The following is a 144179-nucleotide window of genomic DNA, read 5'->3' as shown; positions in this document are numbered from 1 at the left end:
AGAGGAGTGCACTTGGGGCTGTGTCACACACGTGAGGCCCTGAGACCCAGCCTAGCCATTTGCTTGGCCCAGAGGTAAGCTCGCACAGCGGGGGTCTCGGGCTAGGCCCCACCACCCATTGGCCCCGCGGAGGAGGATCTTTGGGCCCCATCACACTACAACCAGCCCTTCCCTTCCTAAGTGGCCCCTTGCACACCTCAGCATCCTACTGAAGAGCTCAGGGATTGTGCAAGCTACCCAGCCAAATCCCAGCGTTTCATCTTGTGCAGCCGCAGCTACTTCTCGCTCGGGGCGTGGTAAGGCCCCCCTTACATCGCTCAGGCCACGAGGACTCTTAGACTCCAGCTGCTGTTGTTTGAACCCCTTGTGAGCAGTATCTCTGAAACAGGGGTGCAATCGCCAGGGCCCCAGCTGCGAGACAGACACCATTGCTGCTGCACGGAGGAGGCAAGGCCCAGAAACAGGCTCTGGTAGCTACCACTTGTCCACTGTGCTGTGCACGTGCGGTGACTGAGGGGAGTTTGAGCAAGAAGACACATAGCTGTGGCCTTCTGGCCTGATACAATTCCCTATTGCTTGCCCACGGCCTCCCTCACAGGCAGACCCCTGTGCGATTTGCTCCCATTCAGGTGCTGGGCCCTACACATGCAAAGGACATGGCTGCACCCAAAGGCAGAAAGGACAGGTCTGTGAAAGAGCTACTGATCAAGTCTACTCAACAGCTGGGGTGCCTGACAAGCCCGGGGCACGTGGACAACACTGAGGAAAGTGAGGACCCGGAGGTCCCGGTCAGCTGCTCCTTCTTGGAGTCCCTCTTTTCCTCTTTCCGAGATGACATGGCCACCATGAAGCGCAACCTCCAGGTGGACCTACAGGACGTACGCCGCGACGTGGACTCACCGGGGGAACGAGTGCACACGCCGGAAGAGCACAAAACTGGAAGGAGTGAGGAGCTGGAGAACCGCCAACAGGAAGTCATCCGGCTATAGGAGCAGAATCTGGACTTGCAGGTCCATACCGAGGACTTAGAAAACAGGTCCCATCGGAATAACATCCGCATCAGGGGTATGATGACGATGACAGTGATGGGGATATCTAGGCCCTCGCGGCAGGTCTGTTCCGCTCCATAATGGGGGAAGCCCTAGAGTTCCCGGTCAAACTGGATTGCACTCACAAGGTGGCCCACACAGGGCGGCCCCTGCACCTCCAGCAGATATCTTAACCTGTGTCCACAATTACCAACTAAAGTAGATTATCCTCCGCAAGTTCCGGCGGAATCCAACCTTCACGTACCTGGGAGAGACTCCCACTTTATTCCAGGACTTGGCTGCCTCCATGCAGCTTAAGCGTAAGTCCTCATCACACTCCACCTCCATGACTCTGGCATAAAGTATTCCTGGGGCATCCATTTCAGCTGATCTTTCCTTAAAAGGGGGGGCTGAGGCAAATCCGCTCACTTTCAGCAGCCTACAAACTCCTGAGCATTGAGGAACCTGCACCAGACCACCCGAGCCAGAACTCGTGGACCCACAGACGCCGAAGCAGTCATGGCTGGACCACCATTACGCCCCGTGGTCTGTGGCGCGACCTGATCCGGACACTGTGGCAGAGGCGTGACGAGCAGTGCTGTCATCTCTCGTAGGCGCATCTTCAGAATGAGACCCCTGTCATTTGTATGACTTTTTGAAAGCGCACCCTTGCCTCTACCATATTGAGTTGTTAATTTCTCATGAGCCTTCTGGTGGGAGCGGGGAGCTCCGGGTCAAAAGTACCCTTTTCTCTAGGAGCAGGAAGCTCTTGACATTGACTTTGATGTTATGATTCTTCTGTTTTTGCTTTTTCTGGGTTTTGTTTTTCCCCTTGCTGAATCTCTTTTGCGTGCACGCAGGTTAGTTACCCATGCATACAATATGTGCATCATCTGGGCTACCTTGCTTCACAGAGGCCTACCGTTAGTCTGGCCTTTAGACTCCTGCAGAGCATGGTTCTCCCCCCACATAGTATAGAGGAGTGTTAAAATTCTTATTCTGAATGTGAAGGGGCTAAACAACACAATTAAGCGTAAAGCAATCCTGTCTTATCTGGAAACGTCTGGGGTTCATGTCTGCCTACTGCAGGAAACCCACTTGATGCACAGCGACACCCACAGAATACGCTCTAAGGCTTTCCCACACCAGTATTACTCTTCCTTACCCACCAAAAGGGCCGGGGTAGCCATCCTGGATGCACATACGTTTCCTGGCAGGGTGGGGGCCAAGGTGATGAAGATTAAGGGGCAGCTCCTGGCACATTCGATGACCATAGGAGGGCACACCTTGACACTGGCCAACATATACACTCCTAACAAGGGACAAGAGATATTTCTCCACAAAGCAATAAGTGACTAAACCTCCATGCCGATGGACAAATGCTCATGGGGGGGGGGGATTTCAATAGCATGTTCGACGGTAAGCTTGATCCTTCCGCACAGCTGCAGGGATTGACAGTGGCTTGCTCCGAAGCACACCGTCGATGGCTGCATGACTTAGGTTTAGTATATCTGTGGCGCCAACTCCACCCTCATACACTTGACAACACATTTTATTCTCATACTCGGGGGACTTACACACAGCGCAGTCCTCAGTCATTGAACCTCAAACGCTCTCAGATCATGCGGCTCTCACTACGACCCTATTGTTTTCTCCCAACACCAGATCACCAAACTCCTGGAAACTTAGGGATACACTCCTCTACCGCCCTGAAGTAGTTACCCACCTCACAAAAATGCTGGAAGACTTCTTAGCTATCAACGACACGCATGACACTTTCATTGTCTCCCTTTGGGAAACCCTCAAATTAGTAGTCCGGGGCGATCTCATAGCCACTTCTGCTGCAGACAATAAGGTCCATAAAGAGAAGACAGATGAACTCTCTGAGCAGGTGCTGGAATTTGAAGGGAAACTATTTGAGAAATAGAACAATCGCACTCCTGTTTCGATAAAAAAGTAAAGTTTTTGAATGCTGGTCAGTAGGTGCTATTTGGTAATCCTTTCCGGGCTGAAGGGACCAAATAATGCGTAATGTTGCGCTGTCCCAACTGTGGGTAGCGTCACCAAATGCACTCAAGAATGAAGAATTTCAGAAACGTTGTTGTGCGTTTAAAGTTGATTTAATAAAGAAACGTTTTCTTGAAGTTAATGTTGAATTCACATCATGGTATTCATGAAAAACATTCGTGTTTGATTCTTATAATTCGTACATCATTTCCCAATGCATTTCGGGCTGAAAAGCCCTTCATCAGGGGTTTATCAATACTGTTAACGAAGGATAATACACAAAAATGAGTACACCAAAATAAATGCACAGTAGTTCATATACACAATCGTGCTTAATTGCAAGGATATTCACATGAATCTTATGATGATATATACGTTATTATTCACAAAGTACATCACAAAAGTAAACCTATAACTGAAATGTCCACCCTCGGGATAGAACAATGTATACCATTTTCCACGACTTTAGTTGAGAGGTCTTAGAAAACGTTAGGGACTATAATATTGCTGAAGCGTAAAAGTGAAAAAATAGCACAGAAGGGTACCGATATTAGAGAAGACGTGACTGTTTCAATGTGCTCCATGTTATCAAAAACATGATAAACAATGTCCTATAGAAATCAAATACTGATAAGCAATGGTCCAAACGGACTGCAGGAATAAAAAACATACCTCGTTGTCGTAGTTCACTTGTGAACTTGCATCTGAAAAATCTCTTTGTGAGAGGAAATATACGGAAAAAACATGAGTATAGCGAGCGCCAGAGGGCTGGCTCGTAAGAACAAGGGTTATGACTCCTAACATTATTACTCACCGGTTTCAAAGCGAGTGTTCGGTTCGGGTTGACGTGCCGTGTACGGTGGCGGGATGGAATGCGGAAATTTGGGTAGTGTGTATAAAGGGAACGTCCCAACGATCACGTGACTAGAAACTAAAGAAAGATTCGCGCGAGGGTTGTCTGTACAAAAGACAGACTGAGGGTAAACAAAGGTGCCGATACTGATGTTCATGCTACTCTGCAAATAAAGAAATCACAATGATTTCAGAAGGCCGGACATAAATCCGGACTATTTAAAAACGAAACGGTCAGGGAACTAAGCACTGTTTTATGGGACCAAGAGATGTAAGATGTCACTATGCTAACATGCGAAGAGGTGACAAAGCGGTCCGGTGATGAAATAAGGGAATCATGATATTAAAAAAAAAAACAAAAAAAAATGATAATCACAATTTTGTGAAATTCATAAATAGTATACATTGCAATATGAAAAACTGTCAAATTCTCTACATGAAGCCATTCATGGTGAGCATACATGATAAACTGCCAGTCTATTTACAAAAAACAATGAAAGTCCATACGGTCATTCAGTCCTTTCGGCTGATTCGTTGTTAGACGATTAATCCAAAATATTTCTCGTCTCAACAAGTGCTGACTATTGTCTCTTCCTGGCAAAATGGCTGGTTGTTCCAAAACTAGAAACCTTAGTTGACTGGGGTATGGTTCAGTGTATTGAAATGAGTTGCCAATGGAGATTTAAGGCTCTTAGTACGGATATTGCTTTTGTGTTCCGTTAATCTCGTTTTTATTTTTCGTTCCGTTTTGCCGACATAGGCTAAGCCACAAGGGCATTTGAGCATGTATATTACATTTCGGCTGTCACAAATCGTGGACACTTTCAATTTGATGACTGTTCCTTGGCTTGGGTGTCGTACTTCATTTCCTTTAATTATGGCATTGCAATTACCACAATTATGACAAGGCGTGGTGCCTTTGTAAGAAGCCGTTTTTCCTACACTTTTTGTGTTCAATATTTCTTTCAAGTTTCTAGTTCGTTGGTATGCAAACCTCCGTGGGTTTGAAAAAATGCCATTAAAATCTTCTTCAAGTGCCAATAATGACCAGTGTTTCAGTACTATTTTTTTGATATGGTGGCTTTCTGTTGAGTATTTGGATATGAAAGCTGTTCTTTCTTGTGGTTTAATGCTTTCTTTGACTTTTAATAGGGATTTTCTTGGTATGTTGGATGCTTTGTCCATTGCTTCATTCAGGATAGCCAACGGGTAACCTCGCTCTCTGAATTTGTCTATGAGAACTGGTGTATTTTCCTTGTAAATTTGATCCGTGGATGATATTCTCCTAACACGTAAAAGCTGGGAGTACGGGAGATGTTTTTTAAGTGATGGCTGGTGAAAACTTTGACAGTGTAAAAGATTATTTCTGTCAGTGGACTTAGAAAATACTGTTGTTTCTAATTTTCCTTGTTTGTTTTCAATCATGACATCCAAGAACGATATTCGTTGAGTCTGTATGTTGTGAGTAAATTGGATTCTGTCGTTCACCATGTTTAACTCCATGATAGCATCAATTAGAGTTTGTTTTGGTCCTTCCCACAGGATGAAAATATCGTCTATGTACATTTTGTTTAGGATCAGATTGTTTATCCATGTGTTGTTGTTCAGTATGTGATCCAGTTCGTATCTGTGCATGAACAGGTTAGCGTACACCGGTGCGGCGCAATTTCCCATGGCGGTACCAGACGATTGAATAAAGTATTCTTTGTTCCATTGAAAGTAGCTGTGGTACAACGTGAAATTTAGCAATTCCATTGTGATGTATTCCTATAGGTTCTGTATCGATCCCCCTGTTCCTGACCCTGTTCTGGTTAACAAATTAACTAGCAGCCATCCCATGATGCAGAAACCGTTATCTGATTAAGCCACACCACGGCACAGGAACGCGTTATCTGATTAGGTCATAACGCTTGCCATCTAATTAGACAAGCAATATTCCTCCAGCCCCTGATAAGGCATACGGAGTTCTCAAAACAAATCAAACCTATGACAACCTGGGAAAATCCCTGCGGTCATTCTTTTGATTTCACCGAGAACTTCAGTAAAAGAAGACCAGTTCGTATGACATCCTTATTGACGTATCTATGTCCATCCTTACGTCAATCTCGGCACCTTACAGGTATAAATATTACCGATATTGCCTTAAGCAAACACACGCGGTGGTGACGAGATCGGAGCAGCGAGACTTGCCGAAGGAGCCCAGCACAGAGCGGACCCCGCTGGCGCTGCCCCGCCTTCCTGACGCGCTGAGAACGAGACGCTGCTTTCTCCTGCCGAGAAATCCAGCTCCGGCGCTTCCAAGCAGCCCTTACAGGCAGCCTGGAATATCGAGACCAAAGACGAGAGATACCATCCCTCAACCATTCTAGATCTCAGGTACAGAACTGAATAACCCCTTGCAGAGAATTATTGAGTCAGTCACTTGGCAAAACAAACTTAACTTAAACTGCTACTTTCTATTCCCGCCCACGTATTAGGCTTAGGTCAGGTACACCGGGGTAGGCGTAGTTAGAAGCACCAGTTGAGTACGATTGGTCAAATGTATATATGTATGCATCTATTTTATCCATTTTAAACCACCATATGGCTTAGAAACCATATAAATGTTTTTACAGTATTATTTTATACTTCTGCTTTTATTGTATGCACTTTACTTAACCATAAGTATTGCAATAATATCGATTCATTTCTCTTGTACGAGAAAAGAGACTGATCAATAAATAACATCTTTTATTGAACACGCCCGTCTCTTCCTTTTCTCTACAATCTGATGAAACTAAGAATGCACGTACTGACTGAGTAAAATAAGTTGTCTTTTGTTTTCACACGACTCTAGAGATACACTCTTGATTAGGGGAGAGCAAAGTTGTCATGTTCTATGGTTGTCAGAAACTAAATCCCTTCTTGTCTATCCAGGGAGGTTCAACTCCTCCTTGCCTATTCGAGAAAGTTTCTAGTGAACTCTGAGCTAGCTGGCAAACCCAAAACTTCAAGTCTAATATCGACAATAGAAGACCTAGTTAACGTCTGGTCTAGGCCTATACTATTGAAGGTATTATTCCAATGCGCAGAGCCTATTGGGATAATAGGAACTACACTACATGGCGCCCAAACGTTTGGAAAGGCGATAAAACTAACGCAAGACATTAGAGTAACTCAGTCGTACTTTTTCACTCAGACCCCTTTTTTCCCATAATACTCCAAAGACGTCTGGAGTGGGTGAAAGGTAATATCCGCCAAACCTTGCAGGAGGAAACTCCTATGTATGGTTCTTGGTTCAATCAACGTTGAAGGATATACTGTTCCAAAATATTGTGCATCTAATCTTTGTTTCCATAAGAAACCTGATCTGCAAACAAACGGAATAACCTTCTGGACAGTACAATGTCAGACAGTGAAGGAGAAAGAGAGGCAGCTAGAATAGCAGCTGAACTCGTAGCAGCTGATAATACTATGCAAGAAGCAGACCCGGATATAATACTCATCCCGGTCAACATAACAAAATCTGTAACTTTAAAACTTATAGAAAATGGACTGACACCTAGAGGTGGCACAGTCATATTCGTAATAGAGGCACACGAATATCGGCAGACAGAGGTATTCTATTCATGGATACACTTTCCAGCAGCAAACGCTGTAACAAAGCACTTCCACTATTACAAAACAGAGGAACCTCCTAATGAGTACACTCCTTTCGAGGAGGTGGAAGTACCACTTAAATTCCAAGAGCACCTGCTCTTGTTTAATGGCGCCCTAAAACATAATAATCACATCACCAGGCTCGGTCCATTAGGTAGACCAGGAGCAACGTGGCCGGTCCTAGCCGGATACACACCACATCCAGACATCGAAAGAATGTCTGCACCAGATCATTTAATACAACTAAAACAATTAATAAAAGTACATAGAAAATTAGTCCAATATGTAATGCGGACTTCAACAATCCAACCAGCAATTAAAATTCCACAGCTGACCCCTCATCAGGGGAACACAAATAAAATTACACCACAGAACATACAGTCCTGCCTAGGTAAAGTACCAGCTAAACGGGAACAAATACCATTCTGGTTAGCACAAAAAATCACCCAAATAGAGGCGGTGTTTCCAGACACCACCCCGTTAGAAAAACACAGGATTCTGACTATCTGTCTTCCAATGGGAATCGCACCACACGTGGAGGACTGTGACACTTGGGGTACAGTCTTTGCTTCCATTTACACAAAAACGCATGGTGTTCCATCCATCTCGGTAATACCAGATGTGCTAAAACAAATTCAAGATGAATACGGTCCAGAACCCGCTTTAACTCTCGGTATGAAATTACTAAAAGACTTCAAGCAGGTCTCGGCAATACTATTAGCCAACATAAAGGGAGAAGCAGCAAACGTGGCGATCCACCCAAGGTTAAAAGAGACAGATATAGCAGACCAACCAGCTGAAATTGCCAGAATTATAGAAAAATCCTATGAGGAACTAGGTAGAGTTAGTTTAGGTGGAATACCAGTAAAACCCCAACTGATTGAAAGTCCTGAAAAAGTATTTTTTTAAAATAATTTAACAACACAAAAAAAGAGCTGGGATGGAAACAAACAATCCAATCCTAAAGAAAAGAAATTCCAGTCCAGAGGAAGGTCTCCTCGGCGGAGAGAAAGATCTCGGAACCAAGGACGCAGGTCTCCCCAAAGTGAGCCCTCTGGGAAAAAATACAATCTTAGAAATAGGGATAATATAAAGAAGCCTGATAGATATCAAGAAATTGATACACCTCCCTCTCAATCTTTTCAGACTTCCTCGCAGAAATCGGAAAGAAGAGGACGATCAGAACACAGGGAAGAGCACGTCAAGTCCAAAGACAAGGAACCTGCTCATCCAAATAAAAAATTACAATTTCCAAAAAAGAAGGTAGCCAGCATTAAAGTAATCAATAATGCCGAGAATACTGAGGACACAACTGAAAAACGGAGAATGGGCTCAGACAATGCTAGACAGCGCAGCAGAAGTGAGCATAGCTCGCAAAGTCCTTATGAATCATCTGGAGACAGTGGACACGAATGAATACCTTCAAGTGGAAACTGCAGACACCAGAGTTAGCAAACCTCACAAAATATATGAAATAACTTTACGTATAGAAGGGGATAAGACTAGAAAAATAAGGGGCCTATTTTGGGATAATCTCTCCAAGGGCTATGACATCCTTCTATCTGAAAAAGACTGGCCACCAGAGTTTGTCAGGGAGTGCCCACATGGCGAAGAAATAATTATGCCTGCCTTCTCAAATAATATTCCAATTCGTAAAAAATACACACTTGCTAGAAAATGGGCAGTAGCTCAAGCTCCTGCTTTATATAAAAATCATGTAGGATGGGATGAGGACTCTACTCCTCACAAAATCCAGTTAAAATCACAACCTACTGCACAGAGACAGTATCCAATCAAGCAAGAAGCTAAAAAACAGGTAAAAGAAATCCTAGATCAACTAGAATACCAGGGGGTGATTGAAACTTGCACCTCACAAATGAACAACCCTTTGTTTCCGGTCTCCAAACCAGACAATTCATATCGTCTAGTTTTGGATTACAGACACCTTAACTCATGTTGCAAAACTTTTGCAGAGCAAAACTCGCATAGTGCTGCACTAATGAATAACATAGTGCGCAAAAAATATAAAACAACATTAGACATCTCTAATGGATTCTTTTGTCAAAATATAGCACCAGAGAGCAGATACTTGTCCGCGTTCTCAATAAATGGCGCTCAAAAACAATTCTGTCGGTTACCCCAGGGGTACAAGAACAGCCCAGGATTATTCTCAGCGAGAGTAACAGAGTTACTACAAACCTATGATGACGAAGCATTATCTTATGTCGACGACATATACCTAACAGATGATGACTTGGATACTCACTTGATGAGAGTGAACACCATAATACTTGGGTTCGCAGCAGAGGGTTACAAATTCAACTTTAAAAAATCTAGAATTGCCCATCTAACAGTCCTGTTCTTAGGATATGAATTATCAAGTGAAGGTAAAAGCCTGGCTGACAATTTCCTAGAGAAATGTGCCGTACTCCAAGCACCTAGAACACTAAAAAACCTACAGTCAATTCTAGGCTTCCTAAATTTCGGAAGAACATACATTGCAAATTACGCAGAAAGGGTCAAACCCCTTTATGATCTAATAAAACCAGATTTTAAAAGAACCAATTGGACTCAAATACACACAGAAATTCTGAGATCCTTACAAACAGACATGTTAATTAAAACAAAATTAGAAACACGTGATAACACACGCAATCTTGTGATTCGAGTCATCCCAGGAAGATGCGGATTCACATACCTGACCTCTAATGAGGGAGAAAAGGTACCGATTGCATTCAAATCACACTTGTACACAGAAGCTGAAAAGAAGTTCAGCATTAAAGAAAACATTGTTCATGCAGTTCAAACGGCAATAGCTAGAGAAAAAGATAAAGCTGACGGTAGACGTATCACAGTCAGAACAGCAGAATCAGCCTTTGAGGCATTAACAACCCCATGTAATTTACCAACAACAGCGTTGAATCCTGAATGGATACAATGGGTGAATTCAATTACAACGGACAGAGTAAAATACTACTTTGATCCAGAATTAAAAGAATTAAAAAATCTAGAATATGAAAGAACATTCCCTCTGCCAATCAACATTCTGCCATTAGAACAATACGCTTTTGTAATCTATGCAGACGGACATGCTCAACCCTCAGTTTGGGGAGAACAAGCATACAACCCCACATTGGAGATTACAAAAGAAGTGTGGCGCGGAGGTAAACTAAGACCTCTATTAACAAAAACACACTCAGTAGAAACCAATTCAGAAGAACAAACTGAAATAATAGTATTGAAAATGGCGCTAGATAATGCAGATCGCGAATTCCCGACACTTATAGTGTCCGATTCATATTACTGCGTCAAATCATATAACAACGATTTGCAGAAATGGATTCGAAACGGTTACAAAGATGACACAGGTGCAACAATAAAGCAAAAAGTGCTTTGGAAACAAATAGTTATTTTGCAAAAAGAACTACCAAAAACTCACGTGATACACTCACTGAGTCATCAGCGTGATGGCGTTCACGTTGCAAGGAATTCATTGGCTGAGAAAGCCACAACGGTAGCAACTGAATCGGCTTCCGTAGTTAGAAAAAAGCGTGCAGTAAAATACATTGACGGTGAAACAGTGCTGGCGGTGAAAACGTCATCAAAAGGCGACTGCTCAGCGCTACCGATCAACTATCCACTCAATTATACATACATAATCGATGCAAACTCCGTCCCTTTTGCTCGAATCCCTGGAGTGGGGGATAGAGTAATTCCAAACACGGACAGGAGAACTTTATTAATTGTAGACGCACATATAGGTGAGGGTCTTAGTCATCTCAAACTAAAAGATTCTCTGGAAGAACTACAATCAGTGTACTGGTGGCCAGGCATGAGCCTGCAGCATCACATTTTCGTAAAAAAATGCCCGGACTGCAACAGAGATCGCAGCGGCGAGAGAAACGGTGTAATACCATGGCGTTTCACTCAAGAAGGGCTAAACAATAATCAATAAAACCAGTGTAAATAATGCGTCCTATTAACAAACAAAGACTAGTTTCCACTTATAATGTAGACCCCAGCACTCGGCTGACGTCGGGACTGTTATAAAAAGATTTGCGAGTCTAAATGGCATATACGCTAGGAGCATGCTACGTTTGACCAATGTTTTCACTTTAGCCCTCAAGCCTGTGGGGAAGCATGGCCAAATGAGCATAACACAGCGGGATTCTTCTCACTTCCTTCCTGAGGGATACGGGATGGTGTAAAGAAAAAACCAAGGCATAAAGCTATCTATAACAGAAAGGATATTAGGTTCGGGAGCTGGGTGGGTCAAACATCTAATAAGTGTCCAACGTAGTCTAAACAACCTGCCAAGAAATTCTCTGAAGGGATTCAGTCCGTACGAATTGTTGTTTGGGACTAGGATGATGGTCTTAGATCTTGACAGTCAGACTTCAGTGGTGAAAGAAAAAAGCTTTGATATCAAAGATCGTTTGGCTATTTTGCAGGACTTAAACGAAACAAGAAAAGACCTGAGCAACATAAAGTTGAAACAGCAGCCAACAACCACTGAAGAAACACCACCTGTCCCAGCAAGACCTGTCTGGATTCCAAAAGTCGGGGAGCGAGTCAGAGAAAAGATCGCGGTAAAGAAGGAATTTGGGCCTTCTTACAGAAAAGCAGTTCCTGTCTTGTCTGTCAACGGGACAAGATCAGTAGTACTACCGCCGCTTGCTGGTAAAAAGGAGAACCGAGTTGTATCCATCGACCTGGTAAAACCACAATCATGTGGCCGATAACAAACAGTAGGCCAAGTGGACTCCCGATAAGTAGTAGAACACCAATGTTTGCTACAAATACAGAGGTCCTAATTAAGAGGCTAATCACATTCGAAACGCCTACAGAACAACAACAAGGACTATGCAACAATGCATTGGAACTCAGACCTCTAAAAACCCAAATAAAAACATTTAGTAGAGACACACCAACCTACAATGAAGTAACAAATGAATATGCTGAAGCTGCAAGAAACAGTAATCCTGAAGCAATTGGAACAATTGTCAGAACAGCATCCGGCTACTTCATAAACTTCAATGATTCCTCTGAAGACCTCAGTGAATCAAAGACACAGCCATCAACAAAAACCTTTAAAGATAAAGCTAAGGAACTTTTGAAACAACTGAAAGAAACCTATCTGATTTCTCCATGGATTGAATTTTGGGTGGCCTTTGGTGTATTTATCCTCATACTTTGGCTCATCATGGTACTATGCTTGGGACGCTTCATTGAGGGAAAATATACTAAAATGGACACAGCAAGCCGGAAAATCAACTTGATCCTCAAGCCACACACGTCTTCACACGTCGAGAAAAGAGAACTTTCTTCAGTCAACTTCACAGCCAATCCCATACCGGGTGGGGTAGCATGGGACAATACTGACTATGAAATATATGGTCCGGTGGAAATCCTGAAATATCCACACCAAATCAAGATCTCGTTGAATGATTTTGTAAAACCAAGCTCATTTGCTGATGATTGGGACTTTGAAAGTATTAATGATATGATGTCTGACCTAGTGATGTCTGCTAAATTTACCAAACATGATTATTTGCAGGGTTCGTCTAATTATGATAGTATGTACTGTTACAACCACTATGGTAACCATTTTCTACATAAATCGGCACAACCTAGAAATGTTTTAAATTATAATCAATGGGAACATTGTGCAACCCCTCCAAAAGGAATCTCAAGAACCTTTTATGACAAATATTCATATTTTTCAGGGTTCAACACAAGTAATGCTGAAACATTTTATTTCAAATTGTCAAATAAGACAGGAACAAAAACTATGCCTACAAACACGAAATTGATATATTCGGACTCGTTTTTTGAACAAATGAATACATTTGGTTTTGATTATTGGGACAAAAATGTTGAAGTAAAAAGTGTTTGGGGTACAAAAGAATGGCAAGTACAAGGTATAGAATCATTGTTTAGAGCCTGCATGATCCCGGAACAAATTGTATTTTTGAATGACACTATTCAACAAACTACCTGTCTTGGCCTAGCCAAAATCAAAGACTTAAATAAACCGTCTATTCCAAAGCCAACAATGAACAGCAATAGCTCTACAGATGAAGAGATAGACGTAAACTATGTATTAAACCAAAACAGAACACATCCTGATTGGAAACAGTGGTTGATCTGGCCCACAGATACTAATAACTGTCAAGACAGATTCCTGAACAAAACACAGGGGTTCACATTGACCAGGCCAGACCCTAGATATTCCCAAAGACAACACCCAGGGATAATTACCACCTACAGTGTGGGCAAACTCTGCCTTCAATGGCTACAAACTTCCACACTGACAGAAATTAAGCAACACCTAACTTTACTTACTGATGGTGCTGACTTGCGTGATTTCATTATGGGACCGCGCAAACAGCGTCAAAAATGCTTCATAGCAGCCTCTATATATGCAGCTTACAACGAGGCCTGAAAGATAACTCAAATTGAGACAGCAGAAAGTATACGGGAAATTGACCGTATTAATTTGGAAAAATACCTTTCTGTAGTGGACAATGGGTTAATGACTCTGTCCTCCAGAATCTTTTCATTGGACAGCATTGTGTCTTCAGCAATCGACATAATATCGCAAGACTTACTGTTGTTACAACACGGTCAGTCTCAATTGCGTTCTATTATACAGCTTGGCTGGACGTTACAAAATCTGCGCTCAGGCTATGTGCCTTGGCGTTTAATCAACACAACGTCACTATTCAATATCTTTAACCTTACTGATAAACAAATCAGTATGGCACAGAAGGGTGCTGATTATACAATCCTGAGCATTGAGAAACTCGAGAGATTACCATTGACAATGTCAGAACGACCTGTCATTGAATGGATAATACATGGGATAATTAATATTCCAATATCTACTTTCAGGTTTCAATACTGCCAAAAATATATACAGGCTGGCATTAACGAAAAATTGGGAAAAGGATACATTAAGTCAACATGGAACTTGCCCTATTCACATGCATGTGTCAGTAATAAAGGACAGAAAGTGTTTCTTAGTGGCAATAATTGTGCAATGTCACTAAGCGGTACACTTCTGTGTAATGGAATTAGTTTGCATGGAGCATGTGAAGGGAACTCAAATAACCTTTCATGTCACCAGCTAGGCACACCTGCAACACAGATAGAACCATTCTTTAAAAGACTCTATAACGGGAGTTACATTCTAATTGTGGATCGCAGATGTTGTAGTTTACTGCCCGGGGTTCCTTATCTCATAAGTACGACTGCGAAGGTCATGTGCTGTGGACGCTTATTGTTCCCCAGCTCCTTTCCAGACAGGGAGGCAAGGACATGGCCCAACTTGAAAATTACTTCTATTCAAATTGATACTTTAAGCAGAATGAAAACAGTGTTTCTTCAGACGCCGACCAGGCTCACGTCATCAAAAGAAACGTATGATCTCCTAGTCGCAAGGACGACTGCAGAGATTCACTCATTGTTATCAACTAATTCCCCCATACATTTCGCAGAAATCCTGAATGAAATCTTAAATATTTCTGATACCAGTGGAGTCTCAAATGTATTTAAGACATTGTTTTCAGGGGCATTAACACCATTCAAAGCCATACTGGGTATTTTTCCAGACTTCGTCCATTCGATTTTTGGCGGACTTCCCCTCATTTTGGGACTAATTGCAGGAATCCTATTCTTGGTCCTTATATTTCGTTATGGCAAACCATGTCACAGACAAAACACCTGCGACAAGGGAAGAAACAATCCGAGCCATTGGATACCGGGACCAGATATCAAAAATCCTGGGACTATCCCGGCTTAGAGACCTAAACATGACTTGGTTTCTTTCATTTCGACCAATGTGGCATGGATGTGTTTTACCTGTATTAAGGTGCATGCTGTGCGGAGAAGAATGCGTGTTGGACACCTGTCTGACGCTATAATCGGATGCGCCAATGGATGCAGAAACATTGTTGGGTCCGGTAACGGCTCATGCATTGTGCTGCCCTCAACGGCTGCCAATCCTGATGACGGCATTCATGGAAACTTCACCACTACGATTGAGGGGTAGTGAAGTTCAAGATGAAAGCAGCATCGATCAGGTACGACCTTCTGTCAGCAATACTAATCAAAACGTCAATGGAGACAATCATGCACATGAATGCATGGTTACATCTTTTTCCGAGTTAGTGGAACTTTCACAGGAAGCTGTTGACAGCTTTTTCGACAGTCTCAATGATATGATGTTCTCACCAGAGCAGAAATAACGACTTTTGAGCAAGCTAGCACACGGCGTTCCCAACACCCTGAATTTGGCCTTCAACTTTAATAATAAAGTAGCATGAACAACTTTTCCTCCAGTTCACGGACAGCAATTTTTCAGCAGCCCCAAAATATTTTTTACAATTTTTCGGGACACTTATCTTCTGCTTAAAGTAGAAACTATTCTTAGAGAACTAAATTTCTATTTTTAGTAAATTCATAGACATTAGCTGCTCGCTGGTATGTTCATAAATATTTTGATCTGAGATGAAGTGGTCTCGAACTTTTTTCTTCTGTATTAAGAGCCATTCCATGTGTAATTCTCATATTCGATTAATAATAATGTATACATATGCGTGATTAACTTAGCATTGTTCTACAGCTTGAGTGCATATAGTACATGTGACTATTTTTTTTCCGTATATTACATAATTTCGAAATGCATTATATGTATTTTGGGGTGGTTAGGTATACACGATACTCTACAGTATGTTTTACTATGCCTAGATTCGTAAATATGGCCATAGTTAGCGTGGAGTGGGTGTGATGTATTCCTATAGGTTCTGTATCGATCCCCCTGTTCCTGACCCTGTTCTGGTTAACAAATTAACTAGCAGCCATCCCATGATGCAGAAACCGTTATCTGATAAAGCCACACCACGGCACAGGAACGTGTTATCTGATTAGGTCATAACGCTTGCCATCTAATTAGACAAGCAATATTCCTCCAGCCCCTGATAAGGCATACGGAGTTCTCAAAACAAATCAAACCTATGACAACCTGGGAAAATCCCTGCGGCCATTGTTTTGATTTCACCGAGAACTTCAGTAAAAGAATGTGCTAACGACCAGTTCGTATGACATCCTTATTGACGTATCTATGTCCATCCTTACGTCAATCTCGGCACCTTACAGGTATAAATATTACCGATATTGCCTTAAGCAAACACACGCGGTGGTGACGAGATCGGAGCAGCGAGACTTGCCGAAGGAGCCCAGCACAGAGCGGACCAGCCTTCCTGACGCGCTGAGAACGAGACGCTGCTTTCTCCTGCCGAGAAATCCAGCTCTGGCGCTTCCAAGCAGCCCTTGCAGGCAGCCTGGAATATCGAGACCAAAGACGAGAGATACCATCCCTCAACCATCCTAGATCTCAGGTACAGAACTGAATAACCCCTTGCAGAGAATTCTTGAGTCAGTCACTTGGCAAAACAAACTTAACTTGAACTGCTACTTTCTATTCCCGCCCACGTATTAGGCTTAGGTCAGGTACACCGGGGTAGGCGTAGTTAGAAGCACCAGTTGAGTACGATTAGTCAAATGTATATATGTATGCATCTATTTTATCCATTTTAAACCACCATATGGCTTAGAAACCATATACATGTTTTTACAGTATTATTTTATACTTCTGCTTTTATTGTATGCACTTTACTTAACCATAAGTATTGCAATAATATTGATTCATTTCTCTTGTACGAGAAAAGAGACTGATCAATAAATAACATCTTTTATTGAACACGCCCGTCTCTTCCTTTTCTCTACAATCTGATGAAACTAAGAATGCACGTACTGACTGAGTAAAATAAGTTGTCTTTTGTTTTCACACGACTCTAGAGATACACTCTTGATTAGGGGAGAGCAAAGTTGTCATGTTCTATGGTTGTCAGAAACTAAATCCCTTCTTGTCTATCCAGGGAGGTTCAACTCCTCCTTGCCTATTCGAGAAAGTTTCTAGTGAACTCAGAGCTAGCGGGCAAACCCAAAACTTTAAGTCTAATATCGACAATAGAAGACCTAGTTAACGTCTGGTCTAGGCCTATACTATTGAAGGTATTATTCCAATGCGCAGAGCTTATTGGGATAATAGGAACTACACTACACCATGAGGAATATTCTGAAATTTTCATCCATGTCAGTTGTCATGAGGAATGATGCCACTGCTTCGATTCCTAGGTTGTGAGGGATTGAAGTGTACAAAGATTGTACATCAATGGTACAGAGTAACATTTCCTTCTTGTGTGTGGTTGCTTGTTCTTCCAAAATGTTAAAAAAATTGGTGGTATCCTTGATGTATGTGGACATTTTTTGCACTATGGGTTGCAGATGCTTGTCAAGATATCTTCCTACAGGTTCATGGATGGAATTTACGGTAGAGACAATCGGCCTGCATGGAGCACGGGTGGGATGTTTATGAACCTTGGGGATCATGTATATGTAGGGAACTGACGGATTTTCTTTGAGAAGGTAGTTTTTTTCTTTTGTGCCAATGGTGTTCAGGCTGATAGCTTTGTCAATGATGGTTGTTAATACCCTGGTGAATTACTTGGTTGGATCAGATAAAACTTTGTGGTATATATTGGTATCTGTGACATGATCATTAATTTGTTGGTTGTAGTATTCTGTGTCCATGATGACAAGGGCACCCCCCTTGTCCGCTTGACGAATTGTTATCTCCGTAGTCTCAGCTAATTTTTTCAAGACGTGATATTCCTTATTTGACATGTTAGAAGATTTTGATAATGGTTGTTTGTACACGGATTCGATTTCATTGGAAATCACTTTCTCGTAGGCGTCAAGTACTTTGTAACTGGTTGGAGGCATATATTTGCTTTTGTTTCGTAAACCCATGAGTGTGTCCTTAATTTGTTCTGTCGGTGTAGGAATGACATTGGTAAAAAAATGTCTGAGCCGTAAGAGTCTCATGAATTTGTATACACAAATTTGGGTGTCTAGTAGATTGGAATGATGGGTGGAAACAAACGTGGTTCCCTTTTGTAAAACTTTTTCTCCCATGGTGGTGATTTTGTGTTTGGACAAGTTGATAACTAGGGTTTTTGACTCCTCGTATTTTTTGCCACTGGAGCTCTTTTTGTTCCTCCCTTGGCTCCTCCTGGTTCTTCTTGGGTAGTTGGGCCTTTCTCTAAAAAAGGAACCGTTGTGATGTTGTTTTGTCCTTCACTGGATGTGGTAGGTCTTTCATAGGTTTTACTTGAGGTTGACTAGTTAGGTGGATATCTCCTTCGTTGGGATTCATCCGAAGATGAAGTTTCATCCGTTGATCTACCTGTATTTGATTTTTGTTGTCTGCGTTTTGCGTAAATGTCCGCCCAGGTGTATACTTCACCTAGTTTATAATCTAGGGAGTCGCGTTTGAATTTCCTGATTTTACGTTCATTTATCTCCTTTGTATAGATGTCAAGTTGTTTATTGATATCAATAAGGATGTCATCCATTTCCTCCGTAGTAAGCATTTGACTTAATTCTGATTTGAGTTGTTGTGTTTCTTTGTTGAGATCTTGAATTATGTGGTAAATAAATAAATAATACCCTATTTTTGACTAGACTTATAGCATAACAGATAGCTCAATAAATAAGAGTCAAGATTCGAGGTAGTAGGAGTTTCTGCAGGTTTATTACAGCATAAGGACAGGATCAGGACAACCTGCATGGGAATAGGACAATAAGGCCCGGCAGGACAACTGGGGCCCAGCAGCTGCCGGGGCTTGATCTGGGATGAGCGCGCTAACATTTAATAACAAAACATTGACTTATATACATAGCGCAAACACATAGCATTACATTGCAGTAGGCGTAGCAGTGGGTGGAGTAGAAGGCGTGACGCGTAGCAGTCGCGAGAGATAACAGTAAAAAGAGGTGTAACTGGGAGTTTACTTAGACATGTGATGCAAAACGTAACAGAATATGTCATGAATGGGCGGAAACATTGGAGGGGGCTACCTAAGGAGCCGGGACCTCTAACCTAATGGTGCGCGAAAACTAGCAATGACGTGTTACTAGGAGAAGCTGGGGGCTACGAACTCTGTGCTAGGAGCAGAGACTAGAGTCTGGAGGGTCGGAGCGACATGTACCTAAACCCTATCTGGTATCTAATGTTTAGGGAACATGTTGATATAAACTAGAAGTCATGAGGGGAAAAGCTAACCTGATTTCTAAGACTGGACCATGCATTATTCTATATGTAGTGCGTGAAGAAGAATAAATGACCATTAAATACAGTATTTCTCTAACGTGGAGACGAGAAGGCTAGACAATGACGAAAACTATTGATACAGTTCAGTAGCTTAGGAATGCAGAGGAGGAGGACTGAACTGATAGCAGGAACTATAACATACTTTTGGCAGACTCAGAGGCAGAGCCGGGGTGCACCGGGCACTGCGAGGCAGGAAGTAAGTGAAGGGTCGAGGATACAGGTGGGGGCTGTATCGCTCCTCAGCGAGGCTTTCAGGAGACAGGAGCTGAATCTGTGGTCCGGGCCCTTTTGAGGCCTGGAAACGGAGACTTTATAATTGAATAACGTGCACACTGAGAAACGTGGCAACATTACTTACATAGGCCTGATATTCGTAGTATTCACGAGGACTGGAAACTAACATACTAGAGGTGGACACAACTGTAATTGCGTCTTTAATCAGAAATGGGGAATAACATATGCATATTGATCATGCACACATAACATATGATGGATGAGGCGTAGGGACACAGAACATGGCAAAATTTACTTTTCCACATTCCCTCCTTGTCACTACGTTTCCATCAGGAAACATCAATATTCATGATACCGTCTATCATTTCATACAGTACCATTTGCTCGTCTCGAATTGTCTTGGAACGGGATTTAGAACAGGGCTTGGGACTGAGAATACAAGAGGTAGCACACATGCTGCAAATCGCAGGGCCACATTGTATACAGAGGCAGCAGCTGAATATGATTGCTACTGCAATACTTAGAAAGGACAGGACTTTCCAACCCCATGCGGAAATTATATTCCAGAACCAACCGGACCATGTCCAGGTGCCTGGATCTTGGTGTAACAGATGGGCAATTTTATGGAGTCTGGTTATAGCTGAATAAACAGACGGCGCGTTATTTGGAATGAAAATACAACAACTGGATCCGAGAACTCTACAGGCCCCGCCCCTATCGGCCAGTATGACGTCAAGGACGAGACGATTCTGTAAAACGACAATTCTCATAAAGGATTGCTCTTCAGTTAAGTTACCTAGAGCGGAGGCAGTCTCATCTACTACTGCTTCAAGGGTTCTTGTTAACCTACAAATGAGCTTACTATTTACAACTGTACCTAAATAAGGGAACACACCTTTATCAATATCAATGAATTGCTCTGCGGCGGTTTCAGTATAATCGACAATCGGGAGATTTCTCTTGTGTCTAGTGTGTACTAAGAAAGAATTCCTATGATAGTCAGGTGGGGCTAGAAAAACAGGTGGCAGTAGGAAAGCAATGTAACAGGTTCCCTCCCAATCGAGGGGCAGACGGACATATGCAGTTTGACCACAAATAAAATAAGAATGACGTGAAGCTTTGAAAATAGATTTCCCACTGTCACTATACTGGATAACAGTAGTACATTCACTATGACCTATATGTACAGAACCATAACTACGGACACATAATTCGCCTTTGACTGGTAGTACTGAAATAGCCGGTGAGTCTGGAGTAGTATCAGACTGAACATTCAGAACCATGAAATTCGACGAATAATTTCCTAAATTATATACTTCATTTTCTAAATCTAAACCTATTCTGTGGGGGAGACCTTGCTTGTCTGGGAAACATGTACTGTTAAGAAAAGACATATCTGTTGAGGATGACGTTAACGTGGACCATGCTCCACACGAACCATTGTGTGAGAATGGATAAGGAAAGAGTGGCAGAACTCCCTTCGGTGTCTGGAAAGGGGGGAGTCGACCACACACCCAACAATTAGTGGCATTGCTGGTCTGGTGTGAATAATGTAACATACGGATAAATGTGTTGTTGCGCATTGCGAGGCGGTATGAATATTCGTGAGGAGGCAGATCACTAAACGTGTGCTCTACTGTAGCATGAGCAGACATATTTACATGAGTAACTGGAAAACACAGAAAAAGTGCGTAACTAGTGCAGGAAATCATTATGCTGAAAAATAATACGAAACTCAGAAAAACGATACATTTGATTGAACTTTGACTGACTCTCTCACTATGGGGGTCTATTTTATACATGTCAGAAACAGTCTAACCGTTTCACCTAGGGGAGGACTTATACAATCAAACTGGCTGACTTATTAGACCTGAGCTTTAACTTATACTCCTGTTGCGGAGTTTTCTCTAACAAGGGAGGGGTTGTAATAATGTCTTGTGCGGGACAGTCCTTTAAAACAATGTTCTGGCAATCCTTCGAATCCTGGGAAATGTTCTTGGAAATGTTTTTGAAGACTGGTTTCGATCCTTTGAAAAGTTTTACATGAGAAAGGTGGACCCACCCCTTCCTGCCTTCCAACTTGACGGCAGTTCGGGTGGTCAGGAGGACCTGACGTGGCTCCTTCCAACGTGGTTCCAGCGGACTTGATCTGTCGAAATTTCTGATCATCACAAGGGAGCCTGGAACGATCTCGTGCGGTGCCACCTCGGTATTGTCTGGAAATGCGGCGGCAACCTGTGAACGACATGAGTTGAGGGCAGACATCAAGGAAGCTAGGTAATCTGTCAGCATATTACATGAAACATCAGTAATACTTCGGGGTCTAGGAGTACCCCACATATTAGGGGGGCGGCCGAAAACGACCTCATACGGGGACAGACCTGATCTGGAATGTGCGACCATACGCATATAAAACAGAGCGACTGGCAAAGCTATTAACCAGTCTACACCTTTGTCCTTACAGACTTTTGCAATACGGATTTTCAGAGTCTGATTATGCCTTTCGACTAGTCCAGCTGCTTCTGGATGGCGTACACAATGGAACTTCCACTGGTACCCTAACAACAGGGAAACGTGCTTCATGAGTTCGGATGAGAATGGCTGACCGTTATCAGAATATACGACTCTAGGGAGTCCATATCTAGGGAAGAATTCACGAACCAACTGCTTGGCAGTGGTCGCGGCTGTGTAATCTGGGACTGGATATGCTTCTGTCCATCTGGACAAGGCGCATACAACTACAAGGACATACTTGAAACCTCGACATCGCTCCATTTGAATATAATCCATCTGGAGGACCTCAAAAGGGTGGTCAGGGGGCTGGAAACCACCTTGTTCCACCGGGACACTTTTACCTGGATTAAACTGACAACATATCATACAGGTACGGACTTTCTGCTTGGCTGCAGCTCGTAAATGCTTGTTGAACCAAATGTTCTGGATACTGTCTAACATAGCTTTTTCTCCTAAATGTGCTGGACTATGTGCGGTATTGATAATGACTTGAACCATAGAATCGGGGAGAAACCATGTGGCTCTACCCTTCGTTAACCATCCTTGATCTGTCTGGACCCCTCCTTGTACAGACCATTTCTTGATTTCATCGGGAGTAGCATGTGACTGGATATCTATGACATCTTGAGTAGGGTCCTTAACTGTCATGCATGTAGTCAGATCTGGAATATGTGTCTTGTTAACTGGAATGTCTGGAGTCTGTGCTGTAAGCTTGGCTGTGCGGTCTGCTAAATCATTACCTTGGGAAATAATGTCTGTAACTTTCGTATGTGCTTTACACTTCATAATAGCAATAGATGTCGGTAAATGTATGGCATCTAACAGGGCTTGAATAAGGAGACCATGCTGAATCTTGGTTCCATGAGAAGTCATAAAACCTCTCTCCTGCCAGAGCACTCCGAAGTCGTGTACAACTCCGAATGCGTAACGTGAATCTGTGTAAACATTAACCTTCAGGCTCTTGGCATGTATACAGGCTTGTGTCAGAGCGACTAGCTCTGCTGCTTGAGCGGACAGAGTATCAATACGGTGTGTTTCAATAACTTCAGTGTCAGTAGTCACTGCATACGCGGCGACTAGTTCTCCTGTACTAGTTCTCATACATGAACCATCCACATAAAGTGTCAGGTCAGGATCTGGTAACGGAATATCTGTCAGGTCTTGTCTTGGCTTTGTCGTAATGTTAACTACTTCCACACAATCATGTGTGTCTGGATTTGAACTAACTGATGGTAACAGTGTAGCAGGATTCAGGACGTTGCAGCGTCTAATTTCTATGTGTGGCTGGAACAGTGTCAATTCATAACCTGTTAAACGTGCAATTGTCAAGTGCTGAGTTTGTGTTCGGTTTAAAAGAACTTCTACTGAATGTGGGACCTGTACTGTCAGGGAATGTCCTAAAACTATAGAATCACTTTGTCTGATAGCTAGTGCTGTGGCTGCAACTGACTTGAGGCACGCAGGCAACGCCTGGGCGACTGGATCTAATGTGCTCGAAAAATAAGCACAGGGCTTGTATTGACCTGCTTGATCTTGTGTGAGAACAGATAATGCTGTACCTTTCCGTTCAGTAACGAAAAGTGTAAAAGGCTTACTGTAGTTCGGTGTAGCTAGAACTGGAGCTTGACATAGGGCTTTCTTTAACTCGTTGAAACTAAGTGTATGGTCAGATGTCCAAGGGAGGACAGTCGATACGGCTGCCTCCTGTGTCGTTAACTGTATCAGTGGCTTGGCTAGAAATGCATACTGGGGAATCCATTGTCTACAATAAGAAGTAAGGCCGATAAAGGCACGTACCTCCTTCTGGGTTCTGGGCTGGGGAAGACTCGCTATTAACTGGATACGGTCGGGTGTCAACTGCCTACCCCTCTTGGACAGCAAGTGTCCTAAGTATACCACTTGCTGGACACAGAATTGAAGCTTCGAAGGTGACACCTTGTGCCCCATCTCGGCTAGAAAATACAGAACTGTAAGTGATGCACGCTCGCAGTCACGTTCAGAACGGGCTGTGATCAGTAGATCATCGACATACTGGAGCAGGGCAGTGTCAGTTGGCATGTGAATGTTGTCTAGTTGTCTCTTGAGTGCTTGACTGTAAATACTAGGGCTTTCTGTGAAACCTTGAGGAGCGCGTGTAAACATATAGCTCCTTCCATTTAAACAAAATCCGAAAAGAAACTGGCTGTCTGGATGAATTGGAACACTAAAAAATGCATTCTTGAGGTCAATAACAGTGAAAAACATGGCTTCGGAATCAATAGCAGTTAACAGGGAAGAAATGTCTGGGACAACTGGGTACTGAGGAATAATACATTTATTAAGCTCTCGTAAATCAATCACTAATCGATATACTGGGGGTGCATTTGGATCAGTACGTTTCATGACTGGAATGATCGGAGAATTACACACATTGGAGTCAGTTTCTACAACTACTCCTTGAGCCCTGAGCTCGTCAATAATTTTGGATAAGGCTGCTACAGCCTCAGGTGGCAATCTGTACTGTCTGATTCGTGGTAACACTACACCTGGTTTGAGAGTCACACGATAGGGTGTGATTTGCATGTAACCTACATCAGTTGGACCTTGCGCCCATAAATGCTGCGGAACATTAGACAATCTTGAATCAAAATCTCGTAATACATAGTGACCCTTAAAGTCACGTAGGAACAGACGTATTCCCTCTGGGGAACAGCAAATAACTGCACCTAATTCTTTCAATGTCTTAATGCCTAATAGATTTTCTGGACATGACTTAGTAAGTAACAGATCAGTAGTACGGGACAATGGACCTACTTCTAGAGTAACTGGCTTTGATATCTCGTTAACTATGGGTTTTCCTGAAAATCCAAGGGAAACATTTCTTGAGCCTGAGAGCGGAGCCCCTGGAACTTCGGCGTGACTAATTGTGGTCCTACTTGCCCCTGTATCGATCAAAAACTTTCTGTCTTTCCCTAATACTTGACTATGAACATAGGGACCTTCTTGGTCTACAGGTATCTCGATGAGAGGCAAGCCTACCTCCCTCTCTAGGCTGTTTCATGAATATGACTGGTACTCTGGATACTCGGACTGTGCATACTGGTACATCTGCGATGTAACGTGCTGTGTTGCAGCAATAGGCTGCGGTACTGTAACTGTCTGTGGTGCATTCTGTGACTGAGGAGTCTGTGAAACTTGTTCTTGTCTCGGCGGACGTGGTCTTTCTTTAGTCTTACCAGTAGCTATGTTGTGTTTCAGAACTGCACACTCGTTTATAAAATGACCTGGCTGTTTACAATAATTGCAGGTCCCTTTAACGGGAGCCGCAGGATGACTGGCTTGATTCGGACCCCTCTTCTGACTGTCTTGAGGAATAGATTGTGCAACTAGCACTTTCATTTTCGTGTCTTTCATACGTTTTCTTTCGTGTTCTTGCTCTTCTCTGATTCTATTCTGGTGATACTGGAGCATCTGGAGCATCTGGGACGGAGTATTTGCTTGCCAGGTGCTTTCGACTTTCAAAACTCGGTTTTTAATTTGTGGACTTGAATTCTCGACTAATTTGGTAACGAAAAGATGAGGGTATGACTCACTACTTGTCTTGAGACCACTGTTAATACTGAAACATTTCTCAAATCTAGAATAAAAATCACTAATATCCTCATCTTGTTTCTGTTTACAGGCTGAGATTGCATCCCAGTCTTCTTTCCTAGTTGTCAATAATCTGGGTAAAACTTGAATCAATAATTCTGGTAATTCTTTACATTTATCTCCAAGACCGGTACCTGGTACTCGTGCCTTGTCTTCAGCTTCTAGAGCTGTCCAATCGATCTTTTTCTCTCCCACCTCCCATTCTTTTTCCTTTAACTTTTCATACACCCCTGCGGGTAGCAGGACCTTTAACATTTTAATGATATCTGGGTAAGTGTATTCTCCCATACGGAGCATGTCTTTTAATTCTCTATGGAACCCCGCTGGATCTTTGTCATGACAGGGGATTAATTTCTTCATTTCAAGAAGTTCCATCTTTGAAATCGGAGTGTATACAAACACTCGTTGCATTACGCCACCCGCCCCTTGGACTGGGTGGACTTCTCGTAGCGGATTCTGTCTGTCTATGTAGAATGGTTTACTTTCTGGGGGTGAGACATGAACAAAATGCGGGTTCAGGAACGTTCTATACTTGTGGCGCTGTTCTAGAATGACACTAATTAAATCGGTACCTAGACCTCTCCATCTGTACTGGAGTAACTCGTTCAGGATATCATGTAACGGGCCTGGATCAGAATGTTGACCCTCATACAGGGTAATGAGGTGCTGGATCATATACATACCCACCAGTCGTTGCTCGGCTGGGGGCAATTTCAGAAACATTTGTGCCACTATTTCGTCTGGAAAAGTGGTAGAATCAGTAATCCATCGGACTGCTGATCGGGCTAGTTCTTGTTCGTGCATGGTACTTAATTCGCTATAACCGACTCGTGATTTCAGAATGTGATCGGTAGCTTGAAATACTTGTTCTAGAGAGCCTCGTTCTGGTGCTGGATGATGAAAAATAGACTTAGGGTCTGGACGTAAATGGCGATCTGGAAATCTGGATTTTCCTACATACGCTATTCTGGCGGGATTCTCGTCTTCCTCTTCAGGATCAGAGATACTTTCTTTCTCGCTTACTTGTGCTGCTTTACGCTGTTCGTGTAACCTTATTATTTCTTTACGAATCTTCTTGTACATACTTTCCATGGCACTAATGGTCTTGTGCTTACCCTCGGCTATATTATCACTCCACCTTGTTAGGATTCTCATTTCGGCGGGATCTTTAGACGGGTAATCTTGTTCTCTTATTAAACAATTGATCAGGAACTTTAATATCATGAGCTGAATCTCGGCTTTCCTTTGAGACATAATCTCGCCAATACTTTCTGGATCATCCCCTGTACGGATGAAACGATATATTCTGTCTAGATCTTCTTTCATATTTGGTAAGGTGACTAGATACTCGGTCACCCTTCTTACGCGTACGGAATATAAAACCATATTATACTCGCCTGGGACTGTGTCATAGACACATTCGGCAAGGGCTTGTCTGATTTCTGTAACAGACTTATTACTTTTAGGAGTACGCTGTGATGCTTGAGCATGTAATTCGAGTGCTGATAAACGCTTGTGTGGCGGCGGGGTTTGAGGAGGACCTCCTCCTGCGGCCCCTATACTAGAATCGTCGACTGACATTCTTCGTGCTTGCAGGGTCGGTAATTGTAACGTGGGCTGAACTTGTATGGCAGGCTGACCCGGGGGTACCGTAACAGGTACTCCGGTGTCTGGAGGAACGGGAAGTGCCTGATTTACAGGGACAGGTGGAGCGCGAACTGGATTTGCATATTCTGGAACTGTGTCGTCCAAATAGGACGAAATAAAAATATCAGCTGCGGTCGGTTTGTGACGTAGCTTGGTCGGAACTAATGGCGGCGGGAAATTACTGGGTGCCTCTGGGGTCGCTTTTGGCAAGCCTTCGGCAAGGAGAGGATACATACCCTTAATAAGGGCATGCCTCTGTCTGTCTGACTGTTCGGCTTTGACTTGTTCACCTATCTCGATTAATTCTCTTTCTTGGGCTCGTTCTTGGGATTCTCTACTTAACTCTGACTTTCTGACTTCCTTTTCCGTTCTTCTATGCGCTTCCTTACGCCATAACTCGATGGCATCTTTCTGTGACTGTCTGGCTTTCTTTTTCCATAATGCTTCTTCTACTTGCATGATACATTCGGCATCCCATGTACCCGATACGGGCCATCTATACTTTTCTTCTAACTGTTTGGTATACTCTACCCATAAATCTAGATACAATATGGCGCTTATGCCATGTTTCTGATACATAAAGTGACCTGGACTGTCCCTAGGCGGAACAGGAACTGCTGCTTCCAGCAGACCCTTTCTAGTTTTTAACTGACGTAACTTGGAAAAGAGCGGCATTCTAAACTTGAATCGGAACACAATACAATACACGAAAAACAATAACAATTGGGAAAACAATTCAGGCATACCACGACGTTGAAAATACATTAAACAACATTATAAATAACAGTTCGAACAGAATACTACCTGAAAATACTGAAAACAGAAACAGAACAGAATTCTCGAGAACGGAACAGACTAGAGTTACTGGATGCACTGCTGTAACAGTACGGAACATACCGGTCCCATAAAGGAACGCATCAAGACCCGTATCCACCTAGGTGAACACTTCGTTTGTGGGCTTGGGTACCACCAACCCACGGACCAGGAGTCAATTTAGACTGACCCTGTCTAGACACTACCCCAGCAATGGTACTCACCGGGCAGCACGGAACGGAAGGCCTCGGACGGGACTGGACTACGACGACGAACTTCGGACTTCGGATTTCAGTTACGGGTGGGCCTCCGGATACCTCGGACCTTGGACTCTCGGCTTGGGCTCTGGTCGGGACTCGCCGCGTTCCTCCACCGTCTCGTTCGGATGCTGGACCGCCTCCTCCGTCTCCTCCGTGGGCCTGAGGGATACTTGGAGCAGAAATATCTGCCAGTGCACGGTATGGTTCCGTCACGACTGCAGAGGGTCAGGGGGTCGGCGTGGCTTCACCGACGCGTGGGGAAAGGGCAAGTCCCTATTCGGGCGCCATTATGTGGTAAATAAATAAATAATACCCTATTTTTGACTAGACTTATAGCATAACAGATAGCTCAATAAATAAGAGTCAAGATTCGAGGTAGTAGGAGTTTCTGCAGGTTTATTACAGCATAAGGACAGGATCAGGACAACCTGCATGGGAATAGGACAATAAGGCCCGGCAGGACACCTGGGGCCCAGCAGCTGCCGGGGCTTGATCTGGGATGAGCGCGCTAACATTTAATAACAAAACATTGACTTATATACATAGCGCAAACACATAGCATTACATTGCAGTAGGCGTAGCAGTGGGTGGAGTAGAAGGCGTGACGCGTAGCAGTCGCGAGAGATAACAGTAAAAAGAGGTGTAACTGGGAGTTTACTTAGACATGTGATGCAAAACGTAACAGAATATGTCATGAATGGGCGGAAACATTGGAGGGGGCTACCTAAGGAGCCGGGACCTCTAACCTAATGGTGCGCGAAAACTAGCAATGACGTGTTACTAGGAGAAGCTGGGGGCTACGAACTCTGTGCTAGGAGCAGAGACTAGAGTCTGGAGGGTCGGAGCGACATGTACCTAAACCCTATCTGGTATCTAATGTTTAGGGAACATGTTGATATAAACTAGAAGTCATGAGGGGAAAAGCTAACCTGATTTCTAAGACTGGACCATGCATTATTCTATATGTAGTGCGTGAAGAAGAATAAATGACCATTAAATACAGTATTTCTCTAACGTGGAGACGAGAAGGCTAGACAATGACGAAAACTATTGATACAGTTCAGTAGCTTAGGAATGCAGAGGAGGAGGACTGAACTGATAGCAGGAACTATAACATACTTTTGGCAGACTCAGAGGCAGAGCCGGGGTGCACCGGGCACTGCGAGGCAGGAAGTAAGTGAAGGGTCGAGGATACAGGTGGGGGCTGTATCGCTCCTCAGCGAGGCTTTCAGGAGACAGGAGCTGAATCTGTGGTCCGGGCCCTTTTGAGGCCTGGAAACGGAGACTTTATAATTGAATAACGTGCACACTGAGAAACGTGGCAACATTACTTACATAGGCCTGATATTCGTAGTATTCACGAGGACTGGAAACTAACATACTAGAGGTGGACACAACTGTAATTGCGTCTTTAATCAGAAATGGGGAATAACATATGCATATTGATCATGCACACATAACATATGATGGATGAGGCGTAGGGACACAGAACATGGCAAAATTTACTTTTCCACAATTAGTTTAGCCAGTTCCTCTATTATTAGTAATATGAGATCTAAGGAGCATTTGTTAAGTGTTGCTTGCCATTTTTCTGTGAATTTTGAATTGTTTTTGCACAATGTGGATTTAAGTGAGATACGAAGCCCCCGTGGTATCCTTTGCACTTTGTGATATTTAATAAGTGTACTTGCATGTAGCTTCTGATTCATTGTTTTCTTGGACATATATAACAGTTGCTTAATATTGCTCTCCTTGGATCCTGTGTTGGTGGTGGGATCATCTGTTTCTTGAATTAATGCGTATATCCGTTGTGTATCATCCTCTGTAAATCTGAATGTTTCAGCTCGTAGGTCGGTAATGTTAATATCTTCGAAATTCATTGTGTTGAATGGGTGCGAGGTTCTGGGTTCGCCCAGAGGAGGATAGTGAAACTATTTGAGAAATAGAACAATCGCACTCCTGTTTCGATAAAAAAGTAAAGTTTTTGAATGCTGGTAAGTAGGTGCTATTTGGTAATCCTTTCCGGGCTGAAGGGACCAAATAATGCGTAATCTTGCGCTATACCAACTGTGGGTAGCGTCACCAAATGCACTCAAGAATGAAGAATTTCAGAAACGTTGTTGTGCGTTTAAAGTTGATTTAATAAAGAAACGTTTTCTTGAAGTTAATGTTGAAATCATTGTGATTTCTTTATTTGCAGAGTAGCATGAACATCAATATCGGCACCTTTGTTTACCCTCAGTCTGTCTTTTGTACAGACAACCCTCGCGCGAATCTATCTTTAGTTTCTAGTCACGTGATCGTTGGGACGTTCCCTTTATACACACTACCCAAATTTCCGCATTCCATCTCGCCACTGTACACGGCACGTCAACCCGAACCAAACACTCGCTTTGAAACCGGTGAGTAATAATGTTAGGAGTCATAACCCTTGTTCTTACGAGCCAGCCCTCTGGCGCTCGCTATACTCATGTTTTTCCGTATATTTCCTCTCACACAGAGATTTTTCAGATGCAAGTTCACAAGTGAACTACGACAACGAGGTATGTTTTTTATTCCCGCAGTTTTTATTTCGCAGTTTAAAACAGCAGGGGCGTACTACCCCGTTTGGACCATTGCTTATCAGTATTTGATTTCTATAGGACATTGTTTATCATGTTTTTGATAACATGGAGCACATTGAAACAGTCACGTCTTCTCTAATATCGGTACCCTTCTGTACTACTTTTCACTTTTACGCTTCAGCAATATTATAGTCCCTAACGTTTTCTAAGACCTCTCAACTAAAGTCGTGGAAAATGGTATACATTGTTCTATCCCGAGGGTGGACATTTCAGTTATAGGTTTACTTTTGTGATGTACTTTGTGAATAATAACGTATATATCATCATAAGATTCATGTGAATATCCTTGCAATTAAGCACGATTGTGTATATGAACGAACTACTGTGCATTTATTTTGGTGTACTAATTTTTGTGTATTATCCTTCGTTAACAGTATTGATAAACCCCTGATGAAGGGCTTTTCAGCCCGAAATGCATTGGGAAATGATGTACGAATTATAAGAATCAAACACGAATGTTTTTCATGAATACCATGATGTGAATTCAACATTAACTTCAAGAAAACGTTTCTTTATTAAATCAACTTTAAACGCACAACAACGTTTCTGAAATTCTTCATTCTTGAGTGCATTTGGTGACGCTACCCACAGTTGGGATAGCGCAACATTATGAATTAGAAGGGATCCATAAAAGGACTGGGGCCTCTCGAATTTGGGAGGAAATTGAAAGCGGCTTGGTCGCAGCTGGCCCGCATTGACCTCTATAGGACGGAATATGCTGTGCTTTGGCTGAAGCATGCATTTTATACCGGGGGGGACAAATGCGGCCGCCTATTGGCCCATAAACTGCACACAGAGACAGGCAGTGACAGTCCCACACATGCCTCTTTAAGCCGGTGGTTAGCGAAGGTAGGGCAAGTGGCAGTATGACCACGTTGAAACCCCCTCTGGTGCCCCCCTTGGCCAATGGTCCCAGACATTAATTTAACTTACGCATTAGTCAGAATAAAAATCACTTCATCTCTTCAATGTAGAATACCATTTGAATGAATCCTTTGGGAATATAACACCAAATAAATAATCTTGAGCCCAAGATAATTTTGTTGAAGCAGAAAAACACAATTAAAACAGAACAAAATGTATCCAATATATCAGAATTTATCGTATTTACTCTGCAAATTGCAAGAAACATTTGATATTTACAATATATAAAAAAGCAATTATTTACAAACAAGGGTTCATTTTATCACGGTTATATGTGCACAGAGAAAGAGTAAAAGTACGTGCTCGTGTGTGAGAAAGAGACCAAGAGGGTCAGTGAAGAAGTAATAATACAGTAATTCTCTTTAAACCACACTTAAGGTAGAAATCCTTAAAGTGGTAGACATGAGCCTGCCCTCGCTGTCATTTTTCAGCAGAAAAAGTCCTTTCTTGCTACTGACAAATCATAAATGTCCTCAAAATTCAAATCAATAGCACCAAGGGCAAGGGGAGGGAGGGGGAAGGTAACAATATAGGTACAGGCTCCAAAAGGGTAAAGTCGACGTTTCGACCCAAAAATAAACATGGGGGGATGGGGGGCGGGGGGACCAAGAACTCAATGTGAACAAAAAATGACCCCAATCGTGTGGTCATTTTTTTTTGGTCACATTTTTTGTGCACATTGAGTTCTTGGTCCCCCCGCCCCCCATCCCCCCATGTCCTGATGAAGACCCATGCCTGAGGATAACAGCTACCCTGTTTATTTTTGGGTCGAAACGTCGACTTTACCCTTTTGGAGCCGTTTCCTATAACTTTTCCTAACTGACCCTTTAACATGAGAATCTGAAGTAGAAATGAGTCAATTAAAATTCCCAGAAGATGAGTCCACATCATCTTCACAAATGACCTTGGAAAACTTATTAAGATTTCACCAGTGTCCACCTTCAATTTGTACAGTGTTACTGTTTTTTTTATTTACACCCAGCATATGCAAGTTCCTAGAGCGGGAGAGGAGAGAGCTGTCAAAACCACATATAAACGAAATGCATATTAGGTCTGGTCGACAGGCAGTAAAGGCCTGTTTCAGCGGGACAACGTTAAATTAATCTGCAGCTTCGTCCGCTTCATGAAAATTGCCCAAATAAAGCTCTCCGCCGCGGTCTAAGCCTAACCACCACCGCCTAAGCCACCTAGTCCGGTAATTCTTCTTGACCCCCTTTACGCCCTGACCCTAACTTCGGTCGTTAAGACTATACAACAGACTGTCAGAGCTATGGACACTGGGGCTGCCACCAGATTGGGGGTTACGCCTTTTTTACTCCTATCGTAAATAAACTGTATGTACTTTATTTTTTAATCGTTCGATTTGAAAACATGTGCACCACGTTTTTAAGGAAATATGAAATCAAGGTATACATGTATTTTTATTTTTTTTCTTCTTATAAATCTTATATTGATGTGTGGACTGCTAAGATTTTAATTAATCAATGCAAATAAATGAACTAAAACTAAACTATAGCCTCTATCCAAGTATTGATGTCTTCAGGATGGCGAAACACTGACCTATCTATTGTCCCTTCTGTCCATTCAAGGGCTGAGGATTTATTTTTGTATACTTCCCAATGTGGCTCTTCGGTCACCACATGGGCCCATACAGTTCAGTAGTATTATGTTTTTTATCATTGTTACTTGGTGGTAGCCCAGTCGGAGAGGAGCGTGGTACAGGGCTATTGCCTTTGTCATGACAATATCATAGTAGACTCTGGAACAGGAAACGGGCTTTGTCCAGCTGCTTAGTGACCATGAGTCAGCTTTGTAAACAGGATACAACACTGGATGTGTTATCCCGTCACCACAACCAGCAGTGACATCACAGACCACCTCAATCTAAGCATGCGGGCATAGAGTTGATAAAATTGATACAATGTCTCTTGCGTTTTGTTGCTGGTTTAAAATTTGTATTGTGCTTATATACGTAACCAAAAGAAGCACAAATGATAGACGGAATTCGTAATAAATCAAACATTCACCCCCAGTCAAGAGATCTTGTTTAAATCCATTGTTCTTTTACACACCATGCCCAGCCAGTTTATGCAAACCATTGGCCCTGCTCCTCATGGGACAGTCCAGCTCGAACTTCAAAGCCAGGTCCTCCCTGGATCGGAAAGAAGCATCCTGGGACCGGCTTTGGGGTGTCACCCCTCATCAGTCAGCTTGAATCCAGTGCACAGTGGGCCCGGGACCCACATCTGGGCATACCCATGGCCCTTTATATTGTTCCTCCCCAGGGTGGGCTTTCCTATGGTACAGAAGAATGGTGGCCCTCACAATTGGGTGTAGCCCCTGTTCCTAAAAGGGTGTTAAACATCTAGGCCTAAAACTGGACCAATCATTAACAATGAAGGATCATATAGCCGCCACGACGAGCTCTTGCTACCTCAGTTTACGACTACTTCGTAAAATTCTCCCCTATAAGACTACTAATCACCATAGAACTTTGGTCCAAGCCATGGTGATAAGTCGCCTATACTATGGAAATGCGCTGCTAGCTGAAGTGGGTGTGACCCTGCTAAATAAACTGCAGGTGATTCAGAACACAGTGGCCAGAATGATTTTAAACCAGCCAGCAGGTTCCCCTTTAGACCCCCTCCTGAGAGAACTGAACTGGCTGCCAGTGAGGAAAAGATCGTTTTTCAAAATTTGCTGCCTTACTTGTAATGCCCTAAAAGGTAGAGGACCTTACTATCTACAAAAGAAATTGGTAAAATATGTACCTTGTAGAAGTCTGAGATCTGGTACATTAGGACTCCTACAGGTACCTCGTATACGCTTGAGCCGCATAGGGGGTAAAGCTTTTTCGTATCTTGCCCCGATTTATTGGAACAGTTTGCCCAAGGCCCTGTGGGAAATACCGATTTACAGCACCTTTAGAAAACAACTTAAAGCTTTTCTGTTTTAAAGCGCTGCAGACCTGCCTTCAGCCCTCAGGTGTATTTTCTAGGCAAGCGCCAAGATGTCCCAGGGTGATTCATGCGCTATAGAAGATCATGTAACATAACATAACATAACATTGGCTATGCGGTGCCCTTCTAATAAATGCCTTGTCACTTTCTGTACATTCATACGGTTACTTCATTAAGAACACTTTGTCACATTCTCTAGGAACTTGCCCCGAGTTTTGCAAAGCCATCCCTTGCTTCATCACCCAACTCGCCATTGCCCCGAACATTATAGATTCTTAGCAGATCTCAACTTCCACATGGAAGACATCAGCGATGCCAGCACTGACAACCTAATAGAAAGCATGAACAACATCGGTCTCATCCAACTCATCTTCAACCCAGCACACATCGAAGGGCACACACTTGACTCCATTTTCATCTCCAGCGAAACAATCAAGTGCCACCATGACACAGAACTCACCTGGACCGACCACTCCATTGTCCACTTCTTCACAGGGCACAACGCTACAGAAACGAAAGCCAAACCACGCAGCACACCTCAGCGCAACTTGAAAACTGTCTCAGACAAGAACTGGAACAACACTCTCCATGCCAACTGACCAGACACAGCTCCAGACCTCAAACAGGCCATCAAGAACTTCACAGACTGGATCACAGACTATGTCTCCCCCACCGAGCCGAACAAGATCTGAGAATACGCAAAGTGTGTCAACTTGTTTACCCCGGAACTTTAGACCTCTCAATGAGACTCTTGTTGGCTAGAAAGAAGATGGATTACCAGTAAGTTTCCAGTGCACTACACCACTTCAGGACATCGATCAACCATTACCACCTTCTCCTTAAAGAAGCGAAGAAGAGTGCCGTCACATGCTGCAACGAGCTCAGCTCAAACCACAGCAATGAGCTCTTCGCCATCGTTAGGGAATTCAGCAACCATGCGTCCACTGAGAATACCATAACTCCCTTCTGGGATCTGTGCAACATGCTTGCTGATTACTTCCATTAGAAAAGTCTTCGAGAGGTCGATCAAGAGGCAGCTGACCAGACACCTGGAGCACAACAACCTCCTGAACTCCTCCCAGTTTGGCTTCCGAGACAATCAAAGCACAGAGACTGCCCTGATAGCAGCCATAGATGACATTAGAGCCCTCCTGGACTTCAGTGAGACTGCAGCCCTCATCTTCCTTAGCCTCTCAGCTGCCTTTAACATGGCCTCCCATTAAATCCTGATCGACAAGCTCCACCACATCGGAATCCAAGGATATGCCCTCAAATAGATCACCTCTTACCTCCCTAGAAAAACTCAATCAGGCTCCCGCCCTACTCCTGAACCCAAGGACATCATCTGCAGCACCTTACAAGGATCCCCTGTTAGGCCCCTTTCTCCTACACTTACATGACACCCCTAGCCAACATTGTCAGGTCGCACGGGCTGAAGGTCATCTACACCGACTAGACCCGCCTCACTACCTCCAGAGACAACTCTCATAGGTGCACGGCCAACATCACTGACTGGATGAAGCACAACTGCCTAAAACCGAACACGCACAAGACAGAAGTCCTCATCTTCAGTTACCATGCATCTCCTTGAAGCAACGCATGGTGGTCAGCAGAACCTGGCTTCTTCCCCTCCCCTACCGACCATGCCCGTGACTCAAGCATTGTCCTGGACAACAAGCTCTCTTTGAAGAAGCAAATCAACATGATCTCCGCCATCTGTTTCCTCTCAATGCGCATGCGCCGCAAGATCTTTAGATGGCTCCCCGCCAGACACTGCATTCCGCCTCCCTCTTCCTAGCTTAAACTCCCAGAGTCTAAGGCACAAGGAACGGAGGTCGCTCTTACTCCCACCAGGCTGTAAAGACCTGGAATGAACTCCAAAGTATAAAAATTCCCTTGAAACAGAACTAAGCATAGGTTTACTATACCAGACCTTACAATGTCACAAGTACATACAACAAAAACATATTGAAAGTTAAAAATTCATTTATTTTGAATAAGCTTTAAAAAACACAATTGTAGGGCTGACTAATCTAGATCCCTAATCTTAAAATACAATTAAAACAATACACCCAATTGCGACCTGCACGATTGAAAAAAGACAGAACAGGTACAACATGAAATTGTTGAGTACGAATTGTATATTCTGGCTCCGTTGTGATTACACCGGTATTGTATCGCTACGACATCAGCATATCAACTTTGGTGTTGGAGACTTGAATTATACCAGTCGTTGCGTCGACGCGTTTCGGTGGGTTCTCCTTATAATAACCACCTTTATCAAGACATATAATTATCTGTCACAACCAGGTGGTATATCAAATTGCCCTGCAATAAATTATATACAAACAATTAAATCCAGACTAATACATTACACTTTTTACTTATCAGTAAGTCCCAACATGTGCACAATTCATTGTTAACTCGGGAAATGGAATGAACTCCCCCTGCACCTGAGATCTGCCTCACCACTGAATCTGGAAAGGTCAAGACCTGGCTGTTCAACTGATCGGCCAATCAGGACAACTCCTCACCCAGCGCCTTGAGAACCTCACTGATGATTTGCTGCGCTCAATACCAACTGATTGATTGAGTCTGTAGATTCATATAGATTTTTCTCAGTGGGGACTTTCTGATGCGGTTTTAACTCTCCCTTGTCAATACATGTCTTGCTAAATTCAGTGCAGTCTTCAGGGTTGACTTTTGATGTCGAGTTAGCTCTCCATTTATTAATGCGTGGTCACATTCAACACATTTATTGAGTTTCTCTCCTGTGTGAACATTCTGATATATTACATTTTGTTTTGAAATCGATCCCTTGTCACATTCTATTCATTAATAGGGTTTCTCTCTAGTGTGGATTTGTATATGCTGCATTAGCTTATTCTTCCTGTGGAAGACTTTATTGAACTCTGTACATACATTAGATTTCTTGCCATGTAGATTTTCAGATGTTGCTTCAGTTATCCATTTATAATGAATGCATTGTGGTATTCAGTACATACAAATGTTTTCTCCCCTGTGTGAACTTCCTGATCTTGTATTACATTTTTCTTTGTAATAAATCCCTTGTTACATTCTATAAATTCATGTGGTTTCTCCTCAGTGTGGACGCTGATATTGCTTTAACTCTCCCTTTATAATAAATATCTTCTCACGTGCGGTGCAGTTGAATGGTCACCCTCCATTTAGAATAAATGCTATGTCACATTTTGTACAATTATATGGTTCCTTTCATGTGTGAACATTCTGATGTATTTTTAAACTTTGCTTTGTAATAACTGCTAAGTCACATTCAGTAGAGCCATATCGTTTCTCACCACTGTGGAATTTCTGATGTAGTATTTATCTTTGCCTAGTAATGCATGTCTTGTTGCATTATGCACATTCATAGGGTTTCTCGGTTACGTGGACTATCTGATGTTGCATAAGATGCTACTTTCTAATAAATGCCTGCTCACATTCAGTGCAGTTGAATGGTCTCTCTCCGGTGGGGATTTTCTAATGTTGCTTCAGCTCTCCATTGATTATAAATGATTTGTCACATTCTCTACATTGATATGGTTTCTCCCCAGTTTGGATCTTTTGATGTCGCTTCAGCTGTCGATTGGTTATAAATGCTTTGTCACATTCTGTACATTTATATGGTTTCTACCCAGTGTGGATTATATGATGTTGCTTTAGCTGTAAATTTGTTTTAAAAGCTAGTTCACATTCTGTACATTGATATGCTTTCTCCCCAGTGTGGACTTTCTGATGATCCATTAGATGTGACTTTCTAATGAATGCTTTGTCACATTCTGTACATTGATATGGTTTCTCCCCAGTGTGGATTTTCTGGTGTTGCTTTAGAATTCCATTTGATATAAATACTTTGTCACATTCTGTACATTTATATGGTTTCTCCCCAGTGTGGATTTTCTGATGTCGTATTAGCGTTCCATTTCTTATAAATGCTTTGCCACATTCTGTACATTTATATGGTTTCTCCCCAGTGTGGATTTTATGATGTTGCTTTAGCTGTAAATTTGTTTTAAATGCTATTTCACATTCTGTACATTGATATGCTTTCTCCCCAGTGTGGACTTTCTGATGATCCATTAGATGTGACTTTCTAATGAATGCTTTGTCACATTCTGTACATTGATATGGTTTCCCCCCAGTGTGGATTTTCTGATGTTGCTTTAGCGCTCCATTCCATATAAATGCTTTGTCACACTCTGTACATTGATATGGTTTCTCCCCAGTGTGGATTTTATGATGTCGCTTTAGCTGTACAATTGTTATAAATGTTTTTTTGCATTCTGTACATTGATATGCTTTCTCCCCAGTGTGGACTTTCTGATGTTTCATTAGAGTTGACCTTTCAATGAATGCTTTGTCACACTCTGTACATTGATATGGTTTTTCTCCACTGTGGATTTTATGATGTTGCTTTAGCTGTCCAATTGTTTTAAATGCTTTTTCACATTCTGTACATTGACATGCTTTCTCCCCAGTGTGGACTTTCTGATGTACCATTAGATTTGACTTTCTAATGAATGCTTTGTTACACTCTGTACATTGATATGGTTTCTCCCCAGAGTGGAATTTCTGATGTAGCTTTAGCTCTCCATTTCTTTTAAATGATTTGTCACACTCTGTACATTGATATGGTTTCTCCCCAGTGTGGAATTTTTGATGTAGCTTTAGCTCTCCATTTCTTTTAAATGATTTGTCACACTCTGTACATTGATATGGTTTCTCCCCAGTGTGGAATTTTTGATGTAGCTTTAGCTCTCCATTTCTTTTAAATGATTTTTCACACTCTGTACATGGATATGGTTTCTCCCCAGTGTGGATTTTATGATGTTCCATTAGATGTGACTTTTCAATAAATGCTTTGTCACACTCTGTACATTGAAATGGTTTTTCCCCAGTGTGGATTTTATGATGTCGCTTTAGCTTTACAATTGTTTTAAATGCTTTTTCACATTCTGTACATTGATATGCTTTCTCCCCAGTGTGGTCTTTCTGATGTTCCATTAGCTGTGACTTTCTAATGAATGCTTTGCTACATTCTGTACATTGATATGCTTTCTCCCCAGTGTGGACTTTCTGATGTACCATAAGATGTGGCTTTCTAATGAATGCTTTGTCACACTCTGTACATTGATATGGTTTCTCCCCAGTGTGGATTTTCTGATGTTGCTTTAGCTCTCCGTTTGTTTTATATGATTTGTCACACTCTGTACATTTATATGGTTTCTCTCCAGTATGGATTTTCTGATGTTGCTTTAGCGCTCCATTACATATATATGCTTTGTCACACTCTGTACATTGATATGCTTTCTCCCCAGTGTGGACTTTCTGATGTTCTGTTAGATGTAACTTTCTAATGAATGCTTTGTCACATTCTGTACATTGATATGGTTTCTCCCCAGTGTGGATTTTCTGATGTTGCTTTAGCTCTCCATTTCTTTTAAATGCTTTGTCACATTCTGTACATTTATATGGTTTCTCCCCAGTGTGGATTTTCTGATGTCGCTTTAGATCTCCATTTGTTATAAATGCTTTGCCACATTCTGTACATTTATAAGGTTTCTCCCCAGTGTGGATTTTCTGATGTCGCTTTAGCTCTCCATTTGTTACAAATGCTTTGTCACATTCTGTACACTTATATGGTTTCTCCCCAGTGTGGCTTTTCTGATGTCGCTTTAGCTGTCCAATTGTTATAAATGCTTTGTCACATTCTGTACATTTATATGGTTTCTCCCCAGTGTGGATTTTCTGATGTCGCTTTAGCTCTCCATTTGTTACAAATGCTTTGTCACATTCTGTACACTTATATGGTTTCTCCCCAGTGTGGCTTTTCTGATGTCGCTTTAGCTGTCCAATTGTTATAAATGCTTTGTCACATTCTGTACATTTATATGGTTTCTCCCCAGTGTGGATTTTCTGATGTCGCTTTAGCTCTCCATTTGTTACAAATGCTTTGTCACATTCTGTACACTTATATGGTTTCTCCCCAGTGTGGATTTTCTGATGTCGCTTTAGCTGTCCAATTGTTATAAATGCTTTGTCACATTCTGTACATTTATATAGTTTCTCCTCTACGTGGACACTCTGATGCTGCATTAGGTCTTTCATTGCAATGAAAACTTTTCCACAGTCAGTCAATCAATATGGTTCTTCTCCAGTATGATTTTCTGATGTTGCACTTGCTCTTTCTCTCCCTAATAAATGTGTTGTCACTTTCTAGATATTCATACGATTTCTCTTCTGTGTGTTCTCTCTGATCCAGTTTAGCTCTTCCTTCATAATGAGAACCTTATCAGACTTTCTTCAGTATGTCAAGGTGTTATTTCATCAATGTATACCAGGTGATCCCAAAGAGCCAAGTACAGACCACATTGGGCAGTTTGGGTCTTTTGCTGTAGAAAAAGACTTTGGCGAGGCATTAGCCTTCAAGGGAAGAAATGTTGAAGTGTACTGTTTTTACATCACTTCCTACACAAGTGATGTTTAATGCCTTCACCTTTTTTGCTCATTACTTTATTTATTTCACCTGTTGGAAAAAATATAAAGAAAAAACACTGGATAAGCTTAACTGGTGGGTCCATCACAAAAATGTATTGGCATTTAATGAGACATTTAATGAACCACATAGACAAGTGCACTGAAGAAATTCTAGATTACACTTTCAATGTAAGATAGCAATAGAGTGGTTTTGACGTGCACTTGTATCTCTTTTAACCCCAGCACTCACTCCAGACCACCAAAGGGAGTTATCATTCCTTTGTATGGGGTCAGTCTACTACCCTGTGAAGGGTAAGAGTGGACCCCTTCCTCCCATCTGCCCAAAAAGACTGATCGGGATGCAGATGGATGCAGATAAGGGCTAAATCACACCCAACCCTTGCAGTGTCTGTGGCTCTCTAGAAGGAATACACAAAGGGCTCGGTCACCTAGCTCAGATGTGTACTAGAGACAGGCTGTAAGGCACAAAGAGCAGTACAAGCAGAGAAAAGTACACTTTCTAAAAGTAGCTTTTCTAAAATAGTAATGTTAAATCCGGCTTTACCAGTAAAGAGGATTTAACATTAGTGTGGCAGGTTATGCTCAGACGTGAGTCCCTTGCTCACTTTGCCACTGGATTCAAGCAAGCCGGGCTGAGGACGGCTGGAATGCCTGAAACCGGTCCTCAGAAGCTTGTTTCTGGTCCAGGGAAGACATGGCTTGGCAGTTCGGGCTGGACTGTTCCCATGAGGCACAGGGTCAGACTGATTTGCATATAGCCATGTCTGAACTGGGGTGGCAGAGTGGGCTAAAGAACGGTGATGGATTAAACCCAGATCTTTTGACTGGGTGTGAGTGTTTGATTGATTCAGATGCTCCTTCCATCACTACCCCCTTTGGTACCACTTTTGGCCGCCATAAGTGTGGCAGGGTATGCTCAGATGTGAGTCCCTTGCTCACTTTGCCACTGGATTCAGGCAAGCCGGGCTGAAGACGGCTGGAATGCCAGAAACCGGTCCACGGAAGCTTGTTTCCGGTCCAGGGAAGACATGGCTTGGCAGTTCGGGTTGGACTGTTCCCATGAGGCACAGGTTCAGACTGATTTGCATATAGCCATGTCTGAACTGGGGTGGCAGAGTGGGCTAAAGAACAGTGATGGGTTAAACCCAGATCTTTTGACTGGGTGTGAGTTTTTGATTGATTCAGATGCTTCGTCCATCACCACCCCCTTTTGTACCGCTTTTGGCCGCCATAAGTGTGGCAGAGTATGCTCAGACGTGAGTCCCTTGCTCACTTTGCCACTGGATTCAAGCAAGCCGGGCTGAAGATGGCTGGAATGCCAGAAACCGGTCCTCGGAAGCTTGTTTCCGGTCCAGGGAAGACATGGCTTGGCATTTCGGGCTTGACTGTTCCCATGAGGCACAGGGTCAGACTGATTTGCATATAGCCATGTGTGAACTGGGGTGGCAGAGTGGGCTAAAGAACGGTGATGAATTAAACCCAGATCTTTTGACTGGGTGAGAGTGTTTGAGACATTCAGATGCTTCGTCCATCACCACCCCCTTTTGTACCGCTTTTGGCCGCCATAAGTGTGGCAGGGTATCCTCAGACGTGAGTCCCTTGCTCACTTTGCAACTGGATTCAAGCAAGCCGGGCTGAAGACGGCTGGAATGCCAGAAACCGGTCCTTGGAAGCTTGTTTTCGGACCAGGGAAGACATGGCTTGGCAGTTCGGGCTGGACTGTTCCCATGAGGCACAGGGTCAGACTGATTTTCATATAGCCATGTCTGAACTGGTGTGGCAGAGTGGGCTAAAGAACGGTGATGGATTAAACCCAGATCTTCTGACTGGGTGTGAGTGTTTGATTGATTCAGATGCTCCGTCCATCACCACCCCCTTTTGTACCACTTTTGGCCGCCATAAGTGTGGCAGGGTATGCTCAGACATGAGTCCCTTGCTCACTTTGCCACTGGATTCAAGCAAGCCGGGCTGAAGACGGCTGGAATGCCAGAAACCGATCCTCGGAAGCTTGTTTCCGGCCCAGGGAAGACATGGCTTGGCAGTTCGGGCTGGACTGTTCCCATGAGGCATAGGGTCAGACTGATTTACATATAGCCATGTCTGAACTGGGGTGCCAGAGTGGGCAAAAGAACGGAGATGGATTAAACCCAGATCATTTGACTGGGTGTGAGTGTTTGATTGATTCAGATGCTCCGTCCATCACCACCCCCTTTTGTATTGCTTGTCATGGAAGCACAACGCAACCTAAGGTACATTGACGCAAAGTGTTGCATCTTAAGAACTGAGCTGAACTAAGCTAAAACTACTATCTTAAAGTAACAGTATTGTGTAGTTCTGTCATTTATGATCTTGTGGTAATCCTATATAAAGTATACTTATTTTTTATATAAAACCTTGTGTGGTGTACATCTGTAGTGTTGTCACTGGGTTACTGTATGTGGTCACAAATGCTTTACACACTGCCTCTGAGATAAGCCCGTCTGCGCGTGCTAAGCTACCAAGGGGGTGAGCAGGGGCTATTTTAGGAGTGTATCCCCTTACCCTGACTAGAGGAAGGGATCCCTATTTGTCACAAGTACCTACCTGTGCCAACTTGCGACCCCCAAATCTAACAGCCGGAGGTTGTAATGATAGGATGAACATGGAGACAGACTGGGGACGCACAGGATTCATAGGCATGGGGAGCAGAGACACGATGAGCAGGGCTACAGTGAGACAATGTGAGCTGAAGCAGACACAGGAATTACAGGTTATGAAGGCAGCGATACATAAACCCAAGGGGGTGCATTTGGGGGGTGGACACACACACATTGGAGCACGGGGTATCAACTAGGCATAAGGTAAGAAGAGGAGGATGAACACCTGTCAAGACACTGAGACTGGGGGTGCCAGCAATGGATACACAGTGGGAGCGACGAGGACTGGTGAGAGCTAGCATATTGCAGGGAGGCAGAGATACAGTGAGCACATACAGCTGCGGAAAAACCGAAGTGATGTATCTCTGCGTGAACCCCATAGGAGGTAGCAAAGAAGTGTCCTGAATTTTTACTCTCATCGTCCTAAATTTACACCAATGCCAGTTGGTCACCCAAGGTGACAGAGATGCATAGAGCGCCTTGGTGAGCCTAGGAGAGGGGGCAAAGGCTAGTTCCTGAGAGGATGGAAAGACAAGGCAAGCAGAGTGCTTTAGGTGAAGGAGACAAAGAAAGTGCTCCGGGGTGAAGGGGCAGTGGGGATTGCAGTGGGGATTGCTTCAAAGGAAGGATATTATAAAAGAAAAACCCAGCGCTTGTGAATCACATTCTCAATGACATGGAGTCATCATGTAAACCTACCTGGTCCGTAAAGGCTTTGAGGGTGGAGCCAGGTCAGGATTTCACAATATCCACCTGAATCTTATTTACATGCGTTAATGAAAATGGGAACCAGAATGGGTGTGTAGTCTGGCCCTCAACCTGCGTTGGGTGACCCTCATTTATAAACAATTAGCAAGCATTATCACTATTCTTCCACAAGAAGAGCAGGCATCTTTTTGATGATAATAATCATATCCAAAATTAAACTCACTCTTATAAAAAAAATGCTCTAGCTAGGAAGGCATGTGTTTTATGATATGTATTGAATGACTAGATTATTGCCTTATTAAAAATACAAGCATTTGGAGAAGGCAAGCTGCCGGCCAAGAATGCTGCTTATTCCTTCCTCCTCAAGTGTCACACATGGCTCGCCACTAATAGAAAAGTACCCGACTCCAGGAACTGGAAGGGATTTAGCGTATGACAACTCTGCAGAGGGTTCATTTTACAAAGTTGAATTTTTACCAAACCAGTGAGGTATAAGAGCCCACTTCGGAGAATGGCAAAAGACACACAATTGATGGACGGAATGCAGAACAAATCAAAACATTCCCCCCCAGTCAAGAGAATTCCTCAGTCTCGGAGCGCGGGCAACTTGTCAATTCAACGTCTGAAATAGGAATTCAACTGTTTGAGAATAACACTTATTTTACAAAAGATAATTACATTCTATGTACATTATACAAAATAGATATGCGAGTAAACTCAGCATCTGCTTTCTTTTAGCTAGCCATAATTCACATTAGCCAAATCAACAGAAGTCCTTGCCGTAAAATAAAGATTTCAAGATAATTTTTATGCTTGTGGGAGAATGTATGTTCATCATATGACTGAGAATTAAAGAGGTCATGTTTGTGTTTTTAGTCTCAGAGGAACAGATTAATAAATGAGTAAGAGCGTAATCACACAACGAGAGCTAGTGGAACATTTTTTAAAGCTTAAGAACATGCGGAGAATGGTATGTAAATTCAAACATATGTTGAGCTGAGGTTTTTTTTTTGCAAAAGAAAAAGCCACATCTGCGCGTGCATTCACAGGGGACCATTTTTAGAAAGTCCCCAAAGTTTTTCAAATTAAGCACAAAAATCACATGGATCGTGTTCCGATGCCACGCCGCATTTATTTGCGTTTCAATCTCGCCATTTCTCCTGTGGATTTTATGCCGAGGAAAATGACATTTTTTGGGAACAGCTCTTGGTATTTTCACACTTGACTGCCCCAGCCAGTCAGGCTTTTAACAGCCGTTCATGACCTCTAGATAACTGCACGGCTCAGGGGAGGGGGATGCGAGCACATACCAGCCTTTGATGGGCTGGGAATGGAGAAGGAACCATGTACCTGGAGCCCTGGCCCCCAAACTGCAGCCAGACGAGCCCAGTGGTAAATCAGTGCAGGCAGCCAGAGCTCACACAGTATACTCATCTGCTGTCCATCGGTCCTGCAGGAGAAGCTGATGTAGACGTCTCTTTGACCTGCCGCTGCCTCACTGGGGAGTTGGAGCAAGGTTCATCCCTGCCGTAGCTCTCTGGCCGAGACTCATTCAATGTTTACTCACAAGGTTCCTTCCCTGCTGTTGCTCTCTGCCGAGACTCATTCAATGTTTACTCACAAGGTTCCTTCCCTGCTGTTGCTCTCTGGCTGAGACTCATTCAATGTTTACTCACAAGGTTCCTTCCCTGCCGTAGCTCTCTGGCCGAGACTCATTCAATGTTTACTCACAAGGTTCCTTCCCTGCCGTAGCTCTCTGGCCGAGACTCATTCAATGTTTACTCACAAGGTTCCTTCCTTGCTATAGCTCTCTGCCGAGACTCATTCAATGTTTACTCACAAGGTTCCTTCCCTGCCCAAGCTCTCTGGCCGAGACTCATTCAATGTTTATTCACAAGGTTCCTTCCCTGCCGTAGCTCTCTGCCGAGACTCATTCAATGTTTACTCACAAGGTTCCTTCCCTGCCGTAGCTCTCTGGAAAAGACTCATTCAATGTTTACTCACAAGGTTCCTTCCCTGCCGTAGCTCTCTGGAAAAGACTAATTCAATGTTTACTCACAAGGTTCCTTCCCTGCTATAGCTCTCTGCTGAGACTCATTCAATGTTTACTCACAAGGTTCCTTCCCTGCCGTAGCTCTCTGGCGGAGACTCATTCAAAAGGAACACATTTAGTTTTGGAGGAGTTCGCGTACCGGGCGCCCGCCCAGTTTTTTGGCAATGTTTATCAGGGCCCAATTGGCCCTGGAGAAGGCCTCCGCCACGTTCCATGTTCCTCTGCTGTCAAAATTAATTCCCAGATAGGAAAATCTAGTGGTATTCTCGATCTTGTTTTTATTTTTATCCAGATAGATTGCCCTACTGGGTCTTATCCTATTACCGCAGGTCATAGAATATGTTTTTGAGGTATTGGTTGTTAACCCTCTGCTGCTCATATACTCTGCAAATTTGGCTACTTCCCTTTGTAGACCAATAACAGTCCTCGACATAATTGCGGCATCGTCCGTATACAGTAGGATGGGGATCGGGCTTCCCCCCACAGAAGGGTAGTCAAACTGGAATTCCTTTAAATATTGTCCTACGCTGTTGATGTACAAGAGGAAAAGAAAGGGCACTAGGATATACCCCTGTCTCACACCTCTTCTTTTATTACATTTGGCAGAACATTCCCCCCCCTCCCAAACCGTACCTGGGCCCCGGCATCCCTATATAATTCCTTAATAAATTATAAGATCTGTTGATCTATGCCCATGTCGCTAAGAGTCGTCCATAGCATGGCGTGGTCCACGCAATCAAACGCGGAACTTAAGTACACGAATGTAATAAATAAGTTCCCTCTCTTTGCTTGAGTATATTTAGCTGTTAATAACGCTAAGTTAAGGCCCTGCTTAATGGTGCCCTTGCCTGTGCGGAATCCATATTGTAGGTTAGTAATGATATCTTTATCCTCCACCCAAACCTGCAGCCTATTAAGGATTATTTTGCCAGCCACCTTCATTAAAGCATCTAATAGGGATATTGGGCAGTAACATGTAGGGTTGTTCCTATCCCCTTTTTTAAAAATAGGTATGACAGATGCTTCCGGCCAAGTTGAAATAAACCCGGAAGCATTGGAGCAATTTAGGACATTTGTTAACAGGGGGGCCCATAAACCTAACTCTGATTTGTATATGTCTATCGGGACGCCGTCCGGGCCTGGCGCTTTTCCCGTAGCACTTTCCTTAATGGCTCAGGTCACCTCTGCACAATCGAATGTGATCCCCAGTGGGAACACACCTTCTAGACCAGCCCCATCATAAAGTACAGTGTGGTTATCTGTATCTTTCTCACTCTCAGCTGTATTAGGATTTTTATATAAGTTGGAAAAATGCGCGGCCCAGATGTCCCCTGGGATGGCTAAATCTAGAATATCTGATTCCTTATCTTGCATAAAGGGTGCGTTGACTGCTTTCCAAAAAGCAATATTATCGTTCCTTGAACATGCCTCATGGAGATTACGCCAGATTACACCCTTTATCTCTCTTTTCCTTCTAGCTAAGGCAGCCTGATAAGATCTTCTTGTCTTCCTTACTAACTCCGTCGGTCTAGGGGTTTCGTGGAGGGCACGCTTCAGGTTGCGATGTGCCGTAGAGCAGTCTTTATCAAACCAACCCTGGGGTTTCTGGGAGTTATTTTTGTATTCCCTTGTTAATTGTGTTTTGATTTCATCTGTAATTTTACTAAAAGAATCAAGAACTTTATGGTTCTCTACTGACTGAGAGAGACATATTATCACATGATCAAAAATATTGATTATCAGATTGCGAATAAAAGCTTCAGGATCGACTTTGCCCCATTTAATAGTGTAACCATTGGAGCTTGCAAGGTTAATGGGAGAATTATGAATAACTCTAGAATTTAGATCCACCCCCTTGATTTTCAAACAAAGAGAGATCGGGTAATGATCACTCATGGGGCTATCTAGTGTCTCCAATGGCAAGACGAATGACGAATATCTAGAGGACAAGAGAGTGAAATCAATTATGGAATTTGCCCCTCTCCCATTAAATGTAGGTTGGAAGTCTACTGGAGGTGAGCATCTTTCGTTAACATAGATTAGATCAAATTGTAACAGCAATGTATTCAGCAAGTCCCCTAGTCGAGAATGGGTGAAGTGAGTTGGTGCATCTTCCTTATTCTCCCCCAGGCCACAGATACCAGTAGTGCTACTCGCACAGAGCGTACAATTAAAATCACCCACCCATAACAATGCCAATTCACCATCCGCGGTTTCCTCTAAGTTGCGCAACGAGCTTCTAAGGCCTTTGATAATTTCTTCCCATAAGGATGCATGAACGTTATTATAAAAATTATTAATGGCCATATTAGTTATTCCCAGTCAGTTAACTAATAAAATCTGATAGAAATCCGTTGAAATGAATTTAACAACTGAAATCCCTGCTGTGTTTGAGATGTAAATACACAAGCCCCCTTTATTTCTACCATGTTGGCTTATAATTGCGGGTGTGTTGAAGGTTTGATAACCTATCAGATTAATTTCTTGTACCACCCAGGTTTCTTGAAGGCACAATATAATGTACTTATTTACTATATCTGTACATTCCTGAAGGTCTACTTTGTCCTTTAAACCCGCTATGTTCCAGGATATGATTGACTGGCCCCTTAGAGGTATCTTGTCTGTGGCCGCAACCCTTGTAGCCATAGTTCTTGTGGCACATGTCCCTTCTTTACTACATGTCATGTCATCAAAAAAATGTTGAGGGACATTGAGGTCACTCTGCGCCTCAGTAGTAAGTCAATCCACCCCTTCCAGACCAGAAAGGGAGGCAAATCGGTTAAAAGTAGGTATATCAAAAGTTGGGCCGACTGCATTGCGCATGTATGGATTCCGAGGTCTTGGTAGATTATTAAGTAGGGCTCGGGGGTAGAAGTAACTTAGGTCACGTGTTGATATTCCTCCCCCTCCTCTCTCAAGATACCAGTCTTTGATGTGAGTGGTTACCCTGCGGTCCCTAAAATTAATTATAATGACATCTCCCTGTATATCTTTCGGTCTTTGCCCCACCCATCCTAATCTTCTTACGTGTAAAATCTCACCATCTATATTAGGCGGAAATGGTCTGTTCTTTCTCATCCAGTGTACTACTTTGTTTTTAAGTTCAAAGTAACCTTCGGTTTTACCTTTAGCCAGTTTTGGGACCGCAGTAAGTACTACTACATAAGGCACCGCCTCCGGAGAAAGGTCATTAGATCTGGGATTCCTCTTTAAATCTTGTCGGGTTTGTGCACCCTAGCAATATTTCCTTGATTATTATCTGGTTTGGTAACTTGCCTACCGGCTCTTTCTTCCCTAGGTGTTTTTTGGCTGGCAACTATTTTTGTGGGGGCCAATGTGTTCTTATGAGATGAAGGTAGTGAGTCCACGCTGTTCAATTAGTTAGTTGTTTTCAGCCCTGTGGGAAGTGGGCATGAGATCTGGTTCTGCCTATTGGCTACCAGTTCCCTAAGCAGTTTGGTGTTAATTGCTGTCACTTCCTCAATAGACCCCAATTGATCGGCCAGTCTTTTCACTCTCTCCACAAGTGGTAGTAGTAATGATTTGACCAAATGTTCGATATTTCCCATTAGGTCTTGAGTAGAGTGAGGGTGTATAGGTAAATTATCTGGTGCGATATTCCTTGCTGCTAATCTTGGGCTCTTAGAGCGGCTCAGGAGCATTTTAGGTGTTTTTGCACGTCTACCCATTTGTGTATTTCCCCCACGCTTTCTTTTTGTTGAGGGTCCTAACCCCAGCGTTTTATTTTGTATAATCTTCTTCTTGTGGATAGACTTCAGAGGTGTGAGTGGGATAGGCTCCTCAGAGGTAATTTCTAATGGGAGTGCTGTATTGGGGTCATCAGTATTGGTATTGGGCTGCCTGCTCGTCTCTACACATTCTGTTAGATCTGGATAGAGCCCAGGGAAGAACGTTTATGCAACAATTCCGATGACAAGCGACGCTCAGTGATAGCGATCTCACGTTCTAACACTGAGGCAGCCCTGGTGATGAAGTTATCTAAAGCCCCTCTAACAGTCCCTCCCACCAAAGAGTTCCTGCCTTTGCTAAGACGTGAGGTCATTTTGCTGCAACTTATTTTTACACAGAGAAATATTTCCGGATCACTATAAGTTATAATATCAAGGATGTTTACACAGTTCAATACTGTTTAGAGACCCAGTCAAATAGTGTCACATGTGAAGCGATGAAATCTTACTTTAAGAGTCCCGCAAAGCTGATGTAAATGGAGTAGCCCAGCCCGGCCTCCTCTGGCCCCGGATGGCCACAGACGGCCCGCACTTTGCCCGGGCTTAGCCCGGCGCCACCCGCGCGTGTCCCGCGGCGCGGAGGATGCGGCGGTCTTTCAAGCGCCTTCCGGGCGCGGCTGTGGGCGGAGGTGGGCTGGGTATTTTGGCAAGGGGATTCTGGAGGCTGTATTCCCCCCGCTCGGCAGCTGCGTGATGTTTCTGAGGCGGCAGCGGGGGGGACCAGGAGGCAAAGGTGGCTCCTGGCGCTGATAGCGCAGTCAAACAATGTGGCCCAAAAAGAGTGTCTTAGCGGAGCTACACTAGCCAACACTTACCCTACTTTTACATCACCCTGGAGTTAGAATAGTAATTTTTACCCCTACACTATCCAGCACTTACCCTACTATTACACCCCCCTGGAGTTAGAATAGTAATTTTTACCCCTACACTATCCAACACTTACCCTACTTTTACACCCCCCTGGATTTAGAATAGTAAATTAAATTGCATTAAATAAAAATAAAAATTAATTTAAATAAATTATTTTTTAAAATTGTAATTAAATTAAAATTAAATTAATATTAATAAAATCATATAGTTACCTATACTTAATTATTTAATTTAAATAAAATTACATTAAAATATTCAAATGTATTATTATAAATTAAATTATAATTATTTTAAGAAAATTAATTTAAAAATAAATTAATATTATTTTAATTAAATACTTACCCATACTTACGTTGTAATGGCATGCGTTGTAATAGCATCTGCGTTGTAATGGCATGCGTTGTAATGGCATGCGTTGTAATGGATCCTGCGTTGTAAAAGTTGCGTTGTGATGGTATGCGTTGTGAATGCATGCGTTGTAACGTCATACATTCAAAATGCATAAACGCGGTAAAAAAATGCATGCAATATATATACCAGCGTTGTACCATCGTACAACCCAATGCAATACATTACACATTTGCGAGACTTTAAGCTATTAGCATTATAAATGACAGTGCCTTTTATTTATCTGTTTTGATAACTAACACATAAGTAAAAGGCATTGTCATTTAAAATGCCAAAAGCTCAAACTCTTGTAAATGCGAGACCTATTTTAGTTCAAAGAAGCGGCAGCCATTATCCCGGGCTGCTTGGAAAGTGAAAGAGCGCATGGTGGGCTGAATGTTGCAGGAAAGCATGTCGTGCCTGCAGTATGAGAAACTCATTAAAGAAAGTAGTGTTTACAGACTAAATAAGACATACCGTGTAACAACAGAAGTAAAAGGGTAAGTCCTCATGGGAGGTTACAAACGAAGACAAGGCGGTACTAAGGAGGCACAAACAAGCCTGTTAATGAATCAGAAGTCAGCATGTACGAAGAACATTGACACAAGCCGATGACATATATGGGCAGACAGTGGGCAGGGCTTCACGTCTATTCTCGAATACAGCCTGCCTCGCAGAGCAGCGCATGTGCAGCCCAAGCTCGACCTAAAAAGGCAGTTCTCCTTTTCTTTGTTTAAACTGCACCTGCAATGGGTCTCTTTGACCTGCCTTTCACCTTGGCTGTTGGCTCTGGCAGCAGACATCATGTCACAACTCAACTGTAATAAGTTATTACTGTCTAATTGTGGCCAACCGCAATAAGAAAACAACAGATCTACCGTAATGTAATAATGTATTAGATTCCAGCTGAGACGTCACAGAGCCCCCAGCAACATACAGCAGAGAATATGAAAGGGAGGTCGCTGGACAGAAATGTCACCTAAATAAAGTGAGACTTGACAAATCCCTCGCTCTTTCTTCAGATCTTTGTCCTCTGGAAATTCTTCTTCAATAGCTGATAAGGATGCACTTATTGAAACACGTTTACTTACTGCACCGCTTGAGTTGCTATACGACAACATGACTATATCTAGGCATTACCAGACATCATATAAACAGCTACTTAACATTTTGGCTACAAGTGAAAAACAACTGATTGTTAATACTAAAGATCTCAAATTTTTCATTAAAAAGGTGCCACAAAAGTTTAAAAAAGCACTGAGGGAAAGAAGATGGAGTGCATGACCAAGAACTGTAACATAAATAAAATATCCCTACCATATGTAAACAGTATATTGCAAGTCACTCGGAGGTCCATGACTTTATCTTGCAATATCCTCTTAACGTAAACCAGGGGGCAGTTTATACCTTAAAGTATTCACAAAGTATTCACACACTTCAAAATATATCAGCAAATGTGTTCAGTTATAATCTGTTGCAGATTCCTTTACCACAATAAGTAGTTCTGCCTTCTACATGGTACAGTTGTGTACGGCACCCAAAGAGATGAATGCCTCATATTAACAAAACCATACCACCGAATGCTTGAATCACATGTTTGAAAAAAACACAGATAGGAATTCCTTATAATGACAGCTGATGGACTCAGAGAGGAAGCTTCAGATCTTGAGGTAAAGCAAATGGAAGTTAACCTGGTCAGTTATTAATGTAAGCAGAGGCGATTGCAAATGTGTCGGGTGGTCTATACACAGAAGTAAATAAATAAATAAATACATCTGCAGGTCTCCAAGAATAAGGCTTGTTTTCATAGTTGCTCCTATTCGTTTGCAAGACTGTTGTTTTCCTGCTAGTGAGAGGCTGATTGCACAAACGTGTTAAGAAGGTGCTGTAATTAGCACACGCACACATGCAAATGCTATGTGGAAATCGGCCCTCAGAGCACGCTAGTCCTCACAGTGGTGTGTGTCTTGTTTTGTCAGTGTTTACCAACACTGGGAAAAGCTACCAGTGTATGTGAAAAAATAAAACACACACACACTAAAAATACTTAGATTTTGAAATGTACTGATTTATGCAAAGAAGAGGAATCCAAAAATGACCCGGGTATAGGTTTGTGTTTCTGCGCATGTTTGGAATGTGTCACGTGGAAGGTGAGTGAAGGCCCTCGAGGGAGTGAAACACTGGAGGAGGATGTCAACAGCAGCATCTCTGTCTGGCATAATGAGTGACGTGCCTTGGAATTCCTGCCACAGACGCCTGAGTCTCATGACAACGAACAGATGCCCCTCTGACCCACATATGAATGTGTGGGGAGGCTACCAGCAGAGCGAACTGAGACGGACAGGGAACCCATCACTGGAAGCTCTGTGTAAACATAGATCTGAGTAACGCTGCAGGAATGCGCCACAGCAGACGCCCAACCTCCAACAAGATATTCCCCACCCCAGTTCTTTTAATACTTGATTTTTAATAAAATATTGCCCAAGGCATCAGATGCGTGCCATGCTTCCCACAACGTACACCAAGCCAAACATAACAGCATTTAGACGAGAAGCAACACAGAGTAGCCTGTCCACATGTTGACAGAGTGCGCACTATATGTCTCCCTGCTACAATTAGGTTAATAAAAAAACAAGAGATTTGTTACCTCTGAAAAAGAAATAGCACACAGAATTAAAGCAGAAAAATAACTGCAGAGATGAACCCTGGCGATTCCAGAGATACGTAGTTAATTAGTCTCTATTATAGCTATAAACCGAAAAGGAAGCACCACGGAGACGAGTCCATCTTTACACGCCAGGCCGAGGCAACATTTACAGCATGCGGCCTCCTCTGACTTAACTCAACTGACAGGCAAGAGAAACTACACCCACCCTCCCTTCAAGCAAACGCACAAAAGAAAAAGAAAATGAAGCTGTAGCAGACATTTACTTATGCGAAAGTGGGACAGTAAATCTTATTTTGATAAAATTAAAATAAGATGTAATCACTGTATTTGTATTCTAACTTATATAGTGCTGGGTCTGGGTGTTGAGCGCTCCTTAACAGAAATAGAAAATGTAACAACAACAAAAATACGGATAAGCGCCGCCAATAACCTTGATGGGTTATTACCAATAGTGTTCTCTACTTTCCCTTGCCCCCTCCCCCATCAAGCCCCTACATGTTGAAACAAGCACCCCAGTCCCTTTGAAGATATTTAAACTATGGCTCCAGTTTGATATTTAACACATTTAATCAGCCATCTGATCTCGGTCGTTGATTGTGCTGCTGACATCAGCATCTGATAAAAACAGAGCCTGGCAAGGAATCAGAGCATTTCCTCTAAGCAGCGAGCACCAGTAACATTACCCAATGACATATTCATATTTTTTGTAGACATGAGGAGATTAATCGGCAGCTCTGTTAAAGACAAGGAATGTCCTGAGCTGCCAAGTAATCTCCTGTGTACCAAAAATAAGAAACTGAAATGTGTAATGTAGCTGGTGCTTTTGCAAAGCACTACGGAATGAAACAACAAGCCCAAGAGCGAGCTGCTGCGAATGCGTGGCTTGAGGCGAACAAAGAGCGACTCCAGCAGGGATCCCCAGAGCGAGAGGACGTGGCTCAACAGTCAGAGCTGCAGACTTCGGAGATGGGGATTCGTGTTTGAGCCTCCGCAGTCAGTTCAACATCCTGTGAATGATCCTGGAAATGTTCTTAGTCCTAAAGTGCACTAAAAAAAACCACTAAAAAGCATTGATCGATATCGGAGGGGGTGCTGGGGGCCCACACAAGCACTATCGTGGAAGTGGTTGGGGGTGAAGAGCACAGGAATATTAAGTGCACAGGTGTATGAGAAGTGAGCAGAGGCAGGCAGGACATTTTTTTTAAAGAAAAACAAGCCAAATCCCACATTAGAAGGAAGCCCAAACCAAGCTATCCTACCAAAACAAAGCCCAACTGACGACAAACTTCTAAAAGTGCCACAAGTTAAATAAACCTAAATAAAATTCAAGCAACAGAGCGGGAAGCACGGCTGGGAGGCAGCAGTAATGTAACTGTGGCATTGAGAGGGGATAGGACTGACACATATTTAAATATAAACAGGTAGGGTGCTGAAGTTGAACACAGACAAACAATAACAGAGCAGGAATCCAAGCTAAAAAATAGTCCCTCAAGATCAGAAAAAGAACTATAGTGGAATGAGTTAGCAGTAAGTCCCTGCTCTGTGGGAGGAGCAGAAGAGAGAAAGGAGGGAATAAGAGGCAGGACTGACCACTAGCAAACGGGGATTTTTGAAGGACGCTGACATAGACAAATGAAAAGCAATGTCAAGAAAGGGGATGGACTTTATGTCCACAGACCGATTACAGCAGGTCTCGTAGAGACAGATGCGCTTTCTAGTTAGACCTAAAAAAAGCATTGAGAGAGAAAGCATGTCCTGCCTGCAACATCAGGCAGAAGAAAACCAAATAAGAAAATAGTGCTCCCAGGCTCTAATTAAAGCATACGTGTAACAACCGAAGTAAAAGGGCCAGTCGCCATGGAAGGTTGCAAATGAAGACGAGGCAGGAAAAAGGAGGGACTAACAAGCCTATTAACCAATCAGAAGCCATATTTAAGAAGGACAGTGACACAAGCCAAAGACAAATATGGGCGGGGCTTCAATTACATACTCCAATATAGTATGCCTCGTAGAGCAGCGCATGCTCGACCTAAAAACATTAAACATTTCAATGGGACTCATGAAATATGGCTTTCATCGCCATGACCATTCCTCATAATTCTGGAGAGATTTACTGTTTAATCAACATTCCGTTAATGAAAACCTTAAAACTCTAGTCTCAATCCAACAACTTGCGGGAAACAGATCGAAGAATTTCTCCCTTCTAAATAAGGGGTGAGTATTTAACAAAGGAAACTTGGTCTACATTTTTCGTTCTAGTAATAACATTTAGTATTTATTTTTCATTATAGATAAACAGGACAGTCTATGATTTCATTTGCAATTTTCAGTAAACAAGTTTTCACTGTGGGTTGGGAGGGGGGGCGTACGTAACTCCTTGGACGCGGGTTGATTTTCCGTGCTGCGCGGGAGAAATAGACGGCGGGCGGGATTCGGACGGCTCCCGGCCGTCGTGCGCACACGCCAACCATGACGCATGACAGCTGGGAGCCGTCATGAGCATGCAAGGGGTTAAAGTAAAGAAACTCAAAATAAACTTGCCTTCACTAAAAAGTTCGCAAAGAGATACCTCCATTATTAAAACAGGGGTCTCATCACCATGCCATGGACAGTTGACACAACCAGTCAGGTGATGGACAACCGTCCAATGACACAAACAGCAGAGAATGCATGCAAGTACCGAAAAGAACACACCCCTGGTCCTCACAGCCAACCTACTGCCACCATCAATGTACACTACTCAAGCAATAAATAGCTTGGGTGGAGGGAACTCCATTAAACAAGCATTTGTAATGCAATAGGTCTTGCATTAGGAAAGTTTGAGCTATTGGTATTGTAAATGACAATTTTTTTACTGATGTGTTGGTTTTGACAATAGCGAAATTAATAGCTTTGTCATTTACAATGCCAATAGTTATAACTTTTGCAAATGTGACACCGTTATACCCTACTTACTAGTATAACATGTACTCTAGCCCTGCTGCCTCTAGCTGCTCAGCCAGAGTGTGTCTTGGTGTTAGAAAGTTGGTGTGCCTGAGATGCGTGGAATGTTGGTGTGCCTGAGATGCGTGGAATGTTGGTGTGCCTGAGATGCGTGGAATGTTGGTGTGCCTGTGATGCGTGGAATGTTGGTGTGCCTGAGATGCGTGGAATGTTGGTGTGCCTGTGATGCGTGGAATGCCTGGGTGTCTGAGTGGGATGAATGTGACAGTTAGAGATGGGCTGAGCAGAAGGCAGGCTGCTCCTGGTGGGGCTGGTACCACACTAGGCTGGCAGGAGTCAAGACAGGTGTTACCTGATTTGAAGAGACAATAAAGAAGACCTAAATATACATCCTGGGTCCTGGTGTCTTTCTACATAGGACACAACATATTTTTGGCGACCGGAAGACTTGAACCCAAGAGACTCTTGGTACAGCAAAGGACCAAAGAAACTAACGAACTACAAGAGAAACCAAGAGGTCCTACAAGCAACTACAACTATAAAAAAGGTATTTCCAGGCAAGCCAGAGCCAGCCCCACCAGTGTCCTTCCAATGGACAGCCCCAACGAACAGTGTCACCACCAACTGACACTGTAGCCTGGGAATACTACAGCCAGCAAATGGATTACAGTGAGTTGGAGGAGAAGTTCAACTACAACCGGAAGTCTTCAGTGTCTTTAAGAAAAAGGCACAATATGGGATTTATAAAGTGGTGAAAAGGAGCAGTGTGCTGTGGTTGCACAGATGGAGAATTTGTTGGTGCTTAACATTTGTGGCGCTGTGGAATTATACAACGTCAGTACCTACTAGCACCGCGAAGCTACGGTGTGATATTGCAAAGATTTGTACATTGATGGCTCATGCAAAGCTTATTAAGGATGTATAACCAAAGTGAGGGTTGTGGATTTGCCACCAAAGTGTATACATCTTCTTGGCACTACGTGTCACTTTGCAGCAGCCTGTTTAAAATAATAATGGACCGGCTTCAAGTCTGTCAATCCCTGGATGTCCGTTCTGGAGGAGAGGTGCCAGTTTATTGTCTGAGGGCTCATTGGCGTCTACACTGCGGTTTCTATCTACAACGGAGCGGGCTTGCTCTGGAAAAGTACAGCACAGGGTCTGCAGTGTTCATCATTGAAGGTGATGCCCTTGGTTAATGCGTACTTGTGAGAAGGCGATTGGTGAAATGACATTACCCGGCCATCATTTTTTATATGTTAAGGTATGGGGGTAAGGTAACATTAATTTCTCAACTTTCATTTATTTTGGTCACGCTGCCGCCCGACTTTCGCCAGTTCAACCGCACTCCTCACGTTTAAATTTCAAAGTTCCTGCTCGTGCTACTCACCTTTGTTAGGTGTTGCACGAGGCTCCCGTGGACCTTCGGTGACGTTTGGTCCATTCCGCTGCTCTTCCACCTCTGATGGTTGCTTTGCCGTACCGTGAGACACTCGGCAGCAACGTCGACACCGTGCCGCCATCATGTGGTTGGCGGCCGCTTTTGCCTTCCTCTTTTGTTGTTTCCTGTTTGTGCAGAATTATTGACCTCAATGTATCTTCATGCCAACCACGGTGTTCGCGTTTCTTGTGAATAGAGTTTTCTGAAGTCAACATGAGGCTTTGGGACAACACGGAGTCTTCACTACTTAATCATCATCTGCAATCGTTTTTTGTTGGAGTAGCTGTGTTGAACCTCCATTTCACCTCCATTACATTGATGTTAGGGGTAATGTACTTTGTTTATGTTGTCACTTCTGAACATTTTGAAGTACTGTCAATTTTAGGAATTTTTCTGTAGTGAATCTCCGTTTTAAGTATCTCGGAGTGAGTTGTGGTGAGTTGTGGTGAGTTGTGGTGACCATGAATGACATCTGTGCAGCACAGGTTTGGGAGTGGAGATAACTTTTATCGCATTTGGTAACACAAGCCACGTCTGTTGCAAGGACTATGAGGAATGTTTTTACAACACAAACATGTGACTATATTAGTGTGAAATTGTTTTACGAGTTCTAGTTTCTTCCCTTAGTTTTCATTTTGGTTAATGCCTACTTTGGCTTTTATATTGCCATGTTCCATGTCATTTATTTCTATTTATAGGTCGCACTGTTAGGCATTACTTTGGGGCATAGGTTAATTGTCACGAGACTATGTGATTCAGTGTAATTTGACTTAGGCGAATATGGAAATGGAACTGTATGCGCTCTACAGCATTTCTTTGGTGGTGTTGCATTTTTTCTTAAAATTCCCATTGTTTACTCATTGTGTGTAGAAATCTGGTGTGAGACTTTTCTCACGGGTGTGGAAGAAACACGTCTAGCTATTTAGTTTGTGCTCCTTTGTTTTCTCTTTCTTGTACAGGGCAAGTGTTTCCTTACCACAACTCGGGTGAGAAATCGTTCACCGGCGTGGGCACACTCCAGCAGTGTACTAATCAAATTGGAATTTTTCAAGTGTTGTGAAGCCACAGGCTTATGTTTCGCTTAGGATGGTCTTTCTTGAGTTCTTGTGTGTGGTTATCTCACAGTTCCCTTACTTGAGGGATGGTTGTGGGTTTATTTTCCACAGTATTTAATACTGTTAGTTACTCCTACTAGGGAGTGTGTAACCTCTACAAGGGGTTTGGGACATGGGTTAGTTCCCTTATGTTTGTGCCCAGGTAAACTCCTACACGGGGTCCAATGTGGGTTTTAAGTCCATTTTACAGTTGCGCGCAGTACCACAGTACATACCTTTACAGTTGGTTCTATGGGTGACGACCCATTTGTTTTTGTGTCCCCCACTCTTGGGATTGAACTGGCAGGGTATTCTACCTTTAGCACTATTCTATGTTATGCTCTTGGGCATTTGTGTTGTAGGGTCTTTTACCCATTGCGTTATGGTACTTTACGTTACAGTGTATTATACAAAATGCTACAAACTGTATTTCTTGTAATGTTGCGCTGTAGCTTACGCTTCAATGTGTTTAGAAATCCTCATTTTAGGGGGGATGGGGATATTGCTATTTAAATGTAAGTATCTTAACCATCCTTTCTTTACTTAATGGTTCTTTCTCCTTTGATATTTTATCTTCATTGCTGCATCCTAGAGCTTTGTACTATTACTGATTTTTCTTGCTTTTATGATTCTATCTTCTTTGATGCTTTGTCCATTTGCTGCATCTTTGAGATTCGTCCCATTACTTTACCTGTGCTTAGTTCTCTTGTTTCCTTTTTGCTTTTGTTTAAGGAAAAAGGGATGTTATACCCTACTTACTTGTATAACATATACTCAAGCCCTGCTACCTTTAGCTGCTCAGCCTGAGTATGAGTTGGTCTTGGAATGTTTTTTGTTTTTGAATTTTTATTTAGTTGAATTTCAAACAACATACAGAACATTTCCAAAACAACTGAGGCCAGACACTGCATGTACGAGTCAATTTTAAACTGTAGCATATCTGTATCATAATATATAAGCAAAGTCATGTATGGCTGTCTTGCCACCTCATCCATGGTGATACATACATTTTTATAATTACCGTATTCCGAGTACCACAATTCCGTATCCCTTCGCCCCCCGGGTGTACACAATTCAAACAACTCTCTCTGCAAACTACCTATCTGCACCCAATCCGTGACACATGCTCCACTTTGGCGTACAACAGGCTCAAGACATTGTTCGTAAAGTAGTTCTGATCTAATGTGCACACCACCCCGTTGGCAAAGGCGGTATTTAGGCTTCACACAACCGTACCCTCCCCCTCCTCAGATGTTTGACCATCCCTCAATTTCGTAAATGGCTCCCAGATGTCTCGGGGTCTGGAATTAAGTGGCATGAGCTCCCAGAACGTCCCCAACTGCGTGTGCCCATATACCACATCCGCAAGCCAGCCTTTGACTGATGGTATTCTGCTTCTCCCCCAGTGTATTGCCACCTACCGTTTGGTCTTGAAATGTTGATGAGCCTGTGATGCGTGGAATGCCTGGGTGTCTGAGTGGGATGAATGTTGGCAGTTAGAGATGGGCTGAGCAGAAGGCAGGCTGCTCCTGGTGGGGCTGGTACCACACTAGGCTGGCAGGAGTCAAGACAGATGTAACCTGATTTGAAGAGACAATAAAGAAGACCTAAATATACATCCTGGCTCCTGGTGTCTTTCTACATAGGACACAACAGATACCTATAGCATTTGTAATGCATATGTGTTGTATTTACGTGACTTACATGTATTGATATTACAAATAACAACGGCTTTTAATTTTTTTTAATAATTAATACTTAAATAAAAGTTATTGTAATTTATAATGGCAATAGCTTAAACTTTTGTAAATAACTTTTGTGAAGATTATGTTCAGTGTATTTTATTGGGACAAAAATCTAAGAACAGAAGTGAAATATCAACATCTTTTTGTGACATTTGTAATAAAGCTTGAAACATTGAGAGAACACATTTGAACCAGTTGTTGTTGAATGGTTGCACAGATTGATGCTGTGGTGGCGCTGAGTGATGTTGTGGTGGCGATGAGTGATGCAATGGGGTTCAGTGATGCTGTTGTAGCGCATAGTGATGTTGTGGTGCCCCTGAGTGATGCTGTGGTAGTGCTGAGTGATGCTGTATGCTATGCTATGTTTTGTTTTGCTATCGTATGTTTTGTTTTGTTATGCTATGCTATGTTTTGCTATCCAATGCGTTGATTTGTTATGCTATGCTATGCTGTGTTTTGTTATGCTATGCTATGCTGTGTTTTGTTATGCTATGCTATGTTTTGTTATGCTATGCTTTGTTTTGCTATGCTTTGTTTTGCTATGCTTTGTTTTGCTATGCTTTGTTATGCTATGTTTTGTTGTGATTTATTATGCTATGCTTTGTTTTGCTATGCTATGTTTTGTTATGCTATGTGTTGTTGTGTTTTGTTATGCTATGTTTTGTTATGTTATGCTATGTTTTGTTTTGCTATCCTATGTTTTGTTTTGCTATCCTATGCTTTGATTTGTTATGCTATGCTATGTTTTGTTATGCTATGCTATGTTTTGTTATGCTATGTTTTGTTATGATATGCTATGCTTTGCTATGCAATGCTATGCTATGTTTTGCTATGCTATGCTTTCTTATGCTATGGTATGTTTTGTTATGCTATGCTATGTTTTGTTATGCGATGCTATTTTTTGTTGTGTTTTATTATGCTATGCTTTGTTTTACTATGCTATGTTTTGTTATGCTATGCTATGCTTTGTTATGCTATGTTTTGGTATGCTATGCTATGTTTTGTTGTGTTTTGTTATGCTATGTTTTTTGTTATGTTATGCTATGTTTTGTTTTGCTATGCTATGTGTTGCTATCCTGGTGTGTGGTTGCGTGTGTGTGGGGGTGTGTGTGTGTGTGGTTGTGTGTGTGTGGTAGTGTGGTTGTGTGGGTGTGGCGTGTGTGTGTGTGGTTGTGTGGCCGCTCACCTCTGTCACCTACCTGTAATCCATTCCACAGGACAACCTTTCTTTATTTAAAACCACCTTTTAGCGTCTGCGCTAAGTAAAATACTTTAATATTGAGAGCACTGGACATTGCACTATTAATTATCGACCAGGTATTGCTTTATATACATTAGAAGGAGTTGAAATGTGTGAGGAGCCTCTGCACATTATTGGCTGCACCCCACAGCTGCCGGAAGGAAGGAAGTAGGGCTTTGGAAATAAACAGATGTGACGAGATTCACTTTGGCAGCAGTCTGTGGACAATTAAAGAAGACCCCGTGGCTTTCACAGAGCGGAAGACTGTCCGGTCTGCAGCACGAGGTTTTACGACAACTTGCCTTTGATCCTGCAGTTTTATCACAGAGGGAGCTGCTGTGGGGACACAACAGGCGGTTACTTTAGAAGGTAAGCTGCTCCCTCCTGTTGGGAGCCAGGAGCCAAGCGCATGGCACTGAATGGCAGCAGAGTGTGGCTGCGATATCTGGAGGCCTGCACGAAGCCTCCACAACATTGCTGTCCATGTTAAGTACACTCATGACGGACCGTGACGCTATTGCTATTGTCCACTTGGGAGGTAGAGGTGACCCCTTTGTCTATGCTGTGCCCCCTCTCTGTCCCAGTAACACTTGTGCAGTGAGCCAACGGGAAGAAGAGGGGCAGCCAGCATGTAAAGATAGCCCTGGTAATGTAATAGAATTATGTGTCTGGCTCCCTGTGGCTCTGAAAGCCACTGCAAAGACGGCTTCTATTCAGAGAAGGGGCGATGGACTTGGGGAGTTGACGAATTTGTAGGGGAGTGGGAAGTTGAGTGTACTCAACTGCAATAAAAAAACAAGTAATTTTTCACAACACTGTTACAATGTTTTAAGTATTATAACAAGAAGGAGGATGGTTTCAACAAAAGAGGCATGTTTTCTGAACCTCACTAAGATTAAAAACAATTATTAAGCAAAGAACTGTGAAAACTGAACACAGTACTGTTATCATTCACAGGCATAAAATAAAACCAAGCGCGCACACAAATAACTGTGAAAGATGAAGATAATTTGGGCGCCATTAAAGAAAACAAACATGCGCGCAAAAAAATGTTAAAGCAATAAGCAGTCCGGGTTTGTTTCACCGCCACGCAATTTATTTTTAAAGCAGTTCGGGTTTGTTTCACCGCCACGCAAAAAAATGTTAAAGCAGTAAGCGGGTTTGTTAACGTAAAGTGCTTTGTGAACGTTGTTGTCTGCCTACAAGTATTAAGCAAAGAACTGTGAAAGCTGAACACAGTTCTGTTATCTTTCACTGGCATTAAATAAAACCAAGCACACACGCAAACAACTGTAAAAGATTAAGACAATTCGGGTGCCATTAAAGAAAACAAACACGCACGCCAGAAAATGTTAAGGCAATAGGCAGTTTGGGTTTGCTGAAAGGACCCTACTTTTTAAACCAGCGGTGACGGTGGGGAGAGGTGTGGGGTGGGGGCAGCAAGACAGAGACATGCTGGGTGCGAGGAGAAAGGGAGCGAGTGTAAGCACGAATCCAGTGGTGACGGTATGGAGGGGTGTGGGGCAGGGGTCATGGGAGCGGATTCCTTTGAAGTCTGATGCCGAGGCTCAGACAAATGGTGGTGTGCGATGTGGCTGGCGATGTGCACGCGCATGGCTCACATGAACTGTACCCGATCCTCAGTTTGGGTAGACTTTTGAAAAGCCTTACTATAATCTCGCCCAGCATCCCTATGGGATGGCTTAGGCGAGACCTAAAAAGGCTGAAATAAAACTATGTGTCTGAGTGAGAGTAGGGTACACCCAATATGTACTCCAAGTGGCGGTAGGGTGCACCCAATATGTACTCCAAGTGGCAGTAGGGTACACCCAATATGTACTACAAGTGGCAGTAGGGTCCACCCAATATGTACTCCAAGTCGCAGTAGTGTACACTCAATATGTAGTCCAAGTGGCATTAGGGTACACCCAAAATGTACTCCGAGTAGGAGTAGGTTGCACCCAATATGTGCTCCGAATGGGAGTAGGTTGCACCCAATATGTGCTCCGAGTAGGAGTAAGGTACAACCAATATGTGCTCCGAGTAGAAGTAGGGTAACCCAATATGTACTCCAAGTGGAAGTAGAGTACACCAAATATGGGGAGAGGATGTAGCCTTACGGCTAGAGCGGTCGACCTTGAAGCTGGGGAACAGGGTTCGAGTCTCAGCAATAACGCTCAACATCCTGCGATCCTGGGCAAATCACTTAATCAATGTGTTATAATCCACAGACACTGCCCCTAACTTCAACACAAGTACCAGGGACCCCAATTTTTGGGGGCTCTGGTGGACACTTTTTCATTTCAGCCGAAAGACCCAACAGGAGTGGCAGTCTGAGCGGTGATATATTTTCAATTAAATTGTTCCTAGACATCTATGTAAGATTGGTAATGTTACTGTTTAATAATACCCTTGGACTGTACTCAGAGCTAGGCACGCTACTAGTACCGGATTAGAAACAAGGTCCTGGATAGCAGGGTTAAAATCAAGCATTTGCAATGCAATCGGTCTCGCCTTTGGGACCTTATATGTATTTAGCTATGCAGCACATTAGCCTGGGGGCTGAAACATCTACTGTTCTTTAACATGGAGAGAAAGTAAGCACCAAACTGCGTGACACAACAGGTATGGGAACACATGGTGAGAAATATTGCCTTTCAGCGGGAAATGGAATAGTCCAAAAGCTCAGTTTTTATATAAAATCAGGGCCTTCAGTGGTCATATCACTGATAATACAAGATTTGAAAAAAATATTATTGTCTACGGGTGCTCGTGGAGGACAAGTTCTATGGGCTGTAATCTGGAGAATGCTAAAGTGATTCTGGTATTTTATTGACCTCTGCTGGTCGTTTTCTAACAAGAAAGTTAAATAGAGGCAGGATGGACACAGACACCAGATGGTGCCTATATATCCAAGGCTTGGAGTCCCAATGTCCTGCCTGCTGAGTCTGAAGTACATTGATCGGCCACACTTCTTCCACCGCTGCCCTGTAGGCTGCTATTTACTGAACTACCGTTCAGACTGGGCGGTTGGTTGTTAGATAAGATTTACCTGCCCTGATTCTACTTGTAGCCTGCATCTAAGCATCACGCTATTTCTTCCTTATGTTGCTCAAACTCCTGCCTCTAGAATTGCTTCCTTGCAGCTCATAGAGCTCGTAGAGCCTTCCTTCATTGGGTCTGGTGACGTTAGATGTCTCGAAGTGATTCCGAATTATGAGAAGCATTATCTAAGATGCTTATTTACTTTACGTCCTGATGATGACTGGCGGATAATTGGAGGATGTTCACCGAAACATGTTTATTGTCCACAGTGGCTTGGCATTCTCCGGTTTGTTGAGGACCCTCATGCTGCTACTAGGCCTGGTTTTTAATAAATGGACTATTTGGGTGTTATTGATTGTGGGGTTCTTTTTGATGATTTAATATTTTTCAATGTATCTTCTGGATTTTAATACAATAGTCTAAGCAACATTTTTTTACAGCTTGAAAATGATTTGTATGGCTCCCACTTGGGCCACATACAGTGTTCACTATTTTACTGTATACATTTTGACCAGGTATTCCAAAAAAAGTTTGAATTAATTTAGTTGTTCTTTTTTGTAATATTTATGATCTGGCAATGAGTATAGAAACGGGTATTAGTTTACAAAACTCACTTGATAATCCCAATGAGGATAAATACACAAGTAAAACCATGATCTTGTGGTAATTTAATATTCAATTTGTTTACACAGTATTTAAAAACTGTATTCCAGAGGAGATTAAATCTAGGATAGTGGAATATAATATTAGGCCAATGCCCGCGCCACCAGCGTCACAGCTGGAACAATCTGGTGGATATTCAGGAATTATCTTCAGGTTACTGGAATTGTCCATCAATTACTTGCTAATATTAAACAAACCATATATTCAGATATTATCATTTGAATTAACATGGGAAATTGATGTTTTGTGGCCCTGATGGGTGAGGTGGATGATAGTTTTTTTTTGTTTTGTGCAGAATCAAACAGCACTATTAACAAAACAAATTTAAAAAATAAATAAATAAAAAATACTCTTCATATGGGAACTTACTCTGACCCAACTATAAAATGCGAGCGAGTGTGTGTGTGAGAGTGTGAGAGAGAGAGTGTGATAGAGAGAGGGTGTGAGAAAGAGAGTGTGAGAGAGAAAGAGTGAGAGAGTGAGTGAGAGTGTATGTGTGAGTTAGAGAGTGAGTGAGAGAGAGTGTGAGAGAGAGTGTGTGTGTGAGAGAGTCTGTGTGTGTGACAGAGTGTGAGAGAGAGTGTGTGAGAGAGAGAGTGTGTGAGAGAGAGAGTGTGTGTGTGAGAGAGTGTGTGTGTGAGAGAGTGAGAGAGTGTGAGAGAGAGTGTGTGAGAGAGAGTTTGTGTGAGAGAGAGTGTGTGTGTGAGAGAGTGTGAGAGAGAGAGAGTGTGAGAGAGAGAGTGTGATAGAGAGAGTGTGATACAGAGAGTGTGATACAGAGAGTGTGATAGAAAGAGTGTGAGAGAGAGTGTGAGAGAGAGAGTGTGTGTGAGAGAGTGTGAGAGAGAGAGTGTGAGAGAGAGTGTGAGAGAGAGTGTCTGAGAGAGAGAGTGTCTGAGAGAGAGTGTCTGAGAGAGAGAATAGGTGGGAGAGTGTGTGGGAGAGAGTGTGGGAGAGTGTGTGAGAGTGTGTGTGAGAGTGTGTGAGAGTGTGTGTGAGAGTGTGTGTGAGAGTGTGTGTGAGAGTGTGTGTGAGAGTGTGTGTCTGAGAGTGAGTGTGTGAGAGTGAGTGTGTGAGAGTGAGTGTGTGTTTCCCAAGATTGCAGCTCGCCGCCTGGCAGTGCCAGTGCCAGCATAGCTTGGACCAGTCTACAACACCCTTGAGAGAGAGAGTGTGAGAGAGAGTGTGCGAGAGAGAGAGAGAGTGTGAGAGAGAGAGTGTGTGTGAGAGAGAGTGTGAGAGAGAGAGAAAGTGTGCAAGAGAGAGAAAGTGGTGAGAGAGAGAAAGTGTGAGCAAGAAAGTGTGAGAGAGGGTGTGAGAGAGGGTGTGTGAGAGAGAGAATGTGATAGAGAGAGTGTGTGTGTAAGAGTGTGAGAGAGAGAGTGTGAGAGAGAATGTGTGTGTGAGAGTGAGTGTGTGAGAGTGAGTGTGAGAGTGAGTGTGAGAGAGTGAGTGTGTGAGAGTGAGTGTGTGAGAGTGAGTGTGTGTTTCCCAAGATTGCAGCTCGCCACCTGGTAGTGCCGGTGCCAGCACAGCTTGGACCAGTCTACAATACCCTTGAAGTGAAACGTCCCTTCCACCGGGAGTAGAACACAGCGGCACACCAACTCATTAGAATCCAGTTTGTTTATTCAAAGACTACGTATTTCGACTATTGCCTTAGCCTTTGTCAAGTAGGCAAACAAGCTCCCATTGTGCAGACATAAAGGGTAAAGTTCATAAACAAAGAAGTTGTCATTTCAATTTCATTTTTAAACAATATCTATATTTTATTTACTTCTTTCCTTTAAACTTTTTTACTCTCCCCAAAGAGAAGATTTAATGGATGCCTAATTTGCACAATTATAGGTACCCGGCATAGAGATAGAAGACATAATACTGGCTGCATTTCGACACATTTGTAACCCAGCCCATTCAATTCATTTTGGCACAACGACTCTCGTTACGTTGCGGCCAGACATTTTCATCTGAAGCACAAAGGGGAAAATACCCTTTAGAAATAAACTGGCATAGACCCAGTTGTAAAAATGTTGAGCGGAGGGGGAGGGTCATGAGAAACAACTGCAACTCCTTGAATTCCACTACATTATTGAACTCAGTTCAAAATTCCCATATGGTCACAACAGCGACGAGGAGTTAGCAGTACACAATTGTGACTGAGACTCACTACATGTCCAAGAAAGTGCAACACAAGCGTTTTTTTTCAATGAAACCACACAGTTGCCCAACTCGTTGCTGTACTCAGTTATCGAAAAGCAGGTGGAGTCAAAGTCTATCTCTCAAGAGTACTCTGAAGCTTTTTTTCTGTTGATCACACAAGATTTAGTGACAGACGTGCTGTCAAAGGACACCTAATAAAGTGAAGAGCTTAGGGGTTACTCATAGCTGAATAACTGCATTCAGAAGTGGGAAGCATACCACGGTCGACTTTTGAGAACATGTTTAGAATGCCAAAGCCTGCACCAGGGGGTCAGCGACATGGACAACACCAAAGGCAACAGAAACTGGCAACATTAAGAGACACTCAGAGCATCAGCACCATAGACATACAACTACAAGGGCAGCGACACAGCTAAACTAGCAACATTAAGAGACACTCTGCATCAGCACCATAGACACACAACTACAAGGGCAGCGAGACAGTTAAACTAGCGACATTAAGAGACACTCTGCATCAGCACCGTAGACACACAACTACAAGGGCAGCGAATCAGCTAAACTAGCAACATTAAGAGACACTCTGCATCAGCACCATAGACACACATCTACAAGGGCAGCGACACAGCTAAACTAGCAACATTAAGAGACACTCTGCATCAGCACCATAGACACACAACTACAAAGGCAGCGAGACAGCCAAACTAGCAACATTAAGAGACACTCAGAGCATCAGCACCATAGACACACAACTACAAGGGCAGTGACACAGCTAAACCAGCAACATTAAGAGACACTCAGAGCATCAGCACCATAGACACACAACTACAAGGGCAGTGAGGCAGCTAAACTAGCAACATTAAGAGACACTCTGCATCAGCATCGTAGACATACAACTACAAGGGCAGCGACACAGCTAAACTAGCAACATTAAGAGACACTCTGCATCAGCACCATAGACACACAACTACAAGGGCAGCGAGGCAGCTAAACTAGCAACATTAGGAGACACTCACTGCATCCGCACCATAGACATACGACAAGAGCAGCGACACAGCTAAACTAGCAACATTAAGAGACACTCTGCATCAGCACCGTAGACATACAACGACAAGGGCAGCGAGACAGCTAAACTAGCAACATTAAGAGACACTCTGCATCAGCACCATAGACATACAACGACAAGGGAAGCGAGACAGCTAAACTAGCAACATTAAGAGACACTCTGCATCAGCACCGTAGACACACAACGACAAGGGCAGCGAGACAGCTAAACTAGCAACATTAAGAGACACTCAGCATCAGCACCATAGACACACATCTACAAGGACAGCGACACAGCTAAACCAGCAACATTAAGAGACACTCTGCATCAGCACCATAGACACACAACTACAAGGGCAGCGGCGACACAGCTAAACTAACAACTTTAAGAGACACTCTGCATCAGCACCATAGACACACAACTACAAGGGCAGCGACACAGCTAAACTAACAACATTAAGAGACACTCTGCATCAGCACCATAGACACACAACTACAAGGGCAGCGAGACAGCTAAACTAGCAACATTAAGAGACACTCTGCATCAGCACCATAGACACACAACTACAAGGGCAGCGAGACAGCTAAACTAGCAACATTAAGAGACACTCTGCATCAGCACCATAGACACACAACTACAAGGGCAGTGACACAGCTAAACCAGCAACATTAAGAGACACTCTGCATCAGCACCATACACATACAACTACAAGGGCAGCGACACAGCTAAACCAGCAACATTAAGACAGACACTCTGCATCAGCACCGTAGACACACAACTACAAGGGCAGTGAGACAGCTAAACTAGCAACATTAAGACAGACACTCTGCATCGTCACCGTAGACACACAACTACAAGGGCAGCGAGACAGCTAAACAACATTAAGAGACACTCTGCATCAGCACCATAGACACACAACGACAAGGGCAGTGAGACAGCTAAACAACATTAAGAGACACTCTGCATCAGCACCATAGACACACAACTACAAGGACAGTGACACAGCTAAACTAGCAACATTAAGAGACACTCTGCATCAGCACCATAGACACACAACTACAAGGGCAGCGAGACAGCTAAACCAGCAACATTAAGAGACACTCTGCTCAGCACCATAGACACACAACTACAAGGGCAGCGACACAGCTAAACCAGCAACATTAAGAGACACTCTGCATCAGCACCATAGACACACAACTACAAGGACAGCGACACAGCGAAACCAGCAACATTAAGAGACACTCTGCATCAGCACCATAGACACACAACTACAAGGGCAGCGAGACAGCTAAACTAGCGACATTAAGAGACACTCAGTGCATCAGCACCATAGACACACAACTACAAGGGCAGCGAGACAGCTAAACCAGCAACATTAAGAGACACTCTGCATCAGCACCATAGACACACAACTACAAGGGCAGCGACACAGCTAAACCAGCAACATTAAGAGACACTCTGCATCAGCACCATAGACACACAACTACAAGGACAGCGACACAGCTAAACCAGCAACATTAAGAGACACTCTGCATCAGCACCATAGACACACAACTACAAGGGCAGCGAGACAGCTAAACTAGCAACATTAAGAGACACTCTGCATCAGCACCATAGACACACAACTACAAGGGCAGCGACACAGCTAAACTAACAACATTAAGAGACACTCTGCATCAGCACCATAGACACACAACTACAAGGGCAGCGAGACAGCTAAACTAGCAACATTAAGAGACACTCTGCATCAGCACCATAGACACACAACTACAAGGGCAGTGACACAGCTAAACCAGCAACATTAAGAGACACTCTGCATCAGCACCATACACATACAACTACAAGGGCAGCGACACAGCTAAACCAGCAACATTAAGACAGACACTCTGCATCAGCACCGTAGACACACAACTACAAGGGCAGTGAGACAGCTAAACTAGCAACATTAAGACAGACACTCTGCATCAGCACCGTAGACACACAACTACAAGGGCAGCGAGACAGCTAAACAACATTAAGAGACACTCTGCATCAGCACCATAGACACACAACGACAAGGGCAGTGAGACAGCTAAACAACATTAAGAGACACTCTGCATCAGCACCATAGACACACAACTACAAGGACAGTGACACAGCTAAACTAGCAACATTAAGAGACACTCTGCATCAGCACCATAGACACACAACTACAAGGGCAGCGAGACAGCTAAACCAGCAACATTAAGAGACACTCTGCATCAGCACCATAGACACACAACTACAAGGGCAGCGACACAGCTAAACCAGCAACATTAAGAGACACTCTGCATCAGCACCATAGACACACAACTACAAGGACAGCGACACAGCTAAACCAGCAACATTAAGAGACACTCTGCATCAGCACCATAGACACACAACTACAAGGGCAGCGAGACAGCTAAACTAGCGACATTAAGAGACACTCAGTGCATCAGCACCATAGACACACAACTACAAGGGCAGCGACACAGCTAAACTAGCAACATTAAGAGACACTCAGTGCATCCGCACCATAGACATACGACTGCAAGGGCAGCAACACGGCTAAACTAGCAACATTAAGAGACACTCTGCATCAGCACCATAGACATACATCTACAAGGGCATTGAGACAGATAAACTAGCAACATTAAGAGACACTCTGCATCAGCACCATAGACACACAACTACAAGGGCAGCGACACAGTTAAACTAGCAACATTAAGAGACACTCAGTGCATCAGCACCATAGACACACAACTACAAGGGCAGTGACACAGCTAAACTAAACATTAAGAGACACTCTGCATCAGCACCATAGACACACAACTACAAGGACAGCGACACAGCTAAACCAGCAACATTAAGAGACACTCTGCATCAGCACCATAGACACACAACTACAAGGGCAGCGAGACAGCTAAACTAGCGACATTAAGAGACACTCAGTGCATCAGCACCGTAGACACACAACTACAAGCGCAGCGAGACAGGTAAACTAGCGACATTAAGAGACACTCTGCATCAGGACCATAGACACACAACTACAAGGGCAGTGACACAGCTAAACTAGCAACATTAAGAGACACTCTGCATCAGCACCATAGACACACAACTACAAGGGCAGCGAGACAGCTAAACTAGCGACATTAAGAGACACTCTGCATCAGCACCATAGACACAGAACTACAAGGGCAGCGACACAGCTAAACTAGCAACATTAAGAGACACTCTGCATCAGCACCATAGACACAGAACTACAAGGGCAGCGACACAGCTAAACTAGCAACATTAAGAGACACTCTGCATCAGCACCATAGACACACAACTACAAGGGCAGCGACACAGCTAAACTAGCAACATTAAGAGACGCTCTGCATCAGCACCATAGACACACAACGACAAGGGCAGCGACACAGCTAAACTAGCGACATTAAGAGACACTCTGCATCAGCACCATAGACACACAACTACAAGGGCAATGACACAGCTAAACTAGCAACATTAAGAGACACTCTGCATCAGCACCATAGACACAGAACTACAAGGGCAGCGACACAGCTAAACTAGCAACATTAAGAGACACTCTGCATCAGCACCATAGACACAGAACTACAAGGGCAGCGACACAGCTAAACTAGCAACATTAAGAGACACTCTGCATCAGCACCATAGACACACAACTACAAGGGCAGTGACACAGCTGAACAACATTAAGAGACACTCTGCATCAGCACCATAGACATACGACTGCAAGGGCAGCGACACAGCTAAACTAGCAACATTAAGAGACACTCTGCATCAGCACCATAGACACACAACGACAAGGGCAGCGAGACAGCTAAACCAGCAACATTAAGAGACACTCTGCATCCGCACCATAGACACACAACTACAAGGGCAGCGACACAGCTAAACTAGCAACATTAAGAGACACTCTGCATCAGCACCATAGACATACAACGACAAGGGCAGCGACACAGCTAAACCAGCAACATTAAGAGACACTCTGCATCAGCACCATAGACATACAACTACAAGGGCAGCGAGACAGCTAAACCAGCAACATTAAGAGACACTCTGCATCAGCACCATAGACATACGACAAGGGCAGTGACACAGCCAAACTAGCAACATTAAGAGACACTCTGCATCAGCACCGTAGACACACAACGACAAGGGCAGTGAGACAGCTAAACTAGGAACATTAAGAGACACTCAGAGCATCAGCACCGTAGACATACATCTACAAGGGCTGCGACACAGCTAAACTAGCGACATTAAGAGACACTCTGCATCAGCACCATAGACACACAACGACAAGGGCAGCGAGACAGCTAAACTAGCAACATTAAGAGACACTCTGCATCAGCACCATAGACACACAACGACAAGGGCAGCGAGACAGCTAAACTAGCAACATTAAGAGACACTCTGCATCAGCACCATAGACACACAACTACAAGGGCAGCGAGGCAGCTAAACTAAACATTAAGAGACACTCTGCATCAGCACCGTAGACACACAACTACAAGGGCAGCGAGACAGCTAAACAACATTAAGAGACACTCTGCATCAGCACCATAGACACACAACTACAAGGACAGTGACACAGCTAAACTAGCAACATTAAGAGGCACTCTGCATCAGCACCATAGACACACAACTACAAGGGCAGCGACACAGCTAAACTAGCAACATTAAGAGACACTCAGTGCATCCGCACCATAGACATACGACTGCAAGGGCAGTGACACAGCTAAACTAGCAACATTAAGAGACACTCTGCATCAGCACCATAGACATACATCTACAAGGGCATTGAGACAGATAAACTAGCAACATTAAGAGACACTCTGCATCAGCACCATAGACACACAACTACAAGGGCAGCGACACAGCTAAACTAGCAACATTAAGAGACACTCAGTGCATCAGCACCATAGACACACAACTACAAGGGCAGCGACACAGCTAAACTAAACATTAAGAGACACTCTGCATCAGCACCATAGACACACAACTACAAGGACAGCGACACAGCTAAACCAGCAACATTAAGAGACACTCTGCATCAGCACCATAGACACACAACTACAAGGGCAGCGAGACAGCTAAACTAGCAACATTAAGAGACACTCAGTGCATCAGCACCGTAGACACACAACTACAAGCGCAGCGAGACAGGTAAACTAGCGACATTAAGAGACACTCTGCATCAGCACCATAGACACACAACTACAAGGGCAGCGAGACAGCTAAACTAGAAACATTAAGAGACACTCTGCATCAGCACCATAGACACACAACTACAAGGGCAGCGAGACAGCTAAACTAGCAACATTAAGAGACACTCTGCATCAGCACCATAGACACAGAACTACAAGGGCAGTGACACAGCTAAACTAGCAACATTAAGAGACACTCTGCATCAGCACCATAGACACACAACTACAAGGGCAGCGACACGGCTAAACCAGCAACATTAAGAGACACTCTGCATCAGCACCATAGACACACAACTACAAGGGCAGTGACACAGCTAAACTAGCAACATTAAGAGACACTCTGCATCAGCACCGTAGACACACAACTACAAGGGCAGCGAGACAGCTAAACCAGCAGACGCGCTGTCAAAGGACACCTAATAAAGTGAAGAGCTTAGGGGTTACTCATAGCTGAATAACTGCATTCAGAAGTGGGAAGCATACCACGGTCGACTTTTGAGAACATGTTTAGAATGCCAAAGCCTGCACCAGGGGGTCAGGGACATGGACAACACCAAAGGCAACAGAAACTAGCAACATTAAGAGACACTCAGAGCATCAGCACCATAGACATACAACTACAAGGGCAGCGACACAGCTAAACTAGCAACATTAAGAGACACTCTGCATCAGCACCATAGACACACAACTACAAGGGCAGCGAGACAGTTAAACTAGCGACATTAAGAGACACTCTGCATCAGCACCATAGACACACAACTACAAGGGCAGCGACACAGCTAAACTGGCAACATTAAGAGACACTCAGAGCATCAGCACCATAGACACACAACTACAAGGGCAGCGAGACAGTTAAACTAGCGACATTAAGAGACACTCTGCATCAGCACCGTAGACACACAACTACAAGGGCAGCGACACAGCTAAACTAGCAACATTAAGAGACACTCTGCATCAGCACCATTGACACACATCTACAAGGGCAGCGACACAGCTAAACTAGCAACATTAAGAGACACTCTGCATCAGCACCATAGACACACAACTACAAGGGCAGCGAGACAGCCAAACTAGCAACATTAAGAGACACTCAGAGCATCAGCACCATAGACACACAACTACAAGGGCAGTGACACAGCTAAACTGGCAACATTAAGAGACACTCAGAGCATCAGCACCATAGACACACAACTACAAGGGCAGTGAGGCAGCTAAACTAGCAACATTAAGAGACACTCTGCATCAGCATCGTAGACACACAACGACAAGGGCAGCGAGGCAGCTAAACTAGCAACATTAAGAGACACTCAGTGCATCCGCACCATAGACATACGACAAGAGCAGCGACACAGCTAAACTAGCAACATTAAGAGACACTCTGCATCAGCACCGTAGACATACAACGACAAGGGCAGCGAGACAGCTAAACTAGCAACATTAAGAGACACTCTGCATCAGCCCCATAGACATACAACGACAAGGGCAGCGAGACAGCTAAACTAGCAACATTAAGAGACACTCTGCATCAGCACCGTAGACACACAACGACAAGGGCAGCGAGACAGCTAAACTAGCAACATTAAGAGACACTCAGCATCAGCACCATAGACACAAATCTACAAGGACAGCGACACAGCTAAACCAGCAACATTAGGAGACACTCTGCATCAGCACCATAGACACACAACTACAAGGGCAGCGGCGACACAGCTAAACTAACAACTTTAAGAGACACTCTGCATCAGCACCATAGACACACAACTACAAGGGCAGCGACACAGCTAAACTAACAACATTAAGAGACACTCTGCATCAGCACCATAGACACACAACTACAAGGGCAGCGAGACAGCTAAACTAGCAACATTAAGAGACACTCTGCATCAGCACCATAGACACACAACTACAAGGGCAGCGACACAGCTAAACTAACAACATTAAGAGACACTCTGCATCAGCACCATAGACACACAACTACAAGGGCAGCGAGACAGCTAAACTAGCAACATTAAGAGACACTCTGCATCAGCACCATAGAAACACAACTACAAGGGCAGTGACACAGCTAAACCAGCAACATTAAGAGACATTCTGCATCAGCACCATACACATACAACTACAAGGGCAGCGACACAGCTAAACCAGCAACATTAAGACAGACACTCTTCATCAGCACCGTAGACACACAACTACAAGGGCAGTGAGACAGCTAAACTAGCAACATTAAGACAGACACTCCGCATCAGCACCGTAGACACACAACTACAAGGGCAGCGAGACAGCTAAACAACATTAAGAGACACTCTGCATCAGCACCATAGGCACACAACTACAAGGGCAGTGAGACAGCTAAACAACATTAAGAGACACTCTGCATCAGCACCATAGACACACAACTACAAGGACAGTGACACAGCTAAACTAGCAACATTAAGAGACACTCTGCATCAGCACCATAGACACACAACTACAAGGGCAGCGAGACAGCTAAACCAGCAACATTAAGAGACACTCTGCATCAGCACCATAGACACTCAACTACAAGGGCAGCGACACAGCTAAACCAGCAACATTAAGAGACACTCTGCATCAGCACCATAGACACACAACTACAAGGACAGCGACACAGCTAAACCAGCAACATTAAGAGACACTCTGCATCAGCACCATAGACACACAACTACAAGGGCAGCGAGACAGCTAAACTAGCGACATTAAGAGACACTCAGTGCATCAGCACCATAGACACACAACTACAAGGGCAGCGACACAGCTAAACTAGCAACATTAAGAGACACTCAGTGCATCCGCACCATAGACATACGACTGCAAGGGCAGCAACACGGCTAAACTAGCAACATTAAGAGACACTCTGCATCAGCACCATAGACATACATCTACAAGGGCATTGAGACAGATAAACTAGCAACATTAAGAGACACTCTGCATCAGCACCATAGACACACAACTACAAGGGCAGCGACACAGTTAAACTAGCAACATTAAGAGACACTCAGTGCATCAGCACCATAGACACACAACTACAAGGGCAGTGACACAGCTAAACTAAACATTAAGAGACACTCTGCATCAGCACCATAGACACACAACTTCAAGGACAGCGACACAGCTAAACCAGCAACATTAAGAGACACTCTGCATCAGCACCATAGACACACAACTACAAGGGCAGCGAGACAGCTAAACTAGCGACATTAAGAGACACTCAGTGCATCAGCACCGTAGACACACAACTACAAGCGCAGCGAGGCAGCTAAACTAGCAACATTAGGAGACACTCACTGCATCCGCACCATAGACATACGACAAGTGCAGCGACACAGCTAAACTAGCAACATTAAGAGACACTCTGCATCAGCACCGTAGACATACAACGACAAGGGCAGCGAGACAGCTAAACTAGCAACATTAAGAGACACTCTGCATCAGCACCATAGACATACAACGACAAGGGAAGCGAGACAGCTAAACTAGCAACATTAAGAGACACTCTGCATCAGCACCGTAGACACACAACGACAAGGGCAGCGAGACAGCTAAACTAGCAACATTAAGAGACACTCAGCATCAGCACCATAGACACACATCTACAAGGACAGCGACACAGCTAAACCAGCAACATTAAGAGACACTCTGCATCAGCACCATAGACACACAACTACAAGGGCAGCGGCGACACAGCTAAACTAACAACTTTAAGAGACACTCTGCATCAGCACCATAGACACACAACTACAAGGGCAGCGACACAGCTAAACTAACAACATTAAGAGACACGCTGCATCAGCACCATAGACACACAACTACAAGGGCAGCGAGACAGCTAAACTAGCAACATTAAGAGACACTCTGCATCAGCACCATAGACACACAACTACAAGGGCAGCGACACAGCTAAACTAACAACATTAAGAGACACTCTGCATCAGCACCATAGACACACAACTACAAGGGCAGCGAGACAGCTAAACTAGCAACATTAAGAGACACTCTGCATCAGCACCATAGACACACAACTACAAGGGCAGTGACACAGCTAAACCAGCAACATTAAGAGACACTCTGCATCAGCACCATACACATACAACTACAAGGGCAGCGACACAGCTAAACCAGCAACATTAAGACAGACACTCTGCATCAGCACCGTAGACACACAACTACAAGGGCAGTGAGACAGCTAAACTAGCAACATTAAGACAGACACTCTGCATCAGCACCGTAGACACACAACTACAAGGGCAGCGAGACAGCTAAACAACATTAAGAGACACTCTGCATCAGCACCATAGACACACAACGACAAGGGCAGTGAGACAGCTAAACAACATTAAGAGACACTCTGCATCAGCACCATAGACACACAACTACAAGGACAGTGACACAGCTAAACTAGCAACATTAAGAGACACTCTGCATCAGCACCATAGACACACAACTACAAGGGCAGCGAGACAGCTAAACCAGCAACATTAAGAGACACTCTGCATCAGCACCATAGACACACAACTACAAGGGCAGCGACACAGCTAAACCAGCAACATTAAGAGACACTCTGCATCAGCACCATAGACACACAACTACAAGGACAGCGACACAGCTAAACCAGCAACATTAAGAGACACTCTGCATCAGCACCATAGACACACAACTACAAGGGCAGCGAGACAGCTAAACTAGCGACATTAAGAGACACTCAGTGCATCAGCACCATAGACACACAACTACAAGGGCAGCGAGACAGCTAAACCAGCAACATTAAGAGACACTCTGCATCAGCACCATAGACACACAACTACAAGGGCAGCGACACAGCTAAACCAGCAACATTAAGAGACACTCTGCATCAGCACCATAGACACACAACTACAAGGACAGCGACACAGCTAAACCAGCAACATTAAGAGACACTCTGCATCAGCACCATAGACACACAACTACAAGGGCAGCGAGACAGCTAAACTAGCAACATTAAGAGACACTCTGCATCAGCACCATAGACACACAACTACAAGGGCAGCGACACAGCTAAACTAACAACATTAAGAGACACTCTGCATCAGCACCATAGACACACAACTACAAGGGCAGCGAGACAGCTAAACTAGCAACATTAAGAGACACTCTGCATCAGCACCATAGACACACAACTACAAGGGCAGTGACACAGCTAAACCAGCAACATTAAGAGACACTCTGCATCAGCACCATACACATACAACTACAAGGGCAGCGACACAGCTAAACCAGCAACATTAAGACAGACACTCTGCATCAGCACCGTAGACACACAACTACAAGGGCAGTGAGACAGCTAAACTAGCAACATTAAGACAGACACTCTGCATCAGCACCGTAGACACACAACTACAAGGGCAGCGAGACAGCTAAACAACATTAAGAGACACTCTGCATCAGCACCATAGACACACAACGACAAGGGCAGTGAGACAGCTAAACAACATTAAGAGACACTCTGCATCAGCACCATAGACACACAACTACAAGGACAGTGACACAGCTAAACTAGCAACATTAAGAGACACTCTGCATCAGCACCATAGACACACAACTACAAGGGCAGCGAGACAGCTAAACCAGCAACATTAAGAGACACTCTGCATCAGCACCATAGACACACAACTACAAGGGCAGCGACACAGCTAAACCAGCAACATTAAGAGACACTCTGCATCAGCACCATAGACACACAACTACAAGGACAGCGACACAGCTAAACCAGCAACATTAAGAGACACTCTGCATCAGCACCATAGACACACAACTACAAGGGCAGCGAGACAGCTAAACTAGCGACATTAAGAGACACTCAGTGCATCAGCACCATAGACACACAACTACAAGGGCAGCGACACAGCTAAACTAGCAACATTAAGAGACACTCAGTGCATCCGCACCATAGACATACGACTGCAAGGGCAGCAACACGGCTAAACTAGCAACATTAAGAGACACTCTGCATCAGCACCATAGACATACATCTACAAGGGCATTGAGACAGATAAACTAGCAACATTAAGAGACACTCTGCATCAGCACCATAGACACACAACTACAAGGGCAGCGACACAGTTAAACTAGCAACATTAAGAGACACTCAGTGCATCAGCCCCATAGACACACAACTACAAGGGCAGTGACACAGCTAAACTAACAACATTAAGAGACACTCTGCATCAGCACCATAGACACACAACTACAAGGGCAGCGAGACAGCTAAACTAGCAACATTAAGAGACACTCTGCATCAGCACCAAAGACACACAACTACAAGGGCAGTGACACAGCTAAACCAGCAACATTAAGAGACACTCTGCATCAGCACCATACACATACAACTACAAGGGCAGCGACACAGCTAAACCAGCAACATTAAGACAGACACTCTGCATCAGCACCGTAGACACACAACTACAAGGGCAGTGACACAGCTAAACCAGCAACATTAAGAGACACTCTGCATCAGCACCATACACATACAACTACAAGGGCAGCGACACAGCTAAACCAGCAACATTAAGACAGACACTCTGCATCAGCACCGTAGACACACAACTACAAGGGCAGTGAGACAGCTAAACTAGCAACATTAAGACAGACACTCTGCATCAGCACCGTAGACACACAACTACAAGGGCAGCGAGACAGCTAAACAACATTAAGAGACACTCTGCATCAGCACCATAGACACACAACGACAAGGGCAGTGAGACAGCTAAACAACATTAAGAGACACTCTGCATCAGCACCATAGACCCACAACTACAAGGACAGTGACACAGCTAAACTAGCAACATTAAGAGACACTCTGCATCAGCACCATAGACACACAACTACAAGGGCAGCGAGACAGCTAAACCAGCAACATTAAGAGACACTCTGCATCAGCACCATAGACACACAACTACAAGGGCAGCGACACAGCTAAACCAGCAACATTAAGAGACACTCTGCATCAGCACCATAGACACACAACTACAAGGACAGCGACACAGCTAAACCAGCAACATTAAGAGACACTCTGCATCAGCACCATAGACACACAACTACAAGGGCAGCGAGACAGCTAAACTAGCGACATTAAGAGACACTCAGTGCATCAGCACCATAGACACACAACTACAAGGGCAGCGAGACAGCTAAACCAGCAACATTAAGAGACACTCTGCATCAGCACCATAGACACACAACTACAAGGGCAGCGACACAGCTAAACCAGCAACATTAAGAGACACTCTGCATCAGCACCATAGACACACAACTACAAGGACAGCGACACAGCTAAACCAGCAACATTAAGAGACACTCTGCATCAGCACCATAGACACACAACTACAAGGGCAGCGAGACAGCTAAACTAGCAACATTAAGAGACACTCTGCATCAGCACCATAGACACACAACTACAAGGGCAGCGACACAGCTAAACTAACAACATTAAGAGACACTCTGCATCAGCACCATAGACACACAACTACAAGGGCAGCGAGACAGCTAAACTAGCAACATTAAGAGACACTCTGCATCAGCACCATAGACACACAACTACAAGGGCAGTGACACAGCTAAACCAGCAACATTAAGAGACACTCTGCATCAGCACCATACACATACAACTACAAGGGCAGCGACACAGCTAAACCAGCAACATTAAGACAGACACTCTGCATCAGCACCGTAGACACACAACTACAAGGGCAGTGAGACAGCTAAACTAGCAACATTAAGACAGACACTCTGCATCAGCACCGTAGACACACAACTACAAGGGCAGCGAGACAGCTAAACAACATTAAGAGACACTCTGCATCAGCACCATAGACACACAACGACAAGGGCAGTGAGACAGCTAAACAACATTAAGAGACACTCTGCATCAGCACCATAGACACACAACTACAAGGACAGTGACACAGCTAAACTAGCAACATTAAGAGACACTCTGCATCAGCACCATAGACACACAACTACAAGGGCAGCGAGACAGCTAAACCAGCAACATTAAGAGACACTCTGCATCAGCACCATAGACACACAACTACAAGGGCAGCGACACAGCTAAACCAGCAACATTAAGAGACACTCTGCATCAGCACCATAGACACACAACTACAAGGACAGCGACACAGCTAAACCAGCAACATTAAGAGACACTCTGCATCAGCACCATAGACACACAACTACAAGGGCAGCGAGACAGCTAAACTAGCGACATTAAGAGACACTCAGTGCATCAGCACCATAGACACACAACTACAAGGGCAGCGACACAGCTAAACTAGCAACATTAAGAGACACTCAGTGCATCCGCACCATAGACATACGACTGCAAGGGCAGCAACACGGCTAAACTAGCAACATTAAGAGACACTCTGCATCAGCACCATAGACATACATCTACAAGGGCATTGAGACAGATAAACTAGCAACATTAAGAGACACTCAGTGCATCAGCACCATAGACACACAACTACAAGGGCAGCGAGACAGCTAAACCAGCAACATTAAGAGACACTCTGCATCAGCACCATAGACACACAACTACAAGGGCAGCGACACAGCTAAACCAGCAACATTAAGAGACACTCTGCATCAGCACCATAGACACACAACTACAAGGACAGCGACACAGCTAAACCAGCAACATTAAGAGACACTCTGCATCAGCACCATAGACACACAACTACAAGGGCAGCGAGACAGCTAAACTAGCAACATTAAGAGACACTCTGCATCAGCACCATAGACACACAACTACAAGGGCAGCGACACAGCTAAACTAACAACATTAAGAGACACTCTGCATCAGCACCATAGACACACAACTACAAGGGCAGCGAGACAGCTAAACTAGCAACATTAAGAGACACTCTGCATCAGCACCATAGACACACAACTACAAGGGCAGTGACACAGCTAAACCAGCAACATTAAGAGACACTCTGCATCAGCACCATACACATACAACTACAAGGGCAGCGACACAGCTAAACCAGCAACATTAAGACAGACACTCTGCATCAGCACCGTAGACACACAACTACAAGGGCAGTGAGACAGCTAAACTAGCAACATTAAGACAGACACTCTGCATCAGCACCGTAGACACACAACTACAAGGGCAGCGAGACAGCTAAACAACATTAAGAGACACTCTGCATCAGCACCATAGACACACAACGACAAGGGCAGTGAGACAGCTAAACAACATTAAGAGACACTCTGCATCAGCACCATAGACACACAACTACAAGGACAGTGACACAGCTAAACTAGCAACATTAAGAGACACTCTGCATCAGCACCATAGACACACAACTACAAGGGCAGCGAGACAGCTAAACCAGCAACATTAAGAGACACTCTGCATCAGCACCATAGACACACAACTACAAGGGCAGCGACACAGCTAAACCAGCAACATTAAGAGACACTCTGCATCAGCACCATAGACACACAACTACAAGGACAGCGACACAGCTAAACCAGCAACATTAAGAGACACTCTGCATCAGCACCATAGACACACAACTACAAGGGCAGCGAGACAGCTAAACTAGCGACATTAAGAGACACTCAGTGCATCAGAACCATAGACACACAACTACAAGGGCAGCGACACAGCTAAACTAGCAACATTAAGAGACACTCAGTGCATCCGCACCATAGACATACGACGGCAAGGGCAGCAACACGGCTAAACTAGCAACATTAAGAGACACTCTGCATCAGCACCATAGACATACATCTACAAGGGCATTGAGACAGATAAACTAGCAACATTAAGAGACACTCTGCATCAGCACCATAGACACACAACTACAAGGGCAGCGACACAGTTAAACTAGCAACATTAAGAGACACTCAGTGCATCAGCACCATAGACACACAACTACAAGGGCAGTGACACAGCTAAACAAAACATTAAGAGACACTCTGCATCAGCACCATAGACACACAACTACAAGGACAGCGACACAGCTAAACCAGCAACATTAAGAGACACTCTGCATCAGCACCATAGACACACAACTACAAGGGCAGCGAGACAGCTAAACTAGCGACATTAAGAGACACTCTGCATCAGGACCATAGACACACAACTACAAGGGCAGTGACACAGCTAAACTAGCAACATTAAGAGACACTCTGCATCAGCACCATAGACACACAACTACAAGGGCAGCGAGACAGCTAAACTAGCGATCTTAAGAGACACTCTGCATCAGCACCATAGACACAGAACTACAAGGGCAGCGACACAGCTAAACTAGCAACATTAAGAGACACTCTGCATCAGCACCATAGACACAGAACTACAAGGGCAGCGACACAGCTAAACTAGCAACATTAAGAGACACTCTGCATCAGCACCATAGACACACAACTACAAGGGCAGCGACACAGCTAAACTAGCAACATTAAGAGACGCTCTGCATCAGCACCATAGACACACAACGACAAGGGCAGCGACACAGCTAAACTAGCGACATTAAGAGACACTCTGCATCAGCACCATAGACACACAACTACAAGGGCAATGACACAGCTAAACTAGCAACATTAAGAGACACTCTGCATCAGCACCATAGACACAGAACTACAAGGGCAGCGACACAGCTAAACTAGCAACATTAAGAGACACTCTGCATCAGCACCATAGACACAGAACTACAAGGGCAGCGACACAGCTAAACTAGCAACATTAAGAGACACTCTGCATCAGCACCATAGACACACAACTACAAGGGCAGTGACACAGCTGAACAACATTAAGAGACACTCTGCATCAGCACCATAGACATACGACTGCAAGGGCAGCGACACAGCTAAACTAGCAACATTAAGAGACACTCTGCATCAGCACCATAGACACACAACGACAAGGGCAGCGAGACAGCTAAACCAGCAACATTAAGAGACACTCTGCATCAGCACCATAGACACACAACTACAAGGGCAGCGACACAGCTAAACTAGCAACATTAAGAGACACTCTGCATCAGCACCATAGACATACAACGACAAGGGCAGCGACACAGCTAAACCAGCAACATTAAGAGACACTCTGCATCAGCACCATAGACATACAACTACAAGGGCAGCGAGACAGCTAAACCAGCAACATTAAGAGACACTCTGCATCAGCACCATAGACATACGACAAGGGCAGTGACACAGCCAAACTAGCAACATTAAGAGACACTCTGCATCAGCACCGTAGACACACAACGACAAGGGCAGCGAGACAGCTAAACTAGGAACATTAAGAGACACTCAGAGCATCAGCACCGTAGACATACATCTACAAGGGCTGCGACACAGCTAAACTAGCGACATTAAGAGACACTCTGCATCAGCACCATAGACACACAACGACAAGGGCAGCGAGACAGCTAAACTAGCAACATTAAGAGACACTCTGCATCAGCACCATAGACACACAACGACAAGGGCAGCGAGACAGCTAAACTAGCAACATTAAGAGACACTCTGCATCAGCACCATAGACACACAACTACAAGGGCAGCGAGGCAGCTAAACTAAACATTAAGAGACACTCTGCATCAGCACCGTAGACACACAACTACAAGGGCAGCGAGACAGCTAAACAACATTAAGAGACACTCTGCATCAGCACCATAGACACACAACTACAAGGACAGTGACACAGCTAAACTAGCAACATTAAGAGGCACTCTGCATCAGCACCATAGACACACAACTACAAGGGCAGCGACACAGCTAAACTAGCAACATTAAGAGACACTCAGTGCATCCGCACCATAGACATACGACTGCAAGGGCAGTGACACAGCTAAACTAGCAACATTAAGAGACACTCTGCATCAGCACCATAGACATACATCTACAAGGGCATTGAGACAGATAAACTAGCAACATTAAGAGACACTCTGCATCAGCACCATAGACACACAACTACAAGGGCAGCGACACAGCTAAACTAGCAACATTAAGAGACACTCAGTGCATCAGCACCATAGACACACAACTACAAGGGCAGCGACACAGCTAAACTAAACATTAAGAGACACTCTGCATCAGCACCATAGACACACAACTACAAGGACAGCGACACAGCTAAACCAGCAACATTAAGAGACACTCTGCATCAGCACCATAGACACACAACTACAAGGGCAGCGAGACAGCTAAACTAGCAACATTAAGAGACACTCAGTGCATCAGCACCGTAGACACACAACTACAAGCGCAGCGAGACAGGTAAACTAGCGACATTAAGAGACACTCTGCATCAGCACCATAGACACACAACTACAAGGGCAGCGAGACAGCTAAACTAGAAACATTAAGAGACACTCTGCATCAGCACCATAGACACACAACTACAAGGGCAGCGAGACAGCTAAACTAGCGACATTAAGAGACACTCTGCATCAGCACCATAGACACACAACTACAAGGGCAGCGACACAGCTAAACTAGCAACATTAAGAGACACTCTGCATCAGCACCATAGACATACGACTGCAAGGGCAGCGACACAGCTAAACTAGCAACATTAAGAGACACTCTGCATCAGCACCATAGACACACAACTACAAGGGCAGTGACACAGCTAAACTAGCAACATTAAGAGACACTCTGCATCAGCACCGTAGACACACAACTACAAGGGCAGCGAGACAGCTAAACCAGCAGACGCGCTGTCAAAGGACACCTAATAAAGTGAAGAGCTTAGGGGTTACTCATAGCTGAATAACTGCATTCAGAAGTGGGAAGCATACCACGGTCGACTTTTGAGAACATGTTTAGAATGCCAAAGCCTGCACCAGGGGGTCAGGGACATGGACAACACCAAAGGCAACAGAAACTGGCAACATTAAGAGACACTCAGAGCATCAGCACCATAGACATACAACTACAAGGGCAGCGACACAGCTAAACTAGCCACATTAAGAGACACTGCATCAGCACCATAGACACACAACTACAAGGGCAGCGAGACAGTTAAACTAGCGACATTAAGAGACACTCTGCATCAGCACCATAGACACACAACTACAAGGGCAGCGACACAGCTAAACTGGCAACATTAAGAGACACTCAGAGCATCAGCACCATAGACACACAACTACAAGGGCAGCGAGACAGTTAAACTAGCGACATTAAGAGACACTCTGCATCAGCACCGTAGACACACAACTACAAGGGCAGCGACACAGCTAAACTAGCAACATTAAGAGACACTCTGCATCAGCACCATTGACACACATCTACAAGGGCAGCGACACAGCTAAACTAGCAACATTAAGAGACACTCTGCATCAGCACCATAGACACACAACTACAAGGGCAGCGAGACAGCCAAACTAGCAACATTAAGAGACACTCAGAGCATCAGCACCATAGACACACAACTACAAGGGCAGTGACACAGCTAAACTGGCAACATTAAGAGACACTCAGAGCATCAGCACCATAGACACACAACTACAAGGGCAGTGAGGCAGCTAAACTAGCAACATTAAGAGACACTCTGCATCAGCATCGTAGACACACAACGACAAGGGCAGCGAGGCAGCTAAACTAGCAACATTAAGAGACACTCAGTGCATCCGCACCATAGACATACGACAAGAGCAGCGACACAGCTAAACTAGCAACATTAAGAGACACTCTGCATCAGCACCGTAGACATACAACGACAAGGGCAGCGAGACAGCTAAACTAGCAACATTAAGAGACACTCTGCATCAGCCCCATAGACATACAACGACAAGGGCAGCGAGACAGCTAAACTAGCAACATTAAGAGACACTCTGCATCAGCACCGTAGACACACAACGACAAGGGCAGCGAGACAGCTAAACTAGCAACATTAAGAGACACTCAGCATCAGCACCATAGACACAAATCTACAAGGACAGCGACACAGCTAAACCAGCAACATTAGGAGACACTCTGCATCAGCACCATAGACACACAACTACAAGGGCAGCGGCGACACAGCTAAACTAACAACTTTAAGAGACACTCTGCATCAGCACCATAGACACACAACTACAAGGGCAGCGACACAGCTAAACTAACAACATTAAGAGACACTCTGCATCAGCACCATAGACACACAACTACAAGGGCAGCGAGACAGCTAAACTAGCAACATTAAGAGACACTCTGCATCAGCACCATAGACACACAACTACAAGGGCAGCGACACAGCTAAACTAACAACATTAAGAGACACTCTGCATCAGCACCATAGACACACAACTACAAGGGCAGCGAGACAGCTAAACTAGCAACATTAAGAGACACTCTGCATCAGCACCATAGAAACACAACTACAAGGGCAGTGACACAGCTAAACCAGCAACATTAAGAGACATTCTGCATCAGCACCATACACATACAACTACAAGGGCAGCGACACAGCTAAACCAGCAACATTAAGACAGACACTCTGCATCAGCACCGTAGACACACAACTACAAGGGCAGTGAGACAGCTAAACTAGCAACATTAAGACAGACACTCCGCATCAGCACCGTAGACACACAACTACAAGGGCAGCGAGACAGCTAAACAACATTAAGAGACACTCTGCATCAGCACCATAGGCACACAACTACAAGGGCAGTGAGACAGCTAAACAACATTAAGAGACACTCTGCATCAGCACCATAGACACACAACTACAAGGACAGTGACACACCTAAACTAGCAACATTAAGAGACACTCTGCATCAGCACCATAGACACACAACTACAAGGGCAGCGAGACAGCTAAACCAGCAACATTAAGAGACACTCTGCATCAGCACCATAGACACTCAACTACAAGGGCAGCGACACAGCTAAACCAGCAACATTAAGAGACACTCTGCATCAGCACCATAGACACACAACTACAAGGACAGCGACACAGCTAAACCAGCAACATTAAGAGACACTCTGCATCAGCACCATAGACACACAACTACAAGGGCAGCGAGACAGCTAAACTAGCGACATTAAGAGACACTCAGTGCATCAGCACCATAGACACACAACTACAAGGGCAGCGACACAGCTAAACTAGCAACATTAAGAGACACTCAGTGCATCCGCACCATAGACATACGACTGCAAGGGCAGCAACACGGCTAAACTAGCAACATTAAGAGACACTCTGCATCAGCACCATAGACATACATCTACAAGGGCATTGAGACAGATAAACTAGCAACATTAAGAGACACTCTGCATCAGCACCATAGACACACAACTACAAGGGCAGCGACACAGTTAAACTAGCAACATTAAGAGACACTCAGTGCATCAGCACCATAGACACACAACTACAAGGGCAGTGACACAGCTAAACTAAACATTAAGAGACACTCTGCATCAGCACCATAGACACACAACTACAAGGACAGCGACACAGCTAAACCAGCAACATTAAGAGACACTCTGCATCAGCACCATAGACACACAACTACAAGGGCAGCGAGACAGCTAAACTAGCGACATTAAGAGACACTCAGTGCATCAGCACCGTAGACACACAACGACAAGCGCAGCGAGACAGGTAAACTAGCGACATTAAGAGACACTCTGCATCAGGACCATAGACACACAACTACAAGGGCAGTGACACAGCTAAACTAGCAACATTAAGAGACACTCTGCATCAGCACCATAGACACACAACTACAAGGGCAGCGAGACAGCTAAACTAGCGACATTAAGAGACACTCTGCATCAGCACCATAGACACAGAACTACAAGGGCAGCGACACAGCTAAACTAGCAACATTAAGAGACACTCTGCATCAGCACCATAGACACAGAACTACAAGGGCAGCGACACAGCTAAACTAGCAACATTAAGAGACACTCTGCATCAGCACCATAGACACAGAACTACAAGGGCAGCGACACAGCTAAACTAGCAACATTAAGAGACACTCTGCATCAGCACCATAGACACACAACTATAAGGGCAGTGACACAGCTGAACAACATTAAGAGACACTCTGCATCAGCACCATAGACATACGACTGCAAGGGCAGCGACACAGCTAAACTAGCAACATTAAGAGACACTCTGCATCAGCACCATAGACACACAACGACAAGGGCAGCGAGACAGCTAAACCAGTAACATTAAGAGACACTCTGCATCAGCACCATAGACACACAACTACAAGGGCAGCGACACAGCTAAACTAGCAACATTAAGAGACACTCTGCATCAGCACCATAGACATACAACGACAAGGGCAGCGACACAGCTAAACCAGCAACATTAAGAGACACTCTGCATCAGCACCATAGACATACAACTACAAGGGCAGCGAGACAGCTAAACCAGCAACATTAAGAGACACTCTGCATCAGCACCATAGACATACAACGACAAGGGCAGTGACACAGCCAAACTAGCAACATTAAGAGACACTCTGCATCAGCACCGTAGACACACAACGACAAGGGCAGCGAGACAGCTAAACTAGCAACATTAAGAGACACTCAGAGCATCAGCACCGTAGACATACATCTACAAGGGCAGCGACACAGCTAAACTAGTGACATTAAGAGACACTCTGCATCAGCACCATAGACACACAACGACAAGGGCAGCGAGACAGCTAAACTAGCAACATTAAGAGACACTCTGCATCAGCACCATAGACACACAACGACAAGGGCAGCGAGACAGCTAAACTAGCAACATTAAGAGACACTCTGCATCAGCACCATAGACACACAACTACAAGGGCAGCGAGGCAGCTAAACTAAACATTAAGAGACACTCTGCATCAGCACCGTAGACACACAACTACAAGGGCAGCGAGACAGCTAAACAACATTAAGAGACACTCTGCATCAGCACCATAGACACACAACTACAAGGACAGTGACACAGCTAAACTAGCAACATTAAGAGACACTCTGCATCAGCACCATAGACACACAACTACAAGGGCAGCGACACAGCTAAACTAGCAACATTAAGAGACACTCAGTGCATCCCCACCATAGACATACGACTGCAAGGGCAGTGACACAGCTAAACTAGCAACATTAAGAGACACTCTGCATCAGCACCATAGACATACATCTACAAGGGCATTGAGACAGATAAACTAGCAACATTAAGAGACACTCTGCATCAGCACCATAGACACACAACTACAAGGGCAGCGACACAGCTAAACTAGCAACATTAAGAGACACTCAGTGCATCAGCACCATAGACACACAACTACAAGGGCAGCGACACAGCTAAACTAAACATTAAGAGACACTCTGCATCAGCACCATAGACACACAACTACAAGGACAGCGACACAGCTAAACCAGCAACATTAAGAGACACTCTGCATCAGCACCATAGACACACAACTACAAGGGCAGCGAGACAGCTAAACTAGCAACATTAAGAGACACTCAGTGCATCAGCACCGTAGACACACAACTACAAGCGCAGCGAGACAGGTAAACTAGCGACATTAAGAGACACTCTGCATCAGCACCATAGACACACAACTACAAGGGCAGCGAGACAGCTAAACTAGCAACATTAAGAGACACTCTGCATCAGCACCATAGACACACAACTACAAGGGCAGCGAGACAGCTAAACTAGCGACATTAAGAGACACTCTGCATCAGCACCATAGACACACAACTACAAGGGCAATGACACAGCTAAACTAGCAACATTAAGAGACACTCTGCATCAGCACCATAGACACAGAACTACAAGGGCAGCGACACAGCTAAACTAGCAACATTAAGAGACACTCTGCATCAGCACCATAGACACACAACTACAAGGGCAGCGACACGGCTAAACCAGCAACATTAAGAGACACTCTCCATCAGCACCATAGACATACGACTGCAAGGGCAGCGACACAGCTAAACTAGCAACATTAAGAGACACTCTGCATCAGCACCATAGACACACAACTACAAGGGCAGTGACACAGCTAAACTAGCAACATTAAGAGACACTCTGCATCAGCACCGTAGACACACAACTACAAGGGCAGCGAGACAGCTAAACCAGCAACATTAAGAGACACTCTGCATCAGCACCGTAGACACACAACGACAAGGGCAGCGAGACAGCTAAACCAGCAACATTAAGAGACACTCTGCATCAGCACAATAGACATACAACTACAAGGGCAGCGAGAAAGCTAAACCAGCAACATTAAGAGACACTCTGCATCAGCACCATACACACACAACGACAAGGGCAGTGACACAGCCAAACTAGCAACATTAAGAGACACTCTGCATCAGCACTGTAGACACACAACGACAAGGGCAGCGAGACAGCTAAACTAGCAACATTAAGAGACACTCAGAGCATCAGCACCGTAGACATACATCTACAAGGGCAGCGACACAGCTAAACTAGCAACATTAAGATTCACTCAGAGCATCAGCACCGTAGACATACATCTACAAGGGCAGCGACACAGCTAAACTAGCGACATTAAGAGACACTCTGCATCAGCACCATAGACACACAACTACAAGGGCAGCGAGACAGCTAAACTAGCAACATTAAGAGACACTCAGAGCATCAGCACCATAGACACACCACGACAAGGGCAGTGAGACAGCTAAACTAGCAACATTAAGAGACACTCTGCATCAGCACCATAGACATACAACGACAAGGGCAGCGAGACAGCTAAACTAGCAACATTAAGAGACACTCTGCATCAGCACCGTAGACACACAACGACAAGGGCAGCGAGACAGCTAAACTAGCAACATTAAGAGACACTCTGCATCAGCACCATAGACACACAACTACAAGGGCAGCGACACAGCTAAACTAGCAACATTAAGAGACACTCTGCACCAGCACTATAGACACACAACTACAAGGGCAGCGTGACAGCTAAACTAGCAACATTAAGAGACACTCAGAGCATCAGCACCATAGACACACAACTACAAGGGCAGCGACACAGCTAAACTAGCAACATTAAGAGACACTCTGCATCAACACCATAGACATACAACTACAAGGGCAGCGAGACAGCTAAACTAGCAACATTAAGAGACACTCTGCATCAGCACCGTAGACACACAACGACAAGGGCAGCGAGGCAGCTAAACTAGCAATATTAAGAGACACTCTGCATCAGCACCATAGACACACAACTACAAGGGCAGCGAGACAGCTAAACTAGCAACATTAAGAGACACTCTGCATCAGCACCATAGACACACAACTACAAGGGCAATGACACAGCTAAACTAGCAACATTAAGAGACACTCTGCATCAGCACCGTAGACACACAACTACAAGGGCGATAGAGATAGAGTGAGATAGAGTGAGATAGAGTGAGATAGAGTGAGATAGAGTGAGATAGAGTGAGATAGATAGATAGATAGATAGATAGATAGATAGATAGATAGATAGATAGATAGATAGATAGATAGATAGATAGATAGATAGATAGATAGATAGATAGATAGATAGATAGATAGATAGATAGATAGATAGATAGATAGATAGATAGATAGAGCAGTGGAACGAGGATATGCTCAAGAGTAGGGAAATATAAAAGAAGAGGAAGGCAGGCCATTGAATGAGAAGCAATCCCACGAGACTGACACTAAAGCCTGCCAGCGGTAAGAAATGGACGGCTCTAAGCCTAGTGTAAGCGCACAAGAGATGTTTCGCAACCAGAGACCTTGTGCTGTCTGGAATGCTCAGCCTAACAAAGGGAGTCTATCCTAATTGAGTATTCACAGCTTTCAATAATAAGTGGTTTCCATACAACAGGTATTTTTCACTCATTTGTCACTCCCAACAAGAGGAAGGTATACTCAGCAAAAGAGATTATAGGTGGGCTCAGTCTAGAAATGCTCTTGGGGGCGGGGGGAGAGCTAGGTCTTTCTTCCCTCTCCATTATTTAAATATTTCCATCAACACAACAAAGATTGCTGTGAACAGAACACACAAGGGGAGGAGTATATTTTACTTTGGGGAGAGGAGTTGGCCTAACAGCTAGGGCGCTCGACCTCAGACTTGGGGGACCCGGTTGGAGTCTCGTTAATGTCGCTAAACCTCCTGTGATTCTGGGCAAATCACTTAATCTCCCCGTGCCTAACAAAATGAATGTGTGTCCTTGTGTAACGTAACTGGTGCTATGTATAGCGCTCTGATACCCGGTTTAGTTCGGGTCAAGTTCGCACTATATAAAACTCTGCAAAAAAAAAAAACCATTGGCATTTATTAGCTTACGGCTGATACTGACTTTAGAAATAACATGCGTTGCATACACAGTGTCGTCGAAGGTGAGGCGTTCTGAGCTACTGTAGTACTTTTATATACTCATTTCTCTTTTTGCTCCTTAGGTTGTGGCTAGGCTTATAAATGTTTAACTAATTTTATTGTCATGCTCTTTTTCTATTCCGTTATGTTTAAGTATATAATAAAGAGACCTTAACACTTTATAAGTACATTTGGATGTTGTTTCTATGATGGGATTAACTTTTCGTTTTAGCCAGATGCTGACATATAGAAGGATGGACAATTCCCTTCTATAACAGGTAACTGATGTGAAGAGAGAGGTGTTGTTCTTATCAGTGAAGAACTTTGAAATGTAGATGATCAATGTTTCTCTGTGATGTGATCGGACTTCCCATCCATTGCCTAATGTAGAAGAGTAGAATATGCTAAAGACTCTTCGGGAGACGTTAAGGAATCGTCGGAAGACGCTAAAAGATTCATCGGGAGATGCTAAAGATTTGTCGGGAGACGTTAAAGAATCATCGGGAGACGTTAAAGAATCGTTGGAAGACGCTAAAAGACTCGTCGGGAGACGTTAAAGAATCGTCGGGAGATGTTAAAGAATCGTCAGAAGACGCTAAAGAGTGAGGTAAATATAGGACATAATATGGAATTCTGTAGACTTCAGTGGTGTTTTTGACTATATAAGCTTGTAAATAGTCATTTTCCCCATCCTCAGGTAGGTATTTTAGGTGTTCTGTTCTATAGGGCCTGAGGAGGGTGTCGATACGTGACGGCTGGATGTGCTATAAGTGATGAGATGATAACTTGGTCTGAAAATCCGGTCGTTACATTTGGCGTCACAAACAGTTTTCAAATGTTTTACAGCGGGTGTTGTTTTCTTCATTTGTCGTCGTGATAAGTTGGGTTTCATCGCGGTGAAGGTGGATTGCGTATATATTTGTACGTTTGTGTGTTGTTTTGTTTGGCTATATTGTTGCAATATGTTTTCTAGGAAAACAAAACATACATATAAATTGCCTTTGGAGATTCCAGGGTGGGAATCGACTGCTTATGAGGCGTTGGCTCATGAGTGGGCTGATTCTACTGGTTTGAGTGAGAAATGGAATTCATGTTTGGAGGATGCAGAACCAGCTAAGGTGGTTGCATGTTTGCAGAAAGTGCCGGTGGTGAAGGGTGAAGAGCTTCCTATATTGGGACGAAGGGGATGGATTTTATTGAACGCGTACAGGCTTGTACATGAAAAATGTGTTCGACTACAGCGTGAGTGCAAAGAATTTGAAGAGCAGTTTGTTGAGGTGCAAAATGCTAACACGCTTTTGAGGTGTCAAAATAAATTGCCAGCTGATAAATTGGACACATATCAGACTATTGCTGAAAGAGCTGCAGTGCATATTGCTAAATACAAATACAGGCACAGACGTGGGAGGGTTAGCAAGAAAAAAGTGCACATGGTTGTTGCGAAGTCAGGGCTTGATTGGAACCCTAATGAGTGGGATGGTAATATCTGGGATTCGGCAGAATCAGTTTCCTCGGCTGAGGAGAATGCTAACCGTGCACGTTCTTGTACTAGACATGACTGTAAATCTGTGGACCGTACTGAAGTTCGTGCTCAACCTATATATCGTAGAAAATTGCAGGGTAATCCTCGGAAACCTCAAGGGATTCGGCTAGACAGTTTGGAGGATTTTACGCAACAAGAAATTAATGACATTTTGGATAGGTTCCGACAAAAGTCGGGTGAGTCTTTACTCACGTGGATGGTTCGTATCTTTGATTTGGGTGCTGCAGGGATCATGTTAGATCAGGGTGATGCTGTGAAATTTTGCACGCTGAGTTCTGATCCGACCGTGCAAGAGCACTTTCGGAATTATGCCAATGTCGCTCAGACTAGTTTGCTGCAGTTGGCAGTGGACGGCTGTAATCATAAATACCCTACTGAATCTGATTGGCCTCTTAATGAAAAACTGTGGTATACCTTGTGGGATGCTTCACAGAGATTGAAGGAAGAGGTGATGAAAACTGCTATATTTCTGGGTACGGCAGATAGGTTGATGGATGGTTTGCTTAATGTTTCTGTGAGGAATCGAATCATTCTTACGGCTCCTGCTGCTTACAAACAAGTGATGATAACTTTTCTGATTAATCAAACTGGAAATGCCTTGTGTGATGTGATTGAAGCCGTGCGTGAACTTGGTGAATTGGGTGAATGGATCATACCTGAGAGACAATCTAGACCTGAGTCTCGTACTAATGATTACAAATTTTCTAGACGGGTCATGTTTATGTCTCTTCTCAATGATGGTGTGAAACGGGAAGAGATTGATGGTGAACCAAATTCGAGATTATGGGCGATGTTCCGTAAACGGGATTTGGACAAGAAAGAGGGGGCTCGGAAGATCCATAAACAGTACCATAGCCGCTGGTTCTCTGATGAGAGCGATGATGAGTGTGAGAGAGAGAGAGAGAGGGGGGGGGGGAGAGAGAGAGAGTGGGATATGAAAGCTGAATCTTCTCGCCATGAGAGAGACAGAGAGAGAGAAGAATATACTGAATTCAGAGACAGAGGTGAAAGAAATCGATCTCTGAGGTGAGGTTGAGAGACAGACGACAGAGATCCTCTGATCGGAAATCGCAGTATTTTTCAGATGACAAAAATCCTTTTCGCGAAGGGAAAAGGTATGTTGAAGAGGTGACTCTACCTAAAAGATATGAGAGTCTATACCCTGATTTGTCTTGGGCATCAGAACGCAATAAAAATGACTACGTAATAGGTCAAGCTCAAGTACACAATTGGGCTCGTAAAGATTATAGACCCTATGTAGACATTGAGATTTTTAGGAGACATCGTAATGTGCATTAGAAGATACAGGAGCGGAGGCCACTTTGATATATGGAAACCCCAAAAAGTTTAAAGGACAATATTTTACTATTACAGGTTTAGGTGGTAAAGAAACCCCTGCATTACAAACAAAACTTGAAATGAAAATAGGTAGAATTCCCCGGAAAGAGTATTCTGTATTAGTGGTATCCCTTTGTGAATATATAATTGGAATTGACATTTTAAAAGGTATGACATTGTATTTAGATGACGGATGTTATCGATTTGGAGACAAACATTATATATCATCAAAGTCTGTGAGAGTCAGACATTTAAAAATCCCTCCAATTAAGATTCCCCAAGCCACAAAAGTAATTTCAATGAAGCAGTATCGTATCCCAGGTGGGCACGATGAGATTAGTGCCACTTTTCAAGATTTGATGGATGCTGGAGTTGTGATTCCAGTTACCTCAGCCTGGAACAATCCTGTGTGGTCGGTGCGCAAGAGTGATAATTCTTGGCGCATGACAGTTGATTATCGCAAATTGAACAAATATACACCATCTTTGGCTGTTGCAGTACCAGACATTATTACAATAATAGAAAGAATTCAGAAACATTCAGGAACATGGTATGCGTCAATTGACATTGCTAATGCTTTCTTTTCTATTCCAATTACCCCAGAATGTCAGGAACAATTTACTTTCACATGGCATGGGCGTTAAATGACGTTCAGAAGTCTTCCCCAGGGCTATGTACATAGTCCAACGATCTGTCATCGGCTGGTGGCAGAGCATTTAGATGAGATAACGGTGGGTTCAAAAGTTCAGGTGTGTCATTACATTGACGACATATTGATTCAAGGTGAAATACAGGATCAAGTTCAGACTCAATTAGATCTAATCGTCACTCACTTACAGAGTAGGGGCTGGGAGATTAATCCTGACAAGTTACAAGGTCCAGCACAAAGTGTAAAATTCTTAGGTATTCAATGGCATGAGGGGAATCGAGAAGTGATTCCACAAGTGAAACAGAATATTGCAGAATTTGCAGTTCCTAGAAATAGGAAAGAAGCCCAAAGATTTATTGGTCTGTTTGGCTTTTGGCACCAACACATTCCGCATTTAAGTCAGATTTTGGCCCCTTTGTACAAAGTCACTCACAAAAAGAATGCATTTGAATGGAACAAACAACAGCAAGATGCGTTTGATTTGGCAAAAGAAGCGATTCAGCAAGCTTTGGATTTGTGGCCTGTGCGAGACGGTGATGTGGATTTGAATGTGTCTGTGCAAGGTCCATATGCAAACTGGAGTTCATGGCAGAAGCAAGGTAAAACAAAAGTACCTTTAGGATTTTGGACTAAAAGGTTGCCTGATGCTGGTGAGCGCTATACACCTTGAAAAACAATTGCTTGCATGTTACTGGGCTCTGGTGGATACCGAGCAGTTAACATTGGGACATGACGTGATTTTGAGACCTAAAATTCCTATCATGCAGTGGGTTTTAAGTTCACCGAAATCTCATAGAATTGGCCATGCTCAAGAAGTGAGCATCATTAAGTCGAAGTGGTATATACAGGACAGGGCTCGTGTGGGTCCGAAGGGTGCTGCAATGTTACATGAGCAAGTGGCGCAGACGCCTATGGAAGAGACAGAAAAGGATTACTCCATACCTATAGTACAGGAATCCCCTGTTAAATGGGGTAAGCCATTCGATGATCTGTCCGCGGAGGATAGCAAACATGTATGGTTTACGGATGGTTCTGCGAGGTACATAGGAGAAAAGAGGCACTGGAGGGCGGTTTCCTATAATCCTGTCACACAGAAACTGTTGAGCACCACTGGTGAAGGGAGAAGTAGTCAATTTGCACAATTGTATGCTGTGTATCAAGTTTTGAAACAAGAATTGCCAGGAATATGCCATATATTCACTGATTCTTGGTCGACTGCCTACGTGGCTGCCTACGTGGCATTACATAATTGGAAGGTTCATGCAAAAGAGAATTGGCGTAAAGAATTATGGCAAGAAATTTGGAAATTACTTCCTCAAAGTAATGTGACAGTCTTTCATGTTGATGCCCACTCGCATATCGATTCCATTGATCGATTATTTAATAATATTGCAGATGAGAAGTCTAAAATTTTTGAGGCAGAGGTGGATCAACAAAATTCTGATTTGGCGGGACTGGCGAGGTGGGCACACCAAAAATCAGGACATTTTGGAGAGAGAGTCACTAGCAGGTGGGCTACTGATAGAGGCATTCATATTCCCCTTGATTGAATTAAAACAGCTATACTTCATTGTCCTATATGTCAACACTCTTGACAGAGAGAGGTGCCCCAAATAGTAAAAGGTCAGCTACATCGAGGTACATCTCCTGCACAAAATTGGCAAATGGATTACATTGGTCCTCTTCCCATGAGTAAGAATTTTTAGTATGTTTGTACGGCTGTTGATACATACATCGGCCTTTTGGTCGCTTTCCCTTGTAGAAGAGCTACTCAATTAAACACCCTCAAAACTGTAGATTTGTTGACACTGCATTATGGTACTCCACTTCAGGTGCACTCTGACAATGCATCACACTTTAAAGGGAGGTTGGTGCAGGAATATTGCGCAGAAAATAATATTGACTGGGTGTTTCATATACCTTATTATCCACAGGCTGCGGGTTTGATTGAGAGGGTGCACGGTCTGTTAAAAGACCAATTGTGCAAACTGTCAGATGGTACCTTAAAGAACTGGAGAGACCATTTATTTGAAGCATTATTGATTTTAAATAATCGCCCTTATTTGTACTGTAATTCACCATTAATACGTTTGTTTCCTCCTGCTGCTGATGTTAAACCAAATACCGTTAAGAGTACCGTGTCATATTGGGAAATTACCCCTGGAGCCTTGGCTCCATACAGAGCTACCCCGGGATCTGCAGCTTTAGACCTGCATTCTTTGAAAACAATTGTTCTGAAAGTGAGAGACATTGCCATAGTGGAAACTGGAATTGGTGTTCAAATTCCAGTGGAACACTTTGGCTTAATATCCCCGAGATCTGGTTTAGCTTTAAAAGGCATTCAGGTGCTTGGTGGCGCCATTGACAGTGAATATCAGGGAGAGATTAAGGTAATCCTGTTGAACAGTGGTGACTCTGATTTAACGATACAAAAAGACAGACCAAGTCGCCCAATTGGTCATAATGCCTGTTTTCAGTGGTGTTATTCAAAAGGGCACTGCCCCGACTTTGTTGACAATACGTGGAACTTGAGGTTTTGGTTCCACTAATAATCCAGGAGCCAGAGTGTGGGTTCAGTCGCCTAATAATCCACCTGAACTGGCTGAAGTCATAGCAACAGGATTGGACAACACCATTTTAGTGATGAGGCCAGGGCAAGATAGCTGGGACGTAGTTCCAGCTGACAAATGTTACTTGCGAGAATGAATAATGCCTGTTTTTGAATACTTTCCTCTAGAACACCATATGGATTGCTGTTGCCGGATGTGTCGTCGCTGGACTCCTTTCGGCTTGGTGCTTCGAGAGTCAAGAGGACACACTGGACCGGACTGATTACTTGGATCGAGGACGTCGTTCATTTGCATCATGGGACTTTGCTTCTAATTTCTGGATACATCTGGCACACTTGGTGATGAATTCAACACATTTTTGTTTGGCATCTATGAAATCAGTTACTGATCTTCTTTCTACGTGCCTTGTAGCTGTACCAATTTAAACAACATCTCTGTTGCATTTCTTTAATGTATCTGAAGTCCGCCCTGAATTCATTTATACTGTCGCGTGCACAGTTACAACTGAATTAGAATCCCCATTGACTTTTAAAATTCTAACGTACAACATCACGGAAGGAGATGTTTGTTATAACATGACTTGTAACCCTAGATTTATTGGTAAATGTGCCCAACTCCGATTGGATAATGTTAATTCATTGTCTGACCATGAAAAGATTTTATGTGTCATCAGAACTCCTGCTACTTGAACTTCAGTTCAATATAACATGAGTTGCAAACGTCTAATAGTAACTGCCAGCCATTATCGTACTGTGTTGTTGCCGCCTGGCTGGCTCTTCTCTTGTGGAAATGCTTCCTGGTCCTACATTCCAGCAAACGTTTCCGGCCGCCCATGTGCTTTGACACGACTTAGTTTATTGATGTTTTCTTCTAATCATCATGTGTTATGCTGTATTATACGCAATGCCCCATTGTTAACTCAGGATTGTGATTCCTCGCTGCATTTATTTTCTAGATCTGAATATCTCAGTTTAGCTGCTTCTATTGTAGGTGTTCCTGCACTGTCCGTCTATAATGCTAAAACTATAGGCAAAGTTGCTTGTTGGATGGTAAAGTCACTTAATAACACTCTTGCTGTTCTATCTGATCTCTTATTAGATGCTCAAGGTGAGCGCCGTGCTATTTTACAGAATAGGGCTGCTATAGACGATCTGTTGTTGAAACATGACCATGGCTGCTCAGATTTCGAGGGCCTTTGTTGCTTTAATTTATCAGATCATTCCCAATCCATTCGGTCCCATATTAATAAGTTACATGAATTGACTCATGAAGTTAGACAGCATTTAGATCAAGGGTGGTTTGATTGGCTTTTCAATTGGTTACCAGATTTACATTCCCTACGCTAAGTGCTGGGTGGGGCTTTATAAGTTATGTGTTTCTTAGTTGGCATTTGTTGTTGCATTCAGTGTATACCATCCTTTTTCCAGATATTTCGTCCACGAGTTATGTCCAGATCATTTAGTTTTGTTTCCTATTACTCTTCTACTGATCTGCGTCCTGCTTGAGTTCCCCCTTGTTTTTATTTTTCGATGTTAGTGGACATAGTCAAGGGTGGAATGTAGAGACAGGATCATTTGTTTATTTGGACTGGTGGTGACTATGATCCACTGCCATCTCAGTATATTGCTATGAATCCTTTATTTTAGCTCCATTTATGCCTATTTATAGGGTTTACCTTATTATACTTTGATGGGGTTTCGTGTTTTTCAGGCCTAGAGGCCTAAAAGCCAGAGAGTAGCCATCTTTTTCTTGCCTCGACTGTCTGAGGCAATTGTAGGTCAGAAGTAATGTTTTAGGTTTCGCCTGTTGTTCGCTAGTTAGGAACCAGTGAAGACCGGCTCTTATCGAAGGACTGTGCTTATTTCCCGGACTCTAGACGCAACAGCAGCTGGCCCCTGCGTGTGCGTCGGGAGTCCGGGGCTTGGTACAGGAATTCAGTGGGAGTTAGGCTGCTAACTGGAAATTTCCATGAGGAGAGAGCCTTCTATATTATCGAAGGACAGAGAATCAGAGAGGGCATTAAGAAGTCGGTCGGCTAGATGAAGCTCGAGTGAGGAGTGGGGGCGTGGCTACGCAGGCGAACGAAATGGCCGCCTGACTGTAGAGCTCCGCCGGGCGAGAAATGAACGGGGCCGTTCGCCAGTGATCCGGCGCTGCGCTGAGGTCGGATTATGCCTGCAACTGATCCCTGGAGCCGCCTGATGCAGCCTGCCTAGTCTGGAGGACGGGGGACGACGTAGAAGGTCGGAACAGCTGAGAGGTGCTGAGGTCGGCTGTGCCTCGCGGGACGTTCCATTGCAGCTCCGGAGCGCCTGGTGAGTCTCCTGATTGCCCCCTTGCAGTCCCCCCCGGCCCTAGGGCCGCTGTAGTGCTCTCCAGGTCCGCTGCTCGGCCCAGGTGGTGTCCGTGGGTGGAGGTGCGGCCCCTCGGTGCGCGACCGGCACTTGCGGCCTGGTCCGGCCTTGGGAGCCGGGGCCTCGATTTTCGGGGACTGCCGGAAAGTGCGGCGGCGAGCGGGGAGCGCGTGCTGCGGGCTCCGGGGTTAGGGGGTGATTGGCGAGGGGTGTGGCCGGCGGGCTATTGGGCGCTCTGCGGACGGCCTGGCGTTGCTGCATTCGGTGGGGGCCTGCCACCTTTGCCCCCACCGCTACCGTGCACCCCGGACCTGCGCCTGTCCCCCTGCAGACCTAGGATTTCCTAACTCTCCTGCACTCCTGCTGATGCGGTGGCCTTGATTATCGGACGCCTGTGCAGCTCCTTGTGGCCGGCGCTGGCTACCTGACCTGCGGGACCTCGCCCATTTGTGCTGCTTTTGCCTCGTGGCCTTGCCTACCTGGTCCCCCCACTACATCACCATTGGCTGCCTGTCTTGGCGGGCCCCTTGGTCCGCTGGCTGCTGCCGGGTTGTTGCCGCAGCCACCTGCTGACCCTGCTTCTTGACCTCTGGCACGTTACTCCAGCCGGACCCATACCCTGCCGTCCTGTGTACAACTGCCTTGGCGACGCGTGGGCTCCTGCAGCGTGACTCAGCCCTGGGGCGGAGGAACAACGTGTACCCCTAATCCTCTGGGCCTGACCTGCCCGCCTTGCTGCTGGGGTGCCCTGTTACTGTGCTTGACCCTCTGGGTGTCGCTGTACTCGTAGAGTCCTGTGCCACTGGTGATTTGCCTGACATTGCTGCCAACATGGTGAAGAAGGATGTTACCCAGAAGAGACTTACCTTCAGTTCAGCGCCCGTTCGTGCTTCTGCAGTTTCGCCGGCGGCGGAGGCGGACACTGGGGGACAGGTGGCAACGAGAGACACTGCGGGTATGGTCGCTGAGATGATGGGTGAGATGCGGGCTGGATTCAAGGCCTTGGATTCTCGCTTTGATACCCTCGAAAAGAAAATGGCGGACATGGGCGCGACGATCCAACTGCACGATAGGCGCCTGGACCTGGCGGAATCCAGAGTTTCCGACATCGAGGATGGAGCTGCGTCGACGCTGAAAAGGTTGGAACGAGTGGAGAAGATTCTTAAGGACGTCGCAATTAAGAACGAGGATTTAGAAGCGCGCAGTAGGCGCAATAATATCCGAATTATTGGCGTGGCGGAGTCGACAGCTACCGGACGTTTTGACACTTTTGTGGAACACCTCCTGATCGAACTTTTTGGCCGAGACACGTTTACCGCCGGCTTCGTGGTTGAACGCGCACACAGGTCGCTGGGGCCCCGACCTAACCCTGGCCTGCCGCCCCGGCCCATTATTGCCAGGCTCATGAACTTCAGGGACAGAGACGCGGCGCTGAAGGCTGCCAGGGAGGCGGGCGAGGTTCGGTGGCAGGGAGATGTGCTCTCTTTCTACCCGGACTTCACCATCATGGTCCAAGATGCGCGCCGTAAGTACACTGGTGTCAAGGCTGCATTGCGCAAGATGGGGTTGCGCTATGGTATGCTGTATCCTGCCAGGCTCAGGGTGGACGTGGATGGCAGGTTTCGTATTTTTGACTCCCCTGCGGAGGCACAGGAATTTTGTCGAGCCTACAAGAACAGAGGGTCTCCTCGAAAATCAGATGATGCTCAACGGTCTCCGCCACGCACTGACTCACAGGCTAGTGCTGATCTGTTTAATGAATCCGGACAGGGTTGACTTGCCTCCTCCCCATCTCTTCGTGCCAGGCTGTTCGCCTCAGTAATCTGCATTTGATACTTCTGCTCTTTCCTTTTTTTTTTGCAGTGCTTTTTTATAATTGCTGACAATTGAACGTTGCCCCGATAGTGGTTCTCGCATGGCGGAGCGTCGCCTACCCCCATGGCGCGAGCCGTATTGTACTTTTCTCTAACGTTGTCTTTATTTTGCAGGTACATTATTGGACAACTGTTGTTATTTGTTGCTCTAGGTTGTCTCCGGAGGGGTGGGTTTAGCCTCCTTGGGCTTAAGGAGTGGCTGGGTGGTGGGTGGTTGGGATGGGTTTGTTTATGCTTTGGTTCTGTTGTTTGTGCATACGCACTGTTTTTCTATCTGAGTGATGCCTGTTTTGCGGGAGGAGCTGGCGGATCTGTACACGCATGTTTTCTTACGATTCCACCGTGTTTGAATGGCTAAACTAGGGCAGCAGTCTGGTCCTTCCAGACTTACCTCCATGTCTTGGAATGTCCGAGGTTTAAATGACACAAGGAAAAGGCGACAAGTTCTAAACTATGCAGCGCGACATGGGGTGGATGTCTTATTTCTGCAGGAGACACACCTAGTGGAGGCTGACTCTTCCTCCTTTGCGAAAAGCTGGGGCGCGCACAGATTCTTTTCTAGCTATAGCAGATACGCAAGGGGGGTTGCGATCTTGATACATCGACGTGTTCCTTTCGTGCTCTCAGACAGTGTATTGGATGTAGATGGCAGGTATGTTGTGGTTACGGGGGTGCTTCAGGGCTTTAAGGTCACCTTTGTTGGAGTATATGGCCCCAATTCGGACTCCCCTGCTTTCTTCCAGGGACTCCAGGATGTTCTGCTGAGATTAGACACTGATATGATGATAATGGGGGGTGACTTTAACCTGCTCATGACCCCTGCCAGGGACAGCACCTCCTCTTCCCCGGATTGTAAGCCCCGCTCCCGTGCTGTGCTGGCGGATATGTGCGCTCACTACTCACTGATTGACATTGAGGCCCGTTTACACTCCGCCGCACCCATCTACACCCACCACTCGGGGTATCACAACACTAGCACCAGAATAGACTACTGGCTCCTTTCCCCAGGGGTGGCCGGGTGGGTAAGTGACCATTTGACACTCCCGCGCACTCTGTCTGATCACTCTCCCATAGTGCTGACCCTGCTAATCCCCAGGTTGGGAGGGTACGAAAGACAATGGCGTTTTCCTGGCAAGGCATTATCCGACCCGGTCTTCAAGGAAGACATTCGTATTGCCATTGAGGAGTATTTTGAGTTCAACGAGGGCACAGTGGACACTTGGGCTACATTGTGGGAGGGATTTAAGGCCACCATTAGGGGGGTTTGCATCAACAAACATGTAGGGGCTTTGCGCGACATCCGTGCCTCCCTGACCCGTATTGAGAAGGACATTGCTGCATTGGATACCAACACGCTCACTGACACGGATGGTGGAGTAGAGGCAAAACGGTTGTCACTACTGCAAGAATTCAGAGACACTGCAGACAGGGAACTGACATATCTCTGCACACAACACTCGGCTAGGCAGTATGGTGAAGGTGACAGGCCTGGCAAGCTCTTGGCCCATTTGCTTCGTCCCCCCCGCCAGGCTTCATTCATCTCTGACATGATAGATGATCTAGGTGTTCGTCATCAGACCACCCCTGCCATTTGCGCTGCCTTCCTATCCTACTACAAGGACTTGTACACCTCAGGTCTGTCGGCTGACTGTCGCGACCCTGGCCCCTATATTAACGAAATCTCTATGGTGTTCCTGGAAAAACATATGCAGGAATTTCTGGTGATGCCCATTGAACCGGACAGCGTTGTGGAAGCCATTGATGCTTTAAAAGGCTCCTCGGCGCCGGGTCTGGATGGCTTTTCAGCTGATTTTTACAAGGAGTATAAGGAGGAACTGGTACCTCGCCTGATCGAGGTGTATGCGGAGTCACTCGAGACGGGGATTCTGCCGCCCACATTGCGAGAGGCAGTTATCATTTTACTTCCCAAACCGGGGCGGGACCCCACTAGGTGCGGTTCCTACAGGCCCCTTTCCCTACTCAATCTTGATTATAAGATTTTGGCAAAAGTCCTTGCCACTCGACTATCTCTACTTATGGAATCTATCATTTCGCCAGCCCAGTCCGGATTCGTTCCCCATAGATCCACCTCCTTTAATCTGCGGACGCTGTTTTCTGTCCTTCACAAGATTGAGCCAGATACGCCGGCAGCTGCGGTGTTTCTAGACGCCGAGAAGGCATTCGACTCCTTAGAATGGTCGTTTTTTCTATCTGTCATGCACCGCATGGGCATGCCGTCCTTGTTTGTCTCCACGGTCGAGCTGCTTTATACTGCCCCCAGAGCAAGGCTGCGCCTCAATGGCACGCTCTCTGATAGCTTCCCTCTTTCCCGGGGAACCAGACAGGGATGCCCCCTGTCCCCCCTGTTATATATACTGGCCATGGACCCCTTGGTACGTCACTTTCAGGAGCGCCACCTGCACCGCGGGCTCCAGTTCCGGACGGGCCCATTACTCATCTCCCTTTACGCTGATGATACCATTCTATATGTCAGGTCTCCGGAGACCAACCTGTCGCCTTTGCTGCTCGAGGTGGAACGCTTTGGGAGGTACTCCGGTCTTCGTATTAATTGGCATAAATCTGAGATCTTTCCGCTCACCCCCTCCACTGCCCGCTGGGACTGCCCGTTTCCGCTGGAATGGAATGCTGAATCGGTGAAGTATCTGGGTATCCACATTCACCTAGACACGGTATCCATGATTCGTCTTAATTATGGACAGGCGTTAGACTTTCTGGAGGATAATATTGCACGTTGGATTCGCCTCCCTATCTCAAAGGCCGGCCGTATCGCCATAATTAAAATGATTATACTTCCCCGTTTTCTGTATTTATTTAATAACATACCGATCCCGCTCACTCGAATCTTTTTCACCCAACTCCGCTCATTGTTGTTGCGTTTAGTGTGGGGGGATAAGAATCCGCGAGTTTCTTGGCGCATCTTAACGCTACCTTATGAACGGGGTGGCTTTGGAGTGCCAGACTTTTATATTTACTACCTAGTCGCGCAGTGCGCCTATGCGCATCCTTGGTTCCATCCGGACGCCCGGATCCCGTATTTGAGACCTGAAGCGGACTTGGTACTGCCACTCACCCTCAACTCGATCTTGCCCAGAGGCTTACCACGCGACCCACTTGACATACAAACAGTGTCAACTACGTCATGGGCCTGGATGCAGTTACGTAGACTGCTCCAGCTGGACGTACTGTACTCCCCGGCTCTTCCATTACCTAACCCTCACTGGCTCCCCATCACTGCGGAAACGGTGGTCTGCAGAACGCTGTCCAAATACCAGCTCACCACAATAGGGGATCTGTTCCCGGACGGACATGTTTTTTCTGTGTCCGAGGATCCACGGTTCACGGACCGGACGTTTATGGATTCCTTTGTCCTGACCAGGATGAGGTCCATGCTTAGAGCGCAGTTTCCATCGTTCCCATTGCCGCCGGATGAAATGGCAGCACTGACTTTCCTACTCCAGTCGCAAACGGGAGCCCATATGGTCTCCAGGTTGTATGGACTCTGCGTGGCGGCCCTCCCGGCTTCGGATGCGAGGGTTCGTGCTGCGTGGGAACTTGATTTGGGTGGCCCCATCACAGATGCCCAATGGGATGCCTGTTGCCGCTCCACTAAAGAAGTCTCTGTCAACAGTAGACATAAGCTAATTCATTTCAAGTTTTTGAGGCGACTATACTTCACCCCGGCGCTAGCCCACAGAATCGATCCAAACAGACCTCATCACTGCCCTAAATGCAAAGCTCCCCATGCCGATTTTGCACATCTCACATGGACCTGTCCAAAATTGCACACCTACTGGCTACAGGTACACCACATCTTGGGAGACATTCTTGAGTGCGAATTGCAGCACAAGCCGGAGATTGCACTGCTTGGCTATGTCGCTGAGTTCCCCCAGACAACGCGTAAGCTTGCCGCCATAGGTTTCTTGCTGGCGAAAAGGGAAATTGCTTTACTTTGGGGGTCCAGGCGAATCCCTGATTCCACGACTTGGATGCGCAGCCTTGCCCAATGCAATACCAATAGTGTGGAATACTCCACCCAGATCCCTACAGCCTCACGCCCAATCGACATCTGGGGCCCATACCGGCAGTATATTAGCAAGATTACACGGGATACACACTCCCAGGCTGCTAGCTCTATTGTCCCAGAAGGGGTGGGCTAGGTGATTTTAGCCGAACTGCCAATGCGCTGCCTCTTGCAGTATACAGGGCTTGGCGTCCACACACTACTGGAGTGGGTTATGCGTGAGCTGCTGATTTTGGACTGTATGCTGGTTGGGGCCGGGACGTCTCCCTCTTCAGTTCCCTTACACACCTTGCCCCGGCTGGAATGGTTGCTTCACCCTGGTCTTTACACTTGTCGTTTTACCTACCCTCGTCTGCCTATGCCTCTGGTTATGCCATCTTAATAGTCAATAGATGCATTGCTTGCCGCTCTCTCTGTCACGAAGGCTCACTGGTTTTCGTTTTGTTGGTAGAATGTTTTATCTCTTTGTGCCATCTTTCCGTGTGTGCAATTTTCCTTCAGGTATGGAAAAGTGAAAATAAGATTTTAGAATGTGTTACACTGCCTGTAATATCGTTGGTCTGGTCATCCATTTACTTCCTTTGTATAATGCACATTCACGTTTTCATTGTCAACAGTTTACTGTGTATTTGTATGCTTGCACGGACCAATCTGATGCTAATAAAGAGATTTAAAAAAAAAAAAAAAAAAGCTCGAGTGAGGAGTGGTCAGTTGGTCTTCGGGATCAACAAAGCTATTGGAGTTTAGAGATGAAGACTTTCGACGCTTAGAGTGAGGCCATAATTTGGAATTCATACAGAGAAGGAGAGTGGTTGGAGATCCTGAAATTACATCATTCAGGAGTGGTATAGACGAGGACCAGGGAAGGGTTCCAGTGTCTTGGAGCAGTGGCAGTTCAGCGGAAGCATAGCGGTGCAGACGTGCATTTGTAATTGTAGAAGCAGAGTCCCGAAGCAATTGAGGATAGAACGAGAGAGGGACTGACTCAGCCATTCAGAGGGGAATGCGTACGTCTAAGGTGAGGCGTTTTGAGCTAGTGTAGTACTTTTATATACTCATTTCTTTTTTTGCTCCTTAGGTTGTGGCTAGGCTTATAAATGTTTTTTTTTTGTCCTCATACATGCCACCAGCAGATATGACCTCAAAGTGGGAGCTCTCCGTGCCACTTGCACATTTAGATTACTTGGATTCCGCCCTCGATGGAATGTGCAGCGCATACAGGGATCTCCCAGAGGCAGGCTATTTCTTAGTCCGTCTCCCCGTTCGACACGTTACCTGGGAGGACCAGGCCAATAGCCACTGGCAAAATCATTGGACTTTGGTTAACTTTCGGCCCACGTTCTTAAAGCTGATCACACTTTGCTAGCGCTTTCGTCACCGCACAGCAAGTCAGACTGACTTATCATCATGACATTCCTCAGGCAATCAGCAAATTTTGGAGGTGCCACTGACTTCCACTCTCTACAAATTTCTCTCCTTGCGATTACAATTACATAGAAGATAAATTGAGTGGCAGGGTTGTTTAACACATATCCTGGGGGGAGCCCAAAAAAGATTAATCTGGGACAACCTGAAATTGATGTTAACAAAACCTCTTCTAAAAAAACAGACACCTGTCTCCAATAACTGCTGATTTGTGGGCACCCAAAAAACATGTGTAGGTCATCAGCTGCACCCAACTTACACTTTGGGCAGCAATAACTCTCTGCTGATAACCTGGAGAGCCTAGCCGGAGTCCAATACACCCTGTAAGTTGTGAATAGGTGGTTCCTTCTGAGGTTAGCTGGTTTAATTGTTTTCTGTGAGATATAACGAATGCATCAGACCAAATTTTCCTTATCTCCTCAGGATTACCGGCTATATTCCTACTCCAAAGTTTTGATATCTCGGACGTTAACGTGTCATTTGCCCCAATCAGGATGTTGTACCAGAAGGCAACCTCGCATTTCCAGACACCACCTCTGTTTATGAGATCTAAGAATTGAGGCTCCTCCCGCATCCCCCAATCTTGTCTCTCCCACCATGAGGACAGCTGATAAAACTTAAATCTTGTTAACGACCCCCCCGTTAAGTTAACTAATGAGTCCCAGTCCAGCAGTTGGAAGTTGTTACTAAGGTCTGCCCACTTTGCTACACCTGCCTCTCTCAAAGGGGTTGCCAATCTGTCTAGGAGACAATCCGGGGTACCGGGTGAGTCCCAGATTGGAGCATGCATGTTATAATAGGGGATTTGCGAGACTTTCCGGAGATACAGCCATGTTCTTAATGCTGCCTGCAGAATTTTCAGACGGACCTTTTTGTAAAATTTTTGATGTCCAAATTTGTAAAGAAAAAAGTCTGGGCTAAATGACTGGTCAGATAACATTGCCTGGAAAAGGCGACCATGCGAGGAAGAGTCGAGTCTGTTCGCCAAGATTCTAAAGTTCTTAAGCTGGAAGGCATAGCAATACATCAAGAGATCTGGTAGTGCGAGGCCGCCCAGCTTCAACCCCCTTCTCAATTTCCTCCAAGCAATTCTGGGAGATTTTGTAGCCCAGATAAATGAGCCAATTTTACCTTGTAGCTTGGCAATGTCTTTAAAGTCAAAAGATAATGGAATGTTGTTAAAGAGGAAGGTTATTTTAGGGAGAATAATCATTTTTATGAGGTTCACTCTTCCATAGATATTCAAAGGGAGAGTCACCCATCTTGATAGTGACTTACTAACTTCCTTTACTACGCTCTGCCAGCTGGTTTTGGCGGTATCTGCTAATTTCTGAGTAAGCTGTATCCCTAAATTCCTCATTTTTTGTTTAGCGCCCTGCACTGTGGGGGGGGGGGGGACTGTTCCAGCTCATGATTTCGGTCTTCTCCTTGTTTATTTTGTAACCCAACACCCTCCCAAATTCTTCAGACAGTTTAAATAATAAGGGGATCGATTCTGTAGGGTTAGTGGTGTAAAGGAGAAGATAATCTGCATGTAATGCAGTTTTAAGTTCAACCTCCCCCATTTTAAAGGGCAGAATGTTAGGATCTGATCTCAGGGAACATACGAAGGGCTCGATGTAAACATCGAACAATAGCGGAGACAGGGGACATCCCTGCCTTGTGCCTCTGGCGATGTTAAACCAGTCCGTCAAACCCCCATTGATCAAGACTCTGGCGCGAGGTTCATTGTAAAGAGATTTGATTCCCTCGATGAACATGGATGGGAACCCTAGCTTAGCCATTGTCTCCCAGAGAAAAACGCAGTTTACCTGGTCGAACGCCTTAGCGGCGTCTATTGCTACAATTGTTAAAGGGAGACGCCTTTCTTCTGCGAAATTTATAGCCCCCAATACCTGAAAGGTAAGTTCATTCGGCTGTCGACCTGGAATGAAGCCTCTCTGGTCATGGTGGATTATTGACTTTATGACTTTTGCTAGCCTGGAGGCTAGTAACCCGGAGAAGATTTTCAAGTCAGAGTTCAAAAGAGAGATCGGCCTGTAGGATTCTATCCTCTGGGGGTCCTTGTTTGGTTTAGCTATTAATACAATCGTAGCTTCAAGCCAAGAGGTAGGTGTATTTACCCCTTGGAGGAGAATTCTGTTAAAAAGTGATACTAGGATGGGCAGGATTACTTCTATGTTGTCTTCGTACACCTCTGATGGTAGGCCATCTGGGCCTGCCTCTTTCCCCAGACTCATCTTCTTTATTTGCGCCCTCACTTCTCCCTCTGTGATCTCACTGGTTAGTAAACTCTTAGCCTCATCAGGTAGTTGGGGCAGTTCTATCCGGCCCAGCCAGGAATCCACCGCCTCTAATTCAATGCCACTGGCCTCTTGGTAAAGGTCTTTGAAGAAACCACTCGCTTCCTCCCTGATCAGATCATCTCCTGTTAACTTATTCCCAAATATTCGATGAATGAGCAAGTCTATGGTGTTCCTACTCATCTCTGCCCTTGCTTTCCAGGCAAGAAGGGCTCCACATTCCTCCCCATACTCAAAGTTCTTCATTTTGCTAACCTCCCATCTGTCCTTGATGGCTTTATCGCTTCTTGCCTGGAATTGGGATTGAAGATCCAGGAGTTCTTTTTCTAACCTTGGGATACAATCCCTGTCCGTCCGGACTGCTAATTGCAGCTTCAGTTCCTTCTTTTTGATTCCTTCGAGGTCTTGAGTTTCTCTTGTCTTGAATGATTTTCTTTTAAAAGACATCATGGAGCTCAATATACCCCTCAAGTACGCCTTGAAGGAATCCCAGACGAGTTGTTCTGTACCGGAACCTATATTGAAAAGGAAGAACTCAGTTATACTCTCTTTAATCTTGGACAAAGTCTGATTCTACAGCATAAGGGTTCTGTCCAGGGTCCATCTGACCACAGTGGGCTTAATTCTAAAGTTCAGTATAAGTTCTATCGCTGAATGATCAGAGATACCTAGTGGTGTATGGGTTACTGACACTAAGTCGGGGATTAAAGAGCGGTCTAAAAGGAAATAATCGATTCTTGAGTAGTGTTTATATTTTTTACTATAGAATGTATACTCTTTAGGAGCACCATACTTTACTCTCCAAGCATCTAAGATGTTAACATCTTTCATAATGTTTCTTAATAAACGGAGGGAGTTTTTCGCGGTAGAATATTTTGCTCTGGACGAGCGATCCAACTTGCTATCCAAAACCAAATTACAGTCCCCTCCTAATATTACTGGTGCATTATACTGTAATAGACTTCCCTCCAGCTTCAGAAGGAAGTTGGAATTATCCTCGTTAGGGCCATAATACACCGCACAGGTATACGGGGCATTATCTATTAACAGAGCCGCCACTAACCATCTTCCTGACTGGTCCGTGTCCCATTTCTGTACTTTTATACCCTTGTTGGCTCTTATAATTATGGCTACCCCTCTTGTTACCCCCGTTTGCCCTGAACAGAGTACCTCTTCAACCCAACCTAGCTTACTAAAAACTTGTTTACACAGCTTTGCCTCTAAATGCGTTTCCTGTAGTAAACAGACTGAGGCCTCTGAATTTTTTAGACATTCACACACCCTTGCTTGTTTTTTCACGCTCCCAACTCCATTGAGGTTCCAGGAGAGGATTTTTTTACTACTCAGCCTACTAGCAGCCATGATAGTCTATACAAACAAGTGAGATTCCCACCTTCCAATGTGCTGACTGACTTGCTGGTTATTACATCATATTAGGACTTTTTATTTTTACCCTTCCCCCCTAAACCCATCCCTAATCCTCCCACAGGGAACCCCCTCATTGAAATAGGCGCTGGTCTCGCCTATGGGGAACCCCCAACTCCTGCGGTACTGCAGACTAACAAACAGCTGGTGCAGGATTATCGTGTGTGTAAAACATTTTTTTTTTTTAAACTCCCTAAACCAAGTTTTTTTATTTTTTTTTATTTAATTTTATACCCGTGCTCTCTCTTTTTTTTTTTAACAAAATTTGCTTACTTGAAGGAGGAGAATCTTTACTTTAGATTTATATTAGAACAAACACTGATGAATAAGCCCCTTATTTCTTTTTTTTTTTTTTTGTTCCCCTCCCCTTAACATATCTACCATCTACTTATTTGGTACTCTGTATTAACTGATTTCTTATACATATTGACTTTATTAATGACTGACCACAGCTTCTCAATTTAGTTCACTGCTATAACTGCTCTGCAATCAGCTGATTAATACCTTATGCCAGGCTATTTTCTCATTTTTAATAAGAGATCATCTACCTCCTCTGGGTGGTTGCAGTTATACATTTTGTTGTTCCACATAACCTTTAACAGTGCTGGAAACTTCATCTGAACCTGTGCTCCAAAAGACCTAGGTTCTGGCATCCTGGAGCCTAATTCCCACTGTCTCTGGGCGGTACGACCTCCTATATCTGAACGAATTAAGTATGGATTGCCTCGATGATGTAAGGAAGATCTGGAAAGGCACCTATTTAAGATCAATTCTTTAATACTGTAAGTTTGAAAGTTAACCAATATTTTCCTTGGGGCCTTTTGGTCAGGATGTAACGTGAAGGGGTCTCTGTGCCTTCTCTGGATCTCTGATTCCAAATCTATGTCTGGCCGATCTTTCAAGACTCCTTCTCGTAAGAGTCTGCACACAAAGCCCTTAATGTCCTCAACTTCCTCTCCTTCAGGGATTTTCAAAATTCGGAGGTTATTTCTACATGTGTGCATTTCCAGTTTCTCTATATCATTCATTAATGATCGATTTTGTACCTTTAAGGAATTTATATCTTTAGCGTTGCCCAGCGTGGAGTCGGATAATAGAGAGACCTTAGATTCTAACACATTTGTTCGTACAGAAATGTCCTCTAATTTTGCCTCAAGTTGATCGAATCTTTCATGGAGACTCCTCTGATTGCTTTCTGAGATCTCAAATTTCCTCAAGAGGTCCTCCCTGAGAGATTTGAATAGGGAGCCGATCAGTTCTCCTTCAGACTGAGTCGTTATTGAACCCTTGTGTAGTTGGGGGGCCATGGAGTTTTGAGTGGGCCCCGCTGAAGCCTGTGTAAATGAGGGTGGTGAGAGGCTAGACAGCCCGGTTGGTTGCGAGGATGATTGGGAAGTAGCCGGGAGGCCCTGTGTGGAGTTTACTACAGGCACTGGAGAGCCCGCACTACCAGTTGTTACTATAGTCTCTGGTTCCACTTCCTCTTGTGCATTTTCGAGAGGTGTGTACCGATTTTCCAACCTTATTACTGCTGACTCAGGTTCGGATTCAGGCTGAGGCTGGGACTGAGGCAGGGGCTGGGATTGAGACTGACACTGAGACAGCGTATCCTCACTCTCCTTTTCCTTAGAATCCGCCATTCGCTCCATGATTTTAAAGTAAGCCTCAAGTGATGGGGTGTTTCTTTGAGACTGACCAGTCACCTTTAATCTCCCGGCTTTCTTTACTCCTAACTGTCTCTTCCTTTTAACGGGTGTTACAGGAGATGGACCACCTCTCTCCAAGCTGTCAGCAGAGTTTATTTTTTTTTATTTATATATATTTTTATTTTATTTTTTATTTTATTTTATTTATAAATTATTTTATTTATTTATAAACCCCATTTAACTTCAGGTCTTGCTTGGACCTAAGTTGATATCTGTTTCGATTAAAAAACGATTGTTTGCCCGAGGTCTCACTTAAACCCTCAGCTGATAGATTGGGGACCCCCTTAGAACCAGGCTCTACTTCCCCCGCTTTGGATAATGGTCTCCCACTCTTTGTGTTTGGTAAAGGCTGGGCTGACTTCACAGATGACACCAGTTGAACATCCATACAGCCCTCCCCTTTGAAAGCTGCCTTACCAGTGTTTGGGGTGTTTATTCCACTTACAGTCTGCTCGGATATTTCAACCTGGAGCCGGTAGACAGGTCCGCGAAATTGAATGGAGAAGAGTGCAGCTTGTGCACAAGACCACAACCTCACCCGCCGCTTGCCAACAGAAAACGCCTATCCCTCTGAATCTGCACTTGACGCTGGTGCAGGGGAGGATCGACTGCAGCTAGGCTCGGCTCTTCCCACGCATCCACACACCATGCGTCCTCGGGGTCCTAGCGCTTCCGAGCTGAGGAAAATTATATTTTGCCCTGTTGTGTGTCCCTACGTGTTCCCCATCGTATGTTATATGTGCATGATTAATATGCATATTTACCCCCTTGACCGAATAAAGACGCAATTATTGTTGTGTCCAACGTTAGTATGTCAGTTATCCAGTCCTCCTGAAAGCAACAAGTATTAGGCCTATGTTGCCAACGTCTTTACATTTTGCACGATAATTCATCGAGTTGTCCCCGTTTCTAGGCCTCATAAGGGCCCGGACACCAGATTCGAGTCTCCAAGTCTCCTGAAGCACTGCTCCGAGAGAAGCAGCCCCCACCTGCATCCCTGACCCTTCGCTTACTTCCTGCCAAGCAGCGCGGTGCCCGGCCTGGCCTGCCTGCCTGTCTGCCAAGAATCTGTTATGCTTCTAGTTATCAGTTCAGCTCCCCGGCTTCGCATTCCTAACTAACGAACTGCATAAACATCTTCAGCTAAAGTCTAGTCTTCCTGTCTCCATGCAAGTGAATTACTATATTAATATCCATAGAAGATTCATAGCACACGCAATACATGAAGAATATATGCATGCACCAGCCTTAGTGTCAAGTAGCCTTTGCCCTGATGACTTTTAGATTCAAGCAACATGTACTCCAAACACAAGATATCAGATATGCTATAGGCACATGTCGTCCTGACATCCCAGACTTTAGTCTCCTCTTCTAGTGCTAGAAGTCAGACCCCCAGCTCTCCCCGGTTACACGTCATGGCCCGTTGCGCGCACCACTAGGTTAAAGGTTCCAGCTGCCCAGGTAGCCCCCTCCATGTATCCACCCCTTCATGACACTTCTGTGACGTCTACATCACATGTCTTCGTGCACGCCCTGTGCACGCCTTCTTTTCACGCCCATATGTTCTTATCAGTTTCTTTTTCGCTTGTTACGCCTACTGTATTCAATGTAACTGTATGGTTTTACTATATATATTATATGATGACAATGAAATGTTGAAGATCTTCCTGAATGTCCCTTCCTGAACCTTCGTGGTGATGGAACCTGATGTCCATTGGCTCGAGCCACTTCATTAAATCCTAAGACTCAGATTCCCCGGATCCTGCCTCTTATTTATTGAGCTATCTGTTATTTAATGTATAGTAAAATAGTACCGGTAATTATTTATTTATTTACCACATAATGGCGCCCGAATAGAGACGAGCCCCTTCCCCACGCGCCGGCGATGTAACGCAGGCCCCCTGACCCTCCTACAGCCGTGACGGACCCCTACCGTGCACGTGCAGATATTTCTGCTTCAAGTCTCCCTCAGGCCCACGGAGGAGACGGAGACTGCGGTCCAGCATCCAGACGAGGCGGTGAGGAAGGCGGGTCGTCCCGACCAGAGCCCAAGCCGAGAGAGCAAGGTCCGAGGTATCCGGAGGCCCACCTTTTCCGAAGTCCGAAGCCCGAAGCGCATGCGTAGTGCGTAGCAGTAACCAGACGTCGTAGCAGTCCAGTCCAGTGTCCAGTCGAGTTTTCCGAGGCCTTCAGTTTTGCTTCCCGGGGAGTACCGTTGCTGGGGAAGTATCTAGACGGGCTCATTAGTTTGAGTCCGGTCCGATGGGTTTGGGTACGCAGATCCAGTCCGACGTGTCCACCTAGGTGGATACGGTATGACGTGTCTCTTTATGAGACCGGTATGTTCTGTACTGTTTTAGCAGTGCATCCAGTAATCCAGTAATTTCTAGTATAGTCTCTCGAGATGTCCAGTATTATGTTTTAAATGTATCAAGTACTATCTGTTCGAAATGTTTTCAACGTGTTTAATGTCGTGGTATGAATGATTGTTTTGCTATTTTATTTCTGTGTTCACTGTGTTCAAGTTTCATTTTGTTCGAGTTCAAGTACGTCCAAATATGCCTTTGTTCTCAAAGTTACGTCAGTTAGGGACCAGAAAAGGGATACTCGAAGAATCAGTTCCTGTTCCACCTAGGGACAGTCCCGGACATTTTATGTATCATAAACATGGCTTGAGTGCCATATTGTACTTAGATTTATGGGTAGATTACACCAAGAATCTGGAAGAGAAATATAGATGGCCCGTTTCAGGAACATGGGATGCCGTGTGCATCATGAGAGTAGAAGAAGCATTATGGAAAAAGAAAGCCAGACAATCCGAGAAAGACGCCATAGAATTGTGGCGCAAAGAATCTCATAAAAGAACAGAGAAAGAAAGCAGAAAAGCAGAACTAAGTAGAGAATCATCAGAAAAAGCCCAAGAAAGGGAACTTCTAGAAGAAGGTGAACGAGTTAGAGTAGAACAGAAAGACAGACAAAGAAATGCCCTCATTAAAGGCATGTATCCCCTTCTCGCCGAGGGCCTGCCTGAGGTAACCCCGGAAGCACCCCGTAATTTACCGCCACCATTGGTCCGGACTAAGCTACGTCATAAACAGACCGCAGCTGAAATTTTCCTTTCTTCCTATTTAGACGATACTGTCCCAGAATATGCAAATCCGAATCCTACTCCGCCTGTTCAACCTCATCATCCTGTTAATAACGTAATTCCTGTTCCTCCAGTCGTTGGTCCCGGGAACCCTGTTAATGTGCCAGTACCCCCGGACCAACCCACATCCCGTATGCCTACTTTACCAGTCACTTCATCAGCACATTCAGTATTAATTGACGATTCTAGTTCAGGAGGAGCAGGGGGAGGTGCCCCTACCACCCCACCTCAAGTAAAACGATTGACGCTGAGAGACGCAGCGTTACAGCGTACGCCAAAGGTGGCTACATACGCAGCCCTCAAGCAATACCTTACCGATTGTAGATATGATCCAGTGCCAGGTGAAGATCACATGATATTATATTCTGTACGTTTACGACGAGTTGCAAACTTTTTGACTACCATGCCAGATATGAAGGAACATTTAGACAGAATATATCATTTCATCCGAACAGGGGAGAAACCAGAAAGTATTCACGAAGCTATGGCACACAGAAAAGTCGAGATTCAAGGCATGATTTTGCAATTCTTGATTAATTGTTTAATAAGAGAACAAGATCATCCTGATAAAGACAAAGACGAGATGAAAGTCCTGATGAGATGGAGTGGCAATATAGCAGAAGGAAAACACAGTAAACAAGCTTGTATAGAAACCATGTACAGAAAGATTCGCAAGGGAAATCCTAGGCATACACGAAAGAGAAAAAGCAAAGAGAGTAACCGAGAAAGAGAATGACTCTTCAGACGAAGATGTAGACGCAGAGAACCCAGACAGAATAGCGTACGTAGGTAGAACGAGACCTTCTGACAGACACACACGCCTAGACTACAAGAAAGCCTTTTCTCCTCCCGTACCAGAACAGTGTTCTCTTGAACAAGTATTCCAGGCTACCGATAAAGTTCTGAAATTACGAATAGGTTATAGTGAGCTTAATACCATGCATGAACAAGAACTAGCCTGATCAGCGGTCCGGTGGGTTAGTGATCCTGCCACGTTTCCAGACGAAGTAGTGGCCCAAATGTTTCTGAAACTGCCCCCAGCCGAGCAGCGACTGGTGGGTATGTATATGATCCAGCACCGCATTACCTTGTACGAAAGTCAGCATTCTGATCCAGGTCCCTTATATAATGTATTGGACGAGTTACTCCTAAACAGATGGAAAGGTCTCGGTACCGATTTAATTAGTGTCATTCTAGAACAGCGTCACAAATACAGTACGTTCCTGACTCCGCATTTTGTTCCGGTTCCACCCCCCGTAAGGAAGACATTTTACATAGACAGACAGAATCCTTTGCGAGAAGTCCATCCCGTTCGGACAGCGGGGGGCGAGCTCGAACGAGTATTTGTTTACACCCCGTTAACGAAAATAGAACTACTAGAAATGAAAAAGTTAGTGCCCTGTCACGATAAAGATCCAGCAGGGTTCCACCGAGAGTTAAAGGACATGCGCCGTATGGGAGAATACACGTATCCAGATATCCTTAAAATGTTAAAGGTCCTGTTGCCTGCGGGCATTTATGAAAAACTCAAAGAAAAAGAATGGGAGGTGGGAGAGAAAAAGATTGATTGGACCGCACTCGAGAACGAAGATAACACACGAGTTCCAGGTACCGGTCTTGGGGAAAAAGCTAAAGCATTGCCCGAGTTGTTAATACAAGTCTTGCCAAGATTGCTAGCCACGAAAAAGGAAGACTGGGATGCCATCTCAGCCTGTAAACAAAAACAAGACGAAGACACTAGTGATTTTTATTCCAGATTTGAGAAATGTTTCATTATTAATAGCGGCTTGAAGACAAGTAGTGAATCGTATCCACATCTTTTTGTTACCAAACTAGTTGAGAATTCTTTACCGCAAGTTAAAAATCGAGTATTGAAAGTCGAGAGTACCTGGCAAGCAAATACTCCGTCTCAGATGCTCCAGATGCTACAGTATCACCAGAACAGAATCAGGGAAGAGCAAGAACACGAAAGAAGACGTGTGAAAGACACGAAAATGAAAGTACTAGTTGCACAGTCTGTTCCACAAGACAGTCAGAAGAGGGGTACGAATCAAACCACTCATTCTGCAGCTCCCGTTAAAGGGACATGCAATTACTGTAAACAGCCAGGTCATTATATAAACGAATGTGCAGTTCTGAAACACAACATAGCTACTGGTAAGACGAAAGAGAGACCACGTCCGCCTAGACAAGAACATGTTCCGCAGAATTCACAGCCACCGCAGAACGCACAACAGACAGTTACAGTACCGCAGCCTATAGCTGCCACACAACACGTTACACAACAGATGTACCAGTATGCACAGTCTGATTATCCAGAATATCAGCAGTATTCATGAAACAGCCTAGAGAGGGAGGTTGGCTTGCCTCTCATCGAGGTTCCTGTAGATCAAGAGGGTCCCTATGTACACAGTCAAGTATTAGGGAAAGACAGAAAGTTTCTTATTGATACAGGGGCAAGTAGGACTACCATCAGTCATGACGAGGTTCCAGGGGCTCCACTCTCAGGCTCAAGAAATGTTTCCCTTGGATTTTCAGGAAAGCCTATTGTTAATGAAATATCGAAACCAGTTTCCCTAGAGGTTGGTCCATTGTCCCGAACTACAGATTTGTTACTTACGAAATCATGTCCAGAAAACTTACTAGGTATTAAAGCCTTGAAAGAATTAGGCGCGGTAATATGCTGTTCTCCGGAAGGAGTGGGATTGTTTTTACGTGATTTTAAAGGACATTATGTGTTAAGAGATTTTGATCCAAGATTACAGAATGTACCACAGCATTTATGGGCGCAAGGTCCAACTGATGTAGGTTGTATGCACATTACACCATATCGTGTCACCCTGAAGCAAGGTGTTGTATTACCACGAATCCGACAGTACAAATTGCCACCCGAGGCTGTAGCAGCCTTATCCAAAATTATTGACGAGCTCATTGCTCAAGGAGTAGTTGTAGAAACTGACTCCAATGTATGTAATTCTCCTATCATTCCGATTCTTAAACGTACTGACCCAAATGCACCTCCAGTATATCGATTAGTGATTGATCTTCGAGAACTTAATAAATGTATCATACCCCAGTACCCAGTAGTTCCAGATATTTCTTCCCTATTGACTGCCATTGATTCTGAAGCTACGTTCTTTACTGTTATTGATCTCAAGAATGCATTATTTAGTGTCCCCATACATCCAGACAGTCAGTATCTTTTCGGTTTCTGTTTAAATGGAAAAAGCTATAAATTTGCACGAGCTCCTCAAGGTTTCACAGAAAGTCCTAGTATTTACAGCCAAGCACTTAAAAGACAACTAGACAGTATTCACATGCCAACTGATACTGCCCTGCTCCAGTATGTCGATGATCTGTTAATCACAGCCCGTACAGAACGTGACTGCGAACGTGCGTCACTGACAGTCTTGTATTTTCTGGCCGAGATGGGGCACAAGGTGTCCCCTTCGAAACTACAGTTCTGTGTCCAGCAAGTGGTATACCTTGGACACTTACTGTCCAAGAGGGGTAGGCAGTTGACACCAGACCGTATCCAGTTAATAGCACATCTTCCCCAGCCCAAGACGCAGAAGGAGGTGCGAGCTTTTATCGGCCTCACTTCTTACTGCAGACAATGGATCCCTCAGTACGCATATTTAGCCAAACCACTGATACAGTTAACGACACAGGAGGCAGCGACATCGACTGTCCTCCCTTGGACCCAAGAACATACATTTGTTTTTAATGAATTAAAGAAAGCTTTATGCCAAGCACCTGTTCTAGCGACACCGAACTACAGTAAGCCTTTTACACTTTTTGTTACTGAACGTGATGGTACAGCATTATCTGTCCTCACACAAGATCAAGCAGGACAACACAAGCCTTGTGCTTATTTTTCTAGCACATTAGATCCAGTAGCCCAGGCTCTGCCTGCGTGCCTCAAGTCAGTTGCAGCCACAGCTCTAGCTATCAGACAAAGTGATTCCATAGTGTTAGGGCACTCCCTGACAGAACAAGTTCCACACTCTGTGGAAGTTCTATTAAACCGAACACAGACTCAGCACTTGACAATTGCACGTTTAACAGGATATGAACTGACACTGTTTCAGCCACACATAGAAATCAGACGCTGCAACATTTTAAATCCTGCTACACTGTTACCTTCGATTACGTCAAATCCTGCCACACATGACTGTGTGGAAGTTATTAACACTATGACAATGCCAAGACAAGACATGATGGACATTGCATTACCTGATCCAGACCTGACACTTTACGTGGATGGTTCATGTATGAGAACAAGTACAGGAGAGTTAGTAGCCGCGTATGCAGTGACTACTGAAACCGAAGTGATAGAAACACATCGTATCGATACCCTGTCTGCTCAAGCAGCAGAGCTCATTGCTCTGACCCAAGCCTGCATACGAGCCAAGAACCTGAAAGTAAACATATACACAGATTCACGTTATGCATTCGGAGTCGTACACGACTTTGGAGTACTCTGGCAAGAAAGAGGTTTCATGACCTCTCATGGAACCAAGATTCAGCATGGCCCCCTCATCCAAGCTCTGTTAGAAGCAATACATTTACCGAAAGCCATTGCCATTATGAAGTGCAAAGCACATACGAAAGTCACTGACACTATTTCCCAAGGTAACGATCTAGCAGATCGAACAGCCAAGCTTACAGCTCAGACTCCCGATATTCCAGTTAACACGACAAAGACAGATGTTCCAGTCCAGACTACTTGTATGACAGTTAAAAACCCTACACAAGATGTACTAGACATACAGTCACATGCTACTCCCGACGAAATCAAGAAATGGTCTGAACAAGGAGGGGTCCAGACTGATCAGGGATGGTTGACGAAGAGAAAAACCACATGGTTTCTCCCCGACTCTATGGTCCAAGTCATTATTAATACAGCACACAGTCCAGCACATTTAGGAGAAAAAGCCATGTTAGACAGCATCCAGAACCTCTGGTTTAACAAACACTTACGAGCAGCAGCCAAGCAGAAAGTGCGTACCTGCATGATCTGTTGTCAGTTCAATCCAGGTAAAGGTGTTCCGGTGGAACAAGGTGGATTCCATCCTCCTGACCACCCTTTTGAAGTCCTCCAGATGGATTATATTCAGATGGATCGATGTCGAGGTTTCAAGTATATCCTCGTAGTCGTATGCGCTTTGTCCAGATGGACAGAAGCATATCCAGTCCCAGATTACACTGCCATGACCACTGCCAGGCAGTTGGTTCGTGAGTTTTTCCCCCGCTATGGTTTACCGAGGGTCGTGTATTCAGACAACGGCCAGCCATTCTCATCTGAACTCATGAAACAAGTATCTCTTCTGTTAGGGTACCAGTGGAAGTTCCACTGTGTACGACATCCCGAGGCAGCTGGCCTCGTCGAGAGACATAATCAGACTCTGAAAATACGTATTGCGAAGGTTTGTGCCGAGAAAGGCGTAGATTGGTTGATAGCTCTGCCAGTCGCCCTTTTTTACATGAGAATGGTCGCTCACTCCCGTTCAGGTCTGTCCCCGTTTGAGGTTGTATTCGGTCGTCCCCCAAACATGTGGGGTACACCTATGCCCCGTAAAATAACTGATGTTGACAGTAATATGCTGACAGATTACCTGGCTTCCTTGATGTCTGCACTACTCTCTTGTCGTTCACAGGTCGCGGCTGCTTTTCCAGACAACACTCAAGTGAAACCGCACGAGGTCGTTCCAGGGGACCTGGTGTTAGTGAGGAATTTCGATCGTTCAAGCCCGCTGGAGCCCCGCTGGAAAGAGCCAAAACTCGTTCTGATGACCACAAGGACCGCCGTCAAAGTGGAGGGCCGCAAGGGATGGCTCCACTCCAGTCACGTTAAACGATTCCATGGACTCCGTCCAAAGACTTTTTTCAAGGACTGCCCTGTTCTCAAGGACTGCCCAGATATTGACTCTAAACTTCCCCAGTTAGAGAAAACTCCGCAGCAGGAGTATAAACAGAAATTGAGGTCTAGCAAGTCAGACAGTTTAATTGTTTAAGTCCCTTTCGGGTGAAGCGGTTAGACAGGTTCCTGACATGTATGAGATAGACCCCCATAGTGAGAGAGTTAGACGAAACTCCAAGAAAATACGTTACTGTAAAAACTTGCGCAGTCGATGCGTTGTTACATTATCAATTACGTTATTTCTGAGTCTTTCGATTACATGCATAAGTTATGTTTTACATGTATTTTTTCCTCCTCTTGATTCACATGTACATTTTTCCTCTAATGATACAGTAGAGCACACTTTTAGTGAACTACCCCCTCACGAGTTATCCTACCGTCTTGCAATGCGCAACAATACTTTTATCCGTATGTTACACTATTCACACCAGACCAGCAATGCCACAAATTGTTGGGTGTGTGGTCGACTCCCCCCTTACCAGACACCGAAGGGAGTTCTGCCACTCTTTCCCTATCCGTTTTCACACAATGGTTCGTGTGGAGCATGGTTTACGTTAACATCATCCTCAGACGATAAGTCCCTTTTGAATAGAACATGTTTCCCAGACAAGAAAGGTCTTTCCCATAGGACAGGGTTAGATCTAGAAAATGAAGTATATGATCTAGGTAATTTCTCCTCGAATTTCATGGTTTTGAATGTTCAGTCCGAAACTACTCCAGACTTGCCTTCTATAACAGTTCTACCAGTAAAGGGCGAATTATGTGTTAGAAAGAATGGTACAGTACATCTAGGACATAGTGATTGTACTACTGTGGTCAAGTATAGTGACAGTGGGAAATCCATTTTCAAAGCCTCACGTCATTCGTATTTTGTGTGTGGTCAGACCGCATATGTACGTTTGCCCCTAGATTGGGATGGAACATGTTACATTGCCTTCCTACTGCCACCAGTTTTCCTAGCCCCATCCGATTATCACAGAAATACACATCTAGTACACGTCAGACATAGAAGGGAGATCGAGTCCCCAATTGTCGATCAAACTGAAACTGCTTTAGAACAGTATACAGACTTCAATAAAGGTTTCTTCTTCTTTATAGGTCCTGTCCAGAATAGTAAGTTAATACGTAGGTTAACCAGAACCCTTGAAGCAGTAGTGAATGAGACTACTTCCGCTCTAGGTAACTTAACAGAGGAACAATCTGCTATGAGATTTGTTGTCCTTCAAAACCGCCTTGTTCTTGACGTCATACTGGCCGATAGGGGCGGAGCTTGTAGAGTCATCGGATCTAGTTGTTGCATTATCATTCCTAATAACGCACCGTCTGTTTATTCAGCAATAACTAGACTTCATAAAATAGCCCATCAGCTACACCAGAATCCAGGCACCTGGACATGGTCCGGTTGGCTCTGGAGTATAATATCTGCCTGGGGATGGAAAGTACTGTCATTCCTAGGTATAGCAGTGATGATCATATTCAGTTGCTGTCTCCGTTTACAATGTGGCCCTGCGATTTGCGGCTTGTGCGCTACCTCTTGTATTCCAAGTCCTAAGTCCCGTTCCAAGAAGATTCGAGACGAGCAAATGATGCTATATGAACAGATAGATGGTATCATGAATATTGATGTTTCCTGAAGGAAACGTAGGGCACAAGGAGGGAATGAGGAAAATTGAATTTTGCCCTGTTGTGTGTCCCTACGTGTTCCCCATCGTATGTTATATGTGCATGATTAATATGCATATTTACCCCCTTGACCGAATAAAGACGCAATTATTGTTGTGTCCAACGTTAGTATGTCAGTTATCCAGTCCTCCTGAAAGCAACAAGTATTAGGCCTATGTTGCCAACGTCTTTACATTTTGCACGATAATTCATCGAGTTGTCCCCGTTTCTAGGCCTCATAAGGGCCCGGACACCAGATTCGAGTCTCCAAGTCTCCTGAAGCACTGCTCCGAGAGAAGCAGCCCCCACCTGCATCCCTGACCCTTCGCTTACTTCCTGCCAAGGAGCGCGGTGCCCGGCCTGGCCTGCCTGCCTGTCTGCCAAGAATCTGTTATGCTTCTAGTTATCAGTTCAGCTCCCCGGCTTCGCATTCCTAACTAACGAACTGCATAAACATCTTCAGCTAAAGTCTAGTCTTCCTGTCTCCATGCAAGTGAATTACTATATTAATATCCATAGAAGATTCATAGCACACGCAATACATGAAGAATATATGCATGCACCAGCCTTAGTGTCAAGTAGCCTTTGCCCTGATGACTTTTAGATTCAAGCAACATGTACTCCAAACACAAGATATCAGATATGCTATAGGCACATGTCGTCCTGACATCCCAGACTTTAGTCTCCTCTTCTAGTGCTAGAAGTCAGACCCCCAGCTCTCCCCGGTTACACGTCATGGCCCGTTGCGCGCACCACTAGGTTAAAGGTTCCAGCTGCCCAGGTAGCCCCCTCCATGTATCCACCCCTTCATGACACTTCTGTGACGTCTACATCACATGTCTTCGTGCACGCCCTGTGCACGCCTTCTTTTCACGCCCATATGTTCTTATCAGTTTCTTTTTCGCTTGTTACGCCTACTGTATTCAATGTAACTGTATGGTTTTACTATATATATTATATGATGACAATGAAATGTTGAAGATCTTCCTGAATGTCCCTTCCTGAACCTTCGTGGTGATGGAACCTGATGTCCATTGGCTCGAGCCACTTCATTAAATCCTAAGACTCAGATTCCCCGGATCCTGCCTCTTATTTATTGAGCTATCTGTTATTTAATGTATAGAAAAATAGTACCGGTAATTATTTATTTATTTACCACAGAGCGCTACAGATGAATCTCCGTGTTGGGAGGAGAAAACTGCATCTTGCTTTCGCTGTTGTTTCCTGCAGTACCACGGAGCTACGGAGCTCCGCGACGGGCGTTAACCTGCCGCCGCCATGTTCCCTTCACCGGATGCCCCCAACAAAACCAGGCTTATAAATGTTTAACTAATTTTACTGTCATGCTCTTTTTCTATTCCGTTATGTTTAAGTATATAATAAATTGACCTTAACACTTTATAAGTACATTTGGATGTTGTTTCTATGATGGGATTAACTTTTCTTTTTAGCCAGATGCTGACGTATAGAAGGATGGACAATTCCCTTCTATAACAGGTAACTGATGTGAAGAGAGAGGTGTTGTTCTTAACAGGAAAGAACTTTGAAATGTAGATGATCAGTGTTTCTGTGTGATGTGATCGGACTTCCTATCCAGTGCCTAATGTAGAAGAGATTAGTAGAAGACGCTAAAGATTTGTCGGGAGATGTTAAAGAATCGTTGGAAGACGCTAAAAGACTCGTCGGGAGACGCTAAAGACTAGTCGGGAGACGCTAAAGAATCATCGGGAGACGTTAAAGACTCGTCGGGAGACGTCAAAGAATCAACTGGAGACTAACCCTGGGCGTAGTGTGCGGAGTGGGGCTCCGCGGAGCGACGCAAAGTGGGCGCAAAACTACGCCGACCCGCGCACTCCGCGTAGCCCCACTCCGCGCCACCCGCCTCCCTCCCGCCCTCCCTAAATACATAAATAAAAGGATAGAAAGCTTTTAAAAACACTTACCTTGTCTGCCGGGTCCCCGGGGCTCCCTCTCGCCGTCCCGCGATTCGCGCCGCCACCGATTCAGATACTAATGCGCATGCGCGGGCGCCCGCGCATGCGCATTAGTATCCGAAATGGCGGCGCGAATCCAGGGACGGCGAGAGGGAGCCCCGGGGACCCGGCAGACAAGGTAAGTGTTTTTAAAAGCTTTCTATCCTTTTATTTATGTATTTAGGGAGGGCGGGAGGGAGGCGGGTGGCGGCCGGCTACGCACCGTCTGCGGAGCACGCGTAGGGCCGCCTGGCTACACCCGCTACGCAAAATGCGTAGGAGACGGCACTATGTGCACTCCGTGCACGGAGCGTATCTGGCCGCCCACCCTTACTGGAGACGTTAAAGACTCGTCGGGAGACGTTAAAGAATCGTCAGGAGACGTTAAAGAATCGTCGGGAGACGCTAAAGACCCTTCGGGAGACGTTAAAGAATCGTCTGGAGACGTTAAAGACTCGTCGGGAGACGTTAAAGAATCGTCTGGAGACGTTAAAGAATCGTCGGAAGACGCTAAAAGACTCGTCGGGAAACATTAAAGCATCGTCAGGAGACGTTAAAGAATCGTCAGAAGACGCTAAAAGACTCGTCGGGAGACGTTAAAGAATCGTAGGGAGATGTTAAAGAATCGTCGGGAGACGTAAAAGAAACGTCGGAAGACGCTAAAAGACTCGCCGGGAGACGTTAAAGAATCGTCGGGAGACGTTAAAGAATCGTCAGAAGACGCTAAAGAGTGAGGTAAATATAGGATATAATATGGAATTCTCTCGACTTTAGTGGTATTTTTGACTATATAAGCTTGTAAATAGTCATTTTCCCCATCCCAGGTAGATATTTTAGGTGTTCTGTTCTATAGGACCTGAGGAGGATGTCGATACGTGACGGCTGGGTGTGCTACAAGTGATGAGATGATAACTTGGTCTGAAAATCCGGTCGTTACAGAGACAAAGGAAACAGCAAGGAAAGAGGTGAACAGGGAAGAAGTAGATGAGAGAGAGAACAGAGCAGAGACTTAGAGAGAGAAACCAAACGAGAAGGAAGGAGATAGGCATAAAGTGAGGGACGAGAGAGAGAGTGAAAGAGTGTGGGTGGGTGTGTGAGAGAGAGAAAGAGACAACGAGGGGGAGGAGAGAGAGAGAAACATGAAAGTGTGTGATCTTGTGTAATGTAATTGGGCGCTCATGTAAAGCGCACCAATATCTTTCAGTCGAGTTCACACTATATATTTTTTTTAAACTCCAGAAAAAACAGGAGAGCGATGGAGACCGGGAAAGAGAGAAAAAGGGAGGGAGACTTAGAGAGAGAAACCAAACGAGAAGGAGGGGGATAGGCATAAAGTGAGGGACGAGAGAGAGGGGGAAAGAGTGTGGGTGGGTGTGTGAGAGAGAGAAAGAGACAACGAGGGGGGAGGAGAGAGAGAGAAACATGAAAGTGTGTGATCTTGTGTAATGTAATTGGGCGCTCATGTAAAGCGCACCAATATCTTTCAGTCGAGTTTGCGCTATATATTTTTTTTTAACTCCAGAAAAAACGGGAGAGCGATGGAGACGGGGAAAGAGAGACAAGCTCTCGGCATTGCTGTGGCGGGGGGTGGCCGGGGGAGAGGCAGCCTTTGAAGTCTGATGCCAAGGCACAGACAAATGGTGGTGTGTGACGTGGTTGGCGTGCACGCGCATAGATCACATGAACTGTATGCGATCCGCAGCCGTTTGGGTAGACTTTTCTTTTCTGCTTACTATAATCTCGGCTATTCATCCCTACGGGATATAATAGGCAAGACCTAAAAACCGGGACCTTTTGCAAAAATAGATGAAGGACTCCTGCAATGTACCGTTTGCTACCTCTTGTATGTTGTTTGCTCACAATTGTCACTTCTGCCTCATTTTACGTAATGTTTGCTCTCGTAACATGCGGACTTGTAGTTTTCTCCTCATGTAACGTTACTGTTCCTATTGTGAAGCGCTCTGACACCTTAGGGTAAAGTCTGCGCAATATAAAATCGCATAAAATGAAATAAAAATAAATAAAACATTGGAACACAGAAGAAGCGCTAAGAAAATAAATAAAATGAGATTTCTAAAACCAGCCTCATACCTGTTCATTAAATTGCTTCCTTTTAACAGCTGCTAACTAGCACAGCTTTAGGACACCCAATCTCACGTCTCACTAGTTTCAGTCGAACCCCCTTTAAAACGCGGGACAGGAGCCAAAAATGCAAAAATCTGCCAGGACGACTGGTGAAAACCCAGGACTGTTCGGGCAAATCCGGGACGCCTGTCACCCCACCTGTGAGTCTGACTCTCCATCCGCGGGCCCCGTGGGAAGGGCCCCTCCCAGCCCCGCATCCATCTGCGGGCCCCGTGGGAAGGGCCCCTCCCAGCCCCGCATCCATCTGCGGGCCCCATGGGAAGGGCCCCTCCCAGCCCCGCATCCATCCGCGGGCCCCATGGGAAGGGCCCCTCCCAGCCCCGCATCCATCCGCGGGCCCCATGGGAAGGGCCCCTCCCAGACCCCGCATCCATCCGCGGGCCCCATGGGAAGGGCCCCTCCCAGCCCCGCATCCATCCGCGGGCCCCGTGGGAAGGGCCCCTCCCAGACCCCGCATCCATCCGCGGGCCCCATGGGAAGGGCCCCTCCCAGCCCCGCATCCATCTGCGGGCCCCGTGGGAAGGGCCCCTCCCAGCCCCGCATCCATCCGCGGGCCCCGTGGGAAGGGCCCCTCCCAGCCCCGCATCCATCCGCGGGCCCCGTGGGAAGGGCCCCTCCCAGCCCCTGCATCCATCCAGGGCCCCGTGGGAAGGGCCCCTCCCAGCCCCGCATCCATCTGCGGGCCCCGTGGGAAGGGCCCCTCCCAGCCCCTGCATCCATCCGCGGGCCTCATGGGAAGGGCCCCTCCCAGCCCCGCGTCCATCCGCGGGCCCCATGGGAAGGGCCCCTCCCAGACCCCGCATCCATCCGCGGGCCCCATGGGAAGGGCCCCTCCCAGCCCCGCATCCATCCGCGGGCCCCGTGGGAAGGGCCCCTCCCAGCCCCGCATCCATCCGCGGGCCCCGTGGGAAGGGCCCCTCCCAGCCCCGTATCCATCTGCGGGCCCCATGGGAAGGGCCCCTCCCAGCCCCGCATCCATCCGCGGGCCCCGTGGGAAGGGCCCCTCCCAGCCCCGCATCCCCTTCTCAAGCCGCCTTTCTTACTGTGTGTGTGGATACAGGCTCAATGTAGCGCTGAAGGGGGGCTTTGTAGCGCTAAGAGGTTGAGGCTGCGGCACTGGGAGCTTGGTGGGGTGGACTCATGGCGGACTTGAACTCCCCCGGGGGTGCGACGCATCAACGCCTTGGTTCCGTGGAGTGTTTGCGTCAATTTAAAAAAATATATTTTGTAGAGTTTTTCCATTGTTTTTTTTAATATAGCTCGAACTCGACCCGAAGACATCAGGTGTCAGAGCGCTTTACGTGAGCACCAGTTTCTTTACAGATGGACGGGAGGGTGGACAGGGCAGAGAAGCAGGATGGACAGGGCAGATAGGGAGGGTGGACAGGACAGACAAGGAGGGTGGACAGGGCAGAGAAGGAGGGTGGACAGGACAGACAAGGAGGGTGGACAGGACAGACAAGGAGGGTGGACAGGACAGACAAGGAGGGTGGACAGGACAGACAAGGAGGGTGGACAGGACAGACAAGGAGGGTGGACAGGGCAGAGAAGGAGGGGGGACAGGACAGACAAGGAGGGTGGACAGGACAGACAAGGAGGGTGGACAGGACAGACAAGGAGGGTGGACAGGACAGACAAGGAGGGTGGACAGGGCAGAGAAGGAGGGGGGACAGGACAGACAAGGAGGGTGGACAGGGCAGAAAAGGAGGGTGGACAGGACAGACAAGGAGGGTGGACAGGGAAGAGGGGGGCAGAGGGGGTGGACAGGGAAGAGGGGAGGGAGTGGGGTGGATGTGGCAGATGGAAGGGACGGTCAGTGGCACCGGAACATCCGTCCCATTTATAGCCCAGTTTCACCGGTCACAGGCCTGAGACCCTCCGGGGGCGCCCCCTTTTTATTACACTAATTACATCACACAAAGGAACAAACCCCCCTCACTCAGTACTTCCCCGGCTCAAGCACTCCCACACAGAGAACTCACCTGCAGCAGATCACACGGCCGCTCACCTGCGGCAGATCACACGGCGCGCTCACCTGCCGCAGATCACACGGCGCGCTCACCTGCCGCAGATCACAGGGCGCGCTCACCTGCAGCAGATCACACGGCGCGCTCACCTGCCGCAGATCACACGGCCGCTCACCTGCAGCAGATCACACGGCGCGCTCACCTGCAGCAGATCACAGGACGCGCTCACCTGCAGCAGATCACACGGCGCGCTCACCTGCGGCAGATCACACGGCGCGCTCACCTGCCTCAGATCACACGGCGCGCCCACCTGCAGCAGATCACACGGCGCGCTCACCTGCAGCAGATCACAGGACGCGCTCACCTGCCGCAGATCACACGGCGCGCCCACCTGCAGCAGATCACACGGCGCGCTCACCTGCCGCAGATCACAGGGCGCGCTCACCTGCAGCAGAGCACAGGACGCGCTCAACTGCAGCAGATCACACGGCGCGCTCACCTCACCTGCCGCAGATCACACGGCGCGCTCACCTGCCGCAGATCACAGGGCGCGCTCACCTGCAGCAGATCACACGGCGCGCTCACCTGCAGCAGATCACACGGCGCGCTCACCTGCAGCAGATCACACGGCGCGCTCACCTGCTGCAGATCACAGGGCGCGCTCACCTGTAGCAGATCACACGGCCGCTGCAGATCACAGGGCGCGCTCACCTGTAGCAGATCACACGGCCGCTCACCTGCAGCAGATCACAGGGCGCGCTCACCTGCCGCAGATCACACGGCACGCTCACCTGCCGCAGATCACACGGCGTGCTCACCTGCAGCAGATCACAGGGCGCGCTCACCTGCTGCAGATCACAGGGCGCGCTCACCTGCTGCAGATCACAGGGCGCGCTCACCTGTCGCAGATCACACGGCGCGCTCACCTGCAGCAGATCACACGGCGCGCTCACCTGTAGCAGATCACACGGCCGCTGCAGATCACAGGGCGCGCTCACCTGTAGCAGATCACACGGCCGCTCACCTGCAGCAGATCACAGGGCGCGCTCACCTGCCGCAGATCACACGGCACGCTCACCTGCCGCAGATCACACGGCGTGCTCACCTGCAGCAGATCACAGGGCGCGCTCACCTGCAGCAGATCACAGGGCGCGCTCACCTGCTGCAGATCACAGGGCGCGCTCACCTGCCGCAGATCACACGGCACGCTCACCTGCCGCAGATCACACGGCGTGCTCACCTGCAGCAGATCACACGGCGCGCTCACCTGCAGCAGATCACACGGCACGCTCACCTCACACTGCACTTTGTTTGGGTTGAAGATAGCTCGCCTGTCGGAGTCCGACATCCAGGGCTTGTGTGGTCGCCCCCACCCCCGTCATTAGCAGTGACGTCAGAAGTGCTCAGAGAGGCGGGGGTCAGCCCCTGTACACCCTCTAAGCACCCCCACCCGAAGCGATGTGAGAGGTTGCAGCACGGATGGTTAAGGGGCAGAGCCTTTCCTCTCTCTGGTTACACAATAAATGTGCCCCCCGCCCCCCGCTCGTCTCAAGACAGGGAGGGGCTGGCAGCATCCTGTAGTTATGAGCTCAGCAACTTCCTCTCTCCCCAGCTCCCCCCCCCCCCCCCCCGCTTCCCCTTGTCATCTCCGCTCCCTCTGCCCCCCCCTCCTCCTTGTGGTCTGTGGTGCGGCCTCCTGTAGGGAGTGTGAAGAGCCGTCCTGCCCTGAACACACCCCCCACCCTCTGCTGTCCCCCTTGCCCTGACTGCACCCCTCGGACTGCAGCACAGCTCTCCCCTCGACCCCATGCCCCCCCCTGTCCTGGCTGCACCCCTCGGATGCAGCACATCCCTCCCCTCCCCCTGCCCTGACTGCACCCCTCGGATGCAGCACAGCCCTCCCCTCCCCCCTGCCCCCCCTGTCCTGGCTGCACCCCTCGGATGCAGCACATCCCTCCCCTCCCCCTGCCCTGACTGCACCCCTCGGGTGCAGCACAGCTCTCCCGTGCCCCCCCTGTCCTGACTGCACCCCTCGGATGCAGCACATCCCTCCCCTGCCCCCCCTGTCCTGACTGCACCCCTCGGATGCAGCACATCCCTCCCCTGCCCCCCCTGTCCTGACTGCACCCCTCGGGTGCAGCACAGCTCTCCCCTCCCCCCTGCCCCCCCTGTCCCGACTGCACCCCTCGGGTGCAGCACAGCTCTCCTGTGCCCCCCCTGTCCTGGCTGCCCCCCTCGGATGCAGCAGAGCCCTCCCCTTCCCCCTAGCCCCCTGCTTGCCCCCCCTGTCCTGGCTGCACCCCTCAGACTGCAGCACAGCTCTCCCCTCTGCCCGGCCCCCCTGCTTGCCCCCCCTGTCCTGGCTGCCCCCCTCGGATGCAGCACAGCTCCTCCCTCCCCCCCTGGAGCTCTTCCCTGCCCCCTCCCACCCACAGACCCCCCCCCGGCCCCTCCCTCAAATTCCTGCTCTAGGGTCTGTTCCCCTCTTCTTTCAGCCCCCATTGGTCCCCCCCCCCATGCTTGAGACAGGGGGTGTTATAGTTCTGTCCCCCAGGGGCGCCTCTCCTCATATGCAGGGCTTCGCAGCGCTCTGTGGTGGGAGGGGCCATCTAGAGGGGCTGGGGGGGGGGGGGGGGGCAGGAACTCCCTCTGTGGCCTGACTATCACTGTCTGTGGGGGTCCCTTAGAACGACCCTGGCTCTGTCGCTGCCATTTTCGAACACAGACGAAATATGAAACTACAAGTCCCAGAATGCAACAGTGAATGTAAACGGTGCATTACAATCATACAATGATATACGGCAGCAGAAGGCTGACTCAAGATGGTGGTGGTGAGTGGCGGGGGGGGCTCCCATGGACGTCAGAGTCTGGGGGCAGAGGGGAGTGTGTGGCCCCCAAACCCAGAGCACACTGCATAATGCACAGCACCTGATGTGACGTCTACATGTGCGTGCACAGCACCCTGACGTGCAGGGAGACACTGTGCACTGAGTACAGCACTGAACAGCACCCGTGCTGCTGTCCTATGTGCTGCACAGGAGGACAGAAGGAAGGGGCAGGAGAGGAAAGGAGACGAGGACACAGGAAGAGGGCACAGGACAGAGGGGCACAGGAGAAGAGGGCACAGGAGCCTGACGTGTAGTGAGACACTGTGCACTGAGTGCAGTATTGAACCGCACCCGTGCTGCTGTCCTATGTGCTGTAGCATGGACAGAAGGAAGGGGCAGGGGAAGAGGACAAGCAAGGGGGCACAGGAGTCTGACATGCAGTGAGTGTGCAGCACTGAACCGCACACGTGCTGCTGTCCTATGTGCTGTAGCATGGACAGAAGGAAGGGGCAGGGGAAGAGGACAAGCAAGGGGGCACAGGAGTCTGACATGCAGTGAGTGTGCAGCACTGAACCGCACACGTGCTGCTGTCCTAAGTGATGCACAGGAGGACTGAAGGAAGGGACAGGGGAGGAGGGCACAGGACAGAGGGGCACAGGAGTCTGACATGCAGTGAGTGTGCAGCACTGAACCGCACACGTGCTGCTGTCCTAAGTGATGCACAGGAGGACTGAAGGAAGGGACAGGGGAGGAGGGCACAGGACAGAGGGGCACAGGAGTCTGACATGCAGTGAGTGTGCAGCACTGAACCGCACACGTGCTGCTGTCCTAAGTGATGCACAGGAGGACTGAAGGAAGGGACAGGGGAGGAGGGCACAGGACAGAGGGGCACAGGAGTCTGACATGCAGTGAGTGTGCAGCACTGAACCGCACACGTGCTGCTGTCCTAAGTGATGCACAGGAGGACTGAAGGAAGGGACAGGGGAGGAGGGCACAGGACAGAGGGGCACAGGAGTCTGACGTGCAGAGAGTGTGCAGCACTGAACCGCACCCGTGCTGCTGTCCTAAGTGATGCACAGGAGGACTGAAGGAAGGGACAGGGGAGGAGGGCACAGGACAGAGGGGCACAGGAGTCTGACGTGCAGAGAGTGTGCAGCACTGAACCGCACACATGCTGCTGTCCTAAGTGATGCACAGGAGGACTGAAGGAAGGGACAGGGGAGGAGGGCACAGGACAGAGGGGCACAGGAGTCTGACATGCAATGAGGCTGTGCAGAGAGTGTGCAGCACTGAACCGCACACATGCTGCAGTCCTATGTGATGCACAGGAGGACTGAAGGAAGGGACAGGGGAGGAGGGCACAGGACAGAGGGGCACAGGAGTCTGACGTGCAGCACTGAACCGCACCCGTGCTTGATTTTGATTTTGATTTTGATTTTTAGCATTTATAGAGCGCCTGGCTACACATAGAACAGTGAGTCCCCGCGCTAATTGCTGATAAATTCTACCTATGGCCTGAGAAACAGGATTATAAAGTGGGGAAGAGGAGTGTTTTTAATTTCCTCCGGAATCCTATTTCAGATGGCTCCATTCTCATGTTCAGAGGTAGAGCATTCCAGTATTTAGGGGCTAGGTGCCTAAATGAGCGGCCGCCCATTCTGGCCCTAAGAATACGGGGAGTTTTAAACAACATCGCACCAGAGGATCTTAGATTGCGAATAGGGCGATGTATGGCCAGGAGGTTTTTGAGATAATCCGGGCCTTTGTTCTGGGCTATGCGATGAGTGTAGCAGAGGGCTTTAAATTTAATACGCTCCCTGACGGGAAGCCAGTGGAGTTTAGCCAAGGCAGACTTTCCTGAAGCTCTGCGCGGAAGGCCAAGCACTAAACGTGCGGCGGCATTCTGCACGCACTGGAGTTGGTGTAGTGCTTTTTGGCTTAGCCCCAACAGCATGGCATTGCCGTAATCAAGGTGTGGAGTTACTAGGGCGTGAACAATAGTTTTTCTGGCTACAGCAGGCAAGAGGTCCAAGACCTTACGAAGAACCTTGAGTAGGCCAAAGCATCTCCCTGTGACTTTATTGACGTGGATCTTATACGAGAGGTCGGTGTCCAACATAACACCAAGGTTACGTACCGACTCCCTCGGAATGGGGGGGTCCCCAAGTTCACTGGGCCACCATAGTCTTGACCATGTAGATGTTGCTCTTCCGACCACCAACAGCTCTGTCTTTTCGCCATTGAGGCGAAGGCAGTTGTCATTCATCCACACTGCTACTGCTGACATACAGTTCGAGAAGTTGATGGCATCTTGACTGCGGTCGGGTGAGAGTTTAAACACCAACTGGGTGTCGTCAGCGTAGCTAACAATGTCCACCCCAAAAGTCTCCACAACGCGAGCCAGGGGTTCCATATAGATGTTAAATAAGGTGGGGCTCAAACTTGACCCCTGAGGAACCCCATGGCTTACCCTGCGTGGAGACGATTTGAAGGGGGGACAGTGTAGCTGAAAGCTTCTGTCAGCCAGGTAAGATTTCAGCCAGGCTAGCGCAGACCCCGTCACCCCCATCTCCATCAGGCGAGACAGCAGCGTGGAGTGCAGCACGGTGTCAAACGCTGCACTCAGATCTAGTAAGACTAAAGCTGCTGTCTCGCCTTCATCCACTATCTGCCTTATGCGCTCAGTGGAAAATAGAACTGCTGACTCCGTCGAGTAGCCGGTTCTAAACCCAGATTGAGATGACTGAACCGCACCCGTGCTGCTGTCCTAAGTGATGCACAGGAGGACTGAAGGAAGGGACAGGGGAGGAGGGCACAGGACAGAGGGGCACAGGAGTCTGACATGCAGTGAGGCTGTGCAGAGAGTGTGCAGCACTGAACCGCACACATGCTGCAGTCCTATGTGATGCACAGAAGGACTGAAGGAAGGGACAGGGGAGGAGGGCACAGGACAGAGGGGCACAGGAGTCTGACGTGCAGAGAGTGTGCAGCACTGAACCGCACACGTGCTGCTGTCCTAAGTGATGCACAGGAGGACTGAAGGAAGGGACAGGGGAGGAGGGCACAGGACAGAGGGGCACAGGAGTCTGACGTGCAGAGAGTGTGCAGCACCGAACCGCACACATGCTGCTGTCCTAAGTGATGCACAGGAGGACTGAAGGAAGGGACAGGAGAGGAGGGCACAGGACAGAGGGGCACAGGAGTCTGACGTGCAGAGAGTGTGCAGCACTGAACCGCACACGTGCTGCTGTCCTAAGTGATGCACAGGAGGACTGAAGGAAGGGACAGGGGAGGAGGGCACAGGACAGAGGGGCACAGGAGTCTGACGTGCAGAGAGTGTGCAGCACTGAACCGCACCCGTGCTGCTGTCCTAAGTGATGCACAGGAGGACTGAAGGAAGGGACAGGGGAGGAGGGCACAGGACAGAGGGGCACAGGAGTCTGACATGCAGTGAGGCTGTGCAGAGAGTGTGCAGCACTGAACCGCACACATGCTGCAGTCCTATGTGATGCACAGGAGGACTGAAGGAAGGGACAGGGGAGGAGGGCACAGGACAGAGGGGCACAGGAGTCTGACGTGCAGAGAGTGTGCAGCACTGAACCGCAGACGTGCTGCTGTCCTAAGTGATGCACAGGAGGACTGAAGGAAGGGACAGGGGAGGAGGGCACAGGACAGAGGGGCACAGGAGTCTGACGTGCAGAGAGTGTGCAGCACTGAACCGCACACATGCTGCTGTCCTAAGTGATGCACAGGAGGACTGAAGGAAGGGACAGGGGAGGAGGGCACAGGACAGAGGGGCACAGGAGTCTGACGTGCAGAGAGTGTGCAGCACTGAACCGCACACATGCTGCTGTCCTAAGTGATGCACAGGAGGACAGAAGGAAGGGACAGGGGAGGAGGGCACAGGACAGAGGGGCACAGGAGTCTGACGTGCAGAGAGTGTGCAGCACTGAACCGCAGACATGCTGCTGTCCTAAGTGATGCACAGGAGGACTGAAGGAAGGGACAGGGAAGGAGGGCACAGGACAGAGGGGCACAGGAGTCTGACGTGCAGTGAGACACTGTGAAGTTGGCCCATGGCGCTACACAAGATTGCACTTAGTTTGTTCAGAACTAACTCTGCACGCATGTTGGCCCATGGTGCAATGCAAGATTGTACTTAGTGCCAACATCATCTCATACCCCAGAGCGCTCACAACAACTTCCCAAATAACAGACTCCACACAATGTTTTTTGTTGGAGAAAGTTGTTGCAGCTTTATTTGCATAAACATTATGCCAACATGTTGGGTTATCTTACGGGCGATCCAGGGTCAGGCCGCCCCTCGCAACCTGCCCACCTGATGAGCCATAAACCCCCTGTGGTGTTAACTGCAGGGGTGTTGTCAATTTGGGGGAAGGGCTAGCCCCTCCCACCGGCGGACCTCCAGTCCACCCCTTACTCACGCCCCTTCCCCCTAGGGAGGTGCGGAGCGTTGCAAGCAACCCCCGGTTGTTCAGGTCCACAACCGGCCGAAGGACTAACGGGCGTCGTCACTCCTCCAGGATCCCACCGAGGATCTCCCTGGGGATAATTGGCTCTCGCACCCTTCCTGTGCTCCTGTAGAGGGTACCCTTCTGTACCTTCCAGCGTTGGATCGCCCTGTAACTCCGCCTGCAACACAAAACAAAACAAATTAGTATTAGATAAGTCGCCCCCCCTGCTGCCCGCCAGCCGGGTTAGCGGTAGGGAGGGAAAACAGCATACGGGCAGCAACGACCGCCTGGACCAGGGGGGAGAGGTTCCTGTCGAGTGGCCGATCGAGGGGAAAAGAGGGCGCCAGGCCCGCGACCCCAGGCAATATAGCCGCGGACAGCCCCTCCCTCGCCGGAAGTACGTCACTGGGGACCCCTTGTCCCCATACTAGACCGCTGAAAGGGGGTCTGGGCCATCCTGTGGCACTAAGGGTGGCTGCCCTCTTACGCGGCCCCCTTCGGTGGCCTGGGGCAGCCTGTCATAGTGCCAACATCAGCCCATACCCCAGACCGCTCACAACAACTTCCCAAATAACAGACACCACACAATGGTTTTTGTTGGAGAAAGTTGTTGCAGCTTTATTTGCATAAACATTATGCCAACATGTTGGGTTATCTTACGGGCTATCCAGGGTCAGGCCGCCCCTCGCAACCTGCCCACCTGATGAGCCATAAACCTCCTGTGGTGTTAACCGCTGGGGTGTTGTCAATTTGGACCTCCTGTCCACCCCTTACTCCCGCCCCTCCTCCCTAGGGAGGTGGGGAGCTTTGCAGGCAACCCCCTGTTGCTCAGGTCCACAACCGCCCGAAGGACTAACGGGGCGTCGTGGTGTGGTGTGGCTCACTGGTTAGAGGCGGCAGACCCGTAAGCAGAGAACGGCCCGGGACCAGGGTTCAATTCCCGACGCTGCAGGGTCGTGGTCCAGGGTCAAAACGGACTCGATAATTCTCGCCTCGGTGCCTTCTCTAACCAGGGAACACACTCGGCAACTCTGGGCATTAAGCTTGCCTCATCTCTACAACGGCCCCCCACAGACGCCGGGGATGCCTGGTTTCACCTTGGAGACACCCAGAAAGGGACCATCTCACAGGGAAAACCAGGACGGGTTCCCCAGCGGTCTTCAGCGCCTAGATACTCCTTGGAGTCGTAGTGCGCTTTACAAGTACACCCACATTTACATTTACTCCTCCAGGATCCCACCGGGGATCTCCCTGGGGATAATTGGCTCTCGCACCCTTCCTGTGCTCCTGTAGAGGGTACCCCTCTGTACCTTCCAGCGTTGGATCGCCCTGTAACTCCGCCATGGCTCTGGGTGTGGCCGCCGCCACCCCAGAGTCCCCCAACCCTCTAGCGTTCCTTTATTTGCAACCTGCTGCTACCATTGCTTCCGCTAAATCCAAAAGGAAGAGGGCCATTCCTACTTCTGATAAGTGTATGCCATCTTCATCAAAGCATCCAGTGCTTTTAGCATTTAACAAACTATGCCTTACAAAACCAAATTCATGTTGTTCAGTGAATTTGCGCATTGCGCTATTGACCCGCCGGCGTGAAGTCTCCATTGCCTCTCCTGACCTTGCACCTCGCCAATAAAGCCTTGGGGTAATCTCAGACCACCATAGCTCACAAGACCCCAGCAAGTTGCTCAATTCGCACAAAGTGCCCCTCATCAAGTGGAGCAGGCCCCTGCGACCGAGGTAAACCAACTCGTCGCCTCCTAGGTGTATTATTAACAAGTCCGGTGGCGACTCCTCCCCTTTCAGTTTTAAAATAATTTTTTGCTTCAAGCTATTCCAGTGCATGTCGAGAGTTCCTAGTCACCGTATCCTTGTCGCTGTGAAGCCGTGCTTCCAGTTTCCGCTATCCGCCCACTGGGCTACCCTTTGGACTCCCGCTTGTCCCGTCACCCAGACTGTTTTACCTGGTAAATAAAGATGCAGATGTTTTACACGTTGTTTATTAAACTCACCAACCAAAATTATATACAAACACTGCAAACATTCTTACACCGACTCAAGGTCGCACAAAAGGCACAAGGGAAATCGCAGTCCGTGCCTGACCTGCCTTTCTAGGAACGTATGTATCTTTTGTAGCAACTTGACTCCCAGCGCCCCACTTGTTTTATGTGTTCCACTGTCAATCCTGCCTGGAATGCAGTGGTTGCCGCACCTATCCTAAAGGAGTGACTACAAAAACGTTTGCCGCGTACCATATTGCCAGACAATTCCAAACAAACATCCTTGATACGCTGTACTTGGTATTTTGTCAAAGGAGTCCCATCAGCGTGCATGAGGAGGTAACCCTCGCCAGGCGGGCGCAGTGCCAGGTATCTCTCTAGCAAGCGCACTGGGCAGTATCTGGCCACATCCAACCGGTTCAATAATATACCTTTGCCTGCCCCTTCTGAGGTACTGGATTTTTAAGAACCGGTACAGAACCGGTAACCCAGCGGTGCCAGGGGATCAACACACCAGAGACCTCGGGTTCTCCTGAGTCAGACCTACAGAAACTTCAGAGTCTTCCAGGTGAAGTCAAAGATTCGTTTATTGGCTGCAACCAAGGTGACAGGGTCCTAGAAGTACGATACAAGTATATTCAGGAGACTGCACACTTTCACAAAGTTAGGCTTCTCTTCTTATACACAATATTCACCCTTTGGCAAAACATTCCTTGGGTGCGTGGTATTTCATTTATGGTTACTGTTTTACAAAAGAAAGCAGAGTCATGATGACATGTACATATTTCACGTCGTGCTGCCCATAACAAATCATCCGGCAAGGCCCAACATTTCATCAGATATCGCTGGACCCCTAATAAAAATGGTCACCTCCCCACCATAAAATAAGTGAGGAAAGGAGTGGAGAAAGATGTGAGCGAGATATGGCAGGTGTGCGTGCTGAAATG

General features: G+C 45.7%; 1 protein-coding gene across 1 annotated transcript; it reads right to left on the bottom strand.

Moving 5' to 3' along the window:
- Positions 1–37141: 37141 nt before the first annotated feature.
- Positions 37142–135432, bottom strand: LOC144764045 (uncharacterized). The gene is made up of 3 exons (XM_078650193.1): positions 135230–135432; positions 61857–62015; positions 37142–41917 (listed from the first exon to the last, which is right to left on the bottom strand). The coding sequence occupies exon 3, from the start codon at positions 41497–41499 to the stop codon at positions 39022–39024; it is 2478 nt and encodes an 825-aa protein (XP_078506319.1). The 5' UTR covers positions 41500–41917; positions 61857–62015; positions 135230–135432; the 3' UTR covers positions 37142–39021.
- Positions 135433–144179: the final 8747 nt, after the last annotated feature.

The sequence above is a fragment of the Lissotriton helveticus genome, chromosome 6, assembly GCF_964261635.1.
Source record: "Lissotriton helveticus chromosome 6, aLisHel1.1, whole genome shotgun sequence".
In the NCBI taxonomy this organism is placed as follows: Eukaryota; Metazoa; Chordata; class Amphibia; order Caudata; family Salamandridae; genus Lissotriton; species Lissotriton helveticus.
This window is presented reverse-complemented; position numbering and strand designations above follow the sequence as displayed.

Excerpts from the sequence above, each read along its gene's own strand:
- LOC144764045 (XM_078650193.1), bottom strand. The coding sequence starts at position 41,499 with ATGAAAGACCTAATGCAGCATCAGAGTGTCCACGTAGAGGAGAAACTA.